The 140,818-nt window shown below is 45.9% G+C and overlaps 8 protein-coding genes and 1 long non-coding RNA gene across 13 annotated transcripts in view; 4 read left to right on the top strand and 5 right to left on the bottom strand.

Annotated features, from left to right (window-relative positions):
* Positions 1-652: 652 nt before the first annotated feature.
* LOC311162186 (chymotrypsin-like elastase family member 2A) lies at positions 653-6,130 on the top strand (the record flags this gene model as incomplete). The annotated part of the gene is made up of 8 exons (XM_084220393.1): positions 653-695; positions 914-1,002; positions 1,758-1,855; positions 2,732-2,860; positions 3,981-4,117; positions 4,797-4,942; positions 5,481-5,633; positions 6,113-6,130. 8 exons carry the CDS (start codon positions 653-655, stop codon positions 6,128-6,130), a joined length of 813 nt encoding a protein of 270 aa, XP_084076519.1.
* A 38,879-nt stretch (positions 6,131-45,009) lies between these two features.
* LOC311162069 (natriuretic peptides A) lies at positions 45,010-47,921 on the top strand. The gene is made up of 3 exons (XM_084220201.1): positions 45,010-45,221; positions 46,718-47,003; positions 47,225-47,921. Exons 1-3 carry the CDS (start codon positions 45,102-45,104, stop codon positions 47,239-47,241), a joined length of 423 nt encoding a protein of 140 aa, XP_084076327.1. The 5' UTR covers positions 45,010-45,101; the 3' UTR covers positions 47,242-47,921.
* A 4,457-nt stretch (positions 47,922-52,378) lies between these two features.
* CLCN6 (chloride voltage-gated channel 6) lies at positions 52,379-69,800 on the bottom strand. 2 transcript variants are annotated; one of them, XM_084220008.1, is made up of 23 exons: positions 69,719-69,800; positions 68,906-68,965; positions 67,814-67,879; positions 67,244-67,309; positions 66,527-66,593; positions 66,032-66,138; positions 65,673-65,799; positions 65,040-65,107; positions 64,885-64,943; positions 64,129-64,261; positions 63,618-63,731; positions 63,196-63,362; positions 62,236-62,362; positions 61,745-61,871; positions 61,269-61,422; positions 61,015-61,174; positions 60,766-60,872; positions 59,972-60,158; positions 59,391-59,548; positions 58,440-58,596; positions 57,659-57,766; positions 57,133-57,258; positions 52,379-55,837 (listed from the first exon to the last, which is right to left on the bottom strand). In XM_084220008.1, exons 1-23 carry the CDS (start codon positions 69,794-69,796, stop codon positions 55,757-55,759), a joined length of 2,604 nt encoding a protein of 867 aa, XP_084076134.1. In that variant the 5' UTR covers positions 69,797-69,800; the 3' UTR covers positions 52,379-55,756. The 2 variants fall into 2 exon arrangements, 1 of the variants encoding a protein (XP_084076134.1); XR_014616678.1 differs by lacking the exons at positions 52,379-55,837; positions 57,133-57,258 and having other exon boundaries at positions 57,669-57,766; positions 58,440-58,562.
* An 86-nt stretch (positions 69,801-69,886) lies between these two features.
* On the top strand, positions 69,887-82,723 carry MTHFR (methylenetetrahydrofolate reductase). Of its 3 annotated transcripts, XM_084220259.1 has the most exons (13): positions 69,887-70,174; positions 70,828-70,862; positions 72,838-73,089; positions 74,110-74,348; positions 74,650-74,760; positions 74,926-75,119; positions 75,584-75,834; positions 77,649-77,783; positions 78,629-78,809; positions 79,199-79,381; positions 80,662-80,763; positions 80,977-81,096; positions 81,880-82,723. In XM_084220259.1, exons 3-13 carry the CDS (start codon positions 72,848-72,850, stop codon positions 82,075-82,077), a joined length of 1,956 nt encoding a protein of 651 aa, XP_084076385.1. In that variant the 5' UTR covers positions 69,887-70,174; positions 70,828-70,862; positions 72,838-72,847; the 3' UTR covers positions 82,078-82,723. The 3 variants fall into 3 exon arrangements, with proteins under 3 accessions (XP_084076385.1, XP_084076386.1, XP_084076387.1); XM_084220260.1 differs by lacking the exon at positions 70,828-70,862; XM_084220261.1 differs by lacking the exons at positions 69,887-70,174; positions 70,828-70,862; positions 72,838-73,089 and adding an exon at positions 73,117-73,275.
* Positions 82,724-83,978: 1,255 nt separating this feature from the next.
* LOC311162185 (uncharacterized protein C1orf167 homolog) lies at positions 83,979-88,740 on the bottom strand (the record flags this gene model as incomplete). Its single annotated transcript, XM_084220392.1, has 8 exons — positions 83,979-84,093; positions 84,800-84,910; positions 85,641-85,776; positions 85,877-86,081; positions 86,318-86,426; positions 86,988-87,230; positions 88,506-88,552; positions 88,689-88,740. 8 exons carry the CDS (start codon positions 88,738-88,740, stop codon positions 84,034-84,036), a joined length of 963 nt encoding a protein of 320 aa, XP_084076518.1. The 3' UTR covers positions 83,979-84,033.
* Positions 88,741-90,318: 1,578 nt separating this feature from the next.
* Positions 90,319-91,585, bottom strand: LOC311162080. Its single transcript, XR_014616682.1, has 3 exons — positions 91,518-91,585; positions 90,993-91,135; positions 90,319-90,479 (listed from the first exon to the last, which is right to left on the bottom strand). It is a non-coding gene; the product is annotated as an uncharacterized lncRNA (long non-coding RNA).
* Positions 91,586-103,248: 11,663 nt separating this feature from the next.
* AGTRAP (angiotensin II receptor associated protein) lies at positions 103,249-112,442 on the bottom strand. Its single transcript, XM_084220069.1, has 5 exons — positions 112,382-112,442; positions 107,173-107,207; positions 106,845-106,956; positions 106,046-106,244; positions 103,249-104,017 (listed from the first exon to the last, which is right to left on the bottom strand). The coding sequence occupies exons 1-5, from the start codon at positions 112,406-112,408 to the stop codon at positions 103,911-103,913; spliced, it is 480 nt and encodes a 159-aa protein (XP_084076195.1). The 5' UTR covers positions 112,409-112,442; the 3' UTR covers positions 103,249-103,910.
* An 8,170-nt stretch (positions 112,443-120,612) lies between these two features.
* On the bottom strand, positions 120,613-127,699 carry DRAXIN (dorsal inhibitory axon guidance protein; the record flags this gene model as incomplete). The annotated part of the gene is made up of 6 exons (XM_084220435.1): positions 120,613-120,725; positions 124,456-124,545; positions 124,792-124,881; positions 125,237-125,348; positions 125,724-125,911; positions 127,237-127,699. The coding sequence occupies 6 exons, from the start codon at positions 127,697-127,699 to the stop codon at positions 120,613-120,615; spliced, it is 1,056 nt and encodes a 351-aa protein (XP_084076561.1).
* A 9,671-nt stretch (positions 127,700-137,370) lies between these two features.
* MAD2L2 (mitotic arrest deficient 2 like 2) overlaps positions 137,371-140,818 on the top strand; it is a 6,017-nt gene continuing 2,569 nt past the window's right edge. Inside the window, exons 1-4 of one of the 2 annotated variants that reach the window (XM_084220307.1) lie at positions 137,371-137,408; positions 139,536-139,587; positions 139,811-139,929; positions 140,447-140,518. In XM_084220307.1, the coding sequence (XP_084076433.1) occupies positions 139,548-139,587; positions 139,811-139,929; positions 140,447-140,518 (231 nt within the window). In that variant the 5' untranslated portion in view covers positions 137,371-137,408; positions 139,536-139,547. Of the gene's footprint in view, positions 137,409-137,577; positions 137,635-139,535; positions 139,588-139,810; positions 139,930-140,446; positions 140,519-140,818 lie in introns of those variants that run through there. The other variant, XM_084220308.1, reaches the window with a different exon arrangement.

Genomic DNA, 140,818 nt, shown 5'->3' with positions numbered 1-140,818 from the left:
ATCTCAGCTTCATCATGGACAGCTGTTTCTCTGTATGGCTTGAAGGATGTTCCACTTCAAAGTGGTTAGAGTCTGCTTTGCTGTCTGGCATGCTGAAGCACATGCTACTTGATCTGGGAAAGAAAATACAGGTTTTCAGTCAGTACAATGTGGTAGATACCAATCAGTAACACACACAAAACAAAACAAAACAAAAGCAGACCCCAGACCAAAATAAAATCCCAATGATTGTACAATAACTAAGGCAGGAGGGGAGCCTCTAGAGATCAACCCCACCAACACATCTGAATCTATCACTGTCCCAGTAGATCAGAACTCACTGCTGACCTACCACCAAGTGTTAGAATAATTTATTTAACATTGTCCTTCTGTGAACACCTGGGGATGAAATGTCAAGGCAATGGAAATGCACACAGCTGCTACAGATAATAAGCAACTAATTTGGAATTCTTTTTAACCAATTTGTTTATATAGCCTGGCTCCAAGGTCCACCTAAATGAGGATTTTATGTACATAAAGAATTATCCCACAGTGATAGAAGTTTTCCATTAGTTTTGGAATAGCTCTGCATTTGGAGTCATGTGTTCCAGAGATAAAGGACACCATATAAGATGGCATGGAGCTGAGCCTGCAGCACCCAGGAACTGGCACCATGCTTGGAGTCCTCTTTGCTGTGTTAAGTCTGGCCTCTGCAGGTACGTGTCCAACTCCTGCTTTCATTTTAGAAGATTAATTAAAATCTAAAAACAACTTTCCTTTTTTAGACAAATTGAACATTCTGCATCAAAGAAAAAAATACAGCAGAGGACGTTCATTACAAGGGTGTCTTGAAAGAGTAGCTGGGGGCTGTGTGTGCTATGTGATATCTCACAGGTATTTTTTTAAGCACACATCCTATTTGCTTGTCTTCTAGCCTTTGGCTGCGGGGTTCCTGCCATCCCACCCCTTGTGTCCAGAGTTGTTGGAGGGGACAATGCCCGACCCTACAGCTGGCCCTGGCAGGTTGGTGATTCTGTGCTTGCCCTGCAACAGCTGGGGCTGTGCTGTCTCTGCCCAGCACAGCTGGACTGAGCAAAAACCCCTCTTGGATTCCATTTGATGCATCTTGCCTGACACCTTTTGACTCTTCTGTTCTGATCAATCCCAAAGTTTGCAGTGTTCTGTAAGAGCTCTGGGTGTGCTGCATTTTGCTGGTGATGTGCAGGTGCACAGTTTGGGGTCCTTGGGAGTGGGGCTGCTGCAGAGCCTCATCCCCCATGGGCACAGCTGGGAGAAGCAGGTGAGCAGCTTTGAAGGCAGAGCCATGGAATGTCCAGCACTGGCAAATCACCCACGGGAACAGAGGGGTGCAGGGCATGAACATGAGGGGGATGAAAGGTTGGGTGAAAGAACAAGGAGGGCAGGTGCTTGAAGCTCTCTGATGTGATGTGGTGTTACTGTGTATGGGAGAAAGCTTAAAGCTTCTGAAATTGTGGTGCTGCTCTGCTTTGTGTCCCTGCTGACTGCAGCATGTGCTGTGACAGCCATGCAGGCCCTCACTGAAGTCAAATAGACTTGGGCTATTTAAGCAAGATGCATTTTAAAAATCAAGCTTTGGATGATAGGGAAGGAGAGAAAGCCTTTTTGTGGCCAGGAGTTGGGAACTTCAAATCCTTCCAGCACCAGCAAGCTGTGTTCTGGGTGCAGGCACAAAGCACAGTGATGACAAATGGATAAATAAATCAAAACCTGAGCCTTGCTTGGTTCCTTGCTCCCAGGCCTCCCTTCAGTACCGCTCCAATGGCAAGTGGTACCACACCTGTGGGGGAACCCTCATTGCCACCAACTGGGTGCTGACAGCTGCCCACTGCATCAGGTGAGTAAGAAAGAGAAATCTCACCAAGGAAGCAGCAAATGAGCAGAAAGAGATGAATGAAAACAGTATCAATGCCAGTTCTCCCTTTCCCAGTTGAAGGCTGTGAGTTTTGCATCATAGCTTTTGATTAAAAGTCAGGAGAATGCCATCTCTTTATTTTCTGAATGTAAAAGGGGTAAAAAACCCAGATACCTGAATTATATAGTCTTCATTTCTATTAACAAACTACAAACATCTTTCTGTTTTCAAGCTGCTATTAAAATCCAGCTGTGTTGCCTGTTTCTGTAATATATGTCAGTGAGATCCACAAGTTAACTAATCAAATGTTTTGAATGTACCAATCATTTTCAGGAAACTCTTCATAATGTGTGGCAGTGTAACAAATAAATTATCAGGTGCAGCAATGTCATTGCATCATCAAAGCAGCTTCCACAAATAAAACCCCATTTTGCTCTGGTAGCATGTGGTTATTGTAACATTAATTTGTAGCAAATATGATATGAAACGTGAAGGATTGGCTGCATGTTGTTATTATTATAAATCCTGCATATTCTATCACACAGTTGTTTATTATTGAGGCTATTTATGGCTGTTAAAAAAAGTCCAAACTGTTACTGCATTGAAGGACATGAGCTGAATCCTGCAAAGATTGGAGCCACCTTGAGTTTGCTAAAGAAGCCTTGGGCAGGAATTGAGAGGACAGCTTAGAGATGAAATGATTGTGAAGTCTAGAACACAATCTTTGCCCTTAGCAAATCACTGGCTCAGCTCCAGACAAACCCTGTGATGAGAAATTATAGCCAAGGGTCTTCTTATTGACTCTCAGGAGCCAAAGATGCAGCTGCATAACTGAGTGTCCCTCCTTTTCTTGCCCAGCTCTTCTCTGACATATCGAGTGTATCTTGGAAAATACAACCTGGCAGCTGAGGAAAAAGGATCAGTTGCACTTTCTCCACTAAAGATCGTTGTTCATAAGAACTGGAATCCACAGGATGTTGCAAATGGGTAAGCTGGTGGCAGGTATTTTTTCAGTTTTTAGGTGGAGGGTAAATATCAAACTGCCTGAATCCCACCCACCTGGAGTTTTGCTAATTAAATTCATGTTTAGAGCCTCCTGTTGCAGCGTCCAGTTTCTACCTTCCCCCTCAAGAGAATACAAAGCAATTAACAATATTGATTTATTTACTAATTAATAACCTTTCCAGAAGCCATTTTGCATGTTCATGCTCGGGTTGGAAGCTGTGACATGCAATGATATCTCTTGTACCATGAAAGGGAGTGAAGCATTTCCTACAGCACTCTTTGAAGCCCTCCTACCAGGAGAGACACAGAATTATGGATTACTAATATCCATATTAAGGGCTGAAGGACCCCTGTGTCCTGCTGCAGGCTGAGGCACTAACAAAGAAATCCCCTCAGTTCTGGTCCTTGGAGTGAGTCCTAACATATCCTTGGTTTTGGTGAAAAAAAAACCTATAAAAGAAAACTTCCTTCCATCAGGAATACAGTTCTGCGGGGGATGGCCTTGCAGCCCATGAATTTCCCAGGAATTGCTTTGGGGTGCAGGAATCTTTGCTGCTTGTGCACTGGCCTCTGCTCCCTTGCTTCTCTCAGGAATAGACCTGTGGTGTTTGTGAGGTCTGAGGTGAGAGGTGAGAATTGACTCCAGTCTGACTCCATGCTCCCAGAAGGCTGATTTATTATTTTATGAAGAATGCTATACTAAAACTATACTAAAAAATAGAGAAGGATACAGACAGAAGGTTTAACAAAAATGACCATGAAAAACTCGTGACTGAGTCCAACACAGTTGATGGGGATTGGTTATTAAGTAAAAACAATTCACATGAAACCAATCAAACATTCACCTGTTGGTAAACAATCTCCAGACCACATTCCAAAGCAGCCAAACACAGGAGAAGCAAATCAGATAGTTATTATTTACATTTTTCTCTGAGGCTTCTCAGCTTCCCAGGAGAAGAAATCCTAGTGAAGGAATTTTCCAGAAAATTCCACAGTGACCAAGACCAAGTGCTGTGCAACTGCTGAGTACTCAGGCTATTGTGTCTGAATCCATTTTTCAAACCTTTTCACCTCCCTTTTCTCTCCCCCAACGTGACCACAGGTACGACATTGCTCTGATCAAGCTCTCCAAGCACGTCACCCTGAGTGACCACATCCAGCTGGCCTGCCTGCCCCCTGCCCAGAGCATCCTGGCCTCCAACACTGCCTGCTACGTCACTGGCTGGGGAAGGCTCAAGAGTGAGTACTTGGGGGTTTGCAAAAATTAAATTTAAAAAAAAACGCCTTTCAGAAGTTCCTTCTCATCTGAGATTGATGGCAGAGACGATTAATGGTGCTCAAGATGCCCTCAAAACTCAGTGTAGTGAGGTAATTTGTTATATTAGGTCCCACTTCACTCACACATTGTGATTTTTCCCTTTGAAATTTATTTTCCTTGTAACAGAGCTGGTAATGCACCTGAGGGGCCTTTTTGGGTTTTTAGGAGCTGTTGTAATGCAAATGTTAATGGTGTGCAGACAGGTGCATTTGCTAATCCCAACACACCTGCTGAATATCTGAGGGCACAGAAGGGAATAGATGTGCAGTGAAAAAAATCTCAGAGTTGAGCAGAGGTGTCAGCTTGGCTCAGGAGGCAATTCCTTGAGGGATAACTAAATTGCAGACTCCTGAAAATAGAGTAACCCTTTTGTTTCTCTAACAATGAGATGTTTTTTAATGGAATGCAGATTTTTACTAAGTGAAGGTGTGTATGAAAGAATGGAGCTAAGGGACATTGATACCTGTGACAGCTTCTCCTTAATGGATCCCCATGGAATGCTTTACCTGGGGTGATGGTAGCCAGGTGCCATTCAGCAGAGCAGCTTTATTCTTCCTTCAGTCCTGCTGCTACCATGGCTCTGTTTCTGTTCTCTCTCAGCTAATGGACCCCTGCCTGATGACCTGCAGCAGGGCCGCCTGCTGGTGGTGGATTATGCAACCTGCTCCAAACCTTCCTGGTGGGGAAAGACGGTGAAAACCACCATGATCTGTGCTGGTGGGGATGGAAAAATCTCCAGCTGTAATGTGAGTCCACTCTCAGGGCTTGGTTTGGATTATTGACTCTGCAGGTAATCCTGATGAGGGGAGAGAATGATGCATATGACTATATCTTATCAGAAGGCAAATTAATTAGTTTATTATACTCTATTATTCTATAGTATATTACAGTGTATTATATTACATCTAAAGTGAATCTGCCAAGCACTCAACTCTGCACACACTGCTCTGAATCTCGTGACTGTCAGTGACAGTTCTGACACACACACACACACCTGGCCCTGACAGGCCAAGGAAACAAAACACCATCACTGTGGGTAAACAATCTCCATCTTGCATTCTACTGTGGCACAAACACAGGCACAGCAAATGATGAAAATTGTGTTTCTTTTCTCTGAGGTTCAGAGAGTGTGAAACACAGAAATATTCTTGGGGAGAATTGTGCCTTGCTTTTCCCTGTGAAGGGAAATGTGGTGACACAAGACAAACAGCCCTGATGGGAAGGAGAGGTTCAAAGCCCCACAGAGGAGCTGCTCACACTGTGACTCTGTTCCCTTCCTCCCAGGGTGACTCTGGGGGCCCCCTGAACTGCCAAGGGGCTGACGGCAGGTGGGAAGTGCGCGGCATCGTCAGCTTTGGCTCCTCTCTCAGCTGCAACTACTACCAGAAACCCTCTGTGTTCACCAGGGTCTCTGCCTACAACAGCTGGATCGAGCAGGTGAGCAGCTGCTGCAGAAAAACTAAAAAACAGGGTGAGATCCAGACCTGGCAGTGCTGGGCTCTCTCACTGGCATTGCTGCCCCCTGCTAAGGGAGCTGTACCACTCCTCATTCAGCATTACCCATTGAAAGTCTCCTCCTCTGAAACAGAGAGCAAATTCTTTTTTTCATGTATTCAAATAAGTTTTGATAGTAGGAATGCATCGAGTTTTATTGTAGATATAAAGATTTACCATATATTTCAGAAGGGATTACTCAAATTTGCATTCGTCAACACATTGATAATTGCATTGCATTCTAAAAGGTAGCACATGCAGCTCAAGTCTGGAATGTCAAACATCTTTTAATTTAATATAAACTTTGAGAAGCAAAAATCTTATTTCACTTATTTAAATCCTGGGACTTGGACAGAGCACATACTGTTCACCAATTCCTGCATCTCGTGATCGGATTTTTCGTTTGTTTTACATTTTTGCAGGTTATGGCAGCCAACTAATCCACTGAGAACTGGAGAGGCACCAAAAGGATCTTTGACCAAAAAGAACTGGGAAATCATGCTTTTAACAACCCAAGTATTGAACCAAACCCTAGTGAAATAAACTGTAGTTTTTGCAAGATAAAAACAAAACGTGTCTCTGTCACTTTCTCCTGGCTGTTGGCAAGCCCAGAGCCCGTATTTGGGGCTAACTCTGGATATTTTCCCTGTCCCCTGACTTGGGCTGGAGCTTGCCAGCCTCACCTGGGGGAAGGTGTGAGCCCCTCTCTCGGGTTTCTGTGGTTGAAATGGCTCCTGAGGTGTTAAAGTCTCTTTTTTTCCCAGCTCTCAGACTGAAGAAGAAGTTGAGATTGGTCAGTTCTGCTTTTCAAGGTTGTTTATTTTCTCTTATCTGTTCCATTCCTTCTCTGACCCCCTGAGATCTGTCCAGCAGGTTGGGTTGAGGTGCAGTCCCTGCCCTTGGGGTGCTGTTGGCTTTATTTACAATAATTTCCCAATACCTATCACCTATGTCAGACAGTCTGTCTCTGCTCTAAACCAATCCAGAAGTGCCACCATCAGAGCAGAAGATGGAGATAAGAAGGAGAAGGAGAAGGACAGGACATGCCCAGATTCCCCCATATTGCCTCTTGAACCCCCAAAATTCCACTTTTTCACCCTGTGACAGATTCACTGTCATTCTACTCAAACCCTTGTGGCTTGTAACTCCTCACCCAGAGTTGGGAATTGTTTCCATGGGCTGAAATCAAAGGCACAGGGGTCTGTGACTCCGTGCCAAGGTCTCTGAGCCCCTGCCAGGGTCTGGAGTCCTCCAGGGCAGGCAGGGGAATGTCCTGGGTTCCAAATTCTCCAGGGGAATGTGCTGGGCTCTGACACCCCTGCGTGGAGGGTGGGCAGGGTCAGAGCATCACCAAACCCCTCGGGAGGAGGATGCAGAGAGGCCCCGAGGGCTGGAGGCAGCGAGCAGGAGCCCGAGGCTGCGGGAGGGACTCTCGGAGCTGGGGATGCCCGGGGGGAAGGCGGCAGAGCAGCCCGCAGGTCCTGGCAGGTGAGTGGGGAGCGACGCTGGGACGGAGAGCTCTGCAAGGGCAGGAGCCAGCCCTACCTCCCCATGGCCCTGCTGCTCCTTTTTTGTCATTCAGGTGAAGAGCTCAGAGTGGGCACTGCCAGCTGCCTGGGGTGTTGGCAAAGCAGGATCACCACTTTCAGCTCAGCACTCAGCTAAAGACCCTCTTAATATTTCTTTCGTTGTAGCATAAAATCGAGGGGGGTTTTTGTTGTGTTTTTCTTCTCCCCCTGGCACATGGAGCACTGTGCTATCCTTTCACACAGAGCTTTTCCCACCTGTCATCCTCAGAGCCGGCAAGGGCAAGGGCAAAACCCAGCTCTGAGGGCAGACCTGTCTCCTCCATGGCCCTGCTGCTCCTTTTTTAGTCATTCAGGTGAAGAGCTCATCCTCTTTTTCAGTCATTAAGGTGAAGAGCTCATCCTCTTTTTTAGTCACTCATCTCAGAGTGGACACTGCCAGCTCCCACCCTGGGGTTTTGCCAAAGCTGGATCACCACTTTCAGCTCAGCACTCAACTAAAGACCCTCTTAATTCTTTCACTGTAGAAGACAGGCAGTATAAAATCAAGGTGGGTTTTTGTTGTGTTTTTCTTCTCCCCTTGGCGTGTATTAGATGTTTCCAAAAGGAAAAGGAATGATTGTAAATGGAGGGCAAGGCACCCAAAGGTAAGCAGTAGGTAAAGGTTGGAAGTTTGATGTGAGGACAGAAATCCTCAGAGATACCTTTTTTATGCTGGCAGTTCCTTTTAGTTTGATATTTTGCAGATGTTAACCTTTGGATGAAAGTAAATAGATGATTAAAGAGAAATTGTATGAAATTGGGAAGAGAAAGCGTGGCTGTTTATCATCTTTGGGGACAGTATTGTTATCACTTTCCTTCTGCTTTACAACCATTGATCACCATTCTGCCCAGCAAGAATCTGTTTTGCTTAATATCAACCTCTGCTGAGAAAAAATAGGTTTTATTGGATTTTATTTGCCTGACTAAAAATGTGATTTCCTATATCTGAAAGAACAGGGGATCTGAGGAGGGCTTTTTTCAATCAGCTTTTCTATGCAGGACTTTGTTCTTTATCAATAGAAATAAGGATTACCCAGTTATTCAGGAGCCATCAGCTCCAGCATAACATCCTGAGCTTTTTACATCATTAGAGTTAGATTGTAAATGATGGAATAATAGTTTTGAAAATTAAAATCATTAGAGGTCCCTTTGCTGTGTGGAGCATGGATGTCCATTGTGTGCAGTATGAAAGACAGACAGGTAATCATGGAGCTCAAACAATAAAAATTGGATGTGCAAATGCTTCAGTAAAAACTGCACACAGAAATGTGATTCATTTCCCATCTGAAATATGTAGGCAATGTTGTAAAAAATGCCTGAGCTCATTTGAACATATCAACAGAAATTAATCACCATATGGAAATGCCTATCAAGAACAAATTCTCAAAGTCTGATTTTAAAAAATCAGCAGTTCCAGTTTGTGATCACTGGAATCACTGGGGGAATAAGTAATCTATCTTTTCATGACCTTCCTTAAGTATCACAGAGAATAAAACCTACAGAAAATGGTTTTATTCGCTTTTTTTCAGATCAGAGTGTGTCAAGGAAGCAGTCTCTTAAATCCAGCTTTTCTTTTAAAATTAATATCAGGTGGGAAAAAAAGATAATAAAATATATCTTTAAAAAACATCCAGATAATGCATGCTCCTTTTGCTTTGTTTCAGAATGCATGGAAATTGTTAAATATCACTGCTAGATCCAGTTGGGGTTTCAGGAGCTGGAAGAAACACAGACAATGCCAGTGGTTTTTAAATTCTTTTTTTTAAAATTCTTTTTCTTTTTTAGGTGTTTTCCCTCTTCTAATTCTGGCGGTAGAAAAACAATTCAAAGGATTTTGGCAGCATGCATGGTCTCCCTCTGCAGCCTCCTTGGGGCCATTTCTTTTGATTTGAGCAACAGCTTGGAAATATGGGAAAACACAGGCAAAGCCCTTCAGGAACTTTCCTCCTGTGAAAACCTTTGGGCTGCTCAGCTCATCTCTGTCCTGCAGGAAGAGAGGCACAGCTGGCTGCCCCCAGCAGCAGGCACCAGCAACAGCTCACTCCATCCTCAGCTCCTGGGGAATTTAAACTCCCTCTGCATGGCAAGGGAGGCAGAACTGCACTGTGAGCACTGCCAGTGCAAGGAGGAGAAAATCTCCATTTGTAGGTTTTACCTGACTGGTCTGAGAGGCAAATTGAACATCTCAGGGGATGCTGGAGCCAGGCAGGTGCTGTCCAGAGCCATCTCTGAGCTGCTGGAGCGTTTCAGGAGTGCCCATGAGGACCTCCAAGCCATGAGGCACAATCCTGACTGGGCAGACACCGTGGCTTTCAAACTCTTCCTCCAAACCAGAGAAGCTGTGCTCAGAGCTCAGCCAGCACCTGTGAGCCTCCAAACCTCCCTGCAGCAGCATTTTACTGCTCTGAGCTATGCTCTCCTCTCCTCAGAGACTGCACACAAGTGCTGGACAGATCATGTCAATCTGTCCCTTCCTTTCCCCCATTATGAAGGAATCTTCAGCCCATTCCTGGGGGATTTTGTGTCCCTGGAAGCCACGGCCAGGGGACTGCATCATGCACAGAGCTGTCTGCTGCAGGAGGGGCAGGAAAGGCTGCACAGGAAATCCAGGGAAATCCTGGCCACAATAAGCCTTAAGATCAGCCTGTTGCTGGTTGCCTGTCTCATTTACCCCGTTGTGCTGATGTCCTTCAAGCAAATGACAGATTGGATCCACAATTACGCCAGGAACCTCAAGGAAAAGACAGAGGACTTGAGAAGGGAGAGGCGCCTGGCTGAGGACCTCTTGCACCAGATGCTGCCAAAGTCTGTGGCCAAGCAGCTGAGGAGGTGCCAAAGAGTTGAGGCAGAAAACTATGACCAGGTTAGCAAATGGAAAGGATGCTGCCAGTGTCAGGAAAATTAACCCACAAACATCAGAGGTTTATGTGCAAAAAGGAGACAGAGGAGTCCTTTGGCTTTATTCCAATAAAGGGAGAGGCCATGGGGCATCCCCTGGGGTCTCTCCAATTTTTGGAGGACCCAGCCTCCCTTTTTATCCCAATTTGCCAGCCACATTTCCCTTCTCTCTTTCCCCATTCCTGAGGTACTTGAGAGGTTCAGACTTCCCAGAATGCCTGATCCCAAAGATTTCCCTCTAATGTACAACCCTCCCTTTTCATTTTTAATTCTTATAGAATTTAGGGTTTTTTTTTTTCTTTCCCATTGTTTCTTTCATCTCTCAATGTCTCATTTAATTTATCAGCAAACCTAAAGTTTATTTGTAAAAGCAAATATCATTTTCCATTCACCAATCAGTGGAATCCTTCCCATTGTTTCTTTTCTCTCCCAGAGCTGGTTTTATCTCCCAGCAGACCCACAGCTGGTTTGGAAAGACAAATCTGCTATTCCCCTCAATCCCAAGGGTAGAAAAGTACTCCCCTAAAGCAGCACCTACCTTGTCCAGTTCTGAGGATCCTGCAGCCAGAGTAGAACGTGGATGGAAATCCAAATATTCCTGCTGGCTTTTGGCAAGAGCTGTGCAGTTTGCCATGGAGCACCCAGGCTGAGGGGGAAGGAAGAAGAGCTGAGATTGCCAAATCCAAAGCTTTGGGCATCAAACATCCTACACTGGCAAATTGTCCTGGTGTTCAGGAGCCTGCCCACAGCAGCCAGCCAGCACCACTGGATCATGAGCTCATAGGAGCAAGAAATTCATCTCCTCCTTTAAAATATGAAGAATAAAAGAATTGCTGCTGTCAGTGTTGAATTTAGCAGCTGTGCTTCACAGCCCTCAGCCCAAATCCTCATGCTGCAATTATTGCAATTCTATTTTCTCTTTTTCCCTGGACACCCCCTTACTTTCAGCTGTGAAACACAGTACTGAATGTTTGCATTTCATCTGTAGGTGTCATTATCAAAACAACAACCTGTAATTGCACAATTCATTATAATCCACGATAGTCATGACATCAAAAGTGCTGAACCAAGGCAGAGTGAAAAGGTGGCCCTTCCAAAATAATTGGTATTAGCAAGGATGATTTGAGTTTAAACACTGACACAATTCAGACAGCACAGGGAAGAAAATTCTTTGCCAACAGCTGCAGCAGACATTTCTCCTCCTCAATTCTATTCTGTCCTCCTCAATTCTATTCTTTCATGTTTGATTTTTTTAAAGTGATTTTTTTTTCCTGTAAATTACTTGATCATGACAAACATCATTTGAAAATGAAACAAAACCCAGTTAATATTTTCTAATTCAACAAGAACAGAGCCAGCAACTGAGATTTTATTTCACAGGGTTTTTTGGTACCTATTTTATCCCTATCACATTTTTAAAGGAAAATGGGACCCTACTTCTATAAGAAGTCTCTTGATCATTGCTCAGAAGATTCAAAGCATTTGACTTTCAGTCTCCCATTAGCATGAGGTGCTAAACTTTGAGATAAGTGCAGGTGCTAAACTTTGGGGATAAGAATGACTTTATCTTTCAAAGTAATAGAAAACAATTCACAGTCAGAACTTGTTAATTTAGGTTGGTTTCTATTGAGCTGGGCAAGATGGTGCAGACTGTGGCTTAGGCTCAAGATTTCACAAATGCCCAAACTCCCCAAAGGCTTCAGCAGTGTTGCCTGGAGATCTTGGCCTCATGCTCTCCTTCTCCCTCTAACAGGTGACCATCTTTTTCTCTGACATCGTGGGCTTCACAAGCATTGCTGCCTCCTGCACTCCCCTGCAAGTGGTTGAGATGCTCAACAATCTCTATGTCTGCTTTGACACCAGGATTGAGTCTTATGATGTGTACAAGGTGAGTGCAAATCCACAGCAAAGGCACCTGCAAGCTGCTGAAATCTTTCTGTTTTCTGCTGAATATCAAATACCCCAGACCAGGAGTTCAAATCCATGAGATACAAGACCCACCATCCTACACCACATTTTGGCGAGTGTTGCTTTGATTTTTTTAATGTTTTTTCTAAGTTTTCTATATTTGTATTTTTGTAACGAATTTTCTTACACACTTTCTGTAAATAACTCATTGTTTTGCATTCTTTTATGGAGGAGGAGAAATTTGATGGACTGTTGGTTTGTCCAGTGTCATTGGAGAGGTGGCACTGTCACCCTCCAATCCACTGGCACTTTTGGAAATCTATAAATGTTGGAGTCAGAAATTAAAGTGCCTATTTTGCCTCGAGAAGAGCAGCATGCCCACATCATGTTATTTTGTGTTCTATAGTGACATGCAAGTGTTGGACAGCTAAAATGGATTTTACTCTGATTTTCTTTCCAAAGGAAAGCTTGTTAGCAGTCAGGAACACATCATCTGGAATGATTGTATGTGTGACAGTGTTTGCAGGGGTCCCAGGATGAGGGGAGAGACGAGAATCTTGACTCCATGTTCAGAAGGCTTGATTTATTATTTTATGATATGTATTATATTAAAAACTATACCAAAAGAATAGAAGAAAGGATTTCATCAGAAGGCTGGCTAAGAATAGAAAAGGAATGAATAACAAAGGTTTGTTTCTGACTGAGACAGTCTGGACAGCTGGACTGGGATTGGCCATTAATTAGAAACAACCACATGAGACCAATCCCAGCTCCACCTGTTGCATCCCACAGCAGCACAAAATCACTGTTTGCATTTTGTTCCTGAGGCCTCTCAGCTTCTCAGGAGGAAAAACCCTAAGGAAAGGATTTTTCATCAAACATGTCTGTGGCATATATGCAGGTGCTTTTATTTAAGAGCTCTGGGTGTCAGGGGTACAGACCCAAGTCTGACTCTGCCGTGTGTTTGGGATGAACATGTTTTTATACCCTTATATAAAACTTTATATAACTACTACTTTATATAACATTATATAATACATATTAATTATTAAACTTATATTGTTCTATTGTATACACTGATTTCATCCAAGCATGGATTTTTGTAATTTCCATCAAACCCCTCCAACATAATTTCTCATTATTTTTGTTACGATTAAGCAATAATTATATCCAATTAACAAACAATCATATAATTTATCCTATAACAATCATATAATTTATCATAGTCATTAAATTATTATACAGGTGCAGCATAACATTTTCCCAGGTCCTACCAGTCCTATCCTTCCTTTCCAACTCCCCTGAATATTCCATGATTTTAGAAACATTTCATCCCTACACTATGGAGCTCAGTGCCTGCCCCTTGGTGACACGTGCCCCTTCCTGCCAGGTGGAGACCATTGGGGATGCCTACATGGTGGTGAGTGGCCTGCCAGAGAGGAATGGCAGCCGGCACGCCGATGAGATTGCCAAGATGTCCCTGGACCTGGTGGCAGCGGTGCGGCAGGTGCTGATCCCTCACATGCCCACGGGCAGGCTGGAGCTGCGGGCTGGCATCCACACAGGTACACCCAGGGCTGAGCTGAAGGCAGCAGGAGAACACAGCAGGGCACAGCCAGACATGTGAGAATGGCCTGGATTGCCAAGCAAATTGTATTCTGTTTGCCATCTGGATGGCAGCTGTCTTCTGTTCAGTGGGCAGTTTGCCTTATCTCTTCCACAACCAGGGAGACACCTGCTGATAACAGGCCATGGAATGTCCCTGCAGGGCTGATAAGAGCTACAGCATCCCACTGGGAGACGTGAGCCCAGGGGGAGGAGCCAAGCATTCCTACCTGGACATAATCTGAGATTCTGGAACCCCAGCACGGCTTCTCCACTGGATTTCCCAGAGGAGCAGCAGCTGCCTCTGCCCCTGGATCTCCAGAGGCAGACTGCACCTTCTCCAGGATCCCTGCTCCAGCAGAACCACCCCTGGCACTGCAGGAGGGCTGAGCCACAATTCCAATGGCCCTGCTGCAGCACCCTGACCCACAGGGTGTCAGGCTGTGTTCTGGCTCTGGCAGTGTTGGTTTGGTTCACTGCAATGTTCATTTTACCTTTTTATTTTCTTCCCTATTAAAGACACATCTGTCTTTCCAAACCAAGACAATTAGCTGATGATATCACCAATACTAAATTGCTCCCCAGACCTTTCCACACTGATACAAGCAAACCTGATTTCACCTCCCTGTTCCTGCTGGAACCAGGAGAAAAACTTATCCTGAGCTGTGGGGAGAGGCAGCAGCTCATACAGAAGTGCAGAATTCCTTTCTCCTCTGTCTTGGTTTGGAAAGACAAGTGTCTGCTAAGGAAGGCAGGAGCCTCCCCTGGAATGGAGAATGTAAACCCTCCCCACCCCTCCAAATTGCTACAGATTTTAAATTAAGGGGCTCTCAGGCAACAAAAATTATGGGAGCAGGAATAACAGTTGTTTAATAGGGAAGAAATTAAAAGGATAAAATAAACAATGCAGTAAACCAAACCAACATTGACAGAGTCAGAACACAGCCTGACACCCTGTGGGTCAGGGTGCTGCAGCAGGGCCATTGGAATTGTGGCTCAGCCCTCCTGCAGTGCCAGGGGTGGTTCTGCTGGAGCAGGGATCCTGGAGAAGGCGCAGAATCCTCTGGAGATCCAGGGGCAGAGGCAGCTGCTGCTCCTCTGGGAATGCAGTGGAGAAGCTGTGCTGGTGTTCCAGAATCTCAGATTATATCCAGGTAGGAATGCTTGGCTCCTCCCCCTGGGCTCCCATCTCCCAGTGGGATGCTGTAGCTGTTATCAGCCCTGCAGGGACATTCCAGAGCCTGTTATCAGCAGGTATCTGCCCAGAGGGAGGAGTGGGTGTGGAAGAAATAAGGAAAACTGCCCACCTGACAGGAGACAGCTGCCATCCAGATGGTAACAGGACACAATTTGCTTGGCAGTGCAGGGCACTAACCAAATTGTGACTTCTCTCACTAAGTGAACACTGTGCAGCCAGGCCCCAGGTGCACAGAGCACTCCCAACCACCACATCTCTCTGAGGACACAGAGTGACTGGCAAAGGCACTGGCATTTGACATTGCCCTGCCCTTACTTCTCTCTGCTTCTTTTTGGGGTCTCTCTGCCTTGTGTTTTCTCAGGAGCCTGTGTAGCTGGAGTGGTGGGGTACAAAATGCCCCGTTACTGCCTCTTTGGGGACACTGTGAACACAGCCTCCCGCATGGAATCCACCAGCCTGCGTAAGTGCCTGGGCAGACCCACACCTGCACTCTGCACCTCAAGGACTGGAGGGCAAGGAAATCCCCAAACACCCTCACATCAGGCACAGCCAAGTGTGAAATAAGTCTGTGGAGGAGGAGGAGTGTCAGTCTTGGGCTGGGAATGGCACAGGAACAGGCAGGAGGCAGGACTGGAGAAAGGGCAAAGAAGGTTTTATTCGAGAGAACCACACAGTTTTTATAGTGACACAGGGACAGGTGAGAGGCAGGATTGTAAAAAGAGCAAAGAAGATTTTATTCAAGAGAACCACATAATTTTTATAATGACACAGGGACAGATGGGAGGCAGGATAGTAGAAGGAGCAAAGAAGGTTTTATTTGAGAGAACTACACAGTTTTTATGACATAGGTTTATGACATAGGAACAAGTGAGGAGCAGCATTGTAGAAATGGTAAAGAAGGTTTTATTCAAGAGAACCACACAGTTTTTATAGTGACACAGGAACAGGTGAGGGGCAGCATTGCAGAAAGACTAAAGAAGGTTTTATTCAAGAGAACCACACAGTTTTTATGACACAGGAACAGGTGAGAGGCAGGACTGCAGAAGGAGTAAAGAAGGTTTTATTCAAGAGAACCACACAATTTTTATATGCATTCTGTTTGATTGGCTCGTTAACAAAAACACCTTCCTCACACACTGTCCTTGAGAAGAACAGACAGACAAAGTAGGAAAACACCACCTGCAGATTGTTTATACTTAACAAGTTATCACATCCTTACAGCTGCCTGAAAATTCTCACAAGTTGCTGTGAGAAACACTCGTGGTTTGTCTCTCTCTGTCCCGTGGCATCCACGCAGGAGAACTCTCTGGGACCAACCCAGGTCACAGAATTATCATCCATCTAAGGAAGAGGCCCTTCCTTGTCCTGCCATCCCCCCTGCTCCTGCACATGCACCAGCTACCAAATGGACAAGAGCATTGGATTGGCATTGGCATGTAGAGTCACATCCCTTAATGCCAAAAGAGGATGTGAAAATTGCATGTTATGTGGCTCTGTGCAGATGTTTACTATTTGTATTATGTTGTATTGGTTAGTGGTGCTGTTATTAACATTTTAATGGTATGGTAAATGTAGTTTTGTAGTTAAAGGGTAACTTTTGTAGTTAAAATAGGACCTATGTATGTGGGATATTTTTTTAAAGAAAGGACTGAGGTATTCACACCAGACAGCAGCCACAGGACACCAAAATCTTTCAGAGAAAGAGAATTTATTGCCCCATTATCAGGAGAAATGAACTTCTTCCTGCCTTGCTCAGCCCTGCAGACGCCATCAGGACTCAGAGGAAGAAGCTGACACTGCCCAGACAGAATCCTGTGTGTGAATGGAATTGATGCATCATGGATGAGGTGTATGAATATGCAACAGGCTGTTGTTTTAAGGGTTAATCCTCTGTTAATGTGGGTCCTTTTTGGGCTCATTCTGCCCAGAAAGAGGCACCTGGACTGTCCCTAACTCTTTGTTTTTATTGTCTCATATTGTCCTAATCCAAATTGTCCAAATTATTATTACTCTAATTATATTTCTACTTTTATAACCATTTTATTATCATTAAACTTTTACAATTTAAAAAACCAAGTGATTGGCATTTTTCACAAGGAGGTGGAAGCACTGGGCTGACAAATGCAGGAGGGCTGCTGTGTTTTCTCTGGGATTCAGGGCATCATTAATTCCTGCTCTGCTCTGAATCCTAGCACAGAAGATCCACATCAGCTCTGCTACATACGAAGCCCTTCTCACAGATGATGCCTATGAAATCGAACTGAGAGGAGAAATTGAAGTCAAGGTAACAGATTTTCTGTTTCCTTTATAACTTTATAACAATAAAGGCATTTCATGGGATAGGGAGGAGATGATAGGTTTGGCCATTGCTCTTTTGTGAACAGCACATCAACTTTTAACTGTGTCCACAAAGTTCTTTTGCTAATTCAGTGGGAAGTGGATACACATTGCTCCTCAAAGCTGAAGAAAAAAATGTTCTGTGTGCTTTGAAACATGTCTGCACCTCCATGGAACCAGGAGTGTGGCCCAAAGTGAAAGGATTCAGTCAGACATGTGGATTTAAGGCTTATTTTAAACACTTAGCAACACTGCCAGTGCCCAGCAAGGCAGTGACCTCTGAACAGAAGAGATTATCAGCACTCAAACTGCACAGAAATTATAATTCTTTCCCTGATCAGCAGCCATTTATGAGAGAAGGAGAGATAAAAAATGCAGGACAGGCCACAGTGATCCCTGCTGTGTTTCATATCTCATGGAAACTTTCTCTTCTCTCTCCTTTTCTTGTGCAGGGCAAAGGGAAAATGAAAACCTACTGGCTTCTTGGAAACAAGAACTACAGTGTTCAAAATGACAGCCTGGTGTGCCACTGGAATCCAGCAATATCCAGGAAAAAAAAGATGGGAAGCAGCCAGGGATCTGCCCAACAAGTAAGGAGGTGAACATCTGGCTGGGGGAGCCTTCCTAGACAGCAAGGCATTCACTGCAGAGTGGGGCATGTGGAAATTGCAGCTTTGCTCAGGAAGGAGGGGGCTCTGATGTGTGCAAAACTGCTGTGATGTGTGTGAAAGTGCTGTAATGTGTGTGAGACTGCTGTAATGTGTGTGAAACTGCTCCAATGTGTGTGAAACTGCTGTAGTGTGTGTGAAACTGCTGTAGTGTGTGTGAAACTGCTGTAGTGTGTGTGAAACTGCTGTAATGTGTGTGAAACTGCTCCAATGTGTGTGAAACAGCTGTAATGTGTGTGAAACAGCTGTAATGTGTGTGAAACTGCTGTAATGTGTGTGAAACTGCTGTGATGTGTGTAAAAGTGCTGTAATGTGTGTGAAACTGCTGTAATGTGTGTGAAACAGCTGTAAAGTGTGTAAGACAGCTCTGCTGTGTGTAAGACAGCTGTAATGTGTGTGAAACAGCTGTAATGTGTGTGAAACTGCTGTAATGTGTGTGAAACTGCTGTAATGTGTGTGAAAGTGCTGTGATGTGTGTGAAACTGCTGTGGTGTGTGTGAAACTGCTGTGATGTGTGTAAAACAGCTGTAATGTGTGAAAAACTGCTCCAATGTGTGCAAGACAGCTCTGCTGTGTGTAAGACAGCTGTAATGTGTGTGAAACTGCTGTAATGTGTGTAAACCAGCTCCAATGTGTATAAAACTGCTGTAATGTGTGTAAAACAGCTGTAAGGTGTGTAAAACAGCTCTATTATGTGTAAGATAGCTCCAATGTGTGTAGAACAGCTCCAATGTGTGTAAAGCAGCTCTGCTGTGTATAAACCAGCTCCAATGTGTGTAAACCAGCTCCAATGTGTGTAAACCAGCTCCAATGTGTGTAGAACAGCTCCAATGTGTGTAAAGCAGCTCTAAGGTGTATAAACCAGCTCCAATGTGTGTTTCTGTCTGCCCACAGGCCGGTGTGGGAGCAGCTCCAGCTGCACAGAGCCCTGCCCTGTCCTGGGCTGAGCTGAGCCCAGACTCTCACACTCAGAGGAGTCCCAGAGCAGACTGGAGCCCTGGCAGTGTCACCCCTGGGGTGAGCCAGAAGCAGAGGAATGGCTCCCACCAGAGCTCCCAGCACAGCCTCCAGGAGAATCTCCTCCCTCTGGGCTCACCTGCTTTGGAGGAAGGTGACAAAGGTGCCAAGTTAGAGCACAGGTCACAAGGTACTAAAACATCGTGGAAAAATGAGCTCCTTCCAGGTTTTGTAGAGGAGATGTGACAGTAGAAGCAGCAACTGGAACATCCCAGGCACACACAGCTCCTTTAAATAACATTCTCTTTGTGCTCCTAGCCACAAGTGGTATTTTTAGCTAGTATGTCAATGTGGGAACCTAAAGTAGAAATTTGGGAAGTGTCTCAAAACAAGGAGAAGATGTTAAAGTGCAGGTGGGGCATGACTGGGAGGTAAAAGCTGTGCTTTTAAGCAGTGTGACTCTTTCACTTCATTAAGGCCATTCCAGATTTATGCCTGCAGCCACCAAAGTCCAGGGTTTGAGACCCTGACACATCACAGCAAGCTGCTGATTTCAAGGTGGCCTTTACCACTCCCCAGGGAACCACAGCTTGAAAAATGTGTGGCTTTAGATAGCAGGAGAGGGAGTAGCAAAATCCTGATGGAGGAGGTAAGAACTGGTTTTGGTTATTGTTTCAGAGGTACCAATGAAGTGAGGACAACACTGAATTTCTCCTAGTAAGTCTCTGTAGCACTTTGTCTTTCCAGCTTTTCTCCCCTACAGTGGAATCTCCTCTCCATATATGTATTTTTTCCATTATCAGTCTCCTGGGGGCTTGGTGGTGAGGCAAAGATCAGTCCAGCTCTGTGGAAGATATGAGAGAGAAAATCTACTTCTGCCATTAAACTGAAATTTGCCATTCTTTCCCTGTTGGAGGAAGAGTCTGTGGTGAAGAGCAGTAAATTCCTCTTTTATGGATGACTCAGAGAAGTCAAAGCAAACTGAATTACTTCCCCATGCTGGCAATTAGTGACTGTGCAGAGTTCAATTCATCTGCAAGAGAGCTGCACATCTAATTAACCCCATCCTGCCTGCTGCCTTCTTTTAGCAATTCCAGGAAGAGGGAAGAGGAGCCCAAGTGTGGGGGAGAGGGTTTGGCTTGACAGGTTCATGTAGAGCAAAAGAGATTTAGCAGATTAAATTTCTTCCTAAAGGAGGCAAGGCAGGGCTGAATGGTTGCAAAAGGCAACACAAATGAAGGTGTGAATTTAGGAGGAAGTCAAGCTTGAAAAGCTGCAATTTGTCTTGGTTTTAATATTTTCTTGGTCTTTGTTTTTAATAATTTCTTTTTTTTTCCCTAAAATAAAGTAGCTTTATGAGTTTCAAAGGAAGTTGGTTGGAGTGTAGCTCATGTAAATTGAGTCCTTTTAGAGTCAAAGCCAAGAGCTGTTTCTTGAAGTCAGGAGTGGGTGTGTGGCTCCAAGCCTAGCCTGAAGTGGGATCTCTGAAGGTTGGCTGAAGAACTGTTTGCTTTTGTACAAAAGTCAATAAAATTGGAGGCTGAAGTCCTCATGATAAATGTAACATGCATATTTCTACATGAGAAAATTCTGTGTTTCATTCTACCTCCAGCATTGGTGTTTTATGAGTCAAGGTCAGGTGTTGTTCTAAAAATATATTCACCAGTTCAAGCAAAAAATATTGCAGGCAAATTCAATGCTTCAATTCATGCAGGACTTTGCATCAGTGGCCACAATGGTCACTCCAGGCTTACAGCTTAATAAAACAACCTAATGAAATACTTCACTCATCTCCAGCACAACTTTCCTTCCCACCTGCCCAAATCTCAGAACCTGTCTACATGGAATGTTTACATCTGTACAAATACAATTTATTCCTATTAAAAGGTATCTGCAGCATGTGGTTCAGATTTTTCCACTAAGGTAGCTTGGAAGTCGCTCCAGTACTTTCACACCAAAGAAAACAGAGGTAAATCACATTACAGCATGCTGCATCCTGGAAATCCACTTCCAAAACAAACAAAAAAACCCAAACAAAACTCCCCCAAATCCTCCTTTTTAAAGTCAATCTCTTGAATCCAGGGAGATGGTGGTGTGGTGTGTTTTTAAGATGCCTGATGATGATTTTACTGGAGATGTATGGAACCTGCACAGGTGTGCTCATATAGATTCAAACACACAATTCCATCTGCTCAAACATAAATAAATCCAGGTTGATGTCCAACATTGACTGAAAGGCTGGAATCTTTTCATCTGGTTCCTGTCACCACTCAGGAAGTGGGATCAAATGTGGGGGGGAAAAAAAATCAAAAAAAAAACAGGAAAAGGAGAGACAGAAATAAAAGTGTTGGAAGAGACATGACTTCCAGCATGAAGGAAAATGTCTCAGGTGCAGATATCCCTTCAGAGGCAGGCATGAAAGGGGACAGGGACAGCTGGGGACTGTGGCTCAGAGACACACAGCCCCATGCTGCCTCCAATTGTTATGAAAATCCTGGGTCAAGATCAGAAGCAAATTATTTGCATGGAAAATCGAGCCTGTTCTGATCTTCATCTCTTCAGAGGCTTCAGGGTGGATTTTTAAATGAGAAAAAAATGTGTGTGCTTAATAGACAGCAATTAGTGTTTATTAACAAAACAGGTTTTTGTTCAACTCTGGGCAGTCCCTTTCCCTTTCTCAGGCAAGAGGGAAGTGAGGGAAGCTGTGCATGGGGCTGATGCTCTGGTTTGTTCCCAAAGATTTTTGTGTTGTTTTGTCTAACAGATAGCAAGGCTTGGACTGGATGATGGTTAAGGCTGTACCAGGTAAGCCTGGCTTAACCCTGAGACTGACTTAGGTACCATGAAATGTATTCTGGACTGAAAAACCTGCTCTGGATTGGGCAAACTCAAAGTTTTCAGCTTATTATGGGGGATTTCAGCCTAGCCAAAGGCAGAGCTATGTCCCTTCAATGAGAGAAATCCTGCAGGAACAAAGTCCAGCACACAGTCTGACAATCAAAGGCAGTTTCTCAAAAGCTTCATTTCCATACAGACCAGACGGGATATTTCAGCCGCCCTGCATCAGTCACACTGCTGAGACACGCGAGATGCAGAGCCTGGGAAATGAAGCGCCCGGCTCCTCCCGCCAGATGTGCAAACGGCGCAGCTGGATCCGCAAAGGGCAACGGCGGCACTGCCCGGAGCGGCCGCCAGGGGGCGCCGCGGGCACGGACACGGCGGGGAATGGGAAATAAAGGGAAAAAGGGAATGGGAAAAAAGGGGGGGAAAGGGAATGGGAAAGGGAAAAAAGGTAAATAAGGGAAAGGGAAAAAAGGGAAAAAAAGGGAATGGGAAAGGGAAAAAAGGGAAATAAGGGAAAGGGAAAAAAGGGGGGAAAAAGGGAAATAAGGGAAAGGGAAAAAAGGGGAAAAAAGGGAATGGGAAAGGGAAAAAAGGGAAATAAGGGAAAGAGAAATAAGGAAAAGGGAAAAAAGGGAAATAAGGGAAAGGGAAAAAAGGGGGAAAAGGGGAATGGGAAAGGGAAAAAGGGGAAAAAAGGGAGAAAGGGGGAAAAAGGGAAAGAGTTGCTTAATTAACAGGTCTAAAGGAGCATAAGTCTGTGTGTCACTCCCAAGAAGCCAACATAAAGACAGCAGCTGCCTGAAAACACATTTTCCTTTCCTTTCCTTTCCTTTCCTTTCCTTTCCTTTCCTTTCCTTTCCTTTCCTTTCCTTTCCTTTCCTTTCCTTTCCTTTCCTTTCCTTTCCTTTCCTTTCCTTTCCTTTCCTTTCCTTTCCTTCCCTTTCCTTCCCTTCCCTTCCCTTCCCTTCCCTTCCCTTCCCTTCCCTTCCCTTCCCTTCCCTTCCCTTCCCTTCCCTTCCCTTCCCTTCCCTTCCCTTCCCTTCCCTTCCCTTCCCTTCCCTTCCCTTCCCTTCCCTTCCCTTCCCTTCCCTTCCCTTCCCTTCCCTTCCCTTCCCTTCCCTTCCCTTCCCTTCCCTTCCCTTCCCTTCCCTTCCCTTCCCTTCCCTTCCCTTCCCTTCCCTTCCCTTCCCTTCCCTTCCCTTCCCTTCCCTTCCCTTTCCTTCCCTTTCCCCTTTCCCCTTTCCTTCTTTCCTTCTTTAAAGATGTGTCTTTTTACACTCTGCTAATTCAAAGCAGCAGCTCAGGCTTGCATTGGTCATTCAGTTCCAGAGCTCACATATTCACCTCCATGGAAACTGCAAAAGGCAAGAGCATAAATCTCCTGTGATTTTGTGGTTTGGACTCCTTGTCCTCATCTCACAATAATTCCCATTTCTCCTGTGTTTTCACTTGTTCTCAAAGCAGGTCCCTGCTGCACGTGCCCTTCAAGGACAGCACAGGCAGAGAGGAGCTGACCCCACTGGAGGATCAGAACCAGTTTGTTGACTGCTAGGCCAAGGCTCACCCAGTTAGACCCCAAAAAAAGAAAGGATTGTGATTAAAGCAATTGTTCTAGGCACACCACAGAGGACACCAAGCCCATTTATTGCACTTTTCAATGTCATATCTGCCTTCAGCCAGTCCAGAAAACAAATTCCTTCTGCTGCAACATCCTTGAAATGCAGAACAACTCATTCATGTTGGATCAGATCCATGGAGCTTTGTGATGTGCATCACCTGAGTGTGTGTCTGCAGAACATTCCTGTCCTCCCAGCTCAGGATGGCTCTGACAGTGACAGCATTTTTTGGCACAGGCTCCTGCTCCTTCCTCCAGCTCCCAGGCCTCAGCTCTGCACCCTACGGATGAGGGATTTTGTTTTTAAACTCTCAAGTGCAAGCACAAGGCAGGAGAGAGTAAAAACTTATTTCAGGAAGGTGTTTGTGGCAGGCAGGTTAAAATTAGACCGTTTGTTCCTAAAAAGTCTGTGTGAAGCACAAGGGCTTGGCACAGAGAGGCTCTCACTGGGGAATGTGACACAGGAAGCGCCTCCACGGTGATGTCACCTGGGCTGCGGCAGGGAAGGCTCCTGGGAAGCTCAGGGATGGAGCACTGGAGCTTGTTCCAGCTCAGGGCTGGGGCACTGGAACTTGTTCAAGGCACTCTGTATCTGGGGGCAGCGAGAGAGGAGCAGGGTGCGAGGCAGAGGTGCGGACAGGACCCACCGCCCGCGCTCCCAGATAAGGGAATGGGGAGCCAGCACACAGAGCTGGGATTCCTGCTCTATTTGGGAGGGCTCTCGAGCAGAGTACCAGCCTGCTCTTCCTGTCATGCCCCCTCCTCTCACTGCTCCAGGAATTCCTGCCTCCTGAGCTGCCTGCCTTCCACACATGGCTCAGCAACTATTGCATTGCAGGGATGATGAGTTTGACTCCGTGTTCTCAGAAGGTGAATTTATTACTTTATGATTTTACATCAAAGAATACAATACTATACTATACTATACTATACTATACTATACTATACTATACTATACTATACTATACTATACTATACTATACTATACTATACTATACTATATTATACTAAAGAATACAATGCTAAAAAGATAATGAGAATTTGTGACTCTCTCTAGAGTCCTGACACAGCTTGGCCCCAATTGGCCAAAGAGTGAAAACAACTCCCAGCAGAATGCAATGGAACAATCACCTGTGGGTGAACAATCTCCAAACACATTCCACATGAGCACAACACAGGAGAAGCAAATGAGACCAGAATTGTTTTCCTTTTCTCTGAGGCTTCTCAGCTTCCCAGGAGAAAAATCCTGTGCAAAGGGATTTTTCAGAAAATGTGAATGCCACAAGCAGCAGCTGCTGCACAGCCTCAGGCTGCTGGGATCATCAGGGAACAAACTGGTGGGCACTGGGCCCAGGAAAGCTCAGCCTGAAGGGTTGGGATGTTTCCTTTCCTCGCTCTGAAGCTAAGCTAAGGAGCACCAGATCGAGCTCTCAGACCTGCCCAAGCACAGATCTGTTCTGAGGTTTGAAGTCCAGTATAGGAACGTGCTCCTTGTTGAAGGAGTCACAAAATATCCTTTGTGCCCTTAAAAAGGAAAGAAGCCTAGAAGTTTCTCTCTTTGATTAGGTGAAAAAGGCATCTCATAGGCTTGAGGGACTTCACCTCAAACTTAAGGATGGCCAATTGGACAGGAGCCAAAAAGTCTTGTCTAGGCAATTTACTAGAAATAGAAGAGAACAAAGAAACTAATCACTTCTGTGAGGTGTTTTACCAGGAGCAAGAACCTCTTGCACTTGGCTTGGTTTTTCTCTGTTTGTTATTTTGCCTTTTATTAAACCTTTTTGTTCCCAACACTGCAACAGAAGCCATCCTGCTGATTTTATGCCTCCAAAGGCAGCTGAGCTATCTTGGGTGTGTTACAGACCTCAAAAACCTTATTAGACCCAGCTCGAGGAGGCAACAATTACTGAACAGTGATGTGTGAAAAACAGCTCTGGAAAGCCACACAGTGTTACAGTGGGGAAGAATGAAAGTTGGGAATGCAGAGTCTCTCCTCCAGTAGAACTTTGTGGTCATGAGGCAATTACTGAGCACCTGCAAGAACTTTTTCAGTCTTTCCCCTGTGACTGCAGAGGTGCTGAGACAGCAGCCTTGCTTTGTGCATCACACATATTTTTATAGGGGAAGAAACACAAACAGTTGCTTAGACTGCAGCCAGATCATCAAAGTGATCCCCATTTCCACTTCCCAAAGCAAACCCTTGGTCAACCCTTGGCATACAAATTACACACACAATTACAGCAGAAAAGGCCAAAAGCAGCTGAGTCCTGGTTCAGGTGATCCTGCTCTCAGTGCTTGACACAAGGTGAAAGATGTGATGTGTGCTCTGGCTATTTAGAGAACAGAAAACCTACAAAGCAGCAGCAAGAGAACATGAGACTCATCTGGAAGTCAGCTCTGTTTGAACTTTAATGAAGTTTTCTGTGCTGGGGGAAAAATGAGTCCAAATGAGGCAGCCCATGAACCCAAAGGTTCATCCTGGCTCTCACCTCAGTGATCAGCTCATGGAATCTCAGACCCTGAGTTGATCACTGCATCAGCAGAGCTGTAACATTTATAACAGCAGGGATTTTAGTCCCATATAGGTTGAAATTTTTCAAAGTTTGGACAGAAACCAAAAAAGCCCTTTGTAACCCAGTCAGTAAGACCTCACACATAGTTTAGCTTATAAACCTCCCTGATTCCCTTTAAAAAAATTATTTTAGACTGACTAATCTTCTGATTGCATCAGTTTAAAATAGTTGAAACTATTCAGTTTATGAACCAATATTTATAATTATTTATTTTTTGCAAAACACCATTAAATTTTCTAGAAAATATAGCTTGCTGGTTTTCTCCTGTTGTCAGGAGACAACCTTCCTTCCCTTCTACCCCCCAAAAAAGTCACAGATAGCCATTAATATATTTTATTTTATACATATTATTGATAGAAATATATATGTAATATATCTAATATTAATATATTTTACATTAAATTATTTATAATACCACTTTCTCACTGGTAGTTTTGATATATCTGGAGGGGAATTACTGTTTTAGCTGTGTTTGGAAGATGGGACCCAGAATTCATTCTAAGCCTCCTGAAGTTAAATAAAGGTCAGAGATTTGGAGCTATTCAGGCCCATATTCCCTTTACTCCTCACTTTGTGAGAGCAGCTCTGCTTTATTTGCATGCCATAGGAGGATTTGCACCCTGATTCACCTCTGCCTCTCCCAAACCATCTCTCAGCACTAAAATATCACCACGTGCTACAGTGTGAAAGATCTCCCTGTCCTGTTGGACTTGTCAGGTGCATCTGACCTATCTATCTAAAGAATGTTCATTCTTCCCATGGCCAATATTTTTGGCCTTCTTGGTCATTTCCTGTTCTGCTCTGGCCTGAGATATGATGTCATGGCTCACAATGGTCCTCACACTTCAACACCATGCAAAAAATGTGCTGTTATCCTCAGGGAGGTGACAGGGTAAAACAAACCCTCTTGGTCAAACATCACAGGAGTTATGTGAAGAATCTCCAGTGGGAAAGGAATACTAAAAACATTTTCTGCCTCTAAGGTCCTCTCTGTGCAATCCATACTGATGTGCTGGTTTTAACTGAACATTTAAGGCATTTAAAGTGGAGGCAACTGTTCATAAAGCAGGTTTTTTTAAGATGGGTTTTGAGTGCTCAAATGAAAGCCCTTTGGAGGGTTCTCCCATGTTTCAGCAAGCACTGAAGCATTATTTTCTATAAAAAGCAGATTGTGGGGCTGTATTCTTACCCCACCTTCCCATTACTGATTATTCTTGCATAGCTTTCCCATCTGTTGGAAGCCTGGATGCTTAGAATTTTTATTTTTCTGTACTTAAAGGCACACACCTACAAGAGAACACTGCATTTGATCTGAGGCTGTGAAGAAGGCTTCCAAAATTGATTGATAGCACTGGGATTATTAGAAGTGTGTAATATCACATGGTGGAAAAGTCAGAGTTTGGGATTTTGGAATATAGAGATAAATATGAAGGAAGATGGTGGTTTTAGGATGGAGGCAGGTTGTTCTTCTTTACCTTCTTCTTCATGCTTCTTCTTCCTCCTTCTCCATGGGTTTGGGTGGCATTTTGTCACTGGGCAGAAAAGTCTGCACTGCAGCTCTGTGGGATCAGTTATTGGGTTAAAAGGGAAAATAATCTGGGTGTCAGCTCTTAATTGGATAGTTTAGTCTGAAAAGCCCTTGTACCAAGAGACTGTTGGCCATTCTGTGCCTTGCAATGAAAAGCTGCAGAACTCCCAGCAGTGAGACTGTTTGACTGATAAGAAATAATAAACACCTGAGTGTGAACATGAACTGCTGTCTGCAGTGCCTTCAGTCCAGACCCAGAGGAACTGATCCCCATCCAGCTTTAAAAGCAGAGCAGACAGAGCCCAGTCTTGGGGGATAGAGGGAATGGATACACAGAATAAATTGCTCCCATCATCAGAAAGTTCAGAGAGACACAGATCAAACTCAGCCTTGGACATTCCTCTCTCTGCAGAGGGGTGCAGCAATGTCACCTGGGGGCTCAAATTCTGGTTTAAGGGGGGCATCTGGGGCCCCCTTTTAACAGGTCAGGGAGGAAAGTGAGTCCAGCATTTCCTGTCAGGCACACACAGACACTGCACAACCCTTCCATGGGCACCTGCTGCTCCCTGACTGCTCCCCTGAGCACAAACAAGCTGTAAAAATGTAAAAATGCTCAATGCTGGGTGGCACACAGGAAGCTGACTGTGCTCAGCAGGAGCTGTAAGCCAATGGTTTCATTTGTGCAATGAGCCAAAGCCCTCCCTGCATCAACAGAGCTGGAACATTTATAACAGGAGAGATTTTAGTCCCATATAGGTGGAAAATCTTTCAAGGTTTGGACTGAAACACCTCAAGAGAGGGAGAGAGAGCTGCAGCTGTAGCTGATCAACAGCAACCAGATTCTTGGCTTCCCAATCCAGCTCACAGTCATATTAACTCGAGTAGCAACCTCACTTCTCCAATGACTTGGTGAACAGAGAACCTTGGTGAAAAATTCTGCTCATTTTCCCCATGTAAGTCCATTTGAAGTGTGGGAATGACACCCTTTGCCATTCCCACACTTCTCAGCTCCCTTTTGTGAGCTGAAGCTGACACCACAGTGTAGGTGGAAGCCTTTAAACCTGCCCTCATCCTGATGGACAGGATTAAACTCTGGGTTTTGCAGTGATTAAACTGTTTTGATTACATTAATGATTCTTCTGCCCATTGGCACAGCCACAAGGGTTTCAGTTTTCTAGTGGCATTCAATTGCTTGACACGAGTGTCTTTTGTCTCTGTAAATGAATTTAATGAATTTCTGTAATTCCAGAAAACTCTGCCAGCCCATAGACACTAAACAACTGACTCCAAATTGGCTTTTACAAAGTGAGACTGTAAATAACTTGGGAGATATCATTGCTTTCTTCAGCAGGAAGATTTACCTGCCTGCCCACGATTTCTGTTGTTTCAGAGAGTGCATTTGGTGTTTGCACCAACATGGGAAGCAGCCATGGCACTGTACATCCCCCAGCTCACCCCTGGCATACACTGCTCCACCTGTTGGGAAGGATGAAAGTTTGACAGGAAGGTCTCACAGGTATGTGTGCTTGGCAGAAAGATTTTTGAATGTAGAATCTGAAGAAGAATTAGAGATGGAAGCAAGTTTTGATATAGAAGAAAAGAATTGCTGAGCCAGTCTCACTGGATAACCAAGGAGGCAAAGGGTGTGTTAGTTAGAAGGGGTTTTTATGGCTCAGAGCAAAGGATAAACCCACCCCAAAGAAGAAGATGTTTTTACCAAGCAGAAGGACAGCACAGGCAAACAAGTCAGCAAATGCTGCAAGGAGAAAAAAGGTCTCAGAACTTTCCACTGCAAGAAAACTGAAAAACAACTTCTGGTTTAAACTGTAATGTACTGACTGTGAGTGATTGGAGAACAGTACCATGAATATGGTGATTATAGTAGTTATGATGGGCTATAGGTAAAAGTTAAGGTATAGATTGGTTCTGCTGTATTGAGATGCTCAGCAAAGAAAAGTCTATAATGCACTGTAACCAAAACTAAAGGGTGTCCAGGCCTGCCTGCAGCTGGAGCTGACAGCTGTGGGCACAGCTCTGTCACCCACCCCCCTGGGCTGCTGTAACACCTTGGATGGAATAAACTGCATTTTGGAGAGCCCCTGGAGTCCCACATCCCTCATTCAGCCTCTTACTCCTCCCTCTCCTCTTCTATCCAGACAGTGCATCCCGAGGGAAAGGGCTTGAGTCCAAAGCTGTGGGTGCCAATCCTCAGTGACACATCCCTTCCACCCCACAGTGCTCCCTGTAGCAGCTCAATGTCACCCCAAGGGCACAGGAGCTGTGAGCCCCTGTGGACACAGCCCAGGGCCTGATCCCCCAGGGCTGAGGCTTTGTGAGTGACTGGTGGGGATGGGGGGCCATGGGCTGCCTGGTGTGACAGGGGAGGTGTGAATGTGCTGCTGACAGTGAACTTTATCTCAAGCATGAGCACAGCCTCCAGCCCTGTAGCCTGAGCACCTTATCACAGCTTCAGGAGTGTCAGTTTTTGAAAGGCTGCTCGCCAATCACGCTGTGCTGAGAAGCAACAGCTAAAATATCCTGTCCCTCTGGCCCACAGCCATGCCACCCTCCACCACAGAAGGCTTCAGCTATTTCCAGAAGCTTGGCAATCACTGGGAGTATTTTCTGGGAAAACAAAGAAAGGTTGTCAAATCAAGAACAGAGGGTGATAAGAGCCACCACAGCCAGTTCTGAGAGGGAGCAGCTTTTCCAAGCTCTGGGTGAAGCTGCATCCTTCCCACTGCAGCTCACCCACTCAAGGGGCCTCTGCTCACATGCAGCCTGATGTGCATCCCCTGCAGGATTCCAGGGTGGCCATCCTGGCACAACCAACTGCCTGCAGTTCTCAACATGAAGGATTTGCCTTCTAATCACAATAGGCAAGAGTGGGGACATGTCACAACAGGACACGACATGAACAACATGAGATGTCCAAGGTGAAAAGAGGGCAGGTTATTTCCAAACTCCAATATTTATAGACTTTCAAAAGTGACCATGGAGTGGAGGATGAAATTGCCACCTCTCCAGCCACACTGGTCAAACCAACAGTCCATCAGTTCTCTCCTCCTCCAGAAAGGAATGCAAACCAATCATTATTTACATGAAAAGTGTGTGAGAAACTCCAGTACAAAAATGTAAACATCAGAAGGCTTAGAAGAATGGGGCAACAGGTACATGCAAGTGTGCAGTTGTACCTGAACTGATGAGAAACATTGATGAAAATAAAGTTAGCAGGAAGAAGAAGAATACTTGCATGAATCCCAGACAGAAATCAGGGTCATTTACCTCCCTGTTCTCAAAACACAGGGACTGACCCACACCACTCTCAAGTTAAGCACAGTCCATAAATCTGAGATATGTCAAAACTAATGGACAATTGAGATCCTGCTCTGGGAATACAAAATTTAGGTTATGTACAGTGCCACTCTCACAGGCTAAAGAAAATCTGCTGAGGGCTTTGTGGAGGACAGGCTTTATGTAATGATTACATTTTTAGTTAGTGAAGTTATTTTTAGGTTCATCACCAGTCTGTTAGGGGAAGGGAGAAGGGAAGTAAACAACCACTGCAACTTCTAGGACAGGTGCCATTTCATTCCTGTAGCTGTTTGGCCATTTCTAGAAATGGCTTCACCTTCTGCAAGCTCCACACTGACAAATGGCATGCAGCAATAAATAGCACAATGGGAGAGTGTGACCTCTTGCCCCTTGGTTTGGCTGCTTGGCAAGAAAACCTGGGTCAATGGGCACTGGTGACACTGTTCCCAGCTATGCAGGATGAGCTGAGCTGCAAAGAAATACCTGGCAAGTGTTATCCCAGACAAAATGCTTAAGAAACATCCTCCCTACACCCATCTCTTCCTACACAAACCCACATTCTGCAAAATCCATTATGAGGGTCCAGATCAACACATCCAGTCTTGAACTCAACCATCCATGTGACACTGGAACTTTTAATAAATTTAATGTTGAAATAAACAACAATACACCACAGACACACCAAGAGCCTTCCCAGGACATGACACTTCCATGACCAAACCCAAAAAAGAGACTCAGAACCTTGCTGTAGTGCATGCACCATGCTTTTGAGGATGAAGTAAGGATTTTATTGAAGCCCCTCGGTGTCTGGTCTTTTATTTTCTCTGTTTTTAGCAGAAGTTGCTCTGGATCCTGAGGCACGTTCTCTGCTCACCAGGAGAGGTCACCACACACCTGGGTAACCAAAGGAGAGCCCAGATGGGATCCACAGGAGGGAACAGGGTGAATGTCACAGCTCAAAGCAGCCGGGATGTGCCATGTCCCTGCTGGCCACAAAGGGTTCTCTTTCCTCTCCTGTGAGAAGTCAGAAGTGCAGGCAATGCCACAACTTTCCTGCCTGCAGCTGCTCCTGCTGCAAGTTCAGCCTTGCTCCAGTGAGGCAATAACATGTAGACAAATTAAATTCAGTCTAAACACCAAAGATGTCTCATAAAACATGAAAAATTTGGATTCTGAGCAGTTTGGTGCAAGATCAACCTATGAATTTCTGGGATCCAACTTAAAGATCGTGGGGAAGCAAGAATGTCCAGATCAACATATCTAGGGTTGTACTCAACCATCCGTGTGACACTGAAACTTTTAATAAATTTAATTTTAAATAAACAACCATTCATGGTGCTGATGCTGTGCACTGAGCCTGCCAGCCCAGCTCCAGCCCACTCAGGGAGGGGACACCAGGAAAATGCTCAGAGATTGCAGCTAAATGTTAATGTCTCAGTGAGGAGCGCCTGGTGCCAGCTTCCCTCACTGACTCAGTGATCTCACTGGGGTGAAAGTGCTGCAGAAACATCACTGCAACATCACTGCCCTTTCAGCCAGCCAGGGAATGTTGGCCTGAGCAGCTGGGAAGGAGAGGAGAGGGAGGCTAAAGGGGTCAGTGAGCTTGGAAGGAGGAAGATGAGTTACTGCAGCAGTGCCCTAGTGATGCCTTACCTCGTGTGCCATCAGCTTCAGTGCTCAGCTTCCTCATGGGGTGAGGCAGATATAGCTCCAGAGGGTGGAAACCCAGGGCACAGGAATATTTCTGTGTCTGCTCTGGGGTGCCCTGACCCCCAGGGCAGCACTGACTCTGACCCTCATCCATGGAGAAAACTTCCCAGACTTCAGGATAGACTGGAATCCACAAAAGTGTGAAATGGATTATAGAGAGCAGTGCAGGTGGATCACTGGGTGAGAAATTGAGGGTTTGGGGTTTTTAGGGTGTTGTGGATGGGAGCAAGGTGGAGGGCACAGGGGGCTGTCCTGGGTTTCTTCTTCATGCTTCTTCTTCCTCCTTCTCCATGGGTTTGGGTGGCATTTTGTAACTGGGCAGAAAAGTCTGCACTGCAGCTCTGTGGGATCAGTGATTGGGTTAAAAGGGAAAATAATCTGGGTGTCAGCTCTTAATTGGATAGTTTAGTCTGAAAAGCCCTTGTACCAAGAGATTGTTGGCCATTCTGTGCCTTGTAATGAAAAGCTGCAGAACTCACAGCAGTGAGACTGTTTGACTGATAAGAAATAATAAACACCTGAGTGTGAACATGAACTGCTGTCTGCAGTGCCTTCAGTCCAGACCCAGAGGAACCCACAGCTGGGACCCCCACACCAGAGGAATAGTTTGCCCTAATCCTGCTCTTTAATCAGATTTCTGATGATACAGGAGAAATATCTCAGGAAGCTGGTAAACAACTTATTGCTGGAGATGAGCAACACACATCAGCCTGCTTCCTTCCACCCGATACGAAAGACTTGCCATACAAAGGAACGCTTCAAAAGGGACACAAAGCCATTTCCCAACTCCAAAATATTTTCTGCTGTCCTCAGGGGTTCCTCCCTTCTCATAGACTGATGTTTGTGCTGAAGTCTCCATCCTAGCTGCACCACCTCAATGATAAATCTCTGAATATTCAGACCCTGAGTCTGATGCTCATCTGAGCCCTGAGAAAATCTGGAATGTAAAGCAGAGACATTTGCTGGATGGATTTCTGTTTCCAACCACTTGTCACTGCACCAAATCTGGTCTGAACCCTGCTGTGGGTTACCTGGGCTGAAGCTGCCCTGGCTGTGTGGGTTATGGAGCACTCTCTGAATTACAATCCCATGGAATTGTTTGGGAGATGGAACATCCTTCAGTTGTGCTCATGGACAGCATCCAGCTGCAAGGCATTAGGATGGGAGGCAATGACACAAATGGCAATGGGAAAAATTCCAAGCAGATTTTAGGAAATCGTTGTTTCTTAAAGGTTTTCAAATTCACCTTGACAAGGCATTGAGAAATTTCATTTAAAAAGTTGGCTCTGCTTTAGTGCAAGATTGCACCAGAGACTTCTAGAAGTCCTGTCCAGCCTTAATTATTCTTTTACCAACACAGTCATAGATGAGGACTGCACTAGTGTATGAAGGTCCAGCAGTAACCAGAGAGTCAATTCAGCAGAACTCCAAAACAACTGCAGAGATCTCAAGGTCCAGAAGATTTATTATCCACTTTATGCAGACCTGTGAGAAGCCAATCAAAGCAACAAAACAATCCTGGAGAGAAGATGAACCTGAAACTGCCCTGACCTTTTCTTACTGTGCTGTTACATTGAGAAGTTCACACCTCACACCTCTGGGATGATGATTTCATTTACTAATAAGATTCATATCAAATGTGGTTTTCATCAACATCAACAACAAAAACAACAATAAATTAACATGAGACTTCTTTTTCTGTCACAGAGGGATGTTTCTAAGCTGTCTCCTTACAACACCCACTTCTAGAGACACTTAAAATGATACCTCAAACTGATCTGTACATGAAAAAAAACATTGAAAACATTAAACCTGCTGCCACACCACAGAATTATTTTTTCTAAGCTTCCAGGACCAACAAGTTGATACTGAAAACTGGTTTGCAAGCCTTCAATAACTCAAATATCAGATGACAAATACCAGATGGTCTTTAATTTCCATTTCCTCTGTGTAGATCCAGCTTGATGGCCTTTAACTCTGTGCAACACATGTGTGCAAAAATGCCATCAAAGGGCAAGAAGTATTATTGCATTTCAATTGTTCAGTGAAGCCAAATTTCAAGCCTGTTCTTCCTTTCAGACTGATTGCAGATTTAATAGAAATTGTGTACAACAGACTGAGAAAGATCACATAAAGGAACTGTTTTAAGCTGGATCCAGGGTTGGAGCAATTTCTTCCTCAACTCAAGCCTTGTAGAAGTTGTCTGTGCATGTCAGCTTGGTTTTGGCCACACTCACTGTCATTCCAATGACCACTGCAACTTGTATTTGTAATTCTTGGTTTTCCCCTTCTCCTCCAAATCACACTCTTTCATCTCTTAAGTCAGTAACATCATATTAATAAGTTATATCATTATGTTATGATAGCATTATTATGTAATAACAGTTCCTACACAGGATGTTTTCTTAGCCCATCCCTCTAGTATGGAGTTCAGTGACAAAGGAGCCAGGTGAATGTCTTGGGGACACCATTCCCTTCCTTTCTCACTTCATAGCTCTCTCACAGTTATTTTTCTTTGGATGAAAAAGAAGGGTTAGCAGTCAGCCCAAGGAGCCCTGAGCTGTGCTCACTCATGTACATCAGTGGCACCAAGGCAGCAGAATGATGCTGCATTGCCTAAGTGGAAAATGCTCCTTTAATTCACCACCAGAAGAGAGAACTATTTCTTCCCTCCTCCTCCTGGGTGGATGAAACCAGATCAAAACCTCAAACCAATCCTTGCACTAGCAGGAACTCAAAAGGTAGATTTGGGAGGGGTTGGAGGAAGATATAAATGCTGATAGCTGGAGACACAGAGCAACATTGAACTGGAGACACTCAAGGAAAGAGGAATCAGACATCAAACATGAATCTGAAACTTCTTTTTTGCCCTGGATTCCTTCTGCTGCTTATTGTCAGCCAAAACCAGGCAGGGGCCAGATCCATTTCCAGCTTGCAGGTAAGTGACTGACTGCTCAATAGAGCTGAAGGAAGCTGATGCTTCTTTAGGAATTGGACACATCAGAAGAGCTCTGTTTCTTCCAAGTCCATCTTAAAGAGATAACATGACAGCAGGAAGCTGAGACAGGCAGACACAAAGTGATTAAACAGAGGAAATTAAAGTCATTGATCACTGGATTTAAATTTCTAATCACAGGAGGTGATTGAAAGAAAGATGTTTGGGTTTTGTTTTTTTTTTCCTGTGGAATCAGTTAGGGGATTGTACATTTAGGGTCATCCTGTGACTGAGTGCAGCAATAAGATTTTGGAGGAAAGAAATTCTTCTGGAAGGACTGTGATCTAAAGCCCTAGAGCAGCCACCTGCATGCACCCCCCTGAAGCCCCTGCTTCTAGCTGAAGAAGGAATTAAGGGGTTATGCCTGCAGGATCCCCTCCTCAGCTCAGTTGTGCAGCAATGCAGCCCCTGCAGCATTGTGTATGCAATGCAATGCAGCACCAGGTGTAGAATATGAGAATATAAGAAAAAGACAAAGTATGTTTGTGTACCTATGTGTATTTGTGCAGGAACTCCAAGTCATTAAGGAAAACATTTCAGTTACTGCACTAGGGAGCTGCTATTGCCATATATGAGGTAACCTCTCCCTGTGCAAAGAAATGTATAAGATAATCCTTCAGCATGTCTCCTGCCATTGCATTAATTCTCTTAGATACCAACTATTTTTTTCTTTTTCTTTATTCACACTTTAACAGGCCTTTTTCAAATTGTTCATAATTTATCCATATGCCCAGTTCTAGGAAATACTTAACTGGCAATCTGGCAGCTCAGAAATACGTCCTCAAACTTAGCACAGAGTATAGCTAATATGGAAATAATGAGAGTTTCCAAAACTCCTCCTTCTCATCTCTTCCTTTCCACCTTCTACCCCTCCCTTTTTCCAGAGTCTGTCCAAACTGTTTGATGAGGACCTGGAGCATCCCCTGGTCTCAGAAGAGTGGGACCATGAGCAAGAGGACCTGATGCCAGGAGGTGTCTTTGACCAGCCAGACACTGAACTCCAGTGGATGCAAAGCAGCAGGGAGCAGCCCCAGAGCATTTCCACAGGTGATGCTGCCATCCAGAGATTCCTCAGCCACCTCCTGAGCTCACCCCGCAGACGCCAAGGCAGAAGAAAAAAGGGCCTCTCCAAACCAAACAGGGGCTGTTTTGGTGTCAGACTAGACAGAATTGGATCACTGAGTGGGTTAGGATGCTGACTCTGCTAGGGTAAGAGAAAGCCAGTGTGTGTATTCATGTATAACTCACAGAAATATGCAAAAGAGCAGAGTTAATTCAGCATCAATTGGTGCCTTAAAGTAAGTTTCCCCTTCCTATCACAAACACAGTTTATTGTTTTACCTTCCTCAGAATTCACTGTCATCAGATGTAGACTTAAGACCTGAGAATGCCATACCTCTGTTTAACTTGCTCTCCCTCCTTCCTCTGAGTAAGCATTTCATCTTGTCTTAGAGGAGCAGAGAGGTTTCCCACCAGCTCCCCAGGGATAATTGTTTCAATCCAAACAAACTCTAACCAGAACAGTGGAGCTAAATCTGCCACTAGAACAGGAAGAAAACAGTTAATTTCCATTACACTTCTCTTTCTATTACTTATTGATCTTCTCTATTGACAGAACTGATTTTGGGGGTTCAAAGCACCCCTTGCCCACTACAGTGCTACTCTGTACTGAGCAAACCCAGCCACCTCTCCCCTGATACACTTGGCCAACAGAATGCACCTTTGCTGTACTGCCTGTTTGTGTCACAGTATTTATTTGGCAACAGCTAATCTGAAAATTAATTGCAGAAAACGACATTTGTACTCTTTGTTTACTGAATGTATAAATAAACAAGTCTCATTATGTCACAGGTAATAAACTGTTTTCCATCATGTAATGAATTTGCTTCAGGGTTTGCTGTGTGATTTGTTCATATTTCATTCCTGAAACAGAGCCCTGGTTTGCAGTTAGACACTGGAATTCAGGAGCATTTCAGAGGGCTGCTGTCTGGTAAACAGAAATCAGGAAACAAAGTCTTTGACCCACAATTTGAATAAAGGGCAGCTCTCTTAGCAGACATCACTAGAAAGCAGTGACTCTGCATTTAGATCTGCCACTGATGGAGGAAAACAAATTTTTCTTAGAAGTATACCTCGTTTTATTAAAAAAAAAAAAAAGAAAAAATAAATTACCCCCCCCCCCCAAAAAAAAAACCAACCCCAAAACAATCCTACCCTTTGAAGGAAATTCAAAGGCACCCCACTCTTCCATAGGCAGATCCAGGTATTTCAAACCACTGAGAAAAAAATTGAAAAACACATCCCGAAGGCTTCTCTGTTTAACATTTTTGGTTAGGTCTTATGTTGTTTGCTAGTTAATCTGTTCAAGTTAACTTCATTAACAAAGCAGCAGAACTGTGAAAATGCACTGAGCAGGTATTTGTTGCCATATGCATACACAGCCCTGAGTACAAGCTCTCTAATGATAGGTTAGCTCATAATGAATTTATTACACTCTGAATTGCCATTCCTAAGGGAAAAAAAAAATCACAAGAAAATTAAGATTTCTACCAATCAAATAAAGAATTGAAGTCCAGAATGAAGACTGTGTTATTCTTTCATCTTCCAGCATCATTCCATACCAATAACTAGTCTATACATGGCTTAAATCAACTATTTAGGCTAAGAAGAAGCAGACCTGCTTACTTGGGGGAGCTTAAGAGAAAGCATCCAGCTTTCTGAGAGTCCCTGTTCAGGTGTGCTGGCCCAGGTGCAGCCCACGTGGTGGGAAGGTTAATCCACACAGCCCATGCACATCAGGGTGCCAAACAATGCAGATCAGTATCTTTTGACACCTGGAGCTAATGGGGAGTTTGCAGCCTCCTTTCTAATAGTCCTGAGTCTAAAGCTTGTTCCTAGCTCCCAGTAACTCTAGAGCAGGGATGTTGTCACAGACATAAAGGCTTCTTAATGTTGAAATTTCACTGAAAACCCAGTGGAGGACAAGCACTGCTGAAGTTTATTTGCAGAAAAATAACAGAGGTTATTTTAGTAGGCTGAAGTCTGAGCTGTGAACACTTGTGAACAGAATCCTACAGAAGATGAATAAGGAACAGATAAGAGTTGCAATTACAGAGGTCAGGCTGGTAATGTGCCATCCCATCACCTGGCATTTCGTGGGAACATTTTAAAAAGGCACTTTTCTCAAAGCAAGAACAATTTATTTCACATAAAAGGCTCTATAATTAGATCCCCAAGACTGAAGCCAGGTGTGTTTGTACTTTAGGTAATTTGCTGAGTTCTATTAGCATTTAAATAATCAAAGCTAAGCTTTGAAGTGAGGATGCCAGATGAGGGAAGCTCCTCTCTAGCTGTGCCATTTTCATCTTTGCTAAGAAGCAGTGCATGAATTTACAGACCAGGGTAACAGAAGTTGCTGAGGAGAAAAGCCTCCAATAAAAGTACTCCTACATGGAAAGAAACATACAGATATGTTTCTCAAATATGTGTGCTTTTGGTGTACCTGATTTTAAGTGATGTTAGGCAGCAGTTGAGATTTGGTCTCATCCAAGACTCACTTCTGGCTAGCTTATTAATAGAATAATAGGGCCAATGTATTTATTCCCCTTGATCATCACACAGATCCTGTTCAGTCTCACTGCTTTATCCCTTTCCACTCCTGTCTCCAGTACACACAAAATTGAGGATGATGCACATCCTCACTCAGATCTGCTTTCATTCTCTACCAGCAATAACCCTCCCACCTGACATGACTTTCCTTCATTCACTGCACTTTCAAAACACACATTTCCTTTCTCTGCCAGCTTCTTTGCTGTGTTGCTTTAAACAAATCCACCTGCCAGCTGTTAAAACAGCTGCATGCAAAAATCACTGTCCCAAACCTGTTGATATTGCTGGTTTGCCTCCATTCTAAGCAAATGAAGGGGGCAGAAGGCAGAGACTTAGTGAAATTGCTTTAGTATTATCCAGACAGTGAATGAAAGGGACCCTGTCTGCTGTTCTGCCTCCTAGAGAGGGAAGGATTACAAAGGTAAGGAAGGGTTTGGTGACAATGCCAGAGAACCATCATCAGAGGAACTTTCAAAGAAAAGTCTCAGGATGGGGGCTTGGGGTCCCAAGATGGAGGAATTTGGCTGTGCCTTGTCCTTTTTCCTTCTTCTTCTTTAGCCTCCATCTTCTGGGTGATGTTGGCATTTTTAGATTGGTTTAGAGTAGAAACTCACTGTCTAACACAGGTGATAGGTATTGGGAAGTGATGGGAAATAATGTACTCGTAGTTTTTAGTATAAAAGATAGCACTGCCTCTGAGGCAGCCAGAGTGCCTCTGTCTGTCCTGCTGAACGGACCTCAGCCGGCCAGGAGAAAGAATTTTAATAGATAAGAAACAATAAACAACCTTGAGAACGAGAAGAGTTCTGACTCCTCTGACTGTTGGGCTGGGAAAAGAGACTTTCTAATGTACCTTGGGGTCACTGTGAGCAGCAGAGATTCTGAGGGATAGGGAAAGGGAGAGGGAGAGGGATAGGGATAAGGATAAGGATAAGGATAAGGATAAGGATAAGGATAAGGATAAGGATAAGGATGAGGATAGCAATAGCAATAGCAATAGCGATAGCAATAGGATGCAGTTCCCGGCTCTCTGCTGCGGGCCCTCCCTGCTGCCGTTCGTTCTGCCCTGGCAGGGCCGCAGTGCGGGTCTGCGTTCCCTGCAGGAACCGCGGCCGGGGCTCCCAGGGCGGCCACCCGCACCCATCCCGCCGGGGCCAAGCGGTACAAGCGGCGCTCTCAATCCCTCCTCTCCTTTCTTCTCCAGGACCTCCTGCAGTCGCTGCGGCAGCTCCGGGGAGAGGAAGGGGAGGCGAGCCGGGGAGCCGAGCCGGTGGCCGGGGCTGAGGACGGCGGCTCCCGGGGAGGAGAGCGGCCGGGTGGGGGCTCCGGTCCTGGCCTCAGCCCTCCCCGGGCAGCGGAGGGACAGAGGCAGCGGAGGAGCCTCCTGTCCTCCCTCAGACAGAGACACTTGGGCAGCTTTGGGACGAGGATGGAGAGGAGCGGAGCGCAGATGGGGCTTTGGGACGAGGATGGAGAGGAGCGGAGCGCAGACGGGGCTGGGAGCGACCAGCACGGAGCCCGCGGGTGCCGGGGCGGAGCGGGGCAGCCCCGGGAGCTGCCGCCGGCTGAAAGCGTCGGAGCGGCTTCCCCCGCAGCTCTCTGAGCTTATTTCACAGATTTCTGGAGCAGATGGAGAGGCTGAAGCCGGGACCAGCTCCCAAATGTTTCCTCCGGGCCGCGTTCAGCAGCCGTACCCCCAGGCTGCCCTCATGCCCGCCACGGCAGCGGGGTACGGGGAAATAAATGCCAAGTCTACATTGCCTTTTTTGAGAGGGTTTATTTTTCGGTCGTGGTTTAGCAGATGGTCAGAGGATACAGAAACCCCCTCCAGAGTGCTCCTCTCCCTCTGCTCTAAGGGCTCTGTCCCGACCCTGGCCAGAACAAACCACCCGTTCTGGAAAGCCTTTGGCTGGAGGGTGGCAGCGGCAGGAGGGATGGTGGCAGTGGCAGGAAGGATGGTGGCAGCAGCAGGAGGGATGGTGGCAGTGGCAGGAGGGATGGTGGCTGCAGCAGGAGGGATGGTGGCAGTGGCAGGAGGGATGGTGGCTGCAGCAGGAGGGATGGTGGCAGTGGCAGGAGGGATGGTGGCAGCAGCAGGAGGGATGGTGGCAGTGGCAGGAGGGATGGTGGCAGTGGCAGGAGGGATGGTGGCAGCAGCAGGAGGGATGGTGGCAGTGGCAGGAGGGATGGTGGCAGTGGCAGGAGGGATGGTGGCTGCAGCAGGAAGGATGGTGGCAGCGGCAGGAGGGATGGTGGTTGCATCCTTCCAGGACTGTCAGACCCTCCACACTGTACTGAGGTGGCACTACCAGGCACCGCTGCCAGATCTGGGAGCGTGGCAGTGAGCCAGCATGATTGTCCCCATGGCTTCACGGCTGCCACCAGGGAATCCTCCCCGGAGGTGGGCACGGGGCTGGGTTAATGCCGCTGTGCCATGGGCTAAGCCGCTGGTATCAGAGCCAGGCTTGGCACGGCAGAGCGGCATAGGGGAACTTCTTAGGGCAGAGGGGCTCCATCTCTTTAAAAATACACCGGGGATCGGCTGCAGCTGCAGGCGAAGGGCCGCGAGGGCTTCAGCACCTGGGACAGACGCCAATGGCCCCGCCGGGCTGCCCTGGCCGGCCCGGGGCTCCCTGCAGCCGGCACCGAGCCTCGAGGATCCAGCACAGAGATGGTGTATCACGATCACCGGGAGAAACAACCCGTGTTTAGGATGAAAATTAATTTCCCCCCTTGGAAAAAGTGAGGCAGCACTTAATTGCAGGATGGCCACTCCAGACATTTTTACATTTCTGTTTGGATTCTTGTCTGATGGCCTCATCGATTAATTTCCTTCTCAATCTAACTATCATGCAGGGAAAGAGAGCCTGGGTGGGGTGTGGCATAGTTCTGTCAAAGGTTTTGTCACTGGGAGATGAAAGGAATCCAAATCCAGCCTCTTCCTCAGGACAGGAGGCTCTGTACAGACAGCTCACCCTCCCCAGCCCAGAATGCAGTAGGAGAATGGACACAGTGGAAGGATGTGCAGCAGGTCAGGGCAGCACTCAGGGCAGGTCTGTCCATCAGCACATGGAACCCCATGGTGCCTGCCCCCAGGGTTATGGTCCTCAGCCTTACAGGGCTGAAAAACAAAGACACAGAATCATCTTGGTGGGGAAGGGGCAATGTCACCTCAGCTGAGCTGTGTCCATCCTCCTCATGACAGGATCCACACACAGGCTGCCAGCAGCATCTCTCTGATCTGAACAACCACAGCTGCTCTAAAGGAGCCTCCAGTCACCACACCTCCCACCCCACACCCGGGGAAGCAGGGGAAATGTGCCAGATTCCCTAAAACCAGTCACAGAAAGCTTTTCAGAAGAACCTGCTGCCCAGTTAAGGCAGACATTTTACTGGGGAAATGCCCAGCTGAGCATGGGCAATGCCTAGATCTTGACTCTCTACTGCTGGGCTATAAAGCCTAAAGTCCATATTAATTTACCAGGGTGATAAGACTGAGATAAACAAGTGACTTTTATAGCTTAACAATGATGAGCTGAGTTCTGACATTTCACACTCCATTTGCTTTGGCAGAACTGCAAGATGGATAATTGAGGGCAGAATTTGGCTGTGCAAATACAACTGCTGCTGTGACAGGCAGCCATTTCATCCCATCTCTACACTTCACTACACTGTACATGGAATAGAGCAAAAAAGCTTCCTGTCTTAGAAAAATATTGTCAAGGCTGAAGCCATGCTGCTGCATCTTATTTATCTGCCATGGAACACAGAAGATGAAAAAGAATGAACCAGTAAAGAAAGGACTATCTTGGGGTCTGACTTAATGACTAAAATCCTGGACAATTAGATTGTTTCACAGGGAAAGGTCACTGAAAGCAAAATGTTTCACATCTGAGATTAATATTGTGTCCCTCAATTTCTTGCTGCTGGGTTTGTCACCCAGGGGCTGCTGTACAAAAAACAAAAACAAAAAAAATCCCAAACTAAACAAACAAACAAAAACCCAAAAAAAACCCCAAAAACCCCAGACACAAATGAAATCTCAGAGCAAGCTACAAAATGTTTTTGTACAGAGAGCACTAGAGAATACTTAGTGTGTGTGTGGGGGGGGGTGTGTGTGAAAGGAAACAAACAAGAAATACAACAATAACACAACGATTCTAATTATCTTCAAGAATAATTCTGGTTTATCTTCTCCCACTTTTGCAGTTTACAAAACAAAGTGACACCTTGGCACAAACAAACATACACAAACCAAGAGCAGCAGGAAGAGAATATTTGTAACTAATTAACGAATTATACAGACACTGCAGTATAGAATGTTAATTATAAAAAATAAGCTATCAGGATCTTAATTCTTTTTTAAAAGCACAAAATAAGAAAGTGTTGGAGTACACAATAATGCAAAAAAAATTAGTATAGTATTGCCTTTATGTTCTGAAAAAAACAAAGCATTGAGGTAAAACAAGAGAGAGCTCTTATAATAAAGGGCTTCATCAGAACATACACAGAGTTGGGCTGACTTCAGGCTATATTAGGAAGAAATAGCATTTGAGCATGACTTCACAACCTTGAGAATGTCCTTTCTAGTATAATTTTGGTAGCTGATCATGTGAACAGTATGTGCACATGTTTGTACATAAACACCATGTTAAGACATTTAAGACATGGGCAATACTTTATCATTCTATTATTATTTTGAAAGCGTACTCAGGAGATTCTCTTAAGATCTATGTTCATATGAAAAGTCAACAATTATTGCTAGACTGACATTCAACTTACTCGTACATTTGTTGCTTCAATTTAAAATAACAAGAAACATTAGGAAAATGAAAGAAAAAAGCCATTGCTTCATGATTTAGAACCCTCTTGCATTTCTGTAAAAAGATTAATTTTTATTTATACTATATGTACAAAGACAAAAATGGAAGAGAAATTTGAAGCATTTCTGTACTTTTGTAATTTCTCATCTAAGCATAGGCAGTTTCTAGCTAATATTAAGACAGTCAGCACTTAAATAATTAAGTTTTTAATATATTAAATTTAAGATTTTTTGTTTTAACTCCTCACAAAACCCACATATATACAAATTCATCCATTCTTTCTTTGGGACAGATTCTGAATAATACCAGCTATCTATATAAGTTCTCACCGAACAAGTTTCTTTCTTGTATGACGGTAAAATAAGATTATTGCTGAAACTGGCTGCCTGTTCTTTAAATTTTATTGATGCAGGGTCAAGCCTTACCATGAATGCTTAAAGAAATCCCATGATTTAACCTTTTGGCTGTTAATAAACTCTAGTGTTTTTCAGGGTGCCGCAGCTGGTTGTCGCGGAGGGCTGGAGGTGCTCGCTCTCCCCGCTGTCAGTTCTGCACCGAGGTGCAGATCGAGGTGCTGCTCTTGTTGGTAACACACAAATACAAAGTTTCAGTGCTGATATCACCTCAGTAGCAATGGGAAAAACGGCCCAAAGCTGGGATTTTCAGCACGCTTTCTGGCAGGCGGTGGCCGCGCATATTCCGTATGAGAAGGAAAGCGTGCACAGTGCTTTAGGTGTCCTGAAAGACAATTTATCTTCATTCTTGACTCTTCACCAAATACTGATCTGAAAGCCTGTTCTTTCCCCTGTAAAAGGCATTTTCCTTATGGAAATCTTCTAACTGAGCAAAGTTTAGAGCAGTTTTGGGATTGTTTCCCATCTCTGTAAATCTGACCATAGGGGTCTCTTGAAAGAGAATTGCTAAGAATTTCCAACTGGACTATGTAATCACAGCGCCTGGTATCAAGAGGAGGGGGAGTGACATGAAATCACTGACTTGTGACATACATTCCTCAGCAACAGCAGCTGCTGCCTAATGACAGCTAATAAAGGGAATCTTCCCTTGACAGAGCTGCATGCCTGCAGTGGGACTGGAATGTGCCCAAGATAAACCCACTGATAACCTAGGAAGCAGGGATCACCCAAAGAGTATAAAAGACAAGCTTCAGAAGAGACACAACACGACAAGGAAGAAAGAGACTTGAAGGGACATCTCAGAAGAAACAGCTTGAACTTCCCTGCTCCCAACGAAGTCAGCGCCATGGACACTAAAGGCTCATTTTTCTATGGCTTCCTTTTGCTGCTGCTCATCCAGCTCCAGCCCAGCAGAGCCAACCCTATCTACAGCCTCAGCCCTGCCAAAGAACTGGCCAGCATGGAGGTGAGGACTCTCATTTTGCAAGGTTAAACTTTTGGGGTGCTTAGCAGAGTGTGAGGTGGTGCTTTGCCTTCCTTTTGCATGGCTGGATTGCAATAACCATATCAGCCATCACATGCTGGGGGACAAAGCCTCAGCTTTTCACAGGGGTTCAGAGAAGCTCTGCAGGGCAAAATCCTCCTGTGTTGGGTTCACCCGAGCTCCTAGGCAGTAGTGGGAACCAAAATTGTGATGTTGTAGGATATCTGCTTTGGTGTTTCGGTTCTTTTTCTTTTAAAGATACATCTTGCTGGGAACAAAGTTCCAGGGAAGGAAAAGAATCATCAGAGTAGCTCTGTAAGAATAAACAGAAAACTCTGAGCTGGGGTCCTGCCTGTGTGCTTACCCCTGCTCCACAGGGCAGCTGTATGGCTCTAGCTTTGTGAATTTGAGAGATCTGGTTGGGTAGGGATGAGAGATGAGGAGGTAAAGTGGAGCACCCAAAGACAAACTTTTAGAAATATTACTAGAGGAATTAACACAATCATTTAGTGTGGCTCATCCAGAAAAGCTTCCAGAGTTATAAAATTACCGCTAAGCATTTTAACAAATAATAGAGAGAATCCATTGTCACAGCACAGTGACAGTGCAAGCTTGGGACTCTGATGGGATCTGAAAGCTCAAACATTTCCTTGGGCTGGTTGGTACCAGTAACCAACTTCTCAAAGCTGCTCTCAGGCCCTAAGAACAAACTCCCTGAGCTGATAAGGAAATTGAAGCTAAATCTGCTTCTGGGGTGTTTCCAGCAGCAGGAAGAGTGGCTTCCAAATGCACTCACTGTCAAGCAAGCCATAAGGCTCATTCCTCTATGTTCATATTCTAGAGTTGGGCAATTAGATTCCTCTAATTGGTTGAGCTGCCCTTGAGGAGGTTATCTGACCCCAGTTACACAAAGCTTTACAGATCACAAAGAATGGTACCCAGGAAGCAATCATGCAGCAGGCGTCAATTTACCATACAGGTAGTTTCAGTTACTTTCAGGAGTAGCAATCCTGTAATCCCTGGGGCAGAGATTAGTGAAAACACCTAGAGCTTCTCCAAGTGATGTCAATTGAAATAGACAGGGGTGACAAAGCAGCAATGTGAGAATGTGGGAGTGGGCTATGTGGCTACAGGTTCTCTCAGACTGTGTACCACTGGTGGGCTGAGTAGACCCTGTGCAACCCACATCTTGCACTTTCTTCTCTGCCAACATGTGTTCTAAACGTGCCAGTAAGATACACACGATGGCAAGCAGCTTCATTCAGTTCACAAGGTGAAGCTATGTCTTCCCATAGATGGAATTAGAGATATAATGCAGAGGACAGAACCCAATGAGCACCAGTAAGGCTGGGATCCAACCTGCCAGTCTCGCTAGGGTGGGCTATGGGACCATCGATGAATACAGAACAGAATGACTGGAAGAGTTAGCAAATGACCACAAAAGAAGGAACTTAATTCATTTAATCCTTCCTTTATAGGCTCTGCTGGAAAGACTGGAGGATAAGTTTGCAATGATGGAAGCCCTGGAGTCCAATCCCGACCTGCAAGAACCCAAACCCCAGGATGAGATCCTGTCGGAACTCGGCGATGACGGTGACAACCAGAAGGCTGAACCCAGGCTTGCAGCCAACACCCCCCTGTCCTACAGGGACCCCTTCCTCAAGAGACTGAGGGGGCTGCAGATGCCCAGGATGATGAGGGATTCTGGCTGTTTTGGGAGGAGGATCGATCGGATCGGCTCCCTCAGTGGGATGGGCTGCAATGGTGAGTCCTGGCTAAGCCATTTCACTGAACGGCACAGACCCCGTCCGTGCCATGGCACAGGGGAGGAGCAGCCTCTCATTTAAGACAGAGTTTCAGAATGGAATTAATTTGAGCCTAGAATTTAAGCTAGGATTGGTTTTTCAAAAGCATTGCTGACAATGGTGACACGTACCAAGACAAAACCAGATTGTAGTAACATTTATTTCATGTTTGGTTTGCAGGTTCCCGGAGAAATTAGGATCAACCTCCCTAGAACCTGCTCTGAAGAATGCTTTACAGTACCCCTTCCTCCCAAGATGAAAGCCAGATGCTTTCCAAGCTCCTCAACAGAAAGTTATTCCTATTTTTATTTATTTATTTATTTATTTATTTGATGTTTTTTAAAGAACATTTCTTACGTTAGCACTGACAGACCATCTTTAAATAAAACTAACACATTAGACATCTGTGCTGGACCTCTCTCCTGTCTGTTGCATTAAATTTTCTTGTATTTGCCTAAAGTCAAAATCTTAAGTTTTATTGATATTCTGGTACTCACAAACCTGGATCTTACTTACATGAGACAGAGAAAATTTTGTAAAAATGAAAATGAGTTTTTGACTAGAGGCTTTTCCTCTGCAGTAAGAAATGCTAATGCAGGTTAGCAGGAAAAAAAAAACTTGCTTAACATTGAAAGATCATCATGAGTCCTCCTATAGACAGGGTTTCAGTGATAAGAGAGTCCTTTTGCTGGTTTAAATTATTCAATCATGGGAACTGCCACAAATGCCTCAAGTAAGCAAAAGTTACATGAAAAGAAATAAATAAAATCATAACACTTCACAGGTTTCAAGATAAACCAGAGGGAGGAAAGGGAATTCATTGTATATGCTTTCTAGCAGTGACCCAATAAAGGTTACAAGCATCAACAGAAAGATACATCATTAACTGTGTCTTGTCTCACTCTGCACCTGGCTGAGATGCTGATGCCCAGAATTTCTTGAAGGATCCTCAAAGTTTTGAATATTATCATGATATTCCTCATGAGAGGGTAGGAGGGATCACTGACCTACACAGCAGCTTGGATGGAGCATTTACCACTTTCTGGGAGTGGCCCCTTGCAAAGTTGTTCTAACATGGCTAATGGGAACACTGGAAGTCTGGTTAAGGTTTATTTAACCTTGCTAGATTTCACACCTAGGAGCTGAATTTGACCCAAAACATATTCTAGCACCGCACCAAAGAAGGAAATATTGCCAAAACCACATTCAGTCAGCATCCCAAGGAACAAAGAGCTGGGATCCCCATGTGAGCCCCAGCAATGGCATCAAGCCCAGCTCAACACAACTGTCCTGTGGTTGAGTGCATGTACTGCTAGGAACTGTGTTATTTTGAGCACCTCATGAGTCTCATTCCCAGAATCTCAGTGCATTCCCACGGACCTGAGTACCCTGAGAAGCTTGTTCAGGGCTTAAGAAGGCAGCACCAGGACAGACTCAGCTGAACAGTCAAATTCTGATTTTGCTTATGCAAATGCACATGGTGACAGAAACTGCACCTGGTGAGGATAAGGAACTGGAAGGCAGGTGTTCCAGAGCTGCTGACAACAGCTCTCAGGAGCCACAGCTCCAGGGAAAGGGTAAATTCAAGCACACACCCCTCCTTGCACAAGGCCAGTCACAGCTAAGGGTGCTGCAACACTTTGATAGGGCTCATGTCACACATCACATTTGTGACAAGCCACCCTCCAGTCACTCCCTGCAGTGCTGACACGGCCTCCAAGAGGGATCTGTGTGCTCCTCTCCACACTGGGCCTTGTGATTCTTTCCTAGGGAAGAAGGGCAGAAGTCCAATCTGAGGGACTAATTTAGGTACACTCCAACAGGAAACCACAGTGTGATACAAATCCTCTCCTTCCAGCAGCACCAGCTGCAGATAAAATATTTTGTGGAATAGTGTCCACACAGGTTTCCCAGAGAGAAGAATAAATTCTCAGGCTAAGATTCCCAGCACCATCTGCAGTGAAAGATACAATGAGTTTGCATTTACTCAATTTCACAGATCATGGGGGTGTGAAGTCACCCTTTGGGAAGCCCTTGAGGGGACAATGGGGCTTTGTCTCTTTAGAGGCTTTCCAAACACACCCACTGCAGCACGATGGGAACATGCAGCTGGATCCCTCCACACCAGCAATGGCCAACAGCCTGACTTCCCCTGTGCTGCTGAAAGAAACAACAATTCACCTACTCTAACAATAGCTCTTGCTGGGGCTGAATTTTACCCACTCAAGCACAACTTGCACAGACACTGTTAATTGTCCCTCCCTGTCAGTCCCTCAAGGCACAAACCACTGATTAGTTCAGTGGAATGTGCTAAAAATGGCAAGAAGAGGCAATGCTTCCTGACCTAAAGCCAGGTGGGTCCAGTATTAGCAGCAAGCCAGTTCCTGGTGGAACAAGTCTGTATTAGCTTGCAGACAGTGAGTTAATAGACCCTGCAGTCTGGGAGAACCTAATTGAGGGTAAGCAATCGAGGAAAAAAGCATCTCTGACTGGATTTTTACTGCTACTCCCATACACACACTGAGCTGTAAAGCACCCTCAGGGAAATCTTGCAGCCAGGTCAGAATAGTGCTGCAGTCAGGAGTAAGCACTGGGAAAAGCTGAATGGGAGAAACTCGACATTGATCAGCTTGACAGGCAGAGAACATCACCCCCAAGGATGGAAAAAAAGCTGCCACTGTTGCTGTGAGTGCTGGATCAGAGAGAGCAGGGAACAATCTTGTGAACAGCCATCATGTAAATGAAGAAATATCCCAGTGGGACCAGGGAAGGACCAGGCTAACACCCCACACACAGCTATAATGACAATTGCCACCTCCTGCCCTGCCAGACTTCATTCTAACTTCTGGACAGTGTTTGGCAGTACCCATTATTGGCCATGCATCATTCAGCAGCTTGCCTTCCCTTGGACTCTGAAACCCAGGAATTCCATCACCATGCTCCATGCATTCTGTAAGGCAAGAGCCTTGGTTGGAATAGGGCTCTGCTTAGCACAGCAAGCATATTTGCAAATTAGATTTGATGATTTCTCTGCCCCTCAGACACTGCACTATGCACATCCAGTTTCCCACTAAACAAAATGCTTCCACTGAAATCCAAGGTGGCAGGCAAGAATGCCAAGAGGAGCTGTCAGCACTGCTCGGCTTCTCTAAGAAATCACAAGTGAAGTACAGGGCACACACCCTCCACTGCTGCAGGGAGACTGGAGCTGTGCCAGGTCACATCCCAATCTGGCCACAACCAGCTTGCTTGATTTACTTCTCCTGAATCTTGGCCCCCAAAGGCCTTTGCTGATTAACATCTGCTTGATAAGTGTGCGCCACACTTCTGTGTGGGAAGGAAGGAAGATCTGTAAGACTTTCCCCCTCTATTACCATCTCCTGATTGCTCTCTCAGAAAACCAGCACAATCCCTCTGGGGAGGAGGTAAAGTTTATGACAACAGAAGGTGGTGGAGAGGCAACTAGAGTCAGGCCTGCTATGCTGGGAATTGGAAGACAAGAAAAGAAGAATAAAACTGGTGTGTTAATTCAGCCATCCCAGAGAGATATTCTCTAGTATAGGCATCAAGGAGCTGCTGGGGGAGTCAACAAAGGTCTCAAGGTTGTAATGTCTTAGTTGTTAGTCATGAGTTTTCAACAGAGTATTGTTTTCTACTGGTATATATGGGTTCCAGTCTGCTTTAAAATATTTAAAGTATCAGTAAGATGTGTGTTAAACCATACATAGCCCATACAGCAATTGAAACAGCCTGGAGAAAGGGAATCCTACTCACTTTTAAACTGTTATCTTGTTGAATTTGTGAGGGTTTCCAGAACAAGGTGAGAAATGAAAATCTGACTTTATGTTCTCAGAAGGCTGATTTATTTTATGATATTATATTATGTTAAAAGAATACTATACTAAAACTGTACTAAAGAAAGAGAAGGATACAGACAGAAGGTTTAACAAGAATGATGATGAAAAACTCATGACTGACTCTTCAGAGTCCAACACAGCTGATGGTGATTGGTCATTAAACAAAACCAATTCACATGAAACTAATCAAACATTTGATCAGTTGGTAGACCATATCTAGACAATATCTAGACCACATTCCAAAGCAGCAAAATGGAGAAGCAATCAGATAATTACTGCTTTCATTCTTTTCTGAGGCTTCTCAGCTTCCCAGAAGAAATCCTGGCCAAGGGATTTTTCAGAAAATATGACAGTGACATTATCTCAACATCCAGACCTCACTGACTGACTCCCCTCCCTTCCCAGACAGCAGGGGAGCTCACTGATGTCTCATCCCAGCTCCCAGTAAGCCTTTGCAGACACTGCATGTGAACAGTGGATGCAGAGGAGACTGAGTGTATCCCACTGCTGCTGACAAGCCCTTCAGCACCCTGGACAACAAGAGCAGCTTCACTCTCTCCCCACAGCCCTGCAACAGCCAAGGCTCCAGGCAGCCATCCTCTGTTCCTCCCAGTGCCTGCTGCATGATTCACAGCTGGGAATGCACACACACTGAACAGGCAGCTTGTATCCTGCCAGCAAAGCAAAAATTAAGAAAATAATAATCTCACTGAACACCACTGATTTTTTTTCTGCTAGTGCCCCAGTGTGTCATTACAGGCACAAAATGATGCATGACTGGATTCAAGAGTCTCTAAACCTCTCTCATTCCCTCCTGTGTTGCTGCATTTACAATCAGAGGCAGCACAGAGCTGAAGCAGAGTTCCCCCAGTCCTTTTCTCTTGATGACTCCTTCCCACCCCTGCTAGGGTATCCTTCCTATTCCTTGCTTAGTTAAGACCTCTGTGGCACTTCTTTAGCTCCTCAAATCAGATTTTCTGCCATTCCCCCCCAGGAGATGGTTTTACCCATCTCAGGCTTTCCCTGACATTACACAGCCACCAAGGGAGAGCCAGAGGGGAGCAGCCAGACAAGCTGTGTCAGAGTGCCTCAGAGAGCTACCATGTGAATCCTGTACAACATCTGTACATGCTGTACAGCATCTGTACTGCATGAATCATATACAACATCTGTATATCCTGCACAGCATCTGTACTGCATGAATCATATACAACATCTGTATAACCTGCACAGCATCTGCACTGCATGAATCCTGTACAACATCTGTATATCCTGCACAGCATCTGCACTGCATGAATCCTGTACAACATCTGTATGTCCTGCAAAGCATCTGCACTGCATGAATCCTGTACAACACAGCCCCCAGAGCACAGAAACAGGGAAAGGCAGTGAGCTTTTGGGTCAGATATTTCTACAGTGCTCAAAGACTGTCCTTACATTTTTGGCTTGTAAGCCAAAATGAGATGAAAGGTCAAAAATTGTCACTAATTCTTTTCTGTAAGGCAGAGAGCAGGACAAAGCAGGAAAGATAGCCACAAACTAAATGAACATTCAAGATGAAATTAAGATCCTTCATACCCTGGAGAAGCCAGCTGTAAAAGAAGAGGTGACACACTGTAGTTTGAACCTCTTTCATTAACTTACTGGGAGGAAGGTGAGTTCTCAGGTAAGAAAAGCAGCACAATGGGCACAATTTAGCTCCTTATCAAACATGGCAATTCCCTCTTTTGAAACAGCTGTTGTGACAATGTGGAACAACAGTGGTCAGCCATTCCTCTCTGCCTAGTCTAAGAGCACCTTCTGTACAAACTCTTAGATCCAGACAGCTCATAAATAGCAAAGATTCAACTACCTCAAACCATGCTCTTGGATGTTGCCATGTTCTACTAGTTTTATTATCATAAAGGGCAAAAATAAAACAATACTAGAAACATCAAAAGGCCTTGAAAGTGCTGAAGGAGACACACAAACATTTTACTCTCAGACATGTTACAGCTACATGAATACTTCCCAAGTGCCATAGTTCAAATAAAAATATATTCATACAAATTATAAAAAAAATACAATTTATATACACACACCATGGAATTAACTTACATCATTTCATAACAAAAAACAGTGCAAAAAAAAAAAAACAAATGGAAGGGTAAATTGATACCATTGGAATGGTTCACAGTAATTAATAATTCAAAACTGCATAATTAACACTGCACAGGAAGCCACAAGGCAAGGAGGAGGGCCCCAGACTAACCCCCTAACCTTGCCATCAAAACTAACCCAGTTCTGGGTTATTTTTCCCTTAGTGTTGCTTTGTTAAAATGTTCCTGGCACCTATGTTAGAAGAAGTTTCTTAGTAAATCACTTAGCAACTAGAGCCACGGTAGAAGCAGTAAGTGTTTTGTAAGAAAGGAATTCAATCACTGAAGTGTGAGTAGACTGATTCAACACAAACCCCTTGGCATCAGCCCTCATCAGAAGGGAAATACTGCATCTCCAAATGCCAGGTGAACTTGTAATTCCTTTTCTGCAGGCTACAGAACAGTAATTGCACACTGAGATTTCCCTTTAAAGCAGCTGACAGGGTCACCCATCATCCTCAATGAAAATGTCATTACTGAAAGAATCAAAGAGTGCTTTTCTGAAACATTTGAATAAGATGCCCAGGCAGAGCAGACAGTGCTGCCAACAGGTTGAAGGTAAAGTGCCTTCTCTTGGGGAAGCACCTGGTGCCCAGAAAAACCTTGATAAGATTCTCCAGCCTGATTTGTCTGGATTGCCCAACTCTAGTCTCAGCTGCAATGACCAAGACATCCTGCAGCAGAACAGCCTGCCATTCGGGTACAGAAATAAAACAGGACCAGCTCAAGGCAAACAACCTAAGGAGCCTCATTCATGTGCAGGAAGAGCTCCTTCCCTTCCACACACGCTCCCTCAACATGAGCAAGAGGAGAAACATTTGTCATGGGGGCACACAGAACATTCCTGACAGGTGTTCTAACAGAACATGACTGCCAATTCCACCTAAGTGATGTGAAATCCCACAAAACCAGGATTCCTGTGATTCCTAATCACCCAGGAGCACAAATCCTTTGAATGAAAGGTAGCCTAGCATAAGCATATTTCAAACCTACAGCCCAGCTTCAGGGAGTGCAGATGGGTGCTGGAATTTTGCTGGGACAGCTCAGTGTAAGACCAGAGCTCAGGCATTTCAGACAACACCTGCAGAGACTATCCAGACAGAACAAACATCCTTACTCTACTCACAGGGAAAGAACTTGCAAATCAAGTGTAGTAGCTGATGCCAATTCCTATGCTCTAAGGAAATATGGAAAATCAACAAAGTCTGCCTTCTGTCCCAGCTCCTTATGGCAGACAACAGGTTAACTGGAGAGCTCAGAGGCTGTGTAGGAGCTTTTCTGGAATCCATTCCCCATGCAGCTTGTCCCAGTATGTTGGCTGAGAGAATGCTCTGTGCTTTATCAAGCCAATCAGCTCTGCAGTCCCTGAGGCACAGCACTGGCTTCCCACTGAGGGTTATCTGCACAGAGAGCTCAGGAGGGCAGGTGCCTGCTGGAACAATACAGGTGCTGGCCAGGATGGTACCTGCTAAAGCACTGAACTGGCTGCAACTGGCTCCTGAGTGGTTTTACCCTTACAGATTGTTGCAGTTGCAAACATAATCCCATTTTTAGAGCACAGACAGCCCCACTTATGACCTGAAGGAGATCCTGCCTTAGTCACCAGCACCAAGCATCCCTCCTTATGGCAGCCTAAAACTACAGCAACTCCTCTCATGACACAGAGGTAATTCAAGCAAGCCCAGAGACCATCAGTTCTATTTGCTTCTACAAAGCAACACTTCTCCATGCCCTCAGGTTGTGGAGTTCCCTGGTCTCTGACTCCAGCTGGAAAACTGCCCCAGGCTCTCACTGTTTGAGCAGTGCAGGGACAAAGTGCCTACAAATGCCAAGAAATGCAGGAATGTCAAAGGGGAGTGCCACCAAGCATCTTAGAAGAGTCTCTTACAGGGAGATAATAGCAACAGCTAACAGGGAAGAGATCTCCTTTCTCTGAGATGTTCACAAATGTATTAAATATTTATAAACCCAAACAGTAACTGAAATGTAACCATTTTGAACTCAGAATCTGCTGAGCTGCTCTCAAAAGTTATCTGCTGTCAAAAACATCACAGCAGAAACATTTCCCCATGAAAGGAGGAGAGAAATTAAGAACAAATGAAGCCAGAGTGAAAAAATATGGGCAAAGGGGAACACTTGCAAAGACAGGTATATTTCCAAAACGCTGGATTTTTTAATACTGTTTTTGCAAGAAACCATCCTGAGAGCAGCCACCTGATATCTGCAAACTTCAGTATCTCCTCTCAGTGGTGACAGTAACTCCCTTCTCACACAAATAAGGCAACAGTTGCAGGAACAAGGGAGGAAGAAGGAAAAGGAGTCACACAGGAGGAAGGGAAAGACACTGCAGTTCTTTGCCCAGGACACAGTGGAGGGAAATGGTTCTTTTTTCCAACTCTTCAGAAAACCCCAAAATAAAGTGGCAGAACACACAGTGTCAGGACAACATCTGGCAGAAGGAGACAACTGGGGGACAGGGGAAGAAAACACCTGGATCAAGAGTTGTCAAACCAAATGCCTGAGGCCAATCAACAGCTCTGGGCTCAGGCAGCTCCTCTAATTCTCTGGCTAGCAAAATGTTTTCCAGTTCCCCAGGCTTGATATGCACGTGAGAAGCCAAACGGGAGGTCTTGGGCCTTGTGTGGTCCAAGCAGAATGCAAGCATGTGTGCCAGCTTGGAGGAGGGAGGAAGCCACACTGAGAGAGGGGCAGGGGCATCAAATGGTCTGATAGTGCTGTCTCAATCTTGCCTGCAGGAATTCGTGGGTCAGGTTGTGCCGAGTGATTATCCCAACAACCTTGAAGAGGAAGAAAAGAAGAAGAAAAGATACAAGTCTGTATCAGAGATGTGCCACTGAAAGATATCCATAATAAAGTGGTCATTCTTTTCAACACCCCAAAAAGAGGAAACCTGAGAGCAGTTCCTGACCAATGCTGAGTTAGAGCGGATTCAAGTTGAAATTCACAGAAACAAAGCTCCTCCCTCTACCAACACTTACTCTTCAGGCAAGAATGCTGATTTAACTGCACCCAAACAAACAACTTGCAACCAAACAACAGCACTCAAACAAACAGCTTCACCACTGCTGTGGTGTCTGGCACCAGTAGGACCCTCTGCCTAAGAAGGGAAATCCTTTCCATGTCAGACAGCATAAGGATGTAAAATCCTACAGGAAGCAAAAACTGCAATTGGAAATAACAAAGCTGTCTTTTAGCTTTCATTCAAGACATTTCTGGTATTCTACATGGCATGACTTAGATAGCTCCTGTCAGATATATTCAAGACCAAAACAGAGAAATGGTCAAGACTAGCTAAGGCACACTGGCAGGTGACAAGAGGGACCCTCTCCCAGCCTGCTGTGGATAAAGTCAAACCACACATTTCAGCTGGTGAAACACCTCTCAGATTTTACACATGGAAAGAGTTTAGAACTAGGCTGTTCTCTAAATGGAATAAGCTAACACCTCACTTGCAACTCACAGGCCCTGCAGAGTAACTATGGGGAACCTTGAGGCAGAAAAAGCAGTGCTGCCTCACACAGACAGGTCAGGCTTAGGGGAAACAGTTTCTCATAGTGGTTATAGGAGGTTGCTGACATCTACTGACTGTTTCTGAGCATTGTAGATGGAAAAGGGACAATGAGTCAAGCACAGACCATTTAAGCACTCCTTTACTTTGCTGCTCCTGTGAGTAGAAATAGAATACAACTCCCTTCCTACAGAAAAACCTCTTGCCCCAACATATAGGAAATTTTGCTCTTGGCCTTGAATAAAGCTGGGAAAGGAAAGGCAAATTAGTGACCTCTGATGAGCTCAGGGCCTCTCAACAGATAGAAAAATGGGACAGCTTCTACAGGCTGCACACCTGAGATAGGAGAGATGCAAGTCCTGCTCTCTCTGCAGGTAAAGGGGAAAAAAAAAGATGCCAACAAAGTCACAGTAATCAAGCCTTCAGGGCTCTAAAAAATCCTATTCTGATCTCTTTAAAGCATTTCTGTTTGATGTTAAAAGAGATCTTAATTATCTCAAGTATGGAGAATGTTGCACAAACACCTTGGCTTCCCTGCTCAGCTAAGCCAAGACAAGGACTCACCTCTCCAACTGCATTCACAACTGGTAAATGCCTGAGCCCCATTGTCCTGAACAGGTTGAAGACTTGTGACACATGAGTATTTGGAGAGACAGTAAAGGGTGATGGGTTCATGTATGGGGTGACATCCTAAGAAAGAAAAACAATGATGTTATTTACAAGAGGCATTTTCAATGTCTCTAGGAATCACTAACATGCAACTCCTACAAGTCCTCCATGGCACTGATGACTGGACAGAGTGTTTGACTGGAATCATCTTCTATTTCTGCACAAATATGACATTATTTTGGTTTGGTTTGTTGAGAAGTTAAACTGGACAGGCAACACCTTATCCTAGCAGTAAAGCACCAATGGACACCTCATAGCAGGGGATTTCCACATGCAGAGAAAGCTGAGTGCTTGAGGAGCACAGGATGTTGGTCACTGCACCAAAGAGTGTATTAAAACATGCCCTCCATGTGTTTTAAAGGCTTTGGACAGTTGTGAATAAATCTGAGGAGGGACTGTCCTACTGCAGTGCATATCTTACCACTATCATACGAGGGTTCAGCAATGTGAGGTCCAGATCATGAATATCTGGGTAGCGGGGATAATCCTCCAACATCTCTGCGTGGGACAGACGAGGCTGGCTTGCACTCTGCAATCAAAAGAAACCCCACTGAACCCATGTGTCACCATCCAGAAAACACAGGGGCTGCAAGCAGCACAGCAAACCATGCCTCCTAATCGCTCCCCCAGATCCCCTTCTCCTCCCACACCCACCTTCTGCAGAGGTGCTGCTATCCAGACCTATGCAGGCCTTTAGCTGAGAGAGTCTCTGACAAAGCTATACCTGACACTGGAGGGGAGCAGGAAACCAGCCTTGTGGGAGCTGGGCCTCAGATACTCTCACTGATCTCAGTGACACAGCAGACATTTTGCTGCTAGGACCTCAACACACAGCAGTAAAACACAAAGTATATACTGCTGGATGCTCTATTTGCATTTAACATCTGCCCTCTGTTCTCCAGTTCTGCATATCTTTATGTCATATACTCATATAATATATTCTCCAGTTTTATTCAACAAACAGGTCTGTTGGATTACTTTTCTAACAGTGGCTATCCTTTTCCTGGGGATATTTTCAACTTCCTTTACTCTAAGAGCTGCAAGGGAGAATTCACATTACCCCTCTGCAACTTTAAAAACACACATGCATTCCTTAAAGTGTAAAAATAGATATATTCTTTTTGGCAGCCCATCAATATTGTTCCCAACCTCCTGAGAAGGCAGGGATGTCTCTGCTGCAATTTCTGAACAGGAAGACTCACCGACTGGCTCTCAGAGTAGCAAACCCCCCGGTCAAGGAGGGTGACCAGCTGTGAGCGCAAGATCAAGCCATGGAAGGTCAAGGGTCTGAAGCGTTCCTCCATGGTCCACTCCTCACTGGGAGACTGGTCAGGGTACAGATTGGGGTAAGGAGTGTATCTGTGATGGATTTAACATCATGTGTTACAAGGTTCACATACCCCAAGTCCCAAAAGAGCAGCTATTTCAGCTCTTTGCAATCTTCCCCTGAATATTTCAGGGAACTCTTGCTAGGGACAAGAAAGACTTCACAAAGAAAAAAAAAATAGGGGAGAGAGGTCAAGAGCCCTTATGTGGTCAGAGCAGCAGAATGGGACAGTCTCCTAACTCAATTTCAAATCACTTGCTATTAAAGCAGTTTTCAGTGCCAAATTACTCAGATTCTAATAAAAGCTGAAGCATCTGGCAAAATATTAGGGTGGGGATGCCATTCATGAAAGTCACAATCACTGATGTACAAAATTATTCACTAGACTGGACTTCTACTTGGAAGTAACAGCAACACAAGCCTGGTGACTCAGCCCAGTTACCAGAAAGGTGGGATCAGTATCATGGCACCAGGTCCCTAGCTGGGATAAGTGAGCTTTCCAGAGCTCTCACATTTTTGCAGACAAGAGGACATTGATTTCTACAAAATCTTCCCAGGTACTTCATCCTCTCAAGGAAATATGCCTGTATAAGTGTTTGAAGTAAATGTAAGAAGCTGGACATAACCTACTTGCTTGGGATTTGGTCACAGGTGTGAGACACAGCACTGGCTCCTCAGACCTGACATATCACTTCTAAAACACGGATATCAGCACCGTTCCCACTGACATATGGAATGACAGAGACTGCATGAAACATTCTTCACAACACATCTCAACATATGGAAAAACCCTGCTTCTGTACATTTGTGCCTACCAGGACCTCACCTTCTCTCCAGCATCTGTTGCAGCAGATCCTCTTTTTCAGGAGGCTCCTCTGTTGCTATGTGCTCGTCACACATGTTACGCAGCTCACTCGAAGGGTAGGATTTCATGGACTGGCTACGCTTGCGCTGCTCTCCAGCTCGGGTCAGGATGCTGGATTTCTGGATACAACAAACAATTTTCAGATACTAAGTAAGTCAACAGTTATCCAAGAGTGACTATGAACCACTATTCATAGCTTTGTGCCACCACATAACATGTTTGTTAGCCACTGCTGCTGCAGGACTTGCAAGAATAGCCAATAGGACTGTGCAATTCAGTAACAAATCCAAATGTTTCCATGTCTATGCTGAACAGATTACTTTTTCCTCCTAACTTTTGCCTCTAGGAGTGCAGCCCACTCTTTCAACTCTACCATCACCCAGACAATGGAACAAAAGGGAGTTCTTAAAAATTTTTTATTGCAGTAGGTGCTTATCTTTGACCCCAATTCTGCCCAAATGCTTAAATAACTAAAGCAAGGCCGTTCTGAATGCAAAACAAAGCTCTTTACACTTCAACCTATCAAACAAGCAACCCTTTACCTTGAATTTGATGTTGTTACTTATCAGTTGATTTCCCTTCATGAACTCTCTCTCATTGCCCCGATTTTCTGTCACCACAGGGAAGGCGTGGTGGACAGTTGTGCGCAGGATGCTGACGAGGGACTGGATCCGGGTGTGTGGGTACACGTACGTCAGGTTGGGCTCCATGATGTCACTGGCTTGTAGTCTGAAGAAACAGAAATCCAAGATTGCTGCATGCATCACATTAGTGACAGAAGGCTGGTGATGAACAGACATGGAAACAAACCAGTCCCTAAACAAGATCCTGAAGGAGTCTGCTGCAGTTAAATTCTGCTAGCTCCTTCTACCTGTGTGCTCACCTTCACTGTGTTATCAGCAGTGATGGTACAGCGATTTTTTAATATTTTTTTTTTGGTAACATAACATTGTATCAATGATGCACTAGAGGAAGGGTAGAATGTTGCAAATTACAATAAAAAGTTTCTAAACACTACTGGCAAGAGACAACAGGTGGGAAGATGACATTCCGCAAGAAGCAAAGTCCAATGGAATGTTTTCACAAAGCTCTTGCTGAACTTCCAAAACCCACCCCGCAGATTTCCATCCATCCACCCCCTCAGAAAGGGCTTCAGCATCTCTTTCCTGCTGCAGGCCTGATGCACAACTCCCTTCACAGCAGCCCTCACAGTTGCTCCTCGGAGCAACCGGGTTTGTTGAAGATGAAGCATCATCCCCCTGCATTAACGCATTTCTGAGCAAGAATCCCCACCACAAACTCTAACCCACAGCCTGGCCAAGAGGAGCAGCCTTACTTATCCATTTCCATCCCGGTTTCCCACTCCAAAAGAGGCACTCCTCGCAAGTTCACATGGATGTCATAGATGCCTTTGTTGAAGAAGTCTCCTGTCCACTTGGCTACCTGCATAGCAAACACGAGGTCTACTGAGTTGCTGTTCCAAGGAAAAGACCCCTTGGCTTATGACAGCCCTGAAAGTAAAGATTCATGGCCAGCACATGTTCAAGCAGTCTGCAGAAAGCCAGAGCTAGGTTCCTGCACTCACCATGAGGGTGATCATTATGGGGAGCCCGTAGGTGATCTCATTGGTGGACTCAATGAGGATGACAGTCAGGCTGATGGTCATGCGAACCACTCCTCCCAAGAACGCTGCTGCCCCAATCAGTGCAAAGGTTCCTGAGTAGATGTGATCCAGACCAATGTAACTAGAGCAAAGCACAGAGCCCTCAGATTAGAAAAACCTGCCTGAGAGCTCATGGTGCACCTGCAGCATGTCCCTCACACGCACACTTGATGCACCTTTTGAGGAGGTTGGCGACCAGGCGTCCGAAGGCAGCCCCACAAAGCAGTGATGGTACAAACAGACCACTGGGCACAGAGATCCCATATGTCCAGCAGGAGAGTAAGAAATAGAGAAGGAAGAACAGGGATAGGGTGACTGGGCTGAAAGTACCTGCAACACAAGAAGAATCATGACTAGAGGGGCACATGTCTGTCCAAGATAGAGTCTTGCACCATCCACCCCTCAGCTCACAGCAGGCTCATCTCACAACAGCTACTGAGTCTCCCAGTCCAAACACACATGCAGACAATGAGTAAGTGAAAAGAGAGGAAAAACAGGTTTTTCTTCCCATCAAAGAGACTTTCACCAGTTTTACTAGCAGTCCTCCAGAGTCATGAAGGCCTGAAGATGCTGCTAGCCTTGTGGTGCTGTTCCAACTAAGATGAAGCTCTGAAGCTTAAGCATGGGATGAGGCAGTCTCCTAACTACTTACCATCCTGGTGGAAGAGCTGCAGGATAGCTGACTCCTGAGGGTTGAAGAAGAGCGTGGCCATGTCATTGTACGTTTCATTTGGGCAAAAAAAAGTTTTGATGCTTGAATTTACATCCTCTGATATATCCTAATGCAGAACACAAAAGACACAAAGGGTTAAAATTCACTGTTTCCTACATTAGCCTTTGGGGAGAATGGAAATAACACCTGTTACTGTTAGGCCAGCCATGCTTTGGGAAATTCAGACCAACCATCAGTAGCAGAGATGGAGCCTACAGCATCAATGGGCTCCTTGATTCAGAGCCTGAGTTGCTTTCTACAAAAGCACAATGTAGGTTTCATTATTACCCTAAGCTCCTGCAACCCTCCATGCACTCTCACTGCAGTTCTGTCATGTACTGCACGCTGTCAAAAGCTCACTGCATGCCTGTGCTTCTCTGCAGGGTGAACAATATGACAGGGAATATAATGTTCACATAAGAATCCCTCACCTGCAGGCTCAGGGTGTCGTTGCCACCGTGCCTGCTGGAAGGTATCTGCCGGCATTCCCCCAGAACCATGGAGGCCACGAAGACCATGACAGTGGTGGTCAATGACACAAGCAAGCTCTCCAAGACTCTGAAAGACACAATAGAAACCATACACTGAAGCCACACTCAGCACTGTAACCTAGTCCCAGCTCTGCAGATGACTTTGATAAGGCTGCAAGAAGCAGCAGTCACCATAGCTTAGCATCAGAACAAGGGACACTAGAAATCAAGTTGAATTTTGACTTGGTTCCCAGGGATTGTCTTAGCTCCCCTTTTTAACTGGTTGCCCCAAAAAGAAGATATTTCTGCCCAGAGAACACACAGCAGTCACACATGAAAAGCACCAGGATTCAGTAATGAGGCTGTTCATATGGAAACAATGTTCTGTACATCCTTGCAGGGTAAAAGGGTAGATAGGACTGAGCAGGGTGATGCACAGTCTCTCAATCTCTTTTCTAATGGCTGAAATACACTCATGTTTCTCTTCAAACCAGGGCTTTGTGTTTAGGAGCTGCCTAGAGCAAACAAACAGCTGCACAGACATTGTGGATTTAATTAACCAACAAGATTTTTAAAAGTGAGATCAGCTATTCCATCCACAGAAGTTTGGACAAGGAGACAAAAAAATCCTGCATGGAAACAAAGCTCTGGTTTGTTCAGCCTTTATGATAAAGACCTCCTTTCACTGCCCCCATAAGAAGGATTGCAATTCTCTCTGTACCACCAAAGTTATCAAAAAAATACAGGGACTGTAACATTTGGCTTCTGGTGTTGACTTTTAAGTTCTATGGAGGGTTAATTTAGTGATTTTTAAAACAACCAGTCTGAGATTTCCTCCAATCCTACTCAAAGGGTCTTCTAGCCTGATGCTATTGCTTTGGGAGCAGAGATCCCTGTGCAAACTCGAGAGAGCACACATACCTGACCAGCTTTGGCTTGGGATGCACATTGCGCATGCGGTACTTGGCAAGCCTCTTGTTCAGGCAGTTAAAGGTGGCTCCAAGAAGGCCTCCAACAATCCCCATCAGAATGAAGAAGCCCAGGTCCACAGCTGTCCAGAGGTGGCATTTCTTATCAGACTCAGAGCACTGTGCAGAAAATTGTACAAAAAAGCATTACAGTAGTTGCTGCAATTTCCTACCAACACTTCTGTCTCCACACCTAGAGATTCTGAGGAGCTAAGATCAAAGAGTGACAATTCTGTCTGAGGGCATCAATGTATTGCAGCTAAGTATAAAGCGCCTTGAAATACAAGCATGCATCAAAAGAAACCTTCAAACTAACAGACAGAAGCACAGGACTAACAAGAGACTGGAAAGTGGGGAAATAACAATAAATCTTACCTTAAACTCCCCGAAGTTCAGCAGCCCAGGGAGCTGGAATGACCCCCAGCTTCCAAACTGAATCCCAGAGCGGAAAAAATTCAAGGTGAAAGTGGCAGCCATGGAACAGAAAAGCTGTGGAACAAAAGAAAAAAAAAAAAAAAAGGGGGCAGGGGGAGCAAAGGTTCCCAAAATTAAGATTGGCACAGTCAGCTCTTCCTTGAGACCTATGCCTGGGCAAAGGAACTGGTTGTGGAAGGGATCAGACTGCAGAGAGCCCAGGCACAAAAGCCCACTCCCCCACGTACACTAAATCTGCCATCTAGAGCTGTCCCACAGTTCCAAATAATACCAGGCTCATCTCTGCCCTTGATCTGTAGTAGTTCTGGAACACTGATAGAACAGGCAACCTCCCTCCTGCCAAGACAGCTCAGGAAAAGGCAGGATATTTGGAATGCCCTCGTGGACAAGCCCTACCAAGGGGAGCCTTCTTCTCAAGGAAGAGACACACAAAATCAGAATCACCACTCACCACTTTCCATGTAAGTCCCTGGTTCCAGAAGGAGGAACCTTCTTCCAAACTAAAAAGAGTGCCTCCAATTGGGGCTCCAAAGGCAGCTGCAACCCCTGCAGCTGCTCCAGCAGATACAAAATCCCTTTTATCCCTGAAATTAAGAGAAAAACAACCTCAGTTTAGCAAATTAGAGCTCTGGAGATGCTTAGGTTCTGCAAATAAAGAGATCATCCCCATTTATGGAATATCTCAGGGATTTAAGAATGAGAATTGGGAGCAAAGCTGGCCATGGCAGATACCACCATTGGTTCATTAAGCTGCAGCATTGTGCTCTTTCTGTAGAACACAAACATAGAGCAGAATTCCGGTATTACACAACTGCCCAGTATATGAGGAACCATCCCAAACCATGGATTCCAGCATCACTTGAAAGTATTACAGAAATGAAAGGGAAGAATTTGTTCAAGTTCAGGAGAATTAGCCTTCTCTGTAGCATATCCTAATCATAAGGGGTGAGCTTTCAACCACCCACATCAAAGGTTTGAAATGGGTAGAGATCTGCTGAGCAGCACAAGAGAACATCTATGAACAGGAAGACCAGAGCAGCTTGGAAGAGTTGCACCCTGGTGTTGTCTTGCTGCAGAATGAAACTGCAGGACTCTAGAAAGAAACTGATAAAACAACTGACTGGTTCACCCCAGCCCACCACCCTTCTCCCAGGGAAGTCAGCTGACTCATCCTCCTCTCCCCTCCTCCACATCCTGGGTACAGTACCTGTCACTGCAGAAATAGGGAAAGTTAAATTGGATCTTCCTCAAAGAGATGCTCTGGAACTACAAACAAAGTAAAGATTTAGAAACACAGGAGATGGAAACTTACTTTTACAAAACAGTGGCGTGACCAGGACCGTGGCTAAGGCCAGCACTAACCTGTGGCAAGCCTGCACCCACAACAGCACCACTGTGAATCATGGGACCCTCCTTCCCGACAAAAAGACCTGGAAAAACAGAGCTTATTGAGGGAATGCACTTTCCCCACTGCCACCCTCCCTTGCTGACAAAGCCAGAAGAGATCAGCTCAGCACTCTCATGCCATGGCACATCTCTCTGTGCCAAGCCTGCAGCTCCTCACAGGGAGGTGCTGACCTCCTGCTCACTCAACAACCCCAAATGTTTGCAAAGACTTGCACAGATTCTGCACTCCAAGTGGGTGAAATAACTGAAAAACAACTGTTACAAGGACTCTGAACTCTCCAGGTTATTCTGCCCTTCTGCCCACAGGCTGCTCTTGGAACATTCTCAGGTCTCTCTCTTGGATTCTGCCCCAAAGAGTCACATGTGACTAGCCCACTCAGAAATCACCTATTTCCCTGATATTCCTGATCCTTCTGTTTATTCTCTACTCTATAAATGCACTCAGGCCTCATGACTCTGCTCCAAATCACCAAAATGATTTTACTGGAAAGGCAGGGCCTTCTGTGCCTTACATAAGCAGAGAAAACACCTTTCCCCCTTCAGTGACTCCTTCACCCAACAAGATCAACACAGCAGAGCCCTCCTTACCTCCTGCCACACTGAAGAGCACTCCCGTAGCTTTGCACACCACTGTCCGCAGACGCACAACCCCTGGAACCTTCACTCCATTGAGGTAGCACTTAATTTCAGGAATTCCTGACCCAGCTGCTACAGGCTGCAGAAAAGAAACACTGGTACTATGGTGCACTGATTTCACACCTGACCAACAACTTCTCATCAGAGAGCAAGGGACCAAGAGACCCTGCCTAGCTAAATCAAATAGAACTGTGAAGCTAGTTTGATGCTTTGGGGCAGAAAGTGTTTCTAGCAAGGATATTTCACATCAAGGACATGTGTGAGAGGAAAGGAAGGTTGTGTAAGGAGCAGCAAATGGACCAAAGGCTTACTTGGATCAGGACCAGAAGACTGGCAAGAAAAACAAAGGTCAGGTTGAACCCCAGCAGCTCCAACAAGGACAGTGCAAGGCAGCCTTTCTCAGTGCACTCCTCCACCGCTGCAGGGATGGTTAAGGACAACAACATTCCCCACACCAACAATTACTTGGTAATACCTGAGCCTCCCACAGACCTCAAGAGCCAAGCCCATGCTTCCTTAGCCAGCCAGAGCAGCTAACACAACCTGTCAGGAAGCCAGGCTTCCTTTTCAAAGCTCAACACTGAATTAGGAGGAAGGGAAACCACTCATTCTTTCAATCTCTGCTTATATACCCGACACTGGAAACATTTCTTGGTTTCAAGGGCTGAATTACATAAGCAAGTTGAAAACTTGCTTAATTATGAACAACATGCCCAATGGCAAAATTGTGAAAGTCAGCTGTTCTGAGCAAAAGATGGGAACAGAAAAGGTCACTTGAGTCTAGCAAGGCCCAAGGTAAAAGATACAGCTTTGTACCACCTGAAACTTGAGCTGGGTAAAGAGCCTCACGAAGAAATCCACAAAGAGGCCCACCTGGGAAAAAGAAGACAAAATTACCAACAGCAATTTCTACATACAAATAATGAAGACCACCCTCTTGTTAGTCCTACCAGAAATATGTACACAGGGGAGAACAGAAAATGAAGAAGACAAAAGCATCATTAGGAGTAAAGCAGCTTTGAAAACTCAGATTTCTTCCCTCTCTCACTGGGACAGATGCATTATTCCTGAAAAGATGCACTTCTGCATCTGATTAGTACCCATTAAAGTACTAACCTGGCAGCACTTTTAACACCCTCAACATACTTAAGGGTACAGAAGAAAACTGGTATTTCATTGAAGTACACAGTCAGCTAAGCTGATTTTCACAGTTCAGCCATAAACTGTCATCCTGTTTTACTAAGTTACTTGCTTTGGACAAGTTTTCCTGTGTGCAAAATTAAAGGATTTGCCAGACTACTTTACAAAGAAAACCCAGCAAGTTCTGAAAGAAGAAAAATGCTTCCTGAAAAATAGTCTGTAACAACATGCTATCATTCCCAAAAGACAACTCCATCTACTTAGCTCTCATCACCATGAAAGCGAATGCTTCCTCTTAACTTTACTCCTTAGTCATTGGCTTCTGAATTATTCCTGCTTAGTCTCCTGAATTTTCCTCATTCCCCAAACAGCATTATCCTTACCAGTCCTGTACAAACTCCAATAGCAAAAACCAGCACCCACTTCACCGCTTCGTATCTCTGGGCTTTCTGTTTGGAAAGAGGATGAAAAATAAGAAAAAGTAAAATAAAAGCAACACAGAAACAGATTTTCTGGAAGGTGGGTTTAGGCTCCACAGCTCAACAGCCAGAAGTATAAATCAACAGAAGATTGTGTTGTGACAACAGCAAATTGAAAATAGGAAACTGAAAGACTCGACACCTTGCTCACTTTAAACCTGAGAATCACAAGAGATGCTGGGGGCTATAATCTCCACTAATTTTCTTTTTTTTAATAGAATTTCAGTAGAATTTCAGTCATTAATAAGAAAAAAAACCCATAAAATTTCCTGCAGTGCATATTTAGAATCACAGAATGATCTGGGTTGGAAGGGACCGTAAAGCTCATCTCATTCCATCCCCCTGCCTTGGACAGGCACACCTTCTCCTTCCAGGCTGCTCAAAGCCACATACAAAAAGGTTTTGAACACTTCCAATTCACAGTTCCTCTGGACAATTTCCACGGTTTTAGCTTATGAAAGAACAAGGTCATACCTTATTGTCCATGCTTTCCAAGATTTCCAAGTATGGGTCATTGATACAGCGATCATAATCCAAGCTCTGAAATGCAAAAACGTCAATTGAGGGGAATCAGCTACAACAGGTTGTGAAAAAAATTATCTAGAAGACCTCATTAAAGACTGCAGAAGTCATTGCTACCCCCACAGTAGAGTCTTCAAACAACAGTAGGAGAAAATACTCCTGGAAACAACTTAATTTAAATATTTCAATCAGTCAGACCCTGAAAATCACAAAGGGAAAGAATAGAACAATTTCACTGCTCAAGCTGAGCGAGACAGTGCCCAACTGATTTATACATATTTATATTAGAGAAGTCACACTGTATAGTTTTAGACTTCTTTATGTGTCTCCACTTTGACAGGACAGGGGATAACACTGGATCTTTATATTCACCTCTCCCTGCAACAGGAACACTAGCTAGGATCTCCTGTGCACATGAACCATATCAATTCTTCAGTTCATCACAGCAAGGAGTTAACAGCAATAGTTTCCCACTCACACTCACAAAACTCCACTAGCTCTATCCACATCTTCACCTCTTCAAGCCAAGCTGTAACAGGCTGGGCTGGTGACACCCATACTGACAGCAACTGTTCTAAATACTTCAGGCCCACCAGACAGTGATGCAAAAAGCAAAAACCTCCTGTAAGCAGCAGAATCTGATATATGGGAAGATCTGCTGTGAGCCAGCATGACAACACAAACAGCAGAAAGGCAACTGTGACCACATATCTACAGATACTTTCTACAGTCATCAGAAAACAAGGCCACAGAGCCTACACGTATCACACTGAAGAAGTGGGAAAATGCACCAGGTTCTGAAAATGAACTTTCCCATCAAGAGTCTGACTTGAGAGCAAACATTCAACCTGCTACAGAGCTTTATCCCAGAAACATACAAAGATGAGGAATAGTTCTTTGCAAGCACAGCAACTCTTGGTATTTCTGCTGATGCCAATGCAACCTGATGATCCATATTGAGTAACTGCCCCGTTACAAACTCAAACAGATCAAAACCTGTCTGCAGTTCTTATCACATTAATATCAGATTAGTTAATTCCCCACCTCATAGTCTTTGCGTGGAAGGATCTCATCCTCCTCTTCATGAGTTTCTCCTAGGATCGTCTGCAAAACAAATGCAGGAAAGGAAAACCATGAAGGGAACAAATGCATTTACAGCTGTTCATGAACACTGCTACCAAAGCCAAAATTGCAGAAGTCCTATACCATTGCTGCTTATAAATTGAGAGTGTGGATTACCAGACTACCACTTACTTTGTGATAACGCTGAAGGGTCTTACCTTACAGCTTGTCCCTCAGCCAGAACACACATCACTTCTGCATGGGAGCTCCCGAGAGCAAACTCCTAAACCCACATCCCGCTCCCTTCACAGCAACAACGGGTTACAGGGGAGCACAGGACGACAATTTTGCAGAGAGCACTCTGCAGTGCTAGAGTCAGAGAGAGCTCCTGCCAGGACCGCTCCCCTTTACAGCTGCGAGGGGCAGCGGCTTCAGGCGCTGGGATGCGAGACCCAGACAAAGAATGCGGGCCGGGGTAGGGGCAGCGCGGGGCTCCGACACTGGCGGTGAAGCACCAGGCCCGGCAGCAGAATGGGCGGGAAGGGGCTGTGGCGCCGGGACGAGCATCGGCTCAGAGACTGGGCCAGGAGCAGCACCCTAAGGTGGCCTTGAGGCGCGGGGCCCAACACTCCAGCACCGCGCCCCGCCCGCCCTCAGGCGCTGCCCACAGCCGGGTGGGGTGGAGCCGGGCCGAGACCGGGGGTGAAGGGGCTCAGCCCGCACGCACGAGTCCGGTGAGGGTGAGGGGGCGGCTGGGGGAGGGCAGGGCCGGGCGGGGCGGGATGGCGGCCGTACCAGCTCCTCGGGGGTGCGGCTCTCCCGCTCGCCGCAGCAGCAGCAGCACAGCCCGGCCCCGCACCCGCACCGCGCCATCTTCCGCCGCCGACCGCGCCCCGCCCCGCCCCGCGCGCGTCACTGCGCGCGCCGGCCCCGCCCCGCCCGGCCCCGCCCACACGGCATGGCCGCGCCCCGCAGCCCCCGAGGCCCCGATCGGCCTCGCCTGCGCACGGCTGCGCTCCCACAACCGGCCCGGCCGCGCCCCGTCCCTTGCCGACGGCGTTCCCGCAGCCCCGCCGGCCCCGCCTCGCACTGGCCGCACCCCCGAGGCCCCGTCCGGCCCGCAGCCCCGCCCCGGCGCGGCCCGCGGCGCCATGTCGGCTGAGGGCAGCCGCAGGCCCACACGTGACCCGCGCGGCCGCCTTTAAAGTGCGGCGGGCGGGCGGCGCGGGCGGCGCCCCACAGCAGCCGCAGGTGAGCGGGGCTCGGGAGCGGGGTTCCATCGCTGCCCCAGCGCCGAGGGTGCCCCGGGCCGGGCCGTGCTCCTGTGCGGGGTTAGCTGAGGTGAAGGGGCGATCGGCCTGCGGCGACCTGCCTGGCTCCGAGCCTCTCCCCGAGCCTCTCCCCGGCTCTAGGGATCGCAGGTGCTGCTCCTCGCCTTCTTCCCCGGCTGCCCACGGGGCTGCCAGGCTGCCTCCGGCCCCCCAGGCTGTCCCGTGCCCCCTCCGCTGTTCCGGCGGTGGATGCAGGCACGGTTCCCGGGTTGCCCGCCTGGCCTCAGCCTGATGCCGTGGCCCTGGAGCGGCGCCGTGCACCCTGTGAGAATTGTGCATCTGGTACAGCCGAGTTTAGTCCGGAGGGTAAAACTGAGCTTAGGGGAATGCAGACTCCACGCTCTTTGTGTCGGTGTCAGCTCAGGGCTGGAAGGAGTTGGAATGCTACCAACATCATAAAAGCACAGCAGGTACATCCATGGTGAGCATCAGAAGTGTGCTGAGCCACGGGTCTTTGAGCTCTGCAGCTTGACAAAGACAGGAGCAGGACTGTTGACAGGTGTTAAAAATTGCCTTATTTTGCTGCTGTTCTTGTTGTTTAGGCTTATCTTTTTTTCTCTTTGCAATACCTAGAAGCATCTGCCAGCAAATCTGTGATGCGTATCATGGTAAGGAAATTGTTCCAAATGCCGCCTGTAGGCAAAAATCTGTGTGCTTTTCTTTCATGTCTTCATGATTTGATATTGCTGATAAAGTAAGGACCTTTCCTTAACAGCCAGTCTCATTTTATAGAGACCTGAGCCCTTTTTCCATGTAATCAGAAAACAAAGCTCCTTTGATTTGCCTACAGTGCTGTGCCATGCTTGCTAGGAATGCAGTGTTGGGAGCAGACAGCATGTGATTGTGAGCTGCTGGCTTGATCACCAAGTGTGCTTGGGGATAATTCTCCCAGATTAGTGCATGTGGATGTCAGGCAGAGTCCTCTGAGCTTAGTCAGGGCTGTGACTGTGCACCCAGTTGGGTCTGTTTCACTTGTCAGTAGGTCTGTGTTGTTGATTTTTACTGCACCTGCTGTGTTGGTACACAAGCGATCTAAGCTCCCAGTTCCTCTTGGAACAGAAAGCCTGCGCTTCTTTCTCACATCTCCTGCCAGCTGGACAGGTTCCTCAGGTGATAAAAGTAAACTTTCTCTCAAAGGGTTTTGCTTGATTGGCAGCTCAAGTGTAAACAGTGGAAGATGAGTTCAAAGTCTTCTTGGCTGAACTAAGCCCACAGACCTTATGATAAGGACTGAGAGTGTGATGGTTCACGCAACTGCTTCCTCCAAAACAGGCTCCAAATTATGTCATACTTGGACGTGCTCCTTTTAAGTTTTGGCAGGTACTAAAGTAAATAACACAGATCAAAATATTGTGGTAGCTCTTCCGTAAATGTAATCCCTGTCTCATTTTAAAGGCACAGGATGGGACATTTTGCAGAGCTAAGTGGAATTGGGTGTCCTAAACTTGTACCACTGACTTGCAGTGCTCTTTTGCTTTCTGTAATGCCAAGCAAGCAGAGCTGATGTTGTTGCAAGATAGTGAGATGAGGATGGTCCCTGCTGGCCTTGTTTCCAAGCAGCCACAATTGTTGACAGAGGGAGCAGTGTGTCTGGTAAAGAGTTGAGTGTGTGCAGTGGGACTGGCATAGGAGACAGTTGTCTGTGGAGATGGTGTGTCTTGTGGAGAAGGCTAATGGCTGGACATGCAGGTGTGAAGCCAGCAAAGAAAACAAAGGGCAATTTGTGGGGATGGCCTGGTCAGAGGGGATTCTGTGCTTTGTTTCTGACATAGCAATAGTTTGTGCATTCTTGAGTATCTGCCCCCTTAGCAGTCACTTTCCTACCTGCACTGTAAAGCAGTGCTGCCTTTTGGGAACAAACAGGATGGAAACCCTGAATATGGATACAGTCCAAGAAGCAGCTGCAGTAGACAATAAAAAATATCTGCCAGCATGCCTGAAAGAGGGGTCTCCTCAAGCCAGGTCTTATCAGCTCTTGGAGATCTATTTCACACCCAAGATAGCTCAGCTACCTTAGAAGGCTTAAAATCAGCAGGATGGCTTCTGTGATAGTGTTGGAAACAAAAAGTTTTAATAAAAGGCAAAATAACAAAACTCTTTGCAGAGAAAAATTGAGCGAGATGCAAGATGTTCTTGCTCCTGGTAAAACACCTCACAAAAGCGATTATTTTCTTTGTTCTCTTCTTTTTCTAGTAAATTGCTCAGGGGGGACTTTTTGGCTCCTGCCCAGCTAGCTGTCTTAAAGTTTGAGGTGAAGTCCCCCAGGTCCTATGAGATGTCTTTTCACCTGAGGAGAGAAACTTCTGGGCTTATTTCTCTTAAAGGGGATGAAGGATAGCTTTGCCACTGCATCAACATTCATGCCTAGCCCAAGGCTACAATCACTAGCACTAAACATATGCTTTTTCCTGTGTTTTCTCTGGATTTCCCGCTACAGCTTACAGTGAGAGCTGGTAAACAGTGATGGTGATGAATGCTGGCTCTTGGCATAGGCTTCTTCAGTCCTCTGCTGCTCATCCCAGCAGTGCCTGCTCCGTGCAGAGACCCACGTACCTACTGTCCTCTTTCTGCTCCCCTCTGCAGAGCTCCCACCATGGTTAATGAGACCCAGCAGAGCTGCAGTGCCAGCTCCAGCTCCAGGTCTGATGGCGGCAGCAGCAGCGGCAGCGAGAGCTCCAAGGACAACTCGCGCTGCTCCACCCCTGTCCTCGACGCCGACCGGCACGAGCGGCTGCGGGAGAAGATGCGCCGCCGGCAGGAGGCTGGAGACAAATGGTTCTCCCTGGAGTTCTTCCCTCCACGCACAGCCAATGCTGCTGTCAATCTCATCTCCAGGCGAGTGCTGCAGGGTAGGAGAGGGGAGGTATCTGTGGTGGAGGGCAGGGAAATAGCTAACGAGGCAGGCTCTGCTCCATGCTCTGTCTCCCCTTCCAGGTGACGAAGCAGGTAGTGGGGCTGTCCTTTCCTGCTGAGGAGGGTAATGGACACCAAGTAACTTGTCTTCCTTGGAGGCCCTGAAGAGTTAAGTGTCACGGTGGGATTACTGAGGGGCCAGGTTGTTTCCCCACTCCCATGCCCTGGGAAGATGGAGTAACCCAAGTGTCATATTCTGGGTCTGAAGCACAGTGCTGGGGCAGAAAAATACCTAGTAAAGGCAGAAAATATTCCTTGATGGACAGAGTGCCAAAATCTCTGAAACAGATTTCCATTTCCTTTCAATATTCATTCAGCCACTATGGTTTGTGCCTCTGTACTACAGTTTTAGCCTCTGACATAGATGCTAAATGAAAGCTGATAGGTCACAGCAGAGCTAGAAGTTATTCTGGAGCCCCAGGAGCCACCATGGACATACTTGGAGGAGAAAAGGGTATTTCATAATTCTTTTTATAATTGCTATTAGCCAGTGCCATATGTTGAACAGAAGGGCCTGTTCCACCTTGGAGCAGGAGAGACACAAGTCAGGGAAGCCCTGTGGCCTCTACAGTTCAAGCTGGCAACAGAGGGCTGCAGCATGGTCTCCTATCTCAGAAGGAATGGGACTTGCATTGCTATCTGTCAGAAGCTGTGTCAGTCTGTTAGAGCATGCAGAGAGAGTCTGTTGTACAGAGACCACCTCCATTGCCTCTTCTTCTATGAAATTGTAAGCTCTTCTCCATACAGCCTTCAAGGCTTTCCTTATTTACATCAGCTACTTGCTGAACTCTTAGTGTAACACTTTTGTGGTCTATCCTGTTGCTGTCATCCAAGCTCTCTCTGCCTGCTTCTGGCACTCTAGCAGTGAGCAAGATATTCAAGGCACAGGGGTGGGGGGATTTGGCTATCTGGTGTAGGCTAACACAGCTTTAAACCCCACAGGTTTGACCACATGGGAGCAGGTGGTCCCCTCTTCATTGATGTGACGTGGCACCCTGCAGGGGACCCAGGATCTGACAAGGAAACCTCTTCCATGATTATTGCTTACACTGCAGTGAACTACTGTGGCCTGGAGACCATCCTGCACATGACATGCTGCAACCAGACCAAGGATGACATCACAGGGCACCTGCAGAAGGCCAAGAGGCTTGGGCTGAAGAACATCATGGCACTGCGTGGAGGTGAATCCTTCTGTCCTGTGATGTGTAGTGCAGAGGCTGTGCTGATGTTGTGTCCAATTCCAGAGTAAAAACAGAGAAGATTTGGGGGCTCCTTCTGCAGGAATTAAGTACTGAGACTGTGTTTCACCTGAGCCCTTTGTTAGCAATCCCTTCAGCTCAAGGGCAGACAAAACCAGTCCATGGGTAAAACTGCAGATTTGGGAGTTCATCTGTCTTCCTTTTGATACCAGGTTTTTACAGAACTACCAGATCTCAGTTCAGCAAACACTTGGAGAGAGCTGTGGATTTGTTTTCTTTTCAGATCCTGCTGGTGAGGAATGGGAGGAAGAAGTAGATGGTTTCAACTATGCTGTTGATCTGGTTAAGCATATTCGCAATGAATTTGATGATTACTTCGACATCTGTGTGGCAGGTAAATGCCTTCTATTGCAGAGTGTGCAGGGTCTGAGACGGGGAAATCAGCTCAGCAGTCCCTCCCTGAACCTGGGCTGTGACAGTGCAATCAGATTGGATACTTCCTAATTTCTGCATGTTGCCCTGACCACATTTTTAATTTTTTTTCCCCTTCTCCCCAAAGGCTACCCCAAGGGTCATCCCGAAGCAGAGAGCTATGAGGCAGACTTGAGGCACCTGAAGGAGAAAGTCTTTGCTGGAGCAGACTTCATCATTACACAGCTTTTCTTCCGACCAGAAACCTTTCTCAAATTCATGAAGGATTGTCAAGCCATTGGCATTACCTGCCCCATTATTCCTGGCATCTTCCCTATACAGGTAAAATCCAATAATTTGGATTTAGGGAGGAAATAAGGATCTAGGATGTTGGGTATTTGTGGGTCAGGGCCTGAGAGAGGTTTGTAAATATCCTCCACAAAATTTCAGAGAAGAGAGACTGCTGAATGTCACAAATCTGTTGGTGGTATGCCAAATTAAACCTTTAGGCAGCTAATAACAAGCTGAAAAGGTTTCTTGTGCCCATATGGCAAAAAGGAATATAAAGGACAATGACCTGAAGTCCTGAGGTCACTGAGCATGCTGGGCTCAGGCAAGGATGTGGGGAGAAATCACCTAAAGTGACACGACCTGGACTGTGTTACCATCCTAGAGATGAGGCCTGGGAGCTGATTCCAGGAGCCCCAGTTCAAAAGCTCCTGCCACAAAAATCGATATAAAGTACCTGTGTTAGTGGGATGGCAAAAAAGGGTCTTGGAAAAATGATAATCTGCATCCTCATCCAGGGTTACCACTCCCTGCGCCAGCTGGTGAAGCTCTCCAAGCTGGAAGTGCCCCAGGAGATCAAAGATGTGATTGAACCCATCAAGGACAATGATGCAGCTATCCGGAACTACGGGGTGGAGCTGGCAGTGTCCATGTGCCGCGAGCTGCTGGACAGTGGCATGGTGCACGGGCTCCACTTCTACACCCTCAACCGCGAGGTGGCCACCACCGAGGTCCTGAAGCGCCTGGGCATATGGAATGAGGACCCAAGGTGAGCAGAATCTGTTGGCTTCTCTTAGTTCCACTTCTCTGTCCATCCATCCCACCTACTGAATGTACAAATAATGGATGTGGGTCACCATTATATTTTCTGAAAAATCCCTTTGCCAGGATTTTTCTCCTGAGAAACCTCAGGAAAGAAATGTAAACAATAATTATCTGATTGTTTGGAATGTGGTCTGGAGGTTGCTTACCAACAGGTGCATCTTTGATTGGTTCCATGTGAATTGTTTTTAGTTAATGGCCAATCACAGCCGGCTGTGTCAGACACTGAGTCTGTCACAGGTTTTTATTATCATTCTTTGCTACCTTCTGATCTCTTCCCCGCCTCTTCCCCGCCTCTTCCCCGCCTCTTCCCCGCCTCTTCCCCGCCTCTTCCCCGCCTCTTCCCCGCCTCTTCCCCGCCTCTTCCCCGCCTCTTCCCCGCCTCTTCCCCGCCTCTTCCCCGCCTCTTCCCCGCCTCTTCCCCGCCTCTTCCCCGCCTCTTCCCCGCCTCTTCCCCGCCTCTTCCCCGCCTCTTCCCCGCCTCTTCCCCGCCTCTTCCCCGCCTCTTCCCCGCCTCTTCCCCGCCTCTTCCCCGCCTCTTCCCCGCCTCTTCCCCGCCTCTTCCCCGCCTCTTCCCCGCCTCTTCCCCGCCTCTTCCCCGCCTCTTCCCCGCCTCTTCCCCGCCTCTTCCCCGCCTCTTCCCCGCCTCTTCCCCGCCTCTTCCCCGCCTCTTCCCCGCCTCTTCCCCGCCTCTTCCCCGCCTCTTCCCCGCCTCTTCCCCGCCTCTTCCCCGCCTCTTCCCCGCCTCTTCCCCGCCTCTTCCCCGCCTCTTCCCCGCCTCTTCCCCGCCTCTTCCCCGCCTCTTCCCCGCCTCTTCCCCGCCTCTTCCCCGCCTCTTCCCCGCCTCTTCCCCGCCTCTTCCCCGCCTCTTCCCCGCCTCTTCCCCGCCTCTTCCCCGCCTCTTCCCCGCCTCTTCCCCGCCTCTTCCCCGCCTCTTCCCCGCCTCTTCCCCGCCTCTTCCCCGCCTCTTCCCCGCCTCTTCCCCGCCTCTTCCCCGCCTCTTCCCCGCCTCTTCCCCGCCTCTTCCCCGCCTCTTCCCCGCCTCTTCCCCGCCTCTTCCCCGCCTCTTCCCCGCCTCTTCCCCGCCTCTTCCCCGCCTCTTCCCCGCCTCTTCCCCGCCTCTTCCCCGCCTCTTCCCCGCCTCTTCCCCGCCTCTTCCCCGCCTCTTCCCCGCCTCTTCCCCGCCTCTTCCCCGCCTCTTCCCCGCCTCTTCCCCGCCTCTTCCCCGCCTCTTCCCCGCCTCTTCCCCGCCTCTTCCCCGCCTCTTCCCCGCCTCTTCCCCGCCTCTTCCCCGCCTCTTCCCCGCCTCTTCCCCGCCTCTTCCCCGCCTCTTCCCCGCCTCTTCCCCGCCTCTTCCCCGCCTCTTCCCCGCCTCTTCCCCGCCTCTTCCCCGCCTCTTCCCCGCCTCTTCCCCGCCTCTTCCCCGCCTCTTCCCCGCCTCTTCCCCGCCTCTTCCCCGCCTCTTCCCCGCCTCTTCCCCGCCTCTTCCCCGCCTCTTCCCCGCCTCTTCCCCGCCTCTTCCCCGCCTCTTCCCCGCCTCTTCCCCGCCTCTTCCCCGCCTCTTCCCCGCCTCTTCCCCGCCTCTTCCCCGCCTCTTCCCCGCCTCTTCCCCGCCTCTTCCCCGCCTCTTCCCCGCCTCTTCCCCGCCTCTTCCCCGCCTCTTCCCCGCCTCTTCCCCGCCTCTTCCCCGCCTCTTCCCCGCCTCGCCTTTAATGGAAAGTCAGCAGAGGAGCTGTGTTGACATCTGCTCATCCCATACAGGCGGCCTCTGCCCTGGGCAGTCAGTGCTCACCCCAAGAGGAGAGTAGAAGATGTCCGGCCAATCTTCTGGGCCTCCAGGCCAAAGAGCTACATCTACCGCACCCAGGAGTGGGATGACTTCCCCAACGGCCGGTGGTGAGCTGGCATGGGCTGTGGGGGTACCAGCTGTGGGTTTCAATGGGTCTGCATTGAAGGCACTGCAGACAGTAATTCATGTTGGGACTCAGGTGTTTATTTCTTATCAGTCAAACAGTCTCACTGTTGTGAGTTCTGCAGCTTTTCATTACAAGGCACAAAATGGCCAACAATCTCTTGGTACAAGGGCTTTTCAGACTAAACTATCCAATTAAGAGCTGACACCCAGATTATTTTCCCTTTTAACCCAATAACTGATCCCACAGAGCTGCAGTGCAGACTTTTCTGCCCAATGACAAAATGCCACCCAAACCCATGGAGAAGGAGGAAGAAGAAACATGAAGAAAAAACCCAGGACAACACCCTGTGCCCTCCACCTTGCTCCCATCCACAACATCCTAAAAATCCCAAACCCTCAATTTCTCACCCAGTGATCCACCTGCACTGCTCTCTATAATCCATTTCACACTTTTGTGGATTCCAGTCTATCCTGAAGTCTGGGAAACTTTCTCCATGGATGAGGGTCAGAGTCAGTGCTGCCCTATGGGTCAGGGCACCCCAGAGCAGACACAGAAATATTCCTGTGCCCTGGGTTTCCACAGCGTGCAGGAAGGCAGAGCTGTGGTAGGAAAGCCTGATGTCCTGAGCACACCTGAGGTAGCTTTAACGAGTGGTGCCCTGTTGCTTGGACTTGAGTGAGGTGAATAGCACCAAAGTGTTGAGACTTTTGGTGTTGAGGTGGGTTTTGTTGTGTACTTCTCTTGCTGCTTGGCTCTCTTCCTGCATCACCAAACCAGCTCATTTTCCTTAGTGACTTCAGGTCTCTGTCTTTTTTTTCCTAACAGGGGTAACTCCGCCTCTCCAGCTTTTGGGGAACTGAAGGACTATTACCTCTTCTATCTGAAGAGCAAGTCTCCCCGTGAGGAGCTTCTGAAGATGTGGGGAGAAGAACTGACTAGTGAGGAAAGTGTCTTTGAGGTGTTCACATGTTACATCACTGGAGAACCCAACAGGAATGGGTACAAGGTGAGAGGCCAGGAAGGGATGGTCATTGGGGCACAAACAATAGTGCACATTTCCTCTTGTTTCTGGTGCCACATTGTTTTTCTAAAGAAGAATTGGCACTTCTCTATCCAAAAGGATTTCCTGGCACACTGGTTGAAGGGGGTCCAGCAGCCACAGCTAAAGCTCAGCATAAAAGAAAAGGTGCTACAGTATGACAGGAGCAGTATTGATTGACTTCAGCAGTCTTTCTTACAGTTGTGCATATCCTAACCCTTGAACCAAACCTGGGAATTCTCTCCTGAAGCAGGTGTGTTTCAGACTGTTAAGGCACTGCTGAGTTACCTCAACACCCAGGTGCCAATCCAAGGGTTGTTACATCCCTTGTGAGCCATCCTTTCTCCTCATGGTAGGTCACGTGTATGCCTTGGAATGATGACCCTCTTGCTACTGAAACCAACCTTCTGAAGGACCAGCTGGAGAAGGTCAACAGACGAGGAATCCTGACCATCAACTCCCAGCCAAACATCAATGGCAAACCATCCACAGACCCCATTGTAGGCTGGGGGCCCAGTGGAGGTTATGTTTTCCAAAAGGTACTGTATTACTCTGGGCTAGGCAGCAAAGAGTTTGACCTCCTTTGGTCTCTGTTAGGCTGGGAGGTCCCAGGCTTACATCCACATAATCCTCCTGTCCACACCTTATCTTAGTGCATTCTTGGTGTGAGATAAGGCAAAGCTCCTTTGGTATCTTAAAAGCCATAATGCCATCTCTATGGCTGAATTCACAGCTATTTTCCCCCACTTCAAAACATCTACTGAACATCTGTAGAGTTTCATGCTTTTATTCTCAGCAAGTAATTATTGGTAACTTATTTCTAGAGCAGTGCTGTGACATTTTGTATATACACATGTGCCTGTCCCCTGCATCTGATTCAGTGATGCACAAAGCACCCAGATTTTTCACAAAATGGGAATCAGTGAGGTAATATCTCTACCATCCAGCATCTCATGGTGATAAACAGATATTTAAAAATTTCCTCTGTTCTTCTGTATGTCAGAATTCTCCACAGTTGCCCCCAGCCCATGCACTGTGCTGTTTAGACAATGGTCATGTTCCTTCCCTGGCCTGCAAACAGTCATGGCTGTCTCCCCTGTCAGGCATTTCAGGCCCTAGAGCCTTGTCTTACAGCTGTGATAGGAATATCCCATCAAGGTAAATGCCAGGCAAGTAGCTCATACTGGAGGACAAAGCATCCTTGTTCAAAAAGGGACCAAACCTGGTAAAGCCAGGGACCAGCAGATGGCAAATGCATCTATGTTTTCAAAGGAAGAAATTCCCCTGAGGTGAGGGAAATCCATCATCTCACGCAATTGCCAGGAAATGGGGGGAGGGGAAGCAGTTGTTGGGAGCAGCCAAGCACAGAATTTGGTTATATAAGCACATGGGGAGAATTGTGAACAAAAGATGAGGACAGGGAGTGGTGCTTGGGAGAGGCCAGCTGAGACCCCAGAGTTCTGCTCTCACCAGGCTGGGCTGCCTTGGCAAGACACTGCTGTAAAATGAAGATTAAGCTCAGGCTTCCTTGTGCAGCAGTTGTGGTAACACTGGAGTTTGTTCCCCCTGTGGACTTACATGGATGCAAAACAGGCAGCCTGTAGCTCTCTTGAGTGCACTGTTCCTGGGCTGTTTCCTCTGCTCTCCACAGTTATTTTTTTCCCTAGCTGACTTACTACAGTAAATTAGTATGTGTTTCTGGGGATGAACATACAAGGCAGCCCAGACTCTACAAGTGTCATTGTTTACCTGTATTTGTCCAGTTCTGTTGCGATTTCAGGCTCTGATTCTCTTTCCCCTTCTCCATCCCTCCCTGCAGGCATACCTAGAGTTCTTCACCTCCAGTGAAATTGTCAGGGCACTGCTCAAAGTGCTGAAGAAGTACGAGTTGAGAGTGAATTACCATATTGTCAATGTCAAGGTGAGGCCATTATTCACAGGACACTTTCCTTTCACCTTGGGAGAGGCACAAATATCCAAATATTCAGACATGAGGGCTGATGAAGGGAAGGGAAAGTAAAGCACATCAGCTGTGGTGTGCACCAAAACAAGGAGAGGACAAATACACTTTTTCCAGCTAACCCAGCCCTCTCCTCCAGCAGTTGCTTCAGAAAGGTTTTGCTTCCTTTGTCAGGGCGAGAATATCACCAATGCTCCAGATCTGCAGCCCAATGCTGTCACCTGGGGTATCTTCCCAGGAAGGGAGATCATCCAGCCCACTGTAGTGGATCCTGTAAGCTTCCTCTCCTGGAAGGTGAGTTCTGCCTTGTTGGATGCCTTGCTGTGATGCCCTGGAAGTTCAGAGTGTCTGGTTTAGTTTTAGTCTCTGACACTCCTCACAGCTGAGGGCTGTTGCTGTACTGGCTTGCAGAGGTACAGGTCTTGTTCCTCCTGCTCCCTCAGCTCCAGCAAGAGCTGTTGCCAGGCACAAAGCACCCAGTAACAGGGATTGAGAGCTGCTACCTGTGTCACCCTGATTTTTTAAGATTTTCTAAGCCTTCTGATGTTGAAGTTTTTGTAGCGATCTTTCTCACACGTTTTCTGTAAATAACTCATTGTTTTGCATTCTTTTATAGAAGAGGAGAAATTTGATAGACTGTTGGTTTGTCCAGTGTCATTGGAGAGGTGGCACTGTCACCCTCCAATCCACTGTCACTTTTGGAAAACTATAGCGTCAGAAAATAAACTTACTTCCCTTTTCACCTTGAGAGCAGCGGTGTGTGCTTGTGTTCTTTCATGTCCTATAGTGACACTACTGTTACTGTACCAGGCCTCAGAGTGCTGGACAGTGGCTCTTCCTCCCTTCTCACACATACAGGGGCAGCATTGAGCCATCCATTGTTCTGCAAACGTGTCTCCTTTCAGCTCTGAGCACTTTCTGCTGAGTGCAAAGCCTAAGGCTCCTTGCTCAGCTGTGAGCATTTTTACCCTGAAGAAACAAGCCACATCTGGCCAGTCATGTGTAACATTGGGCATCCTAAATTAAGTAACATGAAGATGTCTCACAAGTGCCAATTTTTTGTTGTTCCTGTGGCAGGATGAGGCCTTTGCGCTGTGGATCGAGCAATGGGCCAAGCTCTATGAAGAGGAATCGCCCTCCCGCATGATCATCCAGTACATCCATGACAACTATTACTTGGTCAACCTGGTGGACAATGACTTCCCACTAGAAAACTGCCTCTGGCAGGTTGTGGAAGATACTTTTGAGCTGTTGAACTCTCCAACTCAGCAGTGAAAATGCTTCTTCTAATCTTTTACTTCCTACTCCCATCCACTGACTTTGGGGAAAGCAGCAGCTCCTGTGTTGACATTGAACACACTCCTACACTGTGACCAGGGTGGTGCTCTGATCTACCCACACCTCTGCTCTTCTGTCCCCAACACCAAGGCTCCCTGAGCCACTCTCACTGAACATTAGCCAGAACTACCTGAACCTCTGAGCTCAGGCTCCAGACTAAGCCCAAAGGCCAGGCTCTGCAGGCTGAACAGCTGCTAATCATGGTTAAGCTAATTACAGTAACAGAAGAACACCAGATTCTGGTAACTTTCCCCTCTGGTAACTTTCCTGTGCCAGAAATGCTGGCAGGGGAACAGAAACACTCCTGTCAGCTCTACCTATGCAAGGGGATTATATCAGCAGTTACCAACCTGGAAAAGAAGGTCAAATTGCTTTTATATTGCACTCTTGAAATATATTTCACAGTTGATCGTCAGGCACTTTTGCACTCACTCCAGAAGAAGGTTCAAATTTTCATCCTAACTTTTCTCCTTGTATTGTATTTCCTGTTTTCTTTTTAAAAGGACTGTGGGAATTTCCATGCTGGATAAGACTAAGTAGGAATCATACTATTTCCTAGATTACATACAATAAAACTCATGCATACAAATGTCTCCTTTATTAGGCTATGCTCTAGCAGAGACTCATGTTGTTTGCTAATTAATCACATGGCACAAGGGAAAACTTTAGGAAAATCAATTGTTTCTGGAGCAGTTCTGCCTTCACTTTCAATGCATGTCCTGAGTATGGCCCAAGTTCCATGGTAGAGTGGAGAAAGTGTAAATCCTAGAATTTACCAAAAGTTACCAGCTACGCTATTTAGCTCAATTCTGCAAGGTCAGGTATTCTTTTCCAGTGCCTGTAGGGCAAGATAGGTTATCTTTCCTGATGTAAGCTTATCTTTCCTGCCCTAATGACTCTTAGCAGCCTAAGGCCCCAAGGCATTGGAATAAGGGGTTGGGGAAGCTACTGCGGCTGCTTTGTGTACTTAACAATCCTGCAAAGCTGCCACAGGCTAGGAAAACTACCTTGGAGTAGTTCCCAGTGGGATTTCAAGATCCCTACCATGCTGTGAGCATCTCTCTGAAACAAGCAAGGAAGAAAAGCCTTTTCCAGATTGTTCAGACCCTCTTGTTACAGCTGTCTGAGAGCGGGCTCATATATCCAGGGTAATTACAAGGCATCAATCACAGAGGCAAGTAATGGGAAGGCTGGGGATCAGACACGCCTGTCTAGCCTCAGCAAAGCTTTTGGTGCTCAGCTGTTCCCAGCAGGTTTCTTCATACCTTGCCCATTCAGCACAGAAATGAAGCAGCAGGAAGCAGTCAGGAGGTTGGCCACCCACTGAAAGGCTTAATGAAGAGCTGATGGACCTAGACAGGGGGAGGAGGTGGGAGCCATGTGGAAATCTGCCCCCCTTCCAGGGTAAAAGCTAAATCTAAAAATAAAGAGCTGTGTTTGCACCTACCCAATCCAGACTTTGAAATCAAAAGGATCCAGCACCCACAAACTCCGGCTCATCTCTAAGGCTGTACTTGCATACTCCCCCCTTGACACCAGGCTCCTGTCCTGGGAAAAAACAATGAGTAAAAGGAAAGCCTATAAGGCTTTTTAGCCCTTTAATCAGAACTCCAGCAAAAGCATGCTCCAGAGAAGAAGAGAATGCAACCTCACGACTGTAAGTAACTTCTCTGTTTGTGTTGTAAGATACAAGTCCTTTAAAGAGGACCTTTCACTAGGTACAATCTCTTTCTGGTTGTTTTTTGGCTGTCATCCTTCTCACTGCCAGCACTGCTTTTATTGTAAGAGCAGAGTGTTCTTTCTTGACAGCACAGGACCACCTCCTTGTTGTGACAGGAGCTGTATCCTCCACGTGTCCTGAATTGAGGAGCAGCTGCAGGCAGGCCCCTCCATTCAGCAGGATCCTTTGTCCTTACACTGGAATGCTGTGAGCTGCCACCACCTTCCAAAGGCCTAAAAGAGGAAAGTGTACAAATCAAACACTTGGGTTACCCTTGAGGGGCTGCAGCCATTCTTACAGAACCCACAAACGTGGCTTTCCTTCTAGCAGTGGCTCTGCCAGCTGCCTTACCCTTCACTCAAAAGCCTTCCCCGTCTCTCCTGGAGCCAATATGGGGCATGCAGAGTAAAAATGAATGTGAGAGAAGAAAGACCAATGCCCTCTAATTTCAGTACCTGCTCCTGTGTCCTTAAAGGAGGCCCTAATCTTGCATGAATCTTCAGAAGGCAGGCAGAGGAGCAATTGGATATGAGTTCTAAGGCTTTGCCTGCTCACTCAAATTCATAGTGATTTGCTTGCCCCTGGGTGCAAGTCAGCACAGTCCTCCTGCACCAATGTGGAGCCTGTTTCTTCCCTGAGTGGGGTCTCAAGAGGCAGAGGATTAGGGGATTAACATCACTAATAACAGCAGGGAAGGGGGCACATGTCAGGGAAATTGACTCCTGACACAAAGCTTTGAAAAACACCCATAGATGAACCCATGTTAAGCTGGAAGCTTTTCTCCTTTTTTACTGGCAAGTCCCATTCCTTGATGTATTCAACCTCTCCCTAAGCATGTGCATTGTGCAGGGAGAGAGATACAGAGAACAGCAGTTGTCCCTTTGGGGTGCTTTTTGTATCCCTGAGGTCCACTCAATTGAAGAAGGCATAAATGCTTACCTGAGACAGGAGGCTCCTGGCTTCCTCCTCCAAAAGATTCTGCACCACACAGCTTTGCAAATATCTTTGTCTCCACACCCTCCAGGCCTTTTCTATCAGCTGCTGTTGGTGCTGCCAGGAAAAGAGGCAGCACACAGATTAACTGGGCTCTGACAGGCAAATCACCTCACTTCCCTCCAGTCCCACCTTGTTCCATCTGCTTTCCTGAGTCCCTCTGAAAAGACTTTGCACTGGTAACAAACCAGAGAGGACTAATAACAGAGCTCTTGCTGAGCTACTCTGTGCAGCACAGTGTGGCTAAGTCCCAGTCCCCTGGGGAGAGGACAGTGCAGCACTGTGCTCCAGCACAGCTCCTCAGTGACTGTGGATATGCTCACACTTTACAAGCATCATCTTGTTACCTGGGCAGGCCAGAGCACAGCTCACACAGCTAATGCCCAGGAACCAGGCAGATCAGGGGTATGAACAGAAGGGGAAGCCAAATGACAGCTCTTGGTAAACTGTGGACACCAGAGGGATGTATCAGGAACACAGGTGAGGACAAAGATTGTAATAACTGCTGTGAACTTTTTGCACAGTCTGCAGACAATCTAGACAAACCCTGTTTCAGGGTTTTAAGGGCAAAACACAACTAAATCTGTGGATATGCCAGTCTGTCAGGCTGACATTCCAAGAAGAACAATGGAAAAACTAGCCACAGCACTAAACCAGGATTTTTGGTGCATACTGGTATTTGTTAAACCCCCAGGTCTCATCTCCCAGGATGTATGTGAGGCTACAGGCAGAGCAGGCTTGCCCAGTAACACCCATCACTGCCACTCCAGTGGCACTGCACACTCACCAGCACCTGAGCCAGTATCACCACCCTGCTGGCTTCCCTCCACTGGTGCCATCCCCTTGCCAGACAGAGCAGTTTCCTATCATGCTGGCACCGGTGCAGTACCACTGTGTGATGCCACCTCTTCAGATATCTCCTCCTGCAGGCAATAGAAGCAAATAAGCTTTACCAGCCATACATGGGAGCCCTACCCTGATGGTATCAGCAAGAGGAAGCCCAGAGCCCTGCACTCCTCTTACCCAAGCCACTTCTTGGCCCACTCCTCCAAGTCCACCTCTGCTGTGTTCTCCTGGATCCTTGCATGTGCACGAGAGGGTCCTACCACATCAGGTCTCTCCAGCAATCTCTCAGCCCTGTTTTGGCTCCTGTAGATCACCAGCCAGCGCTGAATGGCACTGGGAAAATGTCCAGTTGGTGCTGAATCTTCTCTGCCTCTTCTGCTTTCTAAGAAACAAAAGAGGAATCACACAGGAGCTAACCTTGGAGCTAGAGAGGGAGACATCAGAGCTGCCATGAGCCCTTAGTCCTTCAACTCCTCAAGAGATCAACTGAGATTGACTGCCATGAGCTCCTGCTCCACAGAGGAATCCCAGTCATTAAGATGGTAACCACCAATCCCCTTTCCCTCACACTCCCCACATGGGTCTGTGAAAGGAAGAGAGGAGGGAGAATCTTCTTACTCGTGGGCCAAGAGAGGGACATCTTTCTGCTTTTCCTAACCCCTATGAGGGTACTGCGCTGCCGTGAGCACTGGGAAAAGGCAGCTGCTCTGGTCCAGTAGTTGCAGGCCTGCAAACAGAAATAACACAGCTGCAGCCAAGAGTAAACACAATGCACACAGCATTCACACAACCCAGAGAGACAGGCTGACAGCTCTGCAGGCAGCTTAATGTGCTAGACCCCAGGCTGGAAACTGCACAGATGAGATCCCAGCAGGACTGACTCAGCCCTTCCAAATCAATGGACCTCTTTGTAGTTTGCTAGCTGTGAGTCTTTGAAAAAAGCTGCAACTCTGGCAGCTCACTCTGCTCTGCAGGGACAGTGATTATCCCATCTTATCTTTGAGCAGAGAGGAAGGAGTGCTCTCATCTCTTTGGTCAAAATGTCCCCTTTCCTTATTGCTGTGCTCCATATGGTTGCTGCAATCAGTGCCAGATTATGGTGATGAAGTTGTGTGCACAGTCGGTGAAGAATTTCACAGCAGGGACTAAGCAGTCACCACAAATCAAACCAGGTTTTTATACAAGCCTTGTCACACTATCTCAGTGCCTCACGACTCACTGAGTTAATAATAACTGTCTCATAGGGACCTTTATCTTCTCATTCTTAGGGAGCTTTATCTTCTCTTACTTGTTTGACAGTAGCCACAGATCCCAGGCGCAGGGCTTGCTGTCCTCTTGCAGCCACTCGCCAGCGGTGACAGGCTTTACCTGGAGAGGGCTCCTGCCACTTGTGGTTTCTCCCTCCTGGCACTTGTTCAGCTCTCCTGAGTTTGTCCCTCCACTTAATGAAGCTCCCACCCAGGAGATGGTGCTCTCTGACTCTTTTAAAGTAAGAGAGGGCTTCACGCTGCCTCCGTTTACATGCAGTGACCTGGGCCCAAGCGACAAGGCACCTGAAAAACAGTTCCAAGCACAGAAAAGAAACAGATGCCTAGAGTAACAATTCCATGTCAGAGCAAATTTCACCTTCTCACCTGCCCTGCAGCATCCCACAGAAATGGCCAAAGCAAGCCAAAGAGCATTCAGCAAGAAAAAAGCTTGTTCCTATTACTCCTGCAATCAAGATTTATGCATTGACCTCTATGCTACGTGTTTTTTCAGTCCCTCATCTCTGGGAGGTGCAAGTTCAGACTCTTCAAATATCTTTCTGCTGAAAACCCTTCCCTCATTTTACTTCAAGTTCCCAGCACTGTCACCTACTCAAGAGACTCTGCTTCCCTCTGGCCATTTTAGCATTTCCTCCTATTCAAAGGCCTCTGCAAACTGAATCGAATCTTATACTCCTCTTTTCCTTTGCCTACGAAACAAATTCTTTTCCTGGGCTGCCTTGCCAGTACACATACTTGATCCCCCCCACCCCCAAAAAAATTAATTAGCCAGTCTTCAGTCTATCTCTGTGCTACCAGCTGACCAGAAAGATGGTGCTTGATGAAGGCTTTTTCATTTTTCCATTATGGGATGAGAGTAAAACTGTTAAAATCTCCTTCAGCATGGAACCCAGCAGATTCCCGAAGTCTGCTTGCAGCATTTATGACAGCCACTTGCTGTCAAGATTCAGATTTTGTTTCTTGGCTGTCACAAACTAAGGCTCTGTGTATGTGGGATGTACAACTAGAATCTTTACAAAGATGATTTTATTCTAAAAAATCAACAACTTCAGGAGTTACTATAATCAGCACTGTAAATCTGCACCCACAATAATCTCTCTGTATCTCATAGGCTGAAGCACAGGAGGCCAGTCTTCCTCTGCAAGCAGAGAATGCAATCTGCTTTTAATTCTGGCTTATCCTTTTGGTTCCTTGTTCCATTTGGACCTTCATTATGCAAATCACCCCACTGCACCACAGGGCAGAGGTGTGAATATTCTGTGCCTGGCAGGCTTTCTGGAAGATCAAAAGAAGCTGTTCCAGGTTATTCCAGCACAAAAAATGCCCCCCTCAAAAGAGAGAGAGCTCATCCAAGTGAGAAATTAGAAGCACTCTCATCAAAGGAGTCTCAGGAGGAAGATTAAAGGTGGAGACATACTCAACAGGAAGGAGCAACATTAAGGGCTTCTCCTAAATACAATTCCCATGAGGGAGCCACACAGATAGATCTGCAGAGGAAAATGCAGTTGGGTGGGGTAAGTGCAGAGCCTAAGTTTTACTGCGTTACTCTTTCCTCTGCAGATCTTTGAGTCCTCTGAGTCTGAACCTGCAATTCAAAAGAAAACCTGATAGGGCCAAACCTGCACTTCTCATACCTTAAATAAACCCTTGGCATAAATAATCTTATTCATTCTTATCCTCCTGAATTATTTTAGAGAAACATTTCAACAATCCTGGCTCACTACAGCTGGACACTTCTCTGCACTTCAGGCAGGCTCTGGCCTCATACAACATAAACTACAAACAAAACTGTTTCCAATAAGAAGACCACTGAACACAGTTAAGAGAAAAAAAAAATTAAATTCTTGTGTTTTTGAGATCTGTAAACATAACATAAGACTCAAAGACAGACTACAGCTTCACCTATATTGTAATAACACCAAGATGAATTTAATATCATGGTTCTCCCTTCATAAGCTTTATACTGCTTTGCTGCAGGAACAAATCAATCTCAATTTTTCACATTAAATTAAAATCAACACACTGTGTCCAGAATCCTGAAAGACTAATTTTGTAAACATCAGATCTCTGGAAGCTCTCTGCCCGCTATTCCTTTCAGCAAATACTGAAATGCAAATAAGGCTTTCAAATTTTAAACTGCACAAATTTGTTTGCATCTCTCCCTTGTTTAGTGCACAAATACCACCCTGCATTACTAAGACTGACTACAAGTTCTGGAAGGAAAAGAATTTTTGAATGGGAAAAATGAGGTGGGGTGTGAGGCTTTAGGTAAGAGACCCCCTTAATAGAGACATCCTCAGAGAAGTGCTCCTACAGAAGCTCCATTTATACATGAGCTATCCACACTTTCAAAATCCAAGCTCTGCTCTGAATACAGTGGATACCACTAGATAAATTGCTCTTTCTGCAGAGCTTCCCTTGGAAATGCTTTGAGAGCAAGAAACAAACCTGTGCAGGAGAAAACGTTCCCAGAATAAAACAGCATATTTCTGCTTCCTTGTTTGGTAATACCATGTCTGCAGGACCAGCCTCTTCTTCTCTTGGCAGCTGTGCCAGGCCCATTGCTGCTGCAGTTCTCCCAGAGCACGCTTCCCTGTGAGAGAGCACACCTTCCTGAGCTCAGCCCAGTCACTGTTTCTCCATTGCAGAGTCCAGACAAGAGCAAAGAATACATCTCCTGCAAACACCAAAGGGGGCCAAACTTGCTAAGATTTCCTGTCCTCTCTTTAGCAGCTAAAGGGACTTTTCAATTCACCTTGTAGTTTTTTTGTCTGCAAGGCAGTCAGACTTTCTTTCAAATTTTCCCTGCAAGAGATCACAGATTACTTCCACTCTTATCTGCAAGGCGGTTTTCCATTAAAAATTGGGAGTTTTTCTTCCCTGGCACAGTGCAAGTACTTAGAGCATATGGAATTCCTTGAGGGATCAGGATTGTTAAGCCACCCCAAAAGACACACTCTGAGGAGACATGTTCAAACTTGGAATGCTGCATGAAAGTCCATTTAACTCCCCAGCTCCTAAAATACACTGCTTGAACACTCTTTTGTGCAGGTAGAAGTGTCAAAGGAGCATCTTCCCAAATATAAAGCATAACAAAATAGTAGGTCACATGTCCTACTGATAGCCAGAAGAATGCAGTGGCACATGCACCTCCTAACTCCTGGTATGTGCCTTTCCAATGTGCCTTTCCAGGGGAGCAGTGCACAGAATTACAGCCAAAAGTGTGACTTTCTCCATCCCAACTATTCCCAGAGCTGCTCTCTTCTACAGAGACAAGTGAGGCAGTGGGATGGGGTAACTCACTTTGCCAGCAGGAATGCCAATGCCACAGAGCATCAGCAGTCATTTGGTGAACGTGACACCTGAATCTCCGGTCAGCTTCCACTTTCTGGGCCAGCCTCCTTTTCCACAGGCTGAAAGCCATCTGGACACAATGAACTCCATGTTTTAGGGCTTCTGCTGCTTTTTGGTTCTTATTTTCCATGACCCAGTGGTGCCAGCTGAGAAAGGCTCTGAGAAGGACAAAGGTTGCTGCACTGACTGTAGGAATAACTCACAGAGATACACATCTTTGTAATGGAAAATTTAACAACAAACATACACAAGGAGAGCTTTGGAAACACATCTGATCTGTTAACATCCTTTCCCCATTAAACACCAGGAGAAATGATGGACAGGACAAGCTGTTCAGAGCAAGGTTTTTCTGTGCCAAGCCTGTTGTGCTCTTCAGCTTTGGAATCAGTAGAGAGCAAGGCCAGTTCAGTGGACAGGAAGTTACCAGGACTTGTTATCAGCAGAGCTGGGCTTGTTTTAATTTGTGAGGCATTCCATCAAATCTGAAATCACTGTGATCCTACATAGTAATTTTGAAGCTGGAAAAACCCCAAAATAATGGGCTGCAAAACTCCCACTGAAGACAAAATTAAATAGCTAGAGGAATAATTTTTTCCTTTTTTTAATTAAAGCAAGTGTAAAGCTTTCAAAACAGAGAGCTTTAGGAAACTTCTGGAAAGCATGATCCCTACCGAGACAGCCGAACGCGCCTGCAGTGCTGCTGGGCCTTCACTTGGTGTTGAGTTCGAGCTGACCAGACAATGAAGCACCTCTGCAGGCAGTATTGCTCTGCTTGCTGCCAGCAGCTCTTCACCTCCTTGTCAGAACTGCAGCCCTGTAATCCAGAAAGGCAAAAAAAAGGCCTTGAACTGCTGCTCTATCAGTTACTCCACACAGCTCAGCTGTCTCTGCTTGCCACTGTCACTTCTGTGACTGCCCAGCTCCATCTCTAACCCATCCACCCCACATGAACAGCCAGACATGAGGGTCTAACACATCCTTTTTAAATCCTTGACACCTGCCCTACTTCCACTCAGCTGACAGGGAAGAGTTACCCTGGGAATAGCCTCGATCTCCCAAATCTTCTGTTTGAGTGAGAACAAAATAGCACTGAGACCTTCCATATGCTGATATTGAAACTCAAAGGTCTTTGCTAAATTTGAATAGGCAGAAAACACTTGTATATTTACATTTTACACAACACTTTCTAGCCTTACCTCTTCCCATGCAGAGTAACTGGTGAGAGGCTGGGAATTATTATCTGGGCTCTGCAGCACTGAAGACTGGAACTGATTTCCCACAAACCAATTTCTTCTGCAAGACAAAAGTGTTGGGTGAGGAAGGAAAGAAAGAAGAAGATAAAGTCCCCTGGAAGGATGGTGTGACATGACATGAGGGATTATCCAGAAAGAAGGAATTCAGCCACTTCAAACAAGGGGTCACTCCTACCAGCATCCCAAAAAACCAGTCTCCAACTCACCCAGATCCAGGGAAGGAGCTCTGCAAGCACAGCTCAGCTGGCAGCTCTGTGCACTGGTGGAGTTGAAGGAAAGAACTGTGACATGACATATGTGTGACATCCTCAGCAGTCAGAGGGGAGGAGAAGCCATGCTGGCTGCTGTCACTAAGACTGCATTCCTGCAGGTATGAAGGGACATGCTGTGAGGTGAGTGTCCTCACAGTGGAAGAACCCAGCTAACAGCTCTGACCATGCCATTTACTCCTTTTTTTATCAAGGATTCAAGCAAATCCAAAATGCATCCAAAGGAATTGCAGGTTAGCCATGACACCTTCAGAGAGCAAACATGTAAGTGATGGGAAAGTTATTTCTATACTAATAATTTCCATACTGAATCCAGAAATACATGTATTTCTATATTGAGAAAAGGGGAAATGAGCATATGCACTGCCTCAGTGAGGAAGCTCTTTATATCTCATCCCTTCCACCTTGCAGCCACAAGCAGAAGCAACTGTACAAGGGAAACTCACTAGCTCAGCTTCCCACATCTCTAACTGATGAACCAGAAAAGGCACAGACAGCATTGACTTTACACCTTTAGATTTCATTTCAGCTTGAAGACCCCACAGATTCAGCACTAAATTTTAGGCACAGTTTGCTGATGACAATATCATGTTGAAGGAGAAATTTTCCCCTGAAAAATCCCAGCAATTTAACACCTCAGAGCAGTCTAGGTGTACCAAGACCTTCTCACCTTTTCCAATGAGCTTTGAGAGGTCAGAGTAGCTGGTGCACTGCTGTCAAAGCCAGATGATGTTGAGAGGTCCTCAGAAAACATCATGGCAAGAGGTTCCTCATAGACAGCTCTATCCAAGTGCTTAGAACTTTGTTCAATTGTCTTCAGCATGAGATACTTTTGGTGCCATAATTTCAGAGTTTTTCTGAGTTTACACTGCTCCAAAGTCTGAGAGAAAGAACTGAGACAGAAGATACTGAGACAGTAAAGTGAAAGAAGAACACCAGAGGGGGTGACTAGCACAGACATGATGGACAATAGACAATAAAAGGGCCTCTAGCAAAAGGTACAGAATATCAAGTGGACGCTACTAATGGGGGCAGGGCTCCAGGGCCTGGCTCTTCTGCACTCACTCAGCCTTGTGATGCTCACACAGCCTTGTCTTCCACAGCAGATATACTCTCTGCAGCTTCAGTTTTTGGCAGAAGTCATCAAAAGAATAGAGTGTTTTCTCCAGAAACTGTCTCTCTCCAGTCCATGATGTCTGACCTTGATGCCTCTTTGTCACAGCCTTGTCAGCTACGGAGCTCATAACTGCTCCTTAACCAGTTACATAAAGGAACAAGAGATTGTCTCAAGGCATTTCAACTCAGCCCAGCCCAACCCTCACATTGCTCCTTTTCAGCAAGGTTTAAGAGTTTATGTTTGGTTTATGATGCAGAGCAACAAACCTCCCTGTAGCTTCATTGACACACCCAGAACCAGTCCTCTGCCCACTGTGGTTTGTTCATACCCTGTATCACCTGAGCCCCTCTGTTTTCAGGCTCTTTTAGTGTACAAGAGGAGGAAGGAGCCTGAGCACCTCTAAAGCTCAGATTCTGCACAGACCCCAAACTGCTCACCATAATGCTGCCTCCATCGTAGGAGGAAGAGGTTCACCAGTGCCTGCTTATCACCTCCTCTGACCTGCAGCATCTCAACCCACTGCTGGAAGTGCTTCCTCAGTGATACTGCTCTGAGATGGGCCAGGTTGCACCTGTCAAGTGCCTTCTGCTCAACAGTCTCCTTCCATGTACTGAAGCACCTGAGAATACCAAAGGAAAATGTTGAAAAACACTTATACAAGCTTATGTGTATTCCTGAGACTAGGTTTAGTTCAGGAAAGACAGACACAAGCTGTCCCCTGAGCTTCTACTTGTTTATTTCAGTAAAAAGGCACTGTCATGCTTAGAGCACAGCAGCACCGTGGTTGCTCTGGGGTTTGGTCTTTCAGAACACCAAAAGTCAGGACAAAAAAGTTTTGGCAGGGCACAGGAGGCAAGTCATAACATCTCTGGCCACAGCAGTTCCTTTTTATGTTCCTACCCCTACCTTCATCTTTATTAACTCCTAAAACAAAAGGATAGATGGCTTTAAGATGGAACAATTATTACTGTCTGGGTTGGCTCTGTTATTCCATGGACTTCCACAGAGAACAGATTTTTCACATGAAAACCAGATCTCACCAACTCACCGGGAGACCAAGTTTCTTTGGATTTGAGTTGTCAGTGTTAGACTCTTTTTCATTTCCAAGCTTTGGGAATACCACATCCAGAAAATGTTTCGTAGCTTCTTCTTTTCCAGCAGAGCACAGGCTTCCAAAAGCCTGGCTTCCTCTTTGCTCAGCAGCTCCTTCTGCAGGCGCCACAGTCTGAAAGCTGCTGTGTCACAGGGCAGGAAGAGATTGACAGGAAGAGAAATAGCAGAACTTCAAACAACTTTGTGTCACACAGCAAACATTCCCTGGCTTAAATCCAAGCTGCCAGAGGAAGGACACTTAAGGAAGGCAGCTCACATTGCTGGAGCAACACATGCTGCAGCTGAACTCACACAAGGAATGAGGCAAAACTTGTATGACATGGTGAGTGGCCATCCTCCACCATCACACATACTGGTCCAGCTACTTTTGTCACCATTATATTTTCTAAAAAATCCCCTTGCCCAGGATTTTTCTCGTGGGAAGCTGAGAAGCCTCAGAGAAAAATGAAAACAATAATTATCTGATTTGCTTCTCCTGTGTTTTGCTCATGTGGAATGTGTTTGGACATTGTTTACCCACAGGTGATTGTTTCATTGGTTTCTGCTGTGAATTGTTTTGACTTAATGGCCAATCAGGGCCAAGCTGTGTCGGGACTCTGGAGAGAGTCACAAGTTTTCATTATTATTTTTTAACCTTCTGTCTGTATCCTTTCTGTATTCTTTAGTATAGTATTCTTTAATATAATATAGTATAATGAAATAATAAATTAGCCTTCTAAGAGCATGGAGTCAGATTCATCATTCCTTCATTGTCTGGGAACCCCACAAATACAATGTATTTGCAGGATCACATTCTGAAAGAGCTCAAAGCAACAACTGGACACAAAGCACAGAAACTGGTGAAACAGTGAACAGCTCCAAGCTGTTCCAAGGCTGTGGAATGTGTGCTCACCAGCCAGCCGCCTCATGTCTCTGATCGCTTCAACTCCCCAGCAGAACTCATCTCCTCTCTGCCTATGACGAAGCTGTGTCCACAGCTCTCCCTCCATCCTGAAAGAACCACAAACAGGCCTTAATATCCAGCTGTCCAAAGAGGCATTCACAGAACAGAATCCAGGGCTTTTCTCTCTCTTTTTGTCTTAAATTGTTCTTTTGTCTTCAGAATTAGAAGCCTCAACAAAAGGCTTTTATTTTGACACCTCTACTGCCAAACTACTGCTAGAGACTGTAGTATTGCCTCACTCCAAACTCACTTACCTCTGTATCACATATTCAGGTGATAGCTGAACCAAAGAATTAGTACAGGAGTATTTCTTTCAGACACTCAGACTGCAAACACTGGTGCACAGAAGCTCTGAAATAGGACTGTTTGGTTCTTAACATTAAACTGCTAATTCTTGCAGTGTTTATCCACAGCAATACATCCAAGGACACGGAAACAAGTCTGCCATCATTTGAGAAAGAAATTGCCCTGTGTTTGTAACCCTTCCTTTGTCCAAGATAACAGAAAGAGAATACTCTCTGCTTACCTATGAGCCTGCTCCACTTCCTTTGAGTATCCTGTTGCAAGCTGATGCTGAGCTGAGGTTGTCATAGTGGCTAATCTTCCTACTCCAAAAATCCCCGCTGATGAACGCTGGGTGTAGGAGTAAGGCTCAGGCTGCAGAGCTTTCTTCTGGCTCTGTTTTGCCATAGCTTCCTTCCACTGAAGGAGAAACCACATGATCAGAACAAACTGCAGACAGAGTATTGGTACCAGGGTCTACAACACAGAATTTCACACAGGGTACCCCTTCCTCCTCCCTATCCAAACAGGATTTGTGCCTTCTCTGACAGCACAGCAGAAAGTTCATGGCACCACTGTCCCCAGCCAGTGCTCACCCTCTGGAAGCTGGCAGCTAGCAGAGTTGAAGCATGTCTCTGCTGGGCCACCTCCAATTGTGTCCTCCTTTGGTGCACAACCCGCTGCAGAGCACCAAAGCCCTTCTGAAGCAGCTGGTGTCTGTAAAGCTGCGTGGCTGCCCTCTTCCAAAGGAGACGTCTCCTCCAGGTTTGGAAACACCTTGCTAGGATTTGTTTGTCACACAAGTGGCAGAAACTTAAAAATGAAAAGACAGAGGTGAGTTCCTGTTAACAGAAAGGAAAGTTAAACCAGCCAGGAGGTGGCAATCAGAGTTCAGCCATCAAGTTGTAAAGAAGTTATTTCAAATCATTCTCTCAAAAGAATGGAAAACATGCAATCTCACACCAAATGAAGGAATCACTGTTGCTAAACGGGTAAGCCTCATTCATGTCTTATCCACAAATTTGAATTCCATCTCATGGATAAGCCTAGCTCTTGATCTTCTCTAACTGTGCAGTGAGCACATCAGAATTTGCTGCATTGAAGAGTAGCACTGATGATTCCAACACTTCTTCATTTCTAGCAACAACCAAGGCTGAATTTAAAAGATAGCATTGAAAAGATACAGAAATTATATTTCAGGTCATGCTCCATTCTAAATGACAACCCTTAGAAAAGAAGTGGATGCAGCCCCTCAGCCAATCACAGCAGATTAATGTAGGCTAAGTCCTAAACCTAAATGTTCCTAGGGACATGGCTCCTTAGCCACTTTCCAGAAGTGCTCCTTGGTTAACTACCAGCACACTCATACTTAAACAGTCTTTTTACCTTTGCTCATTCACCTTCAATGACCAGAAGCTGTTCTCTGAGATCTGCAAACGGACAAGAGACAGTAATTCACAATTATTCACACTGCTCCACTCCACTGAAGAATTTGTCTTTGTGGCACACATCATTTTGGATGGAGACCAGAGCAGGACTGCCTCAAGATCACGTATTATGTGGGATGCCTTGGACACTGCTCCCACACCACTGCTCTGTGAATATTCTTATATACTTCAGATATAAAAAGGCACAAAAAGCCTGAAATCTCAGGGCCCTGCAACAATGTACAGAGCACAATCCAGTTTAATGCCTTCCCTTGGCATGCAGATCAGAGAATATAAACAGGTGTTTACATTGCCAAAACAACCAAGTTGACAAGCTGGTCTTTAGGAAGAAACACATGAGATGGAAAGATGCATATGCTGGGATGAAGAAGGACTGTAAGAGATGAGATTCTGGCTATTCAGTGACAAGAAAAAACTATAGGACAAGCATCCCCATCACTTGTACCTCAACTCTGCACCTCTAGCAAGTGGCAGAAACAAGCACAAGTAATACCTGTGAACAGAGATGCTTCACAGTGACCACACCCTCACCTCTCTGGGCACAGTTTTCTGTGTCTGGTTCCCTTCTTCACAGCACCATAGTTCTTTGGCATTCCTTTCTACAGAACATTCTTCAGACTGCTCAAGATTGCCATCAGCTTCCAAATTCCACCGGCTGCTTTGGTAGGAGTATTTGTTTCTCCTTCCTTCTCTGCTCATGTTCACACAATCTACATCAGATTGTTCATTAAAACCTTCTTCAACTGGTGTACCCAAAGGATTGGACTGGCTGTTGCCCACAGCAGCTGTTCTTCTGGCTGCTCCTGATCTGGAGTGACATACCTCTTCTGATTCTTTGCTGCACTTAACATGAGAGTTGTTGACTTCTACAGATTTAACACTAAGCTGCTGGCCTAGTCTAAACTCTTTATCTCCAGGATGAGAAGTGATGCTCACACAGACTTCTGTAGGAGTCCCACTCATGGCTACATAAACATTCCTCTGAGGCCCCCCCAGATCTGTCTCCAGTAACACCTGCAGACCCTCTGGATCCAGACTGGCTGAAAGGTTTTTCTTCCAAGACTCAGCCCATGGAGACCCCCCACTAGATGCCTGTTCTCCTTTAACAACCTTTCCAGGAGAATTACTTTTCCTGTGAACATAAAGACTACCAGTTTCCAGAGACGGCTTTACCAGGGACCGGCATCTGAAGAAAGGGGAGCAACTGAAGGAGGAATCTGTTTCTGTACTCACTAGCCTGCCCGAGCCCACTCCAGAAGCAAGGGTTTGTGGTTGGATGCCACCTGAAATTTTGGTTCTCCATGTGTTAGAGCCAATGTATCTGTATCTGTAAGAGCCAGAGAGAGGTTCAGCAGGACTGAAATCTCTTGCCACTGCACTAAGGCTCCAATCTTTAGCAAATGGGACATTCCATTTCAATCTTGCCTGAGCAGCACTGGTTTTTACTGCAGCTAGCTGTTCTCCCATGGTCAGGATACTGGGACCTAAATCATCAGGAGCAAAGCATGAATGGCCAATGACTGGAGAAGACTCAGACTCCAGAGGGAGGGAACCCCGTATCCCCATCAAAGCACTTTCTTGCTCAAGCCTCTGGACTGAACAGTACAAGCTAGCAGAAATCTGTGAGGATTGCAAAAGAGACTGAAAAGACTCCAGATTAGATGGATCAAGATTCCCCAGGGTCAGGGCTGAACTGTGACAAGTGTTCACACTTTCACTCGAGCTCCTTAAAGAAGTACCCAACACTAATTCATGCCTAAGAGGGGAATCTGCAGCATGAGATGACAAACATGCATTGTCCAGTAAAGGGCTCACAGGATTCATACAAGAAGCAGCAGAAGGCTGATGCTGTTGGCTTTCCACCAGATAGTCACAATTCTTGTTCCTTCTTTCTGAATAGTGATGGTGAACAATGGGTATGGAGCAGCTACCAGCTGTCTTGGCTTCCTGATGGTGTTGTTGAGGAAAGTCAATGCTCTCACTCCTTCTCCCTTCCAAAACACAAGCCTCAAGGTGAAAGTGCCTCTGGGGGAGATACACAGCAGGGAGGACTGACAAAGCAAGATGGGGACTCTATGAACTACACATTTACAGCTGTGCTGCTGCAGCCTGGAGCACAGATTATTCTGCTGCAGCAAGCAGGAACTGGAGAACTGGCTGGCAGTGTCCAGGAAGGGCTGAGAAGGGCAGGAGAGATTAGTCTGTCTTCAGACTGGGATCCCTTCCCATCTGACAGAGGTGTGGTACACAGCGAGCCCTGTGCTGCTGTCTCTGGGCTTACACTGAATGCTGCAGCCTCAGGCCAGGAATGAGAAATGTCTACTCGACTTCTAGTGCCCAAATACAGATTGAAATTCAGGTTCTTCTGAATGTTTCTTTGCTCTGAAGAAAAACAAGAAGAAATATAAACAAAGGAATGTGAGTATTTCCTATCTCATCTTGCCTAGTTTGCCAAAGCCTTTGGGTACTTTCCTTGTGAATTTCTTGTTTCTGATCCATCAGCCTCAGTCCTGAAAGTGTTATGGACACTACTGTCGTCCTGTTTTTCAGCAGACAGTCATATCTGGCAGAGCAGGAATGAATGAAAAGGACAGATTTCAGTTCTCCACAAAAAACCTGGAAAACAAAGACTTCCAGCATTATACACCAGCAGCCTCAGAAGGAGTCTGTTGCTAGCAAGGCTGAATTATCCCAAGTTCAAGGCTACAGAGACTTATTTCTTTTTGTCTTCACTAAAGGATGAAACCATGTTTACATATTCATAAAATCCACACTGTCCCCTAATCTAGAAGATTTACAGCACAGCTGGGAGACCTACTGTGCAGTCTAGCCACTAAGTCTGATGGTTATACATATAACATTCATGCTGAAAATGGATTCTTAAGTTGCTGCTAACAGGCAAGTGCAATTTGAGAGGACTGTGGTTCCATTCCCTCAGATTTTAAAAGCAGGTTGTCAATCACTGTCATTCTAACCACCATTCTTTTCCACCTCTCTTTTAAAAATGAAAATGGTATTGCACAGAGACACACACATCTCTATCATCTTAAAGCCCCCTAGTCAATCTGAGAAGAGACAGCAACGAAATCAATGCCCTTTGTCTTTTTCAAACACACTCTAATCCCAGAAAGCCTCCTGCCAAATTGCACTGTTTCTAAGCTGTGTTTATCTCATTCTCTTCTAAGAGAACATTTGAGGCTCAGTAGTTCCTGTTTGTAACAGCTCATTTTTCCCTCTCACATGCAAACTCTTTCAGTAATCACCACAATCTGGGGAGCAAACACAGTTTCTAAAGCAGCAGGAGACAGTCAGGCCGTGCTGCAATTATCCCTGGGAACTGCTGTTACTGCCTTTCATACATCACCGAGGGTGCCATGAACGGAAAGATCCCATTATTTCTTCCAGACCAGTTGAAGTTGGCAACTACAGAGTGAACAGACAAAGCACAGCTGCCTTCCTTAGGGTGCCTATCACTGCATGAAGTATAACCACAAAATGCAGTGGACTGGTGTTCCATGGAAGCACTCCTTGCATCCCAGAAATATCCAATCGACAAGCGATGTATCACAAAAGGGTGTTACAAAGGATTTAAATAGCAAAAGGACATGAACCCACCACGTTTTTCAGTGTTATTTTGCTCTGTGAACACCCAAAACCTGGCTCTGGAGTACCTTATGCTCAAGAATCTGGACATCATCTATTTTCTTGATAATAATCTATTTTCTTGATAACTTGTGATTTTTTTAGCTCTCCATTTCAATTCTTTGTGCTAGGTACCAGGTTCTCAACACATCACCGTGGTTATTTCAGATGGTGTCCTTCATCTCACTCATTCCTAATTTCAGTGTCATTGAAATCTGGAAGAAATGGTATCCAAAATCACGTTTGTCTGCCTTCTGAAATTGCTACACAGATCTTTAACGTAACAACTTTTAAGCAGTAGGGTTAATCTCAGTCACCCAAGATCTTACAAAGATCTTTTTTAAAACTTCTTCTGAGGCCAAAAGATACTCAAGGCAAACTGCACATTTTATGAACTGCAAAATCCATGACCAATGGATTTTATATTGGTTTTTATTATTCTAACTAAAACATTTAATGCATGCTTACTGTATACACACTTTGCAGCAACACACTAACACATTAAAACCTGAAACAAATTCAATTAAGCAAATAAAAATGGAGATGATCAAGTTATTTCTGTTGTTATATGTATAAAGAAATAAATAGCACAGTTAATGAAAAGTAAATCAAGCTCTTTCAAGCAACTACCATTTCAGCAATACGATAACAACGCCAGACCCATAATAAACACATTTCAGCTGCACACACAGCGCTTATTCCCGATGCCTGCGGATCAAGACTGATCCATTTCACATTCCAAATAGTGGCAGTGATGACTCCGAGATCACACTCGAGCTGCCTTAGAAAGCAGGTTTTTTCTAAACAATGCTCATTGTTACAAACCAAACCACCCATGGCTGCCGTCGCACGATGCCCGTGAGATCAACAGGCACAGCCAGGTGCTCTCCCCTCCGCAGCGCTGCCATCCGAGCGCCCAGCACGCAGCAGAGGGAACGAGGATCTCCTCACCCACGGCCGAGGCTCCGCTCAGCAACCCCGATGGCTCCACTTACCCACTCCGAGAGGCACCGGCTGCGGTGCTGGGCCCCGGGGACCGACCGCACCGAGCGGCTGAGGCGGCACCTCCTTCGCGGCCACAGCCACCCTCGGCCCCCTCAGCGCCCGCTCCAGCTGCGGCTCCATAAGCAGCTTATCCCCCCTGATTAGGTCGGTGACCGGGGCTACAGATGGCCGGGGAAAGCCGCTCTGGGCCATGGCTAATTAAAGCCATGGAGAGGGGGGCTCAGAGCCGTGCCTGTCCCGGGCAGTGCCTCAGGACAGCCGCCCCGTCCTCCTCCCCAAGCGGAACCCGAACCGCGGCGCTGAGGGAGGCACCTGCCCTGGGCGGGTTAGGCTGAATGCTGGGAGCTGCTCACCACCAAACCGGCGGGCACAGCGGGAGCCGAGGATTTAAAAAAACAAAGCAAAACCAGCCGAATGGAGCATCGCAGCTGTGTGGGTGAGGAGAGCTCACTGAGACCCCACGAGAGGCCCAGCGTGAAGGCAGCAAGGCCGTGCTCCGGCACAGCAGCCCCGTGAGTCCCCTCACGCCCTCCTGAACCAGACACACTCTTCCTCCTCAGCCGGGAGAGGGGTCTGGTTTCATCATCACCTCTGATTTACTGCCCAAAATAGTTATCCTTGAGGCACTTCAAGATCAGTGTTACTAGTGCTACATTCTTGGAGCTCCTAAATATACCAATTTTCCACAGAAAAACGCATGGTAGGTCAGTTATATGGGTATTTACAATGTAAAACATCTGGGAAGGCCTCCCTAGATATAACTGACTGTGTCAACATCCAAACCTCACAGCATTAAAAGCATGATTTTCAGTCTTTGGTCCATGGATTTAAGTAAAAAAAAACCCTGAGCATTTAAATGTCTTATTCAGGGCTCTGTGCTGTCACTGTACAGTTCTAAAAAGCTGAAAAAACCCATTCACATAAAGGCTCTGGAACTCCACAAGCCCCAGCAACTTCTGCTTACTCTTCCCTTCTTTGCCATCTAATCACGTGAACAGACCAATTCCTAGTCTTGTGCCCTTATATGTAAAGCCTGTAAAAACAATGTAGTCTTGTTCCCTATTATATGTAAAGCCTGTAAAAACAATGTAGTCTTGTTCCCTATTATATGTAAAGCCTGTAAAAACAACGTACAACACTTGTATGGCATTTACCATGTGCTTGGTTCAGGTACACTGAACTCAGGTTCAATGCCGTGCTTGTGCAGCAGAGGAGCAGAAGCATCTGCTTACGTTTGAAGTGATTGAAGTTGGGAGAAAACTGCTTGGTTTTAAAAATACAAATGGCATGTTTCTGGAGGTTAGAGCAAAGTCAACAGGGGTCTTGGTTGCTGAAGAATCAACACAGCAGAAATGCAGTTGTAAAATAACAGATATAAACTTTGACAATGAACTTGGTTCAGAAAAATACCTGTCTTCCTAGCACTAGAATTCTGCCAAAGGTAACATACTCATTTTCTTCTGTAAATGAATCCTGTTGAAATGTGGTTGTTTGCGTGCTTCTGGGGTTTTGTTTGTTTGGTTTTCTTTTTTTTATAATCTTACCTGAAAGCCACAGCAGGACAGATTTATCATGCATAATAACAGTCTATAATTTGCCACACCCAATGGAACTCACATCTAAAGCGTAAAGAAGTCCATCATTCCTCAATCCCCATTTTACTAGCCCATCTTCTCACCCACAAAATTATATGCAGTATCTTCTACTCCTCAGAGTGAAGCTTAGGCTAAAAGCCATCAAAGCCCTGTAGATCTTCCCCCATAACGACCCTCCCAGACTGCCTGGCTACAGTCCCAAGCCCTCAGGAAAAGCTACATTTTCAAATGAGACATAAGCAACCAGTGTAACTTTTTCTAACACAGAAAAACTGTGTTCATTTTATAGTTTTCTTAGAAAAATGTAACATTTCAAGTTCTGTTAAGACAAGCATATGAAGGCAAAAGGATATTTCAAGGCACAAAAGATCCGTAATCTACATTCAACAGTCATCTTAAGTATCCTGAAGGACATTCAATTTGCATAAAAGCATCAGTTAATAAAACCCAATAGCAGATACTGGGAGCACAAGGAGTTAAATAATGCCATCAAAAACAGCTCTTGGGAACTCCCAGGTGTTTCCTGGAAATAAAGCTGCATAAAATCAGGCTATACTGTATTGCTTTAGGGCAGTCCATAAGCCTTTTAAAGACTGCTTGTCCAGGAGTACTTTGAGTGGTTCTCTTATAAAGAAGAGGAAGCACAATGGAAGACTGGAAGACTGCAGAAGGTGCATCCAGTCACACGTACAGAGGAGGGATTTAGAGGGAGGGAAGAAAGGAGAGGACTGGGATTACACAGTGCTTAAGGTGACACCTCCAAGATCTTCTGGACTTACTGCAGAACCCATCTGCCTAACCTTCAGGTAGGCAAAAGAAATATCAGATCTTCTTTTATTTTCCCAGTAGCAGGTGCTGCTCAGTGGGAAGAGTGGCAGGCTTGGCTGGGCAAGGGTGGTATCTGTGCTGGCTGCAGGGTGCCTCAGTATGGTGGCTGGGCTGCCTTGCTTGAGGAAGGCCACTGTGGAGGAGCATCTGGCTGATCAATGGGCTCATAGGTGCTGCTGTCCCGGCCTGCACTGGTGACACCTGAATGGAGATGGAAGAGAACAAGCTCGGCACAAAGGCAAAAGCACAAGAACTGAATGCTCTAGAAGAAACTAACAGCACAGGAGCACACATTTTACCAGCTCCCCCAGCACCTGTGGTCTGTGATCCTCACTAACCAGGAGGTAAGAAAAGTCATCCTTCCAACATGGCTGTTCTTTCTTTGAGAACAGCTCTCTTAGCAGCCACATGGCTGTGTGGAAAGCAAAACCCACAATACCCCATAGCAGCACAACAGGGGTTCCTGTAACTGTATTTCAGCAAGATGAAGTGTATGAGAACTCAGGGAAAAATGAACAAACAGAGCCAGAAGCTGCAGGAACTGTGGCTAGCTGACAGCATAGATTTAAAGGAATGATACATCCATGAACCACTCTTCCCAACAATGCAGCTATGCCTCGAGTGTGGTACCAAATCTGAGTCCAACGGTGCTCCTAACTGCACCATGAACAATTTGTCTGTGCAAAATCATGTTATTGTCCAGGGCATGAGCAGGGAAAGAGGAAGCAGAGAATATCCATGGACACCTCTTTGTCTATGGTCCAGGCTTTAGCCATGGGGAGAAGGCAACCTGAATCACAGACAGCCATCAGACTATGAGGGATTTGTTCTAAGCAGCAAGGATGCTCCCAGGCAACAAAGAGGGACTTAGTGTAGAAGGAAAACAAGACAGAAAAGGCCAGGAAAATTTCAGCACTGGTGGGTTCAAAAGAAAATGCCAGATAGCAGGAAAATAAGAGAAAATTTGTCAAGCACATTCATCAAAAAGCAACACACAGTAGTGAAAATCTTTTAAGAAAGACAGTTCAGGAGAGGATATGAAACTACAAAGTGTCTTAATTCCCACCTGTGCCTGAGAGGAGACTCTCAGTTTGGCATAGTGTGGTTGAAAAGAAGCGCTGCCAAATTCCAAGCAAAGAGATGAACTCCTCAATGGTACCAATACTTTCTATATTGAATCCCAATGACAAGCAGAGTGAGCAGCTAATAAAAACTGACACAAAAAAGGCACTGCAGGTGACTCACATGCCTCCTGACCCAGGAGGCATAAGAGATATCCATCTGGATTTTCACAAGTAGCTGGCAGAGATGACATCCACACTCTACTAGCAGAGAGGTGCAAATACCACACAGTGCCCTAAGCCATGGTTTCTTTCCATGGCCTCTCCTCCCCTGCAGGTTTCCACCTCTTTGCACAGGAGTGCGATCTTTGCTACCACCCAAGCAGAATAAGAGACAGCTTTCAGGCACTGTAATGCAGGTACACCATCTTTTGTGCTGCACAGCCTTCTCAGGATAACAAGCAGAACTGTGACAGGCTGCAGGTTTTGCCAGCATGAATTCAAACAACAATCCCTGGCAGCTGTCCAGGCATGAGCTAGTAAAGCTGACCAAGACCCAGAACATCTATCCACAGCCCATCGTCTCTGGCAAATCTTCCACATTATCATTTTCAAATACAACCAGGGGAAAAATTAAATGTCTCCAAGCTAACTCCCATCAGTAAACATTAGTCCCATTTTCCATGTGAGGAACAAAGTCCAAAGCAATCAAGGTAAATAGGACGTGTGAGGCCCACATGGAGTTAGAAATCCAGCTTTATTTCCCTCTTGTTCATAATCCAGCCAGAGGAAATACTGCCTCTACTTTCCCCCAGAAGGAAAAAAAAGGATTGACAAAGAAAGGACACCCAAAAGTTTCCAATAAATGCAGCAGGAGAAAGAGAGGAAAAGCCTCTCAATACCATTGTGGGCAAAATGGTGTTGAGGTGTCAAAAAGTCAAAAACTTCAGTTCTGCAAGGAGAGAGAGGAAGAATATAAATTTAAGGCCAAAGACACACCAGAACAACAAAATGGGATAACAAACATGAGCAAGACAGAGCGAGCAGCCGGTCTGCCTGGAATGGAGGGCAGAATCCAGTTGCACAGAGCCCAGGCTGAAGGGTCCAAAGTGCAAGGCAGTCCTGAGGAGGTGGCCACACTGAGATGGAAGCAGAAAAAGCATCCTACCTATGTTCAAGGTGTACTCTCCTCCACGCTCCCGATACATCCGATACACCAAGTAGCAGGACAGGGGTTTGAGGAGGAGGCTGAAGATGGCCATGCCTATACTGAAACGCTTCGCATCACTGAGGAGGTTGTGGGAAGGGTAGAAGATAGAGATGTGAATGATGTCTGTGAGGACTGTGAGCAGCAGGCCAGTCAAGAACTGGAAACAAGGACAGAGAATGGGACATGAGCAGAACAAGGGTTTAACCACTGAGAGTAACAGCCAGTATCTGTTTCCTGCAAGATCTGTGTTGCACAATCATCTTTCACCCCAGTATAACACAGCACTCTTGGTACTGCCCCAGGCAGACAGATACTCCTAGATGAATGATCTTGTATTTCATGCCTTTTCCTGTCTGATATCTTCTCATAATATATTCTAGAATTGTTTATTTTGGTTTGCCAATCTATTAAACATTTAGAAAAGGGTTTTACAGAGCCACTTCAACTGAAGCATATTAAACACTTTGAGTCCTCATCTGGCATTACAAGTCACAAGAGCAGGTTGTAAAAAAAAAGGAAGAATCAAGTATGTCTCATCTCTGAGAAGAAAAATAATTGATAGTGAATGCTTTTCACCATTGTTTACAGAGTTCATAGATTTATATGGTCTCTTAAAAAAAAAAAAACCAAAAAACCAAACCCACCCAAACAGGGAGCTTCTGTATTGGGAACAGCTGAAAATCATCACTATCTCAAAGACTTTGCCCTCCACCCTCTTCCTGAGCAGCTTGGGGGAGACCAGTACTCTAACACTCACCATCGTTATGGCATCAAGGGAATCTCGCTGCACAATGGCCCAGATCCCCACTGCAAGGACACTGAAATTTCCCCAGGCATAGGAGAGTGGCAACATGTAATTCATGCATCCCCTGCCAAATGAGACAAAAAAAAAAAATCCAGCTCACATTCACAATAAGCCTGCAACAGTTTGGTTTCATCCCTGTTCCCATGCAAACACCTCACTCTTAGATTTAGGATTTTCTTGCAAACAGGCACAAACAGGGAGTGCTGATTCCCAGGGAACATCCCACTCCTAGTTTGAAGGAATACCCTCTTCTCCCCCAGGCCAGACACTAATCACTCACCACACTGTGAGCAGCCAATGTACCAGAATGATAGCCTATGAAAAAAAAACAACACACAGGAACACAGGTTAGCATGTTGGGAGAACTCTGGGAGGATCAACATGAAATGGCAACATCTTGTTCCCAAGGGATGGGTGGAAGAGTGGCTTGGCCCCATGAACCAGTGCAGAAAGATGGTGAAGCAACTGGGACAGTGAAGACAAAGCTATTTTCCTCCACATCTGTTGCTGAGTATGTCCTGTGGTGCTACACTGTAGTCATTCACTCTTCTTGTCATCTCTGTCAACATCTGATTCAGCTAAATGGGTTATTAATTTTGGAACTCCAGAAGAGAAAGCCAGGCAATCTGATGAACGCTGTGCTAGCACAGTTTATACATGACCAATCTGGCATCCCATCACCAAAAAGCCCATAGATAGCCATGCCTACAGCTCCCAGAATTTCCCTCCAGTCCTCAGCAAATCCTTCTTTTACCTCCTTCCAGTCTGTTCAGAGCAGTGGTCCAATATCACTGCAGTATTAACAGACCTGAAGGCTTCTTCCCGGACTCTGTGAACCTGATCCTGCCAGAGCACACAGCTCTTTTCACTCCCAGTGAAGCCACTAGGTCCAATTGCCAACAGTGCCCTGAGTAGCAGTAAGATAATGCTGTCACAAATTCTGTACTTTGCAAGTGTCCTTAATGATCCTGGTCCTTGTGCTTAATGGGATAAATCCAAGAAGAAAGGATCGTACAGTAATAAGTGATACAAGGATTCTCTTCACCACCACTTGCCATTTTTGTAACCAAGGAAACATAGTCTACATTTTTATTCAGAGAGCATATGGGAACAAAAATGTATCACTTTTTTCTACATCTATAGCCTGCTGGTCACTCCAACAAAGGGAGATCACTCGTATTTGCTCTCTAAACATTTGTGAAAGCAAGAATATGGAAGACAGGCTCTACTTCCAGCCTCACTAAAGAAAGGCTGAAGCCTGGACATATCAGAGGATCCATGGGATACAGGTGCACTTTCATTTTTTCCCAGCTGTGAGAAATGCTTCAAATTGGCATTTCTGCTGACCTTGGTATTAAAAAAACCAAACCTACATTACCAAAACCCCTCTGAAGCATACTCCCCCCACCCCCACCAAAGGAAAAAAAAAAGAAAATTGGGAAATGAGTACACAGCAAAAGCCTAAGTTACTCAGTGGACACAGGAAAGCTGTATGCAGATAGGTGCTTTAAAGCATTAAGACACACAAAAAAATTAAGATCTACTGACACCCTGCTAGATTCCCTGACTTAAAACATCTCTCTATGCTCTAACTTAAAACAAAACTAGTTGCTGGAGAGGAGAGTGAGGCTGTGACAGAAGTGAAGCACAGTCAGGAAAGCACGGGGTGGCCCTGCTGCTGTGGCTCACACTGCTCTGCCAGGACACTACAATGCAAATGACTTCCTGCTCTTCCTTCATGCACTGCCCCGTCACAGCTGCTGAGCACTCACCAGACTTTGCTGTAACTTCCAACACCACTTACACAGATTTTTACTAATTAATTTTCTTTAATTGTTCACGAAAGCTTACACAATGCTTCACCACCCCTCATGCTTCCCCTTCTCCCAAATTGTACTACAGACACACTGGAAAAACTGCTAATCAGTAAAATACAAGATGTTCCTGGATAAGAATAGAGACGTGCAAATAGCATTTACTCAAGAGACTATCACAACATCAGGAAAATTCTTAATTAGGTAGTATTTAATTGCATGTTACATACCCTCAAGACCCCTCAAGGCTCACCAGTTAACATAATTAGGCAGGGTGGGTTTTTTTAAAGCTGTCTAGATCAATACTGCAGTTACTAAATTATGAAATATGTTTAGTAATTAGCATAAAGTCAGGTAAACTAGGGCTGATACTATGAATGACTGCTGAAATAAAACCAAGATATTCCCTTTTTAGTTATTAGTCCAATTTAGCTGACAGTTCTTCAGCACACTATGGAATTGGCTGCTTTAACACAGAAAATATAGTGTTAATGAAAAACTACAAGTTACTATGTGAGATGAGTTAATTTGCAGGGAGTCTCCTGATAAGACAGCATAAGAATTTAAAATGTTTCCATCTATCCAAGGACTTAAGTCTGTAGCTAAGACAGACATACATTTCTTCTTTTGAGAAAATAACTCCAAAGTTATTGATGAACCAGTGGTGAGAGCAGAAAATAAGAAAGGTGGGTCCTTTGTCTCCATCTCTTCTGGGAAAAAGGATGGCTATGTAATTAAAAGCACCCCATTGGAAACTGGGGAGAGCTAAGGAGAATTCCTACCTCCTTTGCAAATCCCAGCATGCGATGGAACTAATTGCCAAGCATAAAAAGAGCCCAGGTCTGCCAGGGTCTCATTAGATGGGAAACTCTTTGGAATAGGAACTCCTTTAAACATGCTTTAGCACAGAGCTTAGCACACGACTGAATTTTGACTAAGTTAAAAATGAAAATAATTACAATTATTTTCTTGTTGTATCTAAATTTCTATTTTCAAGTGAGCTCACCTACTCTATGAGTGACATTCACCTGAGAACACACAAAACCAAAATATGAATCTGAGTGGCCACCTGTGAGGATGCTCCTCATTATTATAACAGAGTGAAAATAATGAGGGTGCTAAAGCAGTGGGACAGGCTATCTAATGGGGCTGACATGCCTCTGTTCTTATTTTAAAACTCAGCTGATTTTTGAGTTGAGCTATTTGATCTAACTTTGCCGTTTGCCTTGCTTTGAGTAGGAGGTTTAATCACATGGCATACAGACATCTCTACTATTCCTTGATTCTGTGACTTAGCATTTAAAAATGCCTAAGCACAAAATGTGTGTTTCCAGGCACATGAATTGTAGGGCATTGTCCAGGCTTGATCAAAGTCAAACGTTGTATTTTGAGGCTCTGCATGATTATTTCAGTAATCACAGGTGTCAAGCTGTCATGGCAAAAGTATGGCCGTGCTGCTTCCCCCATGAGCATGGCTGTTAGAACTGAGCCAGTGGATCCTGTTCAATGAGCATGTTCCCCACCCACTCCAGGCAAAGCCTGCTACCTTAATTTTATAGCTCTGCAAGTAGCTTAGAGCTACCCCAAGGCTAAGATACTGCTACATTCTGGCACAAACACAGCTCAGTCATGCAGCTTTCTTGGAACGACTTCTATCACAAGGCTCATCTTTATAATCTCACAGAACCAGTAAGCAGATCATGCCAATGAATAGTAGCAGTGTGAGATATTTCCAGGCCCCTTCTGAGTAAGAATCTTCCCCACTTTTGTGGTATTTTACAGGAAGTCAGGCCCTAACTCAGGAACAAAATGAACTGTAGGTACAAGTATTAACTCCCAATTCCTGTCTTTGCAGCTCAGAGCAGAAGTGGCAGACTTGACAACAAGGAATTTTTATGCTGAAAACAGCTTGCCCAGGAAAAACTCACACTAATCTAGCAAGAGATTGGGAATGGTTGTCTGAAACAAGGAAGAAAGGTAACATTTTAGTTTTGTTGTCTTTGTGACTCATTCATTGAAAAGTCAGTGTTTTTCAGCTCCCCTATCTCCATTTCCCATGCTAGAACATGTATTTTGTGTTGGCAAACTTTTTGATTAAATGTCCTTAGTTTTCACTGTTGTTTCAGCATGGAAAAAAAATAATCAAACCAAGTTAAAAAACAAAGCAGAAGGCGAGAACTTTTAATCTTCCTAGTGCCCTTGGAATCACACAGTAGTCCAAACTTGTCAGAGCAAAGTATCAGCTAGTTTCCAGTATGTAATATAATCCACAAGCTGGGCCTTGAAAAATCCATTTGCCTACTTGCCTCTAATGAGGGAAGTTGCTTTTCTTGGTGAACAAGTAAGAGGGGTATTCATCATTATATGAACACCAATCTTTCTTTAACACAGCCACATGAAAGCTGTCCTGTACAAAGCTGAATTAATAATGGTAGCTGAGATAATACTTTTCTCCCATCCAACCCATAGGCAGTCTGGTCCAAGGCTCAGAGTTTAACAAATCAGCAAAAAAAAGCCCTGATGTGATCTGTGATGCTCTCAGTCTCTGGGCAAAGCTTTAACCAAAGAAAGAACCTGAACCATGCTGTATTAAATGAAATCACAAAATAGTGAAACTGGGAAAGGACACAAACACCTAGAAATCTCAGGGCTTTGAAAATGTGAAAGACAAAAAAAGGAGAGGAAAATGTCACATGTCTGTAGCACAGAAGACATCAGAATCAAACTTCAACATCAAAAGCAAACAAAGTGTGATTTTAACATCCACTGGCCAGAAGCAAGGAAGTACTTCTTCCAAAAGTGAAAATTGTGACATTACTGGTTAAGTCTCTTATATCTCCTTTCTGTGGTTATCAGATATTCACTGAAATTTCCAAAGTGTCCACAAGTGGAGCCTGCCCTACCCAGCAGAGAAGCAATTGCAGTTATGTATCAGATGATAAGCCTCATGTAAGTGGGCTTATTTTTCTAAGATACTTTGCCTGACAAGCAAAAGCTTTGTCTCCTCAGGATCTTGTGCAGTGTTTATTTTGGCTTAGCTCTGGTCAGCTGATCTAGAAACCTCCATGGACACTAGTTAATAGCCAGCTGTTGTCTCTGCCCAGTCCTTGGCCACTTTAGCAATATCCTTCAAGTAGGGGCAAACTTTGGAGTCATCACCTGGTGGGTTTAACAAAGAATCATAGAATACACTGAGTTGGAAGGGACCCATCAGGATCACCAACTCCAGCCCCTGTACAGGACATTTAAGAATTCCAGCCTGTGCTTAAGAAGGTTGTCCAAATGCTCCTTGAACTCGGGCTTGATGCTGTGACCACTGCCCTGGGGAGCCTGTTCAATGCCCGATCACCCTCTGGGGAAAACGTTCCCCTGACAGCCAACCTAAACCTCCCCCCGACTCGGATTCATGGCGTTCAGAACTTCTGCAGCCTTTGCCCATGTGACAAGAAAAAGCAGAAACTTCAGTTTTTCCTCCTCAGAGGGCTCGGCAGCTCCGAGCAGGGCCTCAGCCAGGATGTGGAGGAGGCACACGGCCGGAGAACGTGCCAGAGGAGAAGGGTACAGGGAGGGCCGATCCGAGCGCCCGGGGGCAGCTCAGCCCGCCGCAGCAGCCCCCAGCCGCCCTCCCGCTCCCCCGGCCCCGCTCCCGAGCCCCGGGGCAGGGGAAGCCCCTACCTTGAGGCTGACGGCCGGCAGCTCCATGGCAGCAGCCCCGGGACCGCCGGCAGGGCCGGGCGAGGGGACGGCGAGGGGCGGGGGGAGCCGGGACACCGCCCCCGGCCCCGCCCGGCCCGGCCACGGCGGGCGGCGCCCGGCAGTTCTGGGGAAGCGCTGGGGTATGGAATAGGCGTGGAACCCTCGACGAGGGGAGGGAATGATGCGCCTGACTCCATCTTATCTGAAGGCTAATTAATGACTTTATTATACTATATTATTCTATACTATATACATTACATCTAAACTGAATCTGCCAAGCACTCAGCTCTGCACAGAACTGCTCTGAATCTCGTGACTGTCACCCGACAGTCCCGACACACACACACACACCTGGCCCTGACAGGCCAAGGAAACAAAACACCGTCACTTTGGGGAAACAATCTCCATCTTGCATTCTACTGTGGCACAAACACAGACACAGCAAATGATGAGAATTGTTTTTCCTTTCTCTGAGGTTCAGAGAGCGTGAAATCCAGAAATATTCTTGGGAAGAATTATGCCTTGCTTTTTCCTGTGAAATGTGGCGACAGGGCGGGGGGGGCCTTGTTGGAGTTCACTGAGTGGCAGCTGGTTAGAGCTGTCCCAGCAGAGGAGGCAGCCCGGCTGCTCTGCCTGCCTGATGTGAACCGCACGGCTTCTGATCTCCTTAATGCCTCGAAGGTGGGTGCCACGAGCATGGTGCCAGACTCTTCTCAGTGGTACCCAGTCACAGGATGGTGGGCATAAACTAAAACACCAGAAATTCCAGCTAAACATGAGAAAGAACTTCTTTACATTGAGGGTGGCAGAGCACTGGGACACGCTTCCCGAGAAGGGCATGGAGACATTGCCTCATCCTGGAGACATTCCAAACCCAGCTGGATACGTTCCTGTGTCACCTGCTCCAGGTCACGCTGCCTTTCAGGGGGAGGGGGTGGCAGGGAGCTGGACTAGATGATCTCCAGAGGGCCCTTCCAACCCTAACAATACTATGATTTTGTTTCAAAAGCCACCATTAAGTTAAAAATATGCATATATCAGTTTCTTGGCTGCAAACACCCAGTCAAAGTGTGCACAGATGAGTTTGTTGGCTCCAAAACCCAGCCAAACTCTTCCATCTGCTTGCACATGCAATGTAGTGAGACAAGGTTGGACATTATACTTTGATTGTAATCAGTGTCTGGGTATGCTAATGTGTGCAAAGGACTTAGCAGCTTTCTGCAGGAAAAGAGTTTTTGTGCATATATCAGCAGTGTGACCAAAAAGTAAGGACTGACAAAGAAACTGTTGATAGACACCAATAAAAAGGTTATTTTAAAGTGCTGACTGTGCTCAGCTATGTCACCCAACAGCTAAGTCAAGTTAAGGTCAGTCTTAGGGGTTGAGCCAGGTAGCTAGGATGGCTGGCAGGTCCTTCGTTGCTTCCTTTGGCCCTGGATTTTTCCCTAGAACTAGATGACTGAACCCTCTGCCTAAAAACCTGTTACAAACAACAAGTTCTTCATTTCTTATTCTGAAAGAAATCTGGTTTCATTTTAGAGCTAGAGAAGTTGGTAAATGACCAATTCAACCCCACACAGTTCAGCTATACCTTACCATTTCCTGTCCAGTTCATGCCAGCAGCCTTCTCCCCAGGTCTAGCAAATGAAATAACAGAATTCAGAGGTCAGGATGACATTTCTCAAACCCTCCCCATCCTTGCTTAATGTATGCTGTCTGCAGTGTAAGGCTGCAATGTCTTACTAGGTTAGTTCCTTTCTTGTCATTATTCCTTTTTAAAGAAAAGATGGGGCCTCTAAGAAAGTAGCTGGGTCAGAGGTTCATTGCAGAAGTTGGATGTGGAAATGTATGAGTCATCCTTCAGTCTCATTTCCAGTTCAAGCAGTGAGAATTGTGCAGTGCTGAACTTGTCAGACATTCTCAAACAAGCCACAAATGCAGCGCTATCCACCCTGTCCTTGACCGTGTCCTGAGTGCTATTGACTGCTTACAGCAGCACACTTCAAGATTTCCCAAGGCAAAGCATTAAATGCCAAAATGAAATTACCTAGAAAATGCTAGGAAGCATCAAAATAAAACTGACTGGCTGCATAGCTCAGAACAACAGTAAAAAACCAAAAAAGACTGTGAAAGTCCCCTCAGGAATCTCTGAATATGTCATTTTCAAATGAAAGACTGAAATGTAACTCATCTATTGACACATGACACATGAGCTGTGCCTTCACTTCCATTATTGTGTCTTGCATGGACACATTACAGGGAAGTCCTGTCTCCATCTTCAGAAGTAGTGGTATCAAATGAGATCAATGCTTGTGGTTCTCATAATGTCAAGTGTCACTGTCATATTTTCTGAAAAACCCCTTTGCCCAGGATTCTCTCTTGAGAAGCTGAGAAGCCTCAGAGAAAAATTAAATAATAATGATCTGATTGCTTCTCCTGTGTTTTGCTGCTTTGGAATGTCGTTGGAGATTGTTTATCCAACAGGTGGTTGGTTGTTTGGTTTCATGTGAATTGTTTTGACTTAATGCCCAATCACAGCCAGCTGTGTCAGGACTCTGGAAGCAGTCATCATGAGTTTTCACTATCATTCTTTGTAGCCTTCTGTAAGTATTCTTTCTCTATTCTTTAGTATGGTTTTAGTATAGTATTCTTTAATATAATATAAGATCATTAATAAATTAGCCTTCTAAGAACATGGAGTCAGAGTCTCAATTCCTCCTTCATCCTGGGAACCCAGACAATACCACAGTCAAAGAATGACTGGATTTCAATGTAAATGACAAAAATACAGGAAACCTGGGATGGGGGAAAGACAGAGAGACTGAATAGCCATATTGCTGGCTCAGTGCTGTGTGAGAAGTGCACTAGGATGCCCTTCTGCCAAGACAGGTACCTATCAAAGGAGAACTGTTTGTTCTGAAGATAAATTCCACTGTCCCAGGTGAATGATAAGCACTGTTAGGATGCAGCATCATGTGGGTGTCACCCTGTTTTATAAAGTTTTTCTAAGTCTTCTGATGTTTATATTTTTGTAACGAACTTTCTCACGCACTTTCTGTAAATAACTTATTGTTTTGCATTCTTTTATGGAGGAGGAGAAATTTGATGGACTGTTGGTTTGCCCAGTGTCATTGGAGAGGTCACTGGACACTGTCACCCTCCAATCCACTGTCACTTTTGAAAATCTCTAAATGTTGGAGTCAGAAATTAAACTTCTCTCTTTTTTACCTTGGAGAGTTGGATGTCCATGTCATTTTATTTTGTGTCCTATAGCGACAATGTGGGTGTGCAAAGGTCCCTTCAGCATTCTCACTCAGACTGAGGCAGTCTCATTACCATTTATGCAGTGTGAGCCATAATTTGAATTCATGTATCCTCTATTTAATGCAAAGCATTTCCCCTTGTACAATAAAAGCACTTGATTTCATTTTGTTCATCAATGTATTATGCAGCTAATTCATCCCTGCTTATTATATCCTGGGCTTGCATGTCATGGACTCATGACAGGAATTATCTCATGGATATGAAAACAATGAGAGCTATGACTGACATTATGCATTTGTCTGTCTCTCACACCTGTGTGATCTGGGAGTTGCTTGTTTTTTATTTCTACTTTGTGCTGGTGTAGCTTGTAAATTGCCTCTCTGTGTAACCTACTGTCTCTCTTCCCTTCCCCAGGTTTGATAAAGCAACACAACATGGTGAGGAAGATAAGCAGCAAGTTAAAGAAGGCCTGCAGGGAGAAGCAGGTTACCCAGGAGACTGGATACACAGATTTTTGTCACTAGAAAACTGCTCCAGGTGAGTTCAGCTCACTGCAACCAATACCCAGCAATTACCTGCTTTATGCAAAATCTGTTGTTTTTAAAAATCTATTGGTTTGCCTTGTGCAGACTGAGTAAAAGCCTAATAAACAGCTGGATCTCCTCCTGATAGCATAAAAGTGAGGCTAATAAGGCAGACATGCTTTCCTTTGCCTTTTCAGGACACTGTACCTTTGGTGTGTAACATGATAGCAATTCCACAGGGTTAATTCCATAGTTAATGCAATTGCTCCTGCTGCCCTTGGAGGTGCAGACAAGCTCACCCCTCATGGTTCTGCCTTTCTTCCCCTCTCTAGGGGTTTAGTCTGAAGACAACTAAAGGCTGCAGCTGACACCAGTATCTCTGAGTTTTGCCCCTGGCTATGGAGCTGAGAGCAGTGAAGGCACCACCTCAGCACAAATACATATATATTAGCCACAGAGCCTTTCTGAATAAGTAGTGAGGAAGGGCATATAGAAGTTGCCTGGCTCTACAAACTCCCTTTTAAATCCCAGTGGGAAATCAGCAAACAGAATCATTATCTGGATTGGAGGCATTCTGTAATGCTGGTGGAAAGCCTCCTCCTGCAATTTCACTGGCAAGGTGATTTGGGGAGTGGAGAGGGTCACATTAATGTGGTGTCTTGACAAATGCACTTGGAAGTCCTTCCCATCTCAGCAGCAACGAGCTGCTCCTCTGATTTTCTAAAATCTAACTAAAGCTTTGAGATATCATTAAGAGACCACTCTTCAAGGTTCACTGGCACTCCAGAAAATGAACTGACACACCAGAAGTGGTTTTATGGAGTACATATGCTCACTCAGAACATTCCAAGAAAACAACAGCCCTTGGGTTTTTTTCTGATAAAAAATATGAAAGCAATATTTTTTCCAGGCTTCATGTAGCAGAGAATGACTGGCATGGATGTGAACAATTTGATACAGCATGGGTTTCAAATTGAAGCACTTTCACACACTGTGGATTTACAACAGGATAATTACTGGGGGAAGGAGGGAAGAGAGAGAGTTTCAATAAAACACCTCCAAGCAAAAATGAATGCAGACTATTACAGACCTGAGACAGAACGATTCCCGAGTGTTTTAATTTGTGCTTCCACTCCTTGCCTCTCTTGCAGTCATAATTTTGGCAACTACCAGCAACATCCCTGAGATTCAACAGCATTTGCAGAGCAGGCAGCTGCTGAAATGATTTTGTCAAATCAGCATGCTGTTCTCTCTTTTCCATGTCTAATGATTCTCACCCTTGGAGAAGCAGTTTAAGGTGATGCATAACCCTTGGACTCTCAGAGGCTACTAACAGCAGTGGCTGTAGAACAGGACTTTGGGTGGGACTTTGTTACTCACCTTTCTTGCATGCATGCTCTGTGATTAACTTTAGAATTATTGCACAGAGTCTTGCTATGGCTGGTTTGGGCCTATTCCAAAGTCCTTTCAAGACAATAGACAATCTTGCAAGAGCTCTGACTTTAATTCTCTGGGGGCAGCAGAGAAGCTGAGCTTGTGTGAATTCTTAATTTGAGTTTCTTAAACAATCAGTTGAGAAGAACATATAAATCAAGTCTTGCTTGACATTTGTATCTCTCTCTTGTTCAGACCTAATACCCCCAAAGGCAAAACTGTTACTGACAGCACTGTGACTACGAGATACTGGGAAGAAAGGGGAAAGCTGCTAAAAGTAACCTGTGATGGTGATGCTCTGCAGCTGCTGTCACGCCTTTGAGACAGCACAGAGTGGCACTAAGAAGCTTTGCTGAGCTCAAAAGTGGGTTGGACTTGGACAAATGTTGCCCTGGGGTTTTATACCACAGCTTGCTTTTGCATTCCACACCTTTGCATGTTATTTACTCAACAGCTTTCTTTGCAGTGCAATTGGGAAGTCAGTAGTTGATCTGGCTGACCCACATTTCAGGCTGATTCTTTTCATGCTGCTGTGGCTATGCAGCATGTGCCTGTACCACTGCTCACCCTTCCTGCTCCACCTCTGTGACAGCACAGCTTGACTCAGCAGGAATGACACTTGGTCACAGGCTCTCTTTCTGAAACTCCAATGTGAGCAATCAATCCAGTAATCTGTAAATTGTATCAGTAAACTTGACTGATAATAGTTAACGGAATTTTCACTGACCTTAACTAATCCCACACATTAAGAATAATGTTTTCTTTATATTCAGAGTTAATAGCAGACTGAAGGCTGAAAAAGCAAGAACTGAAGGAGTAAGTCTCCTTTTAGAGTCTAAAAGCTTAGAAAAAATTCAGACTTGCTTGTATTTCATGATATTCAACAGTCTTGCCTAAAACATTGTCCATGATCCTACAAGGATCCCATTTGTAGTGTAAGAGGCAAGGAATATCTGCATCACCAAGGATAAAGACGCCTGCAAAATTTCCTTCTCACTTTCAGTTGCACTGTTCCCCCCAGACCTTGGCTCCTACACTAAAAAGCAGTGAGATATCAAGCCTGGTTTTGATAGTGCCTGTGCATGTGGTTCTCATCAGTGTCACACAGACCAGAGGCTGAGAGCTCTGCAATTGAATGTGATCAATTAGGAGCTTTTTTTCCCATTATGCTTCCACTGACAATGGCTGTGGCAGCACCACCCACTATTCACATCTGGGCTGAAGGAGGGGCTGCATTGCTCTCCCTGGGTTAATAGACTGAATCCTTGCTGCTGTGGCATCGAGCTGAAGGCAAACCACCTTTCTTTACTTCTGTCTTTTGTGCTAAGACTGTCATGCTGTAAACAGAAATCTAAACAGCTACATGCAGCTCTGTAGTAGGTTTTGCCTAAGTGCTCCCATACAAATTCCTCCTTTAGCAGGTGTGCACAGGTCAGAAGTGACATTGTGACATTCACAGCGTTTCTCTGTGGCCATGAGTGGGCACTCCTATCAGAGATGTAAAGTGTAACACCCACAGTCTTTGAGTGGCACCCTAGCATAAACAAGATTGCAAATTGGAGTTTTGACTAACTAAATGGAACATAGGGGGTTTAGGGAAGCTGTGTAAAGAGCATTCTGCCCACAGCACCATGATTAATATTTCTGTTCCTAAAGAAAGTGCTATACATCTCCAGGCTCTTGGTTATAAAAAGCATCATAGCTGCCTCCCTGCAGAAGTCAGGGTATTGGGGTGTTAGCAGTAGCAAAGAACATCTTCACCAGCTACCACTATTCCAGGTTAACACATATAGCCTTTGTTGCTCCAATGTATCACTGAAGCCAGGGATTAAGTATTAATATAAAGAAGTTTAAAACATCTGGCTGGCTACATTAGGTAGAAACAGTTATCTCAAATTTGAATGAGAATACAGGCAACCTTGGGCAGAGAAATTTTTCTACCAGTAGCACAATTGTTCTGTGTGATTACCTCAAGTGATTACCAGTGTTACCTGCTGACCAACTTCCTTATAGGCTTTTCTGGCTCCTCCACATCCTTGGGTGCAGTCAAAAAGCAGAAGAATTGCACAAAGGATATCCATCATATCTTTATTTACATATCACGGAAACACACATGCAACATGTCACAGGTTTTACTACAATGGAACAGCCTGTCCCTACCTCCTGTTACCAAAAACTTTCTTTTTGGCTCACTAGGAAAACTATCACTTCCCCAGAAAGCTCCTAAAAATAGTAATTAAAAATAACAGACCTGGCAGGATAGATAAATGAGTGAGAGCTACAGGCTGGGATGTTTTGCCACATCCTTGCAGAAACCAGGTGGTTCTCTGAAAGCAAGAAAGGAAGGAAGGATGGAGTGGGACTGGATGGTCCCAAAGATGACAGGTCCCAAGATGCAGTGGTAGTGTGTAGCAGCTAAGGAATATGTCTGGAGCAATGAAAAAGGGAGAGAGCAAGAGGTCTGCCAGAGGGTCCTCTCTCACCTAGGCAGGCAGCTGATCCATTTCCCATCTTTGATTCCACCTGGATGCTACAAATTTCCTCTCCTCTAGGAACTTCCAGTCCTTAAGGTGGATCTGTCTACCTTTATTCTCAAGCAATAATTAAGGGGTAAAATTTAAGCTTATATCCCCTTGGCCCTGAAGGATTTCCACATCTTGCCTCTCTTGAGAGAAGATGAAACTGTAGAGCATTTTCCTGCCAGGACCATCAGAATGGGAGACATGATCATTGCTTACTAACTAGGAGAGGGGGACTCAATTCAGTGGCAGGAATGTGCTGAAGGAAGGGACAGGGAGTGCAGTCCTGCTATGAAAAAGGCTGATGCCACTGTATTTATAATGAACACGAGTTTCAGTCTAGCTGGGACCTGGCATGTTCAGAGCCTGCAGCTTCCATCATTTGCTCAGCTTTTCCCTCTAATTCCCACTCCTAGGTATAAACAGTTTGACCCCAGCTCCTGACCACCCAGGCAGGAGTCCCACCCTCCTAAACATTAATGAAAGATCCCTGCTCTCCATTGGCTGATTCAGGCTCCACACAGCGCCCCTTCCTCCGGGTCACTCTTCGGTTCCGGTGGAATTTGGCGTAACAGCGCAGCCCTATGGAAAAGATGTTGTGAAAAATGTGTATTTTATTAATGGCTTTTCACTAATATTAAAATGAATATTATATGTCTTATGTTAGAAAGTTATGCTGTGTTGATTTTCTTAAGTAGTGTGTTAAATATAGTTTAGGTTATAGCATAATGTTAAAATAGAAACTATGCTATGTAGGATACTTTTTTTTAAAAGAGAGAAATGAGGTACTCTGACCAAAATAGCAGCCACAGGACACCTAAATCTTTCAGAGAAAGAGAATTTATTGCCCCATTATCAGAAGAAACGAACTTCTTCCCACCTTGCTCAGCCCTGAAGATGCCATTAGGATTAAGAAAGAACTGACTGCCCAGACAGAATGCTGTGTTTGAATGGAATTTATGCATCATGTATGAGATGTATGAATATGCCACAGGCTGTTGTTTTAAGGGTTAATCCTCTGTTAATGTGTCCTTTTTCAGGCTTCTTTTGCCTAGAAAGAGGTACCCAGACTGTCCCTAACTCTTTGTTTTTATTGTCTCATATTGTCCTAATTGTCCAAATTTTTATTACCCTAATTATATTACTATTTTTATAACCATTTCATTACTCTTAAACTTTAAAAATTTTAAAAACAAGTGATTGGCATTTTTCTCAATGTGGAGAAGTGAGGAGGGACCAGGGCTCACTACAGCAGTAGCACCAGCTATTTCTCTGCCTCAGATACTGCTGCACTGGGGACAGTCCTGGTGCTGTGTCAAATAGGGTGGGAGAGAAATGCCTCACATAGACAAGGCCTATTGCTCTCTGGGCACTGCTGTTCTGTTTGGCTCACTGTTCTGATTTGGGATTCATTGTTCAGTCAGCTTTCCCTGGATTCTTGAAATACCAATGAATTATTCCAATTGTTTCCAGTGATTTTATGGAAGCCCTGCTTGGTTTCCTCCTATTACTTCCCATTACTGTCTAAGTAATCTCTCCATTGGGAAATTACTACAGACTTAATGTGCAGCAGCAATGACTAGGGACCTCCCCTTGCTATTTATTTTTCTGAAGCTTCAAGAGAGAAGGGAAGAGACTTTGAAGTGTTATTACTGGGAGGTCTGATCCAAAGCCCACTGCTCACCTCCTTTAATTTCTCTGTTTTAGATGCTCAATGTGCACGGTCTGAAGGAAGCTAGCTAATATAGCATAGGTGAGTATGAAGGGGAAAAAAGGCATTTTATTTGTAAAATACATGAGTACATATTCTCCCATGGCAGCGGAAGGTAATCAGAGCCTCTGGTCATGGTAACTACTTGGTTTCTGGCTCCAAGAGGTTGATTTTATGCTGTTTCTTGTTTGACACCAGAATGTATACCTAGTTGGGCCAAACAGGGTATAGCCTGTGGGTAAATAATTCTCATGAAAACCCTGCTTTTCAGTAGTGCAGGATCTTGTCATTTGGGTCGGCAGGAGCTGATTTGATCATTCTAGAAACTGCAGCTCTTTTAACTTCTAGAGCAGGCAGCAGAGGATTTATAGCTTTTGTAATGACAGCTAAAAACGTTCCTTGGTTGTACACTGGAGAACCAGATGATGTCACATAGCAGACCTTTGGAATTATGTCCCTGGGCTACATTGAGACCAGCTACCTTAAAAAGCTGGGCTTGTGCCCCTCATTACCAATCACCCCAGGGCAAACTGGCCTCCTAAAAGGGGAACATGCAAGATCAGAGCTCTACCCTTATCTAAGCCTCTTGTCTATCTTACCTGGATCTTCCCTCTCTGGGGATGTCTTTTATGCTACACAGGATGCACATTTGCTATCAACTTATGACTGGCTTAAGGATAAACAGGGCCTGGGGCAGCCTCATTAAGGATTGCTGAAACATGTTTCTAGGCTAATCTATCAGAAGGTCATCTCTGATTAGGACCTTGTGGTGTTACACAACACGCCCAGGGTGAAGACTGTCATTTAACACTGCAACTCCAGGAAAGCTGCCCATTGAACTGGGGAAGAGGTAGGCAAACAGCCTGGTCAAATCACTGGGTACCTATTGCAGGTCACAAAACTTGGCAAACAGAGCTTTTTCTGGCAGGCAAGACTCACTGCCTGGAGCTGATCCTGAACGTGTTTAGACCAGAAGAGTGCCTTTTAACGCTTTCATAATGCACCTGCCTAGTAAAGGCTGCTGTGGATTCTTCAGAAATAGCTTTAAGAAACAAAAGCCTGAGTCCTTCAAACATCTACTAAATTGCTACAAGCTCAGTTGAAATTAACTTGGGAAAGTCATGTTAGGCACAAGGTCATACAAAACAGTGTTTTCATAGTCTATGATACTTGAAAGTACCACTGAAATGTGAATATATTGTGGCTTCTTCTGTTAGGTTGGTAGATATCAGGATCTTTGTTTTCAAGAGAGAAAACAAGATATCCTAGAAGACTCAATAGTCACACTGTGAGTCAGTGGCAGAGAGAGGCTAAGAGCAGGAAAGCTTGGCTCCTGCTTTCACATACAAACCACTATTCCAAGTCATTGCTACAAAGTAGGGGAGTGTCTTGGGAATGGTTTATAGCCCATAACCATGGTTATAGTCCATAACCATGTTGCTTTTGCTTTTGTTTCGTGTCCAGCATGGTCACTGCCTCCCCAGCTCCCGGAATATCACAATGGGTAAGGGGCAGCCCAGGATCCTGCGGGGGTTGAGGACTAGGGGCTGCACTTTCTTCCAGTGGGGGTGATTGGCTTGGCAGCCACACAGTACAGTGGGTCTGACCTGAGATTCTGAGATATAAAGATAAAAAAATATATGTGTATCTATATAGATAGATAGATCTAGATATACAGATATAAAGATATATCTGGATATAGATATATCTTTATATATCTTTCTATATCTCTATATATCTCCGTATATCTTTACATATCTCTATCTATCTATATAGAGATATCTCTATATAGAGATATCTCTATATCTAGATATAGACATAGATCTTTATATCTATATCGATAGATAGAGATCTAAAGATAGATATATCTATATATAGAGATATATCTTTAGATAGATAGATTGATAGATGGATAGATCTAGATATAGATATATAATGCAACCTCTGGCTGGGTTTCAGGGTATCCCCAGCTGGCTGTCGCTGCTCTGGATGGCACAGCCTTGTCCAGCACAGCTTGCCTGGGCTCCCAGGCAGTTCCCAGCCGCAGGCTACCTTACAAGCTCAGCTCTTAGTGAGATCAGCTCTTAGTGATTATCAGCTCATTTTGTGATTTCAGCTCTTCAGCTTGCTAAGTGCCTTAGGCAGAGAGGAGAAGGCTGTGTGAGGTTCCACAGTGATGTATTTGTTTGCAGCCTCTGCGAAAATCTCGGGGACAGCTCTTCTTCCAAGCTGGGCAAGACTAGCTCTTTATATAGGATACACGAGTTTTCTCTTACAGAGAGATAAGCAAGGGTCTGAAGGCAGAAAAAGGGGCTCCTCATCATGACTTAGCATTTCCTATCTTAGGCTGCTGACCTCCATGGAGGCCTTGCAGGCCCTGTTCCTGCTACAACTATAGATATAAAGATATATATCTATATATAGAGATAGTAAAGAACTGTTATTCCTTTCCTCGTATCTTTGCCTGAAAGCCCTGTAATTTCAAAGCTATAATAATTTGGAGGGAAGGGGTTCATATTTTCCATTCCAAGGGAGGTTCCTGCCTTCCTTGGCAGACACCTGTCCTTTAAACCAAGACAGGGAGCAAAGAGCTGCACTCACCTTCAGTGCACATGCAGTCATCATAACACTTGTTGTTAAGGCCTCGATTGTGTGGTTTGCAGAGGTGTTCACGTAAGTCACAGCAAGAGCCTGCAACACAGGACCAGGGGTCAGCACAGCTCAGGTATCCCCTCACCTGTAGGGCTACGACACCCATGACAGCCTCGTTGTACAGACATCATCTGGTCCCACAACACGCCTGGAGAGCCTCTGCCCTTCCCTTGCACATCACTTCCTATCACTGGCAGAAATCGGAATGCATGGAAATCTTAAAACCTGGCCTAAATTGCAAACATTCTGTGTTTGGAGAAATGACTCTGCCAAGCTGATGCTGACCTGGGTGGCAGTCAAGGTGGTGATCACATGGCTCTCCTTCAGCTGTTGTGGTTTCATTTCCACTGTTGGGGCTCTTACTGCGGCGTTTTTCTATGGAAAAAAAAAAGATGCTGATAGAAAATTTCACGCTAATGTTTTCATTTTGGAGAATATATTTTTCCAGGGTAAAAACAGCCTCACATTTCAAGAGTTTGAACTCTAAACCTTCATAGTCTAATCTCCTCCCTATTTCTCCACTCTCCATTTATCATTTTTACTCTGCCCTCCAAATATGCATCCGAAATGAGAAACATTCTGCAACTGAGCACAAAACTCAATCAGCATTATGCTGCTTCTCTCTTCCTCCACTGCTATGATCTCCTGTCCTTCAGCACATCTTTGAATACTAACCATAGACAAGCCTTACAGGATGACTTTTGGGAAAGAGGACAGGGAGGTTTAGCACCTTTCTTTTTAGCAGATGGCCACATTTCTGGTTTGAGATCCTCATAATCAGTCCAGTCAAAGAGCGCCATATCCAAGGTGGGCATCACATCCCCATCTTGCCTGAGGCGGGCCTGCAAACCACAAAAAAAACCAGACAGACAATGAATTACACTTCTGTAGAGACACTGAAGTCTTTGAGAATTTTCATGTTGCTTTTACATTAAAAAGACTTTATGATTGCCCCTCCACTCCTCTCTTATCCACTGGGGATTCCTGGCATCTCATTTTCAAAAGCAAAGAACTTTCTGTTGTTGAGGCTGAAGACAAGAGGGAAGTTTCCACTGCTTCTGTGTGAGAATGAAAGGTGAGCAAGGAGTGTTAGGACATGCTGGCTCTTCAGTCAAGTGCTCCTACTGCCTCTCTGGTCCTTGAAAATCAGAGAAGTTGGATAGCTGAGGGAGAGGCAAGGCTTGGAGGTACAGAACAGTTCCCAGCTGTCTCTTTACCTGTGACCGTGGTGAAGTGGCTGGAAGAACAGGAGGCTCTTCTGTGGAAACAGCTGTGTCCAGTGCAGCAATGAGGAGTGTGCTGGGAGTCAGACTTGTAGCTTCCTCTGCCTGAAGATTTTGAAACTGTTCTTCAGAGCTTTTGGGTTTCTTGTACAGGGAGCTTGGCCCAGCACCAGGAGTCTTCCCTGCAGAGGGCAACAGGTACAGTGGCATTACCTTTCTCATTCCTTTTCTCTATGTGACAGATTTGAATCAAAGGAATTCATGTTCCATCCAGTTGCCAACCACTGTTCTATGATCCTGAATTGCTGTTTTAAACCACTGTATGACACAGTAATGAGCTATTACAGTGATAAATCAGGTCCAGAGTATATGCACCTTGATTTTTGCATGCTTAAGACATACAAAATCACACCTCCTTGAATGTCCATCTCTTGTTTAAGAAGCAAAACATGTTTTTTTGTTGTCTCAAAAGTACAAAATGTACCTGTTTAACCATTTTTAAACCAAAGGATTAAGCTATAGCAAATACCTGTGAATACATTCTTATTTGATTTTAGTAGTGAGTTATTTCAATTTAGCTCAAGTCAGGACTTGATATTATCTTCACAGATATGTCCCTCTTTATCATAAGTATTAATTTAAATATAGACCTTAAGTTAACCTCAAGAAATAAGCCCTGTTTGTAATCAGCAAATATTGCTTCAAACCAGCTTTGTTGCATACTCTTTTCTATTGCTAGCACAAGCTGTTTAGTCAGTCCTCTGAAAAAACAATAGAGCTCTTCTTACTGAGGCAGGGAGGAGTGAAGGATGGAACTCAAGGACGTGACACCCAGCTTGTCACATAGTGTAGATTGACACAAATTGCCATGCTTTAACAGAACTCAAGGTTTACCACACTGAGCTCATACCACAGCAACACCCACCCACAGCTTGACCTGCAAAGGAAAGCAGTCCCAGTCAAAATCAAGCAACATTTTAAAGTTATCACTGCAATTTCACATATGCAAAACCTGATTTTTTTAAAAATTGTTGTTCAGCATAAACATAGAAGAGTACAAGCTCTGGTGAGAAGAAACTGGTCTTCAAAGCAAAATAAGGGGGTTGTGTTTTTTCTAATTCTCATTATTTTTTTAAGTCAGTGGACAGATTGAGCACGGCTCAGACATACTTGTTCCTAAATTGGGCCATTTGCTAAAAAGGAAAATAAAAACAAAACAGACCACCCTAAAACAGCCTCTCAAGTCTTAGGGTCTCTCAGAGCTCCCCATGTAAGACAAATTAGGTCATTTTCACAAAATTGCAGCCAGCACTCAAATTCTGCTTCTGCAGTTCCCCTTTTTTCTTGTGCCTCTTTTGTTTGGCAGATTTCTCCCCAGAGCAGGCACACACTCCACACCCTCCACACACACATGTGGCTCCCCCACAGCTGCATCTTCCTGCCCTCACACAAGAGATGCTCATTCCCAGTGCCACAACAGCCCCAGGTTCCCTTGGAGCTCCAATACCTTGGTGATGTTTGAGCCTGTCCCTGCGGCTGTGCCGACGATGCTCTCGGTTCTGCTTCTTTCCTTTCTCAGAGCCTGGGGACTGGTTTTCCCTCTCAGGATATGACAATTCAAACCCCAGGAACACATCTTTACTCTGTTTCAGGGCTGCTGGCTGTCCCTCTGCCACCAGCTCTTCCACAGCTGAAGCTCCACTGCCCATCTTGAGGGTCTCTTCCCCAGCCAGGTGCCCTCTTGAAGGCATGGTATGGACCCTCTCCTTCTTGGCCAAGCCTTTCCTGTGATGTTGCCCAGTTCTGGGCTGCTGCAGCCACATCTCTTGATTTTGAAGGTGGTGATTGTTCTCTGGGGCATTTTTGAGCTTTGTGCCAGGGTTCAGGGAGATTGCAAGACTGATGTCTGAAAGAACCAGCACACACAGGAAAAGGAAAGAAGAGAAGGTGGAAGAAATTTCCATAATCATGGGTGCTCTGTCTCACCTGCAATTAAAAAAGGGGGAAAAAACAAACAACCAACACTTAGGAACTGTAAAGGCCATCAAGTGGTAGGACACTTAGATAAAAAACATTATGATGTCCTGAGGTGGAAGCAAGTTATTCCCTCTTTGCTTATCTCCTCCTCTCCCAGCCCTGGTTACAGCAGCTGAGACTCATGTGTAGGGCCTGCAGGGCTGAGAGGTCCCAGTTTCATGTGCAAATGAGGTCATCAATCAGTAGGACACTTCCCTTTGATTCCCCACTAGCCCCCCTACCCTCCTATTCACAGCCCACCATCTGAGGGGCTGGGGGGGCTGGCTCCTGCCCACAGCTCTTAAGCCTGGCACAATACCAGCTGCCAGGCTGGCATCCTGGGCTAGGGGCACTGGTCCCTCCTCACAGCTGGTTTTCTTGCAATGAAGATGTCAAAATGAACAGAACTGGAGGCAGATGGTGGCCACACAGGACCAGTAACAGCCCTGAGCAGCTCAAGACAAGAGACTTCCACACGTGCTTGCATACTGCTTCAGGGTGGTGGAAGAAAATTGGTGAAAAGAAAGAAAAAACTCTGGAGATTTTGTGCTGATACCCCATGGCATAGCAGGGAAATGAAAAGGCTGTTAGCAGAGCAGGAATGCTGGTCTAAAGGACCAAGGGGCAGAGGCAGACTGAGGCTTCCTTAGCTTGTTCCACTTTCCCTCCTTGATCCTGCACAGGTCACCAGGCAAGGCTGTCACTGGGAGGGTAATTTAAGTCCCAAGAACATCGAGACCAAGTTTCATTGAGTCCACCAGCACAGTGGCTGCAGACTGTTCTCGTTCATTCTGCTTCACTGTCATATTTTTGAGGGTCTTCTTTCATCCTTTTGTTTGTGTTACAAGGCATGGCTTTGGGACATTGTGGCTTGGTGCTCTGTACAAGTCAGAGCATTCTCTAATTAAGTTATTCAGTCATTCTCCCCTGTCCTTCCCCTACAAAATGGGGAAAGGAATTTGCAGCATTTCTAGTGCAGCTTTTCCAGACTGTACCTCTCTCTCTGGGCAGCATGAAGACCTGCTTAAAAACAGAGCTCCCTGGGATACTGACTGCCACAAAACCAGGCCTGTGCTTACCTTTGAGAAACACTGTCACAGAGTTACAGCCACAGCTTTTCACCCAACCTCATCTCAGTCTTGCTGCACCTCAGCACTTGGCTGCACCTGATTCCCATCTGTTCACCAGGAGAACCATTTTGCTGCTTAATCACAAGGGCTCATACTCCCTCCTCCAGGTGATTTTCTGCTTGGCCAGTGTGTTGATTTGGCACAGCCTGGTTTTTGGTAGTGGGGAGGGGGCTAGAAGCTTCCACCATGTCCAACAGAGCCAATCTCTGAAGGCTCTGAATGTTGCCACATTTCTCTTCACAGAGAAAAGCAAGGCACAATTCTCCCCAAGAATATTTCTGGGTTTCACATTCTCTGAACCTCAGAGAAAGGAAACACAATTCTCATCATTTGCTGTGCCTGTATTTGTGCCACAGTAGAATGCAAGATGGAGATTGTTTACCCACAGTGATGGTGTTTTGTTTCCTTGGCCTGTCAGGGCCAGGTGTGTGTGTGTGTGTGTCAGGACTGTGGGCTGACAGTCACGAGATTCAGAGCAGTGTGTGCAGAGTTGAGTGCTTGGCAGATTCAGTTTAGATGTAATGTAATATAATGTAATGTAATATAGAATAATAGAGTATAATAAGGTAATTAATTAGCTTCTGATAAGATGGAGTCAGATGCATCATTCCTTCCTTCATCAGGGCACCCTGCAAATTCTATATCTGAACATGTACACGCTGCTGGCCCAATTAGAGTTGGTAACACCTCTGTGATGACATATTTAAGAAGCAAATCAAAAAAGCACGAGCACAGTTTTTCCAGGGGTGGCGAGCCCTGCCCACCCAGCTGCCCCCAGCCAGCTGTGCCACAGCAGAAGGGCAGGGCCGGCAGCAGCAGCTTCTCCTTCGTGGCTCCCTGCATGGAGAGAGGCGTTGAACAGTGGTAGCACAGCGGGGCCGCTGTCACCATCATGTTTTCTGAAAAATCCCTTTGCCAGGATTTCTTCTCCTGGGAAGCTGAGAAGCCTCAGAGAAAAAGGAAAAGAATATTATCTCATTTGCTTCTCCTGTGTTTGGCTGCTTTGAAGTGTGGTTGGAGATTTTTTATCCAATGTGTGAATTGTTTTTACTTGATGACCAATTCCAGTCCAGCCGTGTTGGGACTCTGGAAGCAGTCACGAGTTTTTAATTAGTATCTTGTTAAGCCTTCTGTAAGTATCTGTCACTTTGATTTTTTAAGATTTTCTAAGCCTTCTGATGTTTACATTCTTGTAACAAACTTTCTCACACACTTTCTGTAAATAACTTATTGTTTTGCATTCTTTTATTGAGGAGGAGAAATTTAATAGACTGTTGGTTTGTCCAGTGTCATTGGAGAGGTGGCACTGTCACCCTCCAATCCACTGTCACTTTTGGAAATCTATAAATGTTGGAGTCAGAAAATAAACTTCCCTTTTTCTTCACCTTGAGAGCAGCGGTGTGTGCTTGTGTTCTTTCGTGTCCTATAGTGACAAGTATACTTTCTCTATTCTTTAGTATAGTTTTAGTATAGTATTCTTTTATATAATATATACCACAAAATAATAAATTAGCCTTCTAAGAACATGGAGTCAGAGTCTCAATTCCTTCCTGTCATGGGGGACCCTGAAAATACCAGAGGCCACCACTGCCTGCGCGATGGGAAAAAGGACAGGAAGGAGGTGCTCCAAGTGTTGGAGCAGAGATTCCTCTGCAAGCTGTGGTGAGGACCCTGGTAAAACAAACTGTCCCCTTGTAATGCATGAAGTCCAGGGGGCATGCAAAGATCCACTCACAGCCCGTGGGAAAAGTGCTCACGGTGGAGTGGGTGGATGGCAGAGAAAGCTGTGATCCAGCAGGAGACCCGAACAGAGAGAGGGCCCTGCTCCCAAACCAGAGCAGCCTGTCCTTTGAGGACTGCTCCCTGTGCACAAGTGACCCACAGCACAGCAGTTTTGGGATGGCTCTTGCCTGTGGGAGGGAACCCATGGCAGAGCAGAGGAGTCTCCTCTCCCTGAGCAAACAGAACAAGATCTGGAGTGACAAACTGACCAAAACTCCCCTGCCCTGTCTCCCTGTGCTGTTGGTGGGAAAGAGGGATGGGCTGGGGAGGGGGAAAGGTGTTTTAGAGGCTTCTTTTACTTCTCATTATACTCCTCTGACTCTGTTAACAATAAATTTACCTTATACCTTTTAAGTTGAACCTGGTTTGCCCTTAGAGTGTTTTCCTGCCAGTCCTTATCTCAATCTCATTTAAATTTGATAATTTTTTTCCTCTCTCCTCTGCCCAACTATAGCATAAGAGGATGAGCAAACAGCTTTTGTGGGTGCCTGGTGTTTGGCCAGCATCAAACCATGACACCAGCCATTGCAACCTGTGAAGGGCACAGGTCCAATTTCGGGCCAATTCTGACTCCAGGTTTTGGGGAGTTGGCAGAAGATACACTAGGAGTAGCTTGGGCTCTTCCTTTGCCCTTTTCTTCCAGCCTGAGAGACACATATGGAGAATTTTGAGTCAGTGAAAACTTTGCCATCACAGCAGCCCAACATCCTGGATTTAAGAGAGCAATGCCTTCATCTTGTTAATTGAAAAAACCCTGCTCATGCTCTCACCGGCCAATCCTGCCTTTCCAAGATTCCTCTCTGTTGCTGTTCATAGCCTGGGAACTTGTTTTCAGTTCAGCCATTCCCTGGAAAGAGGCAGGCAGCACAGGGGCCTTCTTTTCATGCAGTTTTCTAAAAGCAGGTCTTTCTACTGGCCATAAAAGACAATAAACTGTTCCTTGAGGACTGATTTAGGAGGCACTGGGAAGCTCACTTGCAAAGGCATAACACTAGAAATGCTATTTTATTGGCAGCTACCTGGAACAAAGGAAAACCAGACTGACAGCTAAATCTATTAAAAAAAAAAGAATTAAGATCTTCTTCCAAACTACTAGAACAAATAGCAACACATAGCTTTGCATGGGGTCATTTGCTTTTTCCCCAGACCATGGGGTCTTTGCTTTCTTCCTAGGATTTTCTCTTTAAGAACCAGAGCAAACCAGCTGGATTAAGACATCACTCAGAACAACTCAAAGAGCTATAAAGAGCATCTTACCTTTTCATCTGTAGGCAAAATACCAGGAGGAGAGAACAAGTGCAAAGAGAATGCAAGGGTGTCTCCAATCTCACTCTCACAGACGTGTCCCTTTGATGGTGAATCTGGCAGACACATTCTGATTTTCAGTGGGAGCTGGGAGGCAGCTAAATGCTGCAGGGCAGTTAAACAGAAGGTCTGCTTCAAAGCAAAGGGGGTGTTTATTTAAGCAGCCCAGCTGTCTTGTTGGCACAAACCAGGATGAAAATGCAGGTAGGAACACAGATTGCCTCATCTCTGCGCTGGCAGGTTAACGTCACCGCGTTACCGTCACTGGGAATCTTGCATTAATAATGGAGATTACTGCACTACCTGACAGCTACACTGCTGTCAGGGGAGGGCTGAGCTGTTTGCTAAACAAAACCAGTGCATGGACAAGTTTTGGGTTAATGCAACACTGCTGTGCTAGAGGCAAAGCAGTCCCAGCTTTGCTAACCACTTGTCTCCATGTCCTGATCTATCTTTAATTCCAGAAAACTCTTCATACCTCCTTCATTCTTCTTACCCTGTAGAATTCACACTTACAAAAGACAACTAGATAACACAACAGCATCTCTAGTTCTCAGTGCTCAGGTTTATTGTATTTGCTGGGAATGTCCAGATGAAGGCAGGAATGATGAATTTGACTCCCTGTGCTCAGAAGGCTGATTTCTTGCTTTATAATACTGTATTATATTAAAGAATACTATACTAAACTATACTAAAGAATACAGAAAGGATATTTACAGAAGGCTAAAAAGATAATAATGAAAACTCCTGACTCTCTCCAGAGCCCTGACACAGCTTGGCCCTGATTGGCCAAAGAGTGAAAACAACTCACACAGAATGCAATGGAACAATCACCTGTGGGTGAACAATCTCCAAACACATTCCACACGTGAGAACAACACAGGAGAAGCAAACAAGATAAGAATTGTTTTCCTTTTCTCTGAGGCTTCTCAGCTTCCCAAGAGAAAAATCCTGGGGGAAGGGATTTTTTCAGAGAATGTGAATGCTACACAGATTCCTCAATGGCTGAGCACCAAAATAAACTTCACCCTCTTTTCTAGCAGGACCACAGTCCACAAAAGAATCCCATGCTAGCCCTGGGCTCATTGATGTAGGTGACAGCAAGTTTCACAGCCTGCAAAGGATGAAACTCTGCCTGAGACACACATGAGGCAGAAAGAAGTCTGGCCTTGTAAGGAGTTGCCTTTCCATTTAAAATACCTTTAAATTGCTATAAACAAACACACATGTTACAACAAAGCCCAGAATTCATCATCTTCTTAGGATTCTATATTAGTAAGGGAAATAGATGGAGTATTTGCCATGTTAAGCTGCCCCTGTAGTTCTTCACAACACCAGACCTACATCCTTACTGCTCCACCCCTCTTCCTGCACTGCCTTTTAGACCCTCAGGATTACAAGGCAGCTGAGGTAGCAAATCTGCCTCTCACATGAACATATGTACAGCAAAGAGTTGTATATATGGACTCAGGGCTGGGAAGTGAGTTGCAGTGCTCTTTTCCAGCCACAATTTCTGATCCATTTTGGGTTAGTAGTGGATGTTTACAATCCCCTAAGTGAAATTGGGGAGGGGGGTGGGGGTTTGCATCTTGGATAATTTTCCCTGTGGGAAGTCTTCTCTGGACTCACTAATATAATTGCTATTTTTCTGCTTTCTGCTCATAATCCTGCAAGGCAGCCATGGACTGAGCAGGTACATAGAAATTCTCTCATGTTTTTCTGCTATAAATACAGTTGCGTCACCTTGGCTCTGAAATAGACTCTGAAAATGTTCCTAGTGTATTTGGTTTGGATTTGACAAAACAGGAACATTAGATCATCTACATTCATTCATGTATCTCGCTTAAAACATGATATCTGACAGTCCTAGCTTTAACTTTTCACATTTCTTCATGTCACACCCAAGAGGAACAAAACCCTTGAACTGAGAGACTGTCAAGATCTTTGATTCATTTAGTATGCTCAAGGGCTGAACCAAGCTGGACCCAAGCAGGTGTGCTGGGCTAGATTTGTTTTTGGCTCTGATAAGCTCAGACTTTGGCAGACGTGTGTAAAGATTTCCTGGACTCCAGACAAGCCCAATCTGCAGCAATACACAAAATGTATGGGCATCTGCATGGGTGTTGTGCGTATGTGCCTGTGTGGCAGGGATGGCAGACAATAAACCCAGCTCTGTGTGCCAGGCTCCCTGTAAAGAAGGAGCCGTGGGGTGATGGATGGGCTTGAGAAGGCCTGGAGCAGAATGGATGGGGTAGGCTCTATGGTGGCTGACATGCAGAGAGCTGGCTGGAGCCATGAGGATGGCATTGTGCAGATAAATGAGATTTGACTTCCCTGCTGGGTCTCTTTCCATCTGTTTTTCTGTTTCTGGAGGCAAATGCTGGGAAGGTTCATAAACAATCTGCCAAGAGACTTGCCCATTTCTAAAAGCTCAATCCTAGCTTTGTAGGGTCTCCCAAAGCAGGCAGGTAATATTTGCCCTTCTCTTTCCCTCTCCAGGGCAAAAGTACTAACATTCTTTCCAACATTTCCTGCACACAAGATTTGTAAAGAATTTCAATTGTTTTTGCAGTTGTCTCAGACATCCTTGGGATGACAGAACAGCTCTCTGCTCACAGATCTTCAGTCCTTTTGTGTTCCTTCTCAGAGCTGCCCTGCTTTTTAGGTTTCCTGCTTCCATCATCACCATTCCTTCCTATCTTGCCTTTCATACTTACTGAACTCCAAAGTTTCTTTGTCCCTCCTGACTGTGATGCAAGACATTTCCTCTCTGCAGATATTCAGGCTACCTGAACACCCCCTCCACTTTGCCCTTTGAAACATCTGGTTCCTTTACCTGTGCTGTTTTCTCTCACTTTTGCTATCCCCAGACAACACTTGAGAACAGAAAGGGCCAAATTCAGTAATATACCAATTGCATTAGTGGCAGGAGGGACAGGACATAAGGATTCAGGCTTGCAAGGCATTAAGTAGTAGTTGTAGCTACCCCCGTGCCTTCACAAAGCCTCTCCCTGGGGCAGTTTGTATCCAGTGACCACTTGAAACTTGATTCACTCAGCATTAGTTGTGATGCTGGAGCTGGGACTCCCCTCACCCATCAGCCCTGGCTGACAGCCTGTGCTCTACTCCCCTGATGAGGACAGATGTCATCTGTTCACACAGCACAGCCCAGGGAACTCCCTCTGCTGCAGCCCAGGCTTGTGAGCTGCCTGAGTCCTGCTGAGCTCCAGCACGCCGGTTTTGGTCAACACTGGACACCTTTGAGTCAATACATGCCCCTAGGCACAGCTGTGCCACTCTTTCTCCTGAGCCCAGCCCAACCTGCCCTGAGAACCCCCCAGCACAACATCTGCCAGGGACAGTCAGCCCAGCAAGGCACTGCATTGAAGGGTAAGAGGGGCCCATGAATGAATATGCAGAACCCTCTGCTCTGCTTCCCTCTGGGACTTCACAGCCATCACAGGCGACCTGCCATCAAACAGAGTCTGCTCTACCCAATAAAGAGACTAAAACAGCAATGAGCCTGAGATTCACACCCAAGGTATAGTTGCTGGCTGTCAGCGTGGCAGAGAAGACTCTTCAGTTTCATGCCCAATGCCAGGTGACAAATGGGACACAATCAATAGGAGGGGTCATTGCTCACCCAGCTGGAAAGTACTCACCAGTGTTACAGGGAAGAATGGGGCAGATTTGCCCTGATCTTTGCTAGGAGGGAGACATGGATGTGTCTCGACTGGCAAAACAGTTAGGCTGTGCTTTCAACATTCTTCCTTGCATGACATTCTCACTTTGAACCATATATATAGAATTAATGCCTCTTTTTTCAAGGGTGAGGACATGGCAATACAAAACCACTTCCATTAAACCCTCCAGCTGACAGAAAACTTCAGGTGTAAATTGGATAAATGTCACTTAAATTCTGTGTGATTAATTACTAGTTGCAATAAGCCATTAACTGATGCCAAGTTGATTTAATTCAGAAATGAGACCTCACTTTTATCAACAGAGGAAGAACAGACAACAAGCCGCGGGTAGCCAGGGGCTCGGTGCACGGCAGCGCACGGCTCTGTAAACACAATGACTCGGTGGGAAAAGCTTCTGTCGCCCCTCGGCATCGCTGGCTCGGAGCCGGGACGTTCCCCTGGGGTGTGCGAGGGGCTCAGACCGTGAGAGAGGAACTGCACCTCTGTCCGAGGCGACTTTGCTTCCGAGAGCGATGCGGGGAGGAAGGTGGCAGGAGTGACCCACAGCGGGGCGGTGGGACGAGAGTCCCGGAGCCCGAACCGCGCATCCCTGCGAGGCACACGGACGGCGTGTGCGATCGTGCGGCAGAACCGCGGCGGGACCCGCGGCGGGACCCGCCGAGTCCGGAGCGCGCTCCCAGCACGGCTGACAATAGGTCCGGCCGAAGGCACCGCGCCCCGGCACCGGCGCTGTCCGAGCTCTCCGCTCGCCCGCACCGCGGAGCGGTGCCGCCGTAACCGGAGCTCCGCGCACATCCCGGCGGCGGCAGGACCGGGCATCCCCGTCAGTCCGTGTCTTTGTCTGCTCCGGGGCGCACGGAAAGTGGGAAGGTGTTCCCCACTCCTCCCCAGTCCCCGCGGCAGCAGAGGGGAATCAGCTCGGCGGAGCGTCCACCGCTAGCCCCGGGGCGGGTGAGCACGGCGCGGGCAGCGCTGCTTACCTGTCCGAAGGTGCCGGTCCGGCGGAGCCTGGCAGGCAGGGCAGGGCAGGGCAGAGCTGTGCGAGCGGCGGAGGGGAGGCAGGTCTGCGGGGGGCAAGGGGTGTTCAAACCCGAAAGGAGAGGAGGAGGAGGAAGAGGAAGAGGAGGAGGAGACAGGGGGAAGGCAGTGGGGGAATGTGGAGAGGAATCGGGGACATGAGGAATCCCGGGGGACTGGGGTGCATGGTGCCGGAGGAGGTGGGGCTGGGAGGGGCGGAGGGGCTCTGGGCGTGCGGGGGTCACCGGAGGAGTGCAGGGCCATGCCAGGGCAGCGTGCTGCGGGGTGCCCGGCGCTACCGAGGAGGTGGGTGCGAGAGCGCAGGGTGCTGGCGGCAGCAGCGCTCCCTGCCCCGGGCACGGACGGGACAGACAAAGACCGGAGACAAAGGCGTGGCAGCCCGGGGAGGCGGGGAGCGGGTGAGCCGGTGAGCCCCGCTCACCTGCGCGGTGGGGCGGGCTCCGCTCTCCCGCGGGCTTCCCCCGCGTTATGGTCCCGGGAAGGGAGAGCCGCTGGTGGCTGAGCGTGCCCCGCTCCCCGCACCGAGCCCCGGCCCCGCCGTGCCGGGGGAGCCGCGGCGGTGCCGGGACCCCGCGGGGCAGCGGGACCGGCCCCGCGCCCGCTCCTCCCGCCCGCCGGGGGGCGCTCGCCGCCCCCGCCATGACGTCATCCGCAGGCGCTGCCGCCGCCTCCCGCGCCGGGCGGCGTGAGGGGCAGCGGGCCCGGTAGGGAGCGGGGGGCGCCGGTGCGAGAGGGAACACCGGGAGGGGGACAGCGGGGCGGGGAGCAGCACCGGGCGGACACGGGGAGACGCGAGGGCGGGTGGCCGTGCTGAGGCGGGGCGCTGGGCGGTAGCGGAGCCGTGCGAGGAGCCCCGTTTCGGGAGGGAGCACCGGCGAGCGGGCGGTTGCCAGGCTCGGTTCCCAGGCTGAGGAAAAGCGGTGCCGTGCGGTGGGTGGGACCGGGGCGCTCGAGGGCTCTGTCCCCATCCGCCCTCACTTGAGATGAGGAGTGGGCGAGGGAGCGGCGGTGGCGGGAGCCGGGCAGGGGAGCGGCGGTGGCGGGAGCCGGGCAGGGGAGCGGCGGGGACGGGAGCGGGACACGGGAGCGGCGGTGACGGGAGCCGGGCACGACACGTCCGGGCTGCTGGGACGGCCCGTGCGGGCTGCTCTGGTCTGTTGCGGGAGCTCCCGTGATAGGCACGGGGAGGGCGCTGGGTTATGCTTACATGATATGCCGCATCCCCGGAATGTCCAAGGTGGGATGGAGTTTGTACCAGCCTGGGATAGTGGAGGGTGTTGTAGTAAGATGAGCTTTAGGGTCCCGTCCAACCCACACTGTTCTGTAACTCCATGATCTCCCAGCCTGCACAGTCTCCCTTGGAGATCTCTGCCAAGCCAGTAGTGCCTAGTTCCTACTTGGTGACTGCGTGGAAGGGTGGATCCCTTGGGTTGCTTGGGCCTCTCTAAGAAGGAATGAAGTTTAAGTGAGGATGTGATGTGAACCTAAACCTCTAAAAACACAAATTGTTTGTGATACTCTGTAGATCTTTTCTACTAATTGAGAGCCACTGTGGCTGGGGTGCTAGAGAGATGCTTAACTCTATCTTAATTTAGTGTAGCAGATCACTCATATTCCAGGAAGTCCTTGTATACAGGGGTATAACTGTTTTAAAAACTGGGCATGAAACTAGCTCCCTGTTTTGTGCAGGTTGAACTAATTCTTCTGGAAAACATGTTTTGTTGCAGCTCAAACAGCTTGAAAATCAGTGTCTATAAAGCTTTTTGAAACATCTGTGGTTTGTCAAAAGTCTTTGTAGAACATCTGAGTTACTGGTGGAGCCAGAGTGCTCCAGAGGCATTTAAAGACCTCTACAGTTCATGAATGGTGCTGCTGTTAGTGGTTAGAATTTGTTGGCTTGCAGAGATAAAATAATTAAACAAAATCAAGTTTCTAATAGATAATTATGTACACTGTGACTTAAATTATGTAAGGCATGGAGTCTGCTATGCAGGGAAAGCTTTTGGCAACCTGAACTCCAGCATCTGCTGTTCAGTTGTTGGCACATGAAGGTCAGTTTGTCACAATAATGTGCTGCCCTTTGTTGCTCACAAATTTCAGGCTCCCCAGGGATGCAGTCGCAGCCCAAGCCTGTCAGAGTTCCAGGAGCAGCTGAATGAAGCTCTAAGTCACATAGGTTTAGTTTTAGGTGTCCTGTGAAGAGCAGGGAGTTGAACTCCATGATCCTTATAGGTGTCTTCCAGCCTGAGGAATTCCATAATCCTGTGTCACAAAGTTGACTTAATTATGCAGCTCTGCAGGGTTTGGGTTCCTTGGGATTGCAAAGAGAAACTCAGAAGTTGTTGGCAGTGGCAGCAGATGAGAACCTGTGTGGTGGTGAGTCAGTGGAAGATGGAGCTCCAAGCTTGGACAAGCAATGGTTCATGGAGGTGAAAGAACAGAATAAATCCAAATGATAGAATAAACCCAAAACACTGAGAAGTTCTTGTGTTATATTAAGAGATAGGGCTTAGAAAAGGCAAGTACTATGAAGCTTTAAAAAAACAGTGTTTCTTGTTTTACTAAAAAGTATTTGTCTGAACTTTCCTGTATCCCAGAAAGGGAGAGAGACTGAAAACCCCAGGAATTAAATTAGGGATAATCTCTCATCCTGAGGTGTGAGCACTGGTTTGTGCACTGCTGGTAATCCCTGAGGATGTGCTGGGTTTATGGGGGATGCTCACACCTCTCACTGTGGGCTCACAGGGTCTTCTGGTGTACAGCTCCATGATCTGACTAGATGAATAATACAGGAGCCAGAGGATAACCATTCCTTTTGTGGTTATTTCCAGGGTCTGTGGAAGATGACCACTCTCACACGGCAGGACCTTAACTTTGGGCAAGGTAATGTGTTGTACAAACCTGCATCTGGTGTCCTGGTGAGGCTTCTCCTGGGTACTGAGCTTGGGGGAGTGTTGTAGGGTTGCTCCCTAAACTTTCTGCAGCTAAGAGGAGGCAGGTGAAATTTATGCAGAAAAAAATAACCTTTTAAAAATGTCCCCTGATTCTATGGAATTGCTCTACTTTCCAACACCCTATTCCAGCATCCTTTACTTCTGTTTTTCAGTTGTTGCAGATGTTCTTTCAGAATTCCTGGAAGTGGCTGTTCACCTCATCTTGTATGTCAGAGAAGTTTACCCTATTGGGATCTTTCAGAAGAGGAAAAAATACAATGTACCTGTCCAGGTAGGAGATTTTCCTGGAAGCTGACAGCCACGTGGACAAGCAAAATAGCAAGGATCAGAAAAAACTTACACTCTGCAAAGTGATTGTTTAATGTACAGACTTATTTTTGAGGAGAGCTTAGTTCCTGTCATAAGAGAGGATACAGCAAGTGCTCGTGGGACAAGCAGGTCATGGATAACAGTAATAGAAGGCTGCCCCAGCTCTGTGCAGTGAGGTAACAGGAAAGCATGTTTACTAGGAAGTAGGGATGGTTGGAATATGCTATCCCAATATGTGTTCTGGGTATACATTCCAGATACACAACAACTGTATGGGTGCAGTGATCTGCCTCAGCTGATTAACCCTTCCCTGAAAGAATTGCTGATTTGAATGGGCAACTCAGCATTTTCCAGCACTGTGTGAAGCATGGCTTGAATGCCTTGTACACACTGGTGCTTCTGGTGTTTAAATCTTCCCTTTTAGCATTGTCCTGGCTCATGTCAAACACAGCTCTGACTCTTCCCTGTGTTTGCTGCAGATGTCCTGCCACCCAGAGCTGAACCAGTACATCCAGGACACGCTGCACTGTGTGAAGCCTCTGCTGGAGAAGGTGAGCTCAGACTGGGGACCTGGGCAAAAGTACTGCAAATAGATTTAACAGAAAGTAAGAGAACATAAATATTATCTTAACTGCAACATTTGTTTACAAATTTACCATACACAATATACTAGCTGATAAAAGTTCCTAAAAAATCTGAAAACATCATAACCTTTCTTGGCAGTTAAGACCCTGCCTTGCTTGTCTCTTATAGCACAAAAGACACATGTCTGTGTATTTCCAGTTACATCATCCCATTCTGCTTTACAATCCATCTGAGTTTAAGCACCTGTTGTGGCAGAACAGTTTGAA

Source organism: Fringilla coelebs (genome assembly GCF_963513975.1).
Source record: "Fringilla coelebs genome assembly, chromosome: 22".
Classification (NCBI taxonomy): domain Eukaryota; kingdom Metazoa; phylum Chordata; class Aves; order Passeriformes; family Fringillidae; genus Fringilla; species Fringilla coelebs.
This window is presented reverse-complemented; position numbering and strand designations above follow the sequence as displayed.

Coding starts and splice junctions, on each gene's coding strand:
- LOC311162069 (XM_084220201.1), top strand. CDS start 45,102: ATGGACACTAAAGGCTCATTTTTCTATGGCTTCCTTTTGCTGCTGCTC. Junction 45,222..46,717: donor AAGAACTGGCCAGCATGGAG/GTGAGGACTCTC, acceptor CTTCCTTTATAG/GCTCTGCTGGAAAGACTGGA.
- CLCN6 (XM_084220008.1), bottom strand. CDS start 69,796: ATGGCGCGGTGCGGGTGCGGGGCCGGGCTGTGCTGCTGCTGCTGCGGC. Junction 60,159..60,765: donor ACCGGGATGGAAATGGATAA/GTAAGGCTGCTC, acceptor CTGTTTCTTCAG/ACTACAAGCCAGTGACATCA. Junction 58,597..59,390: donor CAACAGATGCTGGAGAGAAG/GTGAGGTCCTGG, acceptor AATCCATCACAG/ATACACTCCTTACCCCAATC.
- MTHFR (XM_084220260.1), top strand. CDS start 72,848: ATGGTTAATGAGACCCAGCAGAGCTGCAGTGCCAGCTCCAGCTCCAGG. Junction 75,835..77,648: donor ATATGGAATGAGGACCCAAG/GTGAGCAGAATC, acceptor CATCCCATACAG/GCGGCCTCTGCCCTGGGCAG. Junction 77,784..78,628: donor GACTTCCCCAACGGCCGGTG/GTGAGCTGGCAT, acceptor TTTTCCTAACAG/GGGTAACTCCGCCTCTCCAG.
- AGTRAP (XM_084220069.1), bottom strand. CDS start 112,408: ATGGAGCTGCCGGCCGTCAGCCTCAAG. Junction 106,245..106,844: donor CCCTTGATGCCATAACGATG/GTGAGTGTTAGA, acceptor CCTTGTTTCCAG/TTCTTGACTGGCCTGCTGCT. Junction 104,018..106,045: donor AGAGTACACCTTGAACATAG/GTAGGATGCTTT, acceptor ATCTCCATTCAG/GTGTCACCAGTGCAGGCCGG.